The 144,057-nt window shown below is 42.1% G+C and overlaps 1 protein-coding gene and 1 pseudogene across 2 annotated transcripts; both read right to left on the reverse strand.

Moving 5' to 3' along the window:
• Nucleotides 1–9,556: 9,556 nt before the first annotated feature.
• Nucleotides 9,557–113,392, reverse strand: Tek (TEK receptor tyrosine kinase). Of its 2 annotated transcripts, none has more exons than XM_057784399.1 (23): nt 112,990–113,392; nt 78,115–78,426; nt 69,196–69,306; nt 68,644–68,796; nt 64,488–64,619; nt 63,921–64,061; nt 56,431–56,559; nt 53,115–53,266; nt 42,433–42,577; nt 41,956–42,117; nt 39,801–39,935; nt 34,963–35,250; nt 31,396–31,695; nt 29,361–29,512; nt 27,833–28,043; nt 25,961–26,071; nt 23,450–23,640; nt 22,827–22,940; nt 17,379–17,449; nt 16,643–16,683; nt 14,520–14,616; nt 11,272–11,371; nt 9,557–10,535 (listed from the first exon to the last, which is right to left on the reverse strand). In XM_057784399.1, exons 1-23 carry the CDS (start codon nt 113,039–113,041, stop codon nt 10,461–10,463), a joined length of 3,375 nt encoding a protein of 1,124 aa, XP_057640382.1. In that variant the 5' UTR covers nt 113,042–113,392; the 3' UTR covers nt 9,557–10,460. The 2 variants fall into 2 exon arrangements, with proteins under 2 accessions (XP_057640382.1, XP_057640381.1); XM_057784398.1 differs by having other exon boundaries at nt 29,358–29,512; nt 112,990–113,391.
• LOC130883698 (polypeptide N-acetylgalactosaminyltransferase 1-like) lies at nt 61,110–63,141 on the reverse strand (annotated as a pseudogene).
• Nucleotides 113,393–144,057: the final 30,665 nt, after the last annotated feature.

Consider the following 144,057-nt stretch of genomic DNA (forward strand, 5'->3'; position numbering starts at 1 on the left):
AAATAAATCATACGTGGATGCTTATTATTACTTGTAAATGCCTGGCCTTAGCTTGGCTTATTTCTGGCCAGCTTTCCTTAAATTATTCCACCTATCTTTTGCCTCTCGGCCTTTTCTTTTTCTTACTTTCTCTCTTACTCTGTGTCTGGCTGTGTGGCTGTGTGACTGTGTGGCTGGGTGGCTGGGTGGCTGGGTGGCTTGGTAGCTGTATGACTGTGTGGCTGGGTGACTGTGTGGCTATGTGTCTGGGTGTCCGGGTGACTGACTGGCTGTGTGGCTGCGTGGTTGGCTGTGGGGCTGTGTGGCTGGGTGGCTTGGTAGCTGTGTGGTTGTTTGGCTGGGTAGCTGGGTGGCTGAATGGCTGGGTGGCTGGGTGACTGGGTGACTGGGTGGCTGGCCCCTAGCATTTGCCTCTCCTTGTTCTCTTACTCCTTCGAGTTTCTATTCCTATTTATTCTGCCTGCCGAACTTATCCTTTCTCCTGCCTTGCTCTTGGCCGCTCAGCTTTTTATTAGACTAATCAAGTATTTAGATTGGCAAAGTAACACAACTTCATGGAGTTAAACAAATGCAGCATATAAGAATGTAACACATCTTGGCGTTATTAAACACATATTCCACAGCATAAACAAATGTAACACTTCTTAAAATAATACTCCACAAAACATGTGTTGCCAAAACCTGAAGATTATCTAAAATAAATTCATAATTGTAAGAGCATAATTTGACCACATCTCAGATCTGAAATGTGTTTGGGAGAAGAGTTAGTTAACACATAAGTAAGAAAGGAAAATGGATCTTTTGAAGAGGGAGGAGCACATGATTATTCTAGTAAAAAAACAAAGGAGGTACTGCTGGGGATTGTGGCCCGGCTGCTGTTTCAATCCTTAGACTGTGTCAGTATTCAGCTTTTCTCAGGACTATGGATCTATATGCTTTGGAATTTTGTTTGCTGACTCTGAGATTTTTGTGGTGGGTGGAAATGGCACTCGTTCTATGTTTGGAGTATCCTGTAAACATCCAGAGCCTTGGTTGGAATGTCAAAGCATGCACCCGACAAAGGTGGGTCTAATGCTCTGCACACTGTTTCATTGTGGACACAGGAGCCGCCTTGCTGTGTGAGGCGGTGTGCAGTTCTGTGAGTCGATCGCACATTTGAAGTTGTCACCGATTGGAGATATGTAAATAGCTTATTTCTAGACCTGTTATGTTCAACACCTTTGTCTGTAAATGGGTCTCAGACTCTAATATGTAGTCACTGTAGTATTAAGGCAAGTGTGAGACAGAAATGGCATATTTTTTTTTTGCCCGCTTAGCTTCGGTTTACAAGATGTGTCATATTAAAAAGCAATTTTTGACCAAAAACAAGCAAAAATAATCTCACAGGCTTCCAAAACTGATGTGTGTCATTTAGCTTATCTCCATATGACTTTATTATTTATAAAGTGTGCAAAACACATTCCCAGCTTTCCCCAGTGCTTAGGACCTTATCACCCACCAGGGGGCGGAAGTGGGAAGTAAATAAGTTAATTCCTTTTTACAAGCATTTTCTGTGTCCATTTCCCCTTATCTGCCATTTTCATTAAAATGTTGTTTTTCATCGACATTGCTGAAGCTTTTCATCACAAATTAATAATGTTTATCTTCAGAACTTTGAAATTCATCATTTATTAGCCCCAAATTAAGAACTACTGCTCTTCGTGATAATTCACGATATTCAGAATGGCAAAAGTTTTGAAATTTCTAACATTTTAACACTTCTAACTTCCAGTTAAGGTTAGACACAGTCATCTTTCAGTTCTCATCCTGTGAATGCTATGTCTATGTCATGGATTTTCACCCACAAAATCTATTTCCCCTTCCCTGGGAGAAGCCTACGGTCTTCCAGATCCCTCCTCTTTACCTAACCTCTCTCGGTCTATGGATTGTAGCTTGGTTATCATTTACTTAATGGCTAGTATTCACTTATAAGTGAATAGATACCAAATTTGTCTTTCTGGGTCTGGGTTCCTCTCCAGCATGCCCTGTCACCCTTGATTTTTATCTTAGCCATTCTGACAGGTGTAAGATGGAATCTCAAAATAGTTTCAATTTGCATTTCGCTGATAGCTAAAGATGTTGAACATGTTTCAAAGTATTTCTCAGACATTTAAGGTTCCTCTATTGAGAAGTCTCTGTTTAGATCTATACCCCACTTTTATTTTTACTTGGTTTTTTGATATTCTTTTTATGTTTTGGATATTAGCTCCTGTCAGATACAGAATAGGTGAAAATTTTTCCTATTTTGTAGGTTGCCACTTTGTCCAGTTGATGATCTCCCTTGCCTTATACAAGTTTTTCAGTTTCTTGAGGTCCCGTTTACTAATTGTTGATCTCAGTTCTTATGCTGCTGGTTTTGTTCAGAAAATTGCCTCCATGCCAATGCATTCAAGGCTATCCCCACTTTTTTTGTCTATCAGGTACAGTGTAACTGGATTAATATCTTTGATCCACTTGGACTTGAGTTTGTGGCAAGGTGATAGATATGAATCTATATGCATTTTTCTACATGCCGGCATCCAGTTATACCAACACCAGTTGTTGAAGATACTTTTATTAGTGTAAAATTTTTGACTTTTTAATAAAAAATTAGGTGTCCATTTGCATCTTCAATTTTATTGATAAACATGTATGTGTTTATGCCAAAACCCTGTGGCTTTTATTACTATAGCTCTTTAATACAACTTGAAATCAGAGATGGTGATACCTCAAGCAGTTGTTTTATTGTTCAGGGTTGTTTGAGCTATCTTGGGTGTTTTGTTTTTCCATATGAAGTTGAGAATTGTCCTTTCCCGATCTATAAAGAATTGTCTTGGAACTTTGATAGGGATTACGTTGAGTCTGTAGATTGCTTTTGGTAGGATGGACATTCCTACTTTGTTAATCCTACCAATTCATGAGCATGAGAGATCTTTTCATCTTCTGATATCTCATTTAATTTCTTTCTTCAAGGACTTGAAGATCTTGTCATACATGTCTTTCACTTGCTTGGTTATAGTTGCCCCAAGATATTTGATATTATTTCCGGCTCTTGTGAAACGTGCTACCCTGACTCCCCTTTACCATTTGTAAATTGGAAGGCTACTGAGGTTTTTAGTTAAACTTGTATCCAATCATTTCACTGAAAGTGTTTATCAGCTAAAGGAGTTCCCTAGTGGAATTTTTAGGGTCACTTATATACACTATCATATTATCTGCAAATAATATTTTGACTTTTTCTTTTCCAATTTATACCCCCTTAATGTCTTTAGTTGTTTTATGGCTCTAGTTAAAAGTTCAAGTACTATATTAAATAGATATGGGGAGAATGAACAACCTTGTCTTGTTCCTGATTTTGGTGGAAATACTTTGAGTTTCTCTCCATTTAACTTGATGTTGGCTATAGGTTTGCTGTAAATTGCCTTTCTTATTTCTAGGAATGTCCCTTTTATCCTTAATCTCATCAGAACTTTTATCATAAATGGGTGTTGGATTTTTGTTAAAGGCCTTTTCTGCATCTGATGAGATATGTTTTTCTTTTTCTTTCAGTTTGTCTATATGGTATATTATAGTTATTGGTTTTCCTTGCATCTCTGAGATGAACCCTCGTGGGTGAATGATCTTTTTGGTGTGTTCTTGGGTTTGGTTTGCAAGTATTTTATTAAGTAATTTTTCACACATGTTAATGGGGGAAATCAATGTTTAATTCTCTTTCTAACTCTCTTTAGTGGTTTTTTGTGGTTTAGATACTAGCATAACTGTGACCTCATAAAATGAATTGGAAAAATGTTCCTTCTGTTTCTATTTTGTGGAATAATTTAAGGTATTGCCATTCAGTCTTTTTTGAAAGTCTTGTAGAATTCTGCCCTGAAACAATCTGGTCCTGAGTTTTTTTGTTTGTTTTTGGTGGGGAGGCTTTTAATGACTGCTTTTAGTTCACTAGGTGTTATAGATCTATTTAAATTGTTTATGTGACCTTGATTTAACTTTGGTCAGGGGAACCTATCAAGAAAATTATCCATTTCTTTTAGATTTTCCAATTTGGTGGAGTACAGGGTTTTAAAATATGTCCTTATGATTCTCTGGATTTCCTTAGTGTCTGTTGTTATGTGACCCTTTTTTGTTAATTTGGATAGTCTCTCTCAGTCTTTTAGTTAGTTTGGGTAAGGTTTTGTTTATGTTGCTTATTTTTCTAAATGAAACAACTCTGTTTTATTAATCCTATGTGTTCTCTTTGTTTCAGGTGTGCCTTAAGATGCTATTATGAGATATCTGTTGTTTTCTCTCTGAATTGTTGCTGAACTTACGGCTATCCTAGTCAGCAACTCCACTCCTCCACTACCAGCAGCTGTTTGGTTCAGCAGCAAGAGCTGTATCCTGCAGCCCGCAGAAAATTCTGTTGCCTCAGGCACTGACTCTGAAAAGATACAAAAGGAATTTATCTAAATCTCTGTCCCGCTGGAGAAGTCAGGATCCTGCTTCCCAGAGAGGCTGAATAGCAAGCTGCTCACCTCGCTCATCCCACATCCCCCAGAAGTGTGCTTTTCCTCTCCCCTTCTAAACCCTTCTCCACCTGGCTTCTCCCTACAACTTCCTGTCAGCTAGTAGCTGACTCAGCCTCCAGACCAGGTGAATTTTATTTAATCAAACACATCTTTGCATTATTAAACAAATGTTCCAGAGCATAAACAAAAATAGCACACTTTAAAATAGTTTTCTACAACAGATATCTCCAAATTTTTTTATGTAGGCACTTAGTACTCTGAAGGTCCCTCTTGGCACCGCCTTCACCCTGCCCCATAAGTTTGGGTATGCCGTCCGTGTATTCACTTTCACTGAATTCCAGAAAGTCTTTCATTTCTTTATTTCTGTTTTGACCCAGTTTGCATTCAGTAGAGAGTTGTTCAGTTTCCATGAGGTTGTAAGCTTTCTGATGTTGATGTCTGGCTTTAATCTGTGGTGCTCTGATAATGCAGGGAGTTATTTTAATTTTCTCTACTTGCTGAGACTTGCTTTGTATCTGTGGTCAGTTCTGGAGAAAGTCACATGAGGTTCTGAGAAAAGGTATATTCATTTGTGTCTGTAAATATCTGTTAGGTCCATTTGGTTTATAACACCTGTTAACTTCAGCATTTACTGTATTCAGTTTTTGGCTGGATGACCTGTCCATTGGTGAGAGTGGGGGTATTGAACTCTCCCAATATTGGTGTGTGAGTGTCGGCATATGATTTAAGTTGTGGTAGTGTTTATTTTACAAAAGTGGATGCCCTTGTGCTTGGGGTATAGATGTTAAGAATTCAAATGCCATCTTGGTGGATTTTTCCTCTGAGTATGAAGTATCCTTCCCTTCCTCTTTTATTAGTTTAAGTTTTAAGTCTATTTTGTTAGATGTTAAAGTGGCTACAGTAGCTTGCTTATAAGGTCCATTGGTGTGAATATCTTTTTCCAACCTATTACAGCAAGGTAATGTCTATCATTGATGTTGAGGTTTGTTTCTTGGATGCAACAGAAGGATGGATCCTGTTTTTTCTACCTATTGTTAGTCTACCTTTTTATTGGGGAATTGAAACCATTGAAATTGAGAGATATTAATGACCAATGATTGTTGATTCCTGTTATTTTTATTGGTGGTGGTTGTGGGTGTATGTTTCCCTTCTTTTGCTTTTGCTGGTTTGAGATCATATATTTTCTGAGGGTTTGTTGTTTTGTTTTTGTTATTATTTGTTGTTGTTTGGATTTTTTGTTTTTGTTTTTTGAGACAGGGTTTCTTCATGTGGCCCTAGCTGTACTGGAACTCACTTTGTAGACAAGATCAGACTCAAACTCACACAGATCTGCCTGCCTCTGCCTTCCAAATACTGGGATAAAAGGCATGCACCACCATAGCCTGACTTATATCCTGTGTGTTTATGGGTGTAGTTAACCTTCTTAGGTTGGAATTTTCCTTCTAGCATCTTCTGTAGGGCTGAATTTACTGGTGGATATTGTCTAGATTTGACTTTATCATGGAGTGTCTTATTTTTTCCATCTATGATGACTGGAAGTTTTGCTGGGTGTAGTAGTCTGGGCTGGTATACATAGTCTCTTAGAATCTGCAAGACATCTGCCTTTTAGCGTCTCCATTGAGAAGTCAGGTGTAGTTCTAATAGGTCTTCCTTTATATGTTACTTTTTATGCCTTGCAGCTTTTAATATTCTTTCTTTGTTCTGTATGTTTTGTGTTTTGACTATTATGTGGCAAGAGGAATTTCTCTTCTGGTCCAGTCTAGTTGGTGTTCTGTATGCTTCTTACCTTTATAGGCATCTCCTTCTCCTATCATTTTGTTGAAAATATTTCTGTGCCTTTGAGCTGGGATTCTTCTCCTTCCTCTATTCTTAGTATTCTTAAGTTTGGTCTTTCAATAGTGTCCCAGAGTTCCTGGATGTTTTGTGTCAGGTGGGTTTTAGATTTAACATCTTCTTTAACTGATATATCCATTTCTTCTATTGTGTCTTCAATGCCTGAGATTCTCTCTTCTATCTCTTATATGTTGTTGGTCAAGTTTGCCTCTGTACTTCCTCTTAGAATTCCTAAATTTTTCATTTCCATAATTCCTCAATTTGTATTTTCTTTATTGCTTCTGTTTACATTTTGAGTTCTTGAACACCTGGAAAACAGGTAGTGTGAAGTTTGTTTTAGAGACTAAAGGACATTTTAAGGACAGATGGTCACATTAGAGGTGGTCATCTTATGGTTGACACTTATTAAAATATTCCATACTATTTGAAGATCATAATTCTAGTGAAAATGCAAAGGCTGTCTTGGAACCAGTTCTTTTGAAAGGGAAAGATGGCATGAAAGTGAAAATAATAATCATGCTGACCAAGAACATCCTCAATCTGTGTGTTGCTATGGAGTTTATTTTTGACCATGTGTGGCTTTCTCAAACTTCCTCAGAGATAAGAAGGAACTACAGCATGAAGTTTTATCCAGTGCCTTTCAAAGTACCATCTCCACAGTGGTTTCTAGAGTTGAGTGAGCATGAAAAGAGAAGATGGTTTCAAGTTAGGACCCACCATCCTGTATGCTGAGCTTCATTTGGTGGATGTGCAGCGTTGGAACAATGAAACCATGTTTTTGTTGAACTCCTGAATTTTTCATTTCCAGTTTTACTTCAGCTTGGACTTTCTTTAGTGATTTTATTTCTAATTTTGATGTCTTGACCTTTTCTCATAGGTCAGCCTTTATATGGTAGTTCTTCTTTTTTCCCTTGCATCTTTTAATAGTCTTTCTTTGTTCTATATATTTAGTATTCTTTGTCATAGAATATTTCTTTTCTGGTTCAGTCTACTTGGTGTTCTGTGTGCTTCTTGACAGAAACCTCTTTAAGTTAGAGAAATTCTATTCTATGGCATCTTTTGTGCCTTTGACCTGGGTTTATTCTCTTTCCTATATGCCTATTAGTCTTATATTTCATCTTTTAATAATGTGCCAGATTTCCTAGATGTTTTGGGACTGGACTTTTAAGATTTAACATTTTCTTTGACTGAGGTATTCATTTCCTCTATTATGTCTTCAATGTCTGAGATTCTCTCTTCCATCTTTTGTACTCTGTTGGTGAGGCTTGCCTCTGATGTTTTCGTTGAACTCCTGAATTTTTCATTTCCAGTTAACTTGAGTTTGGGCTTTCTTTAGTGATTTTATTTCTAATTTTGATGTCTTGAACTATTTTCATTATTCATTTTTGTTGTAATAAGAGCGTTGGGCTAAGTTCCTGGCACCTGGCCGCCCGCACGGTTAGCTTTATACCCAAAATAATTACACGGAAATTGTATTCTTTTAAACACTGCCTGGCCCATTAGTTCCAGCCTCTTATTGGCTAATTCTCACATCTTTGATTAACCCATTTCTAATATTCTATGTAGCACCACGAGCTGGCTTACCAGGAAAGATCTTACCTGCGTCTGTCTGGAGTGGGAGAATCATGGCGACTCACTGACTCGGCTTCTTTCTCCCAGCATTCTGTTCTGTTTACTCCACCCACCTAAGGGTTGGCCTATCAAATGGGCCTAGGCAGTTTCTTTATTAATTAACCAATGAAAGCAACAGATTAGAAAGAAATCACTCCCACATCACATTTCACTGTTAGGGTTTCACAGGCTTTGTTAAGGGATTTATTCATATCTTCTTTAAGATCCTTGAACACATTCATAATAACTGTTTTGAATAGCTCCTTGTCTTGTGCTTCAGCTACACTGCATTTCTCAGGGCCTGCTGTAGCAGGGTTGCTGAGTTCCGGTGAAAACATAGTCTCCTGGTTGTTTTAATGCTAGTGTCTAGGCATCCTGGAGGGAGGATGATTGTGATTCCGGGTGTTGATGTCATGTCTCGTCTTTGTTGGCTGGCTGCTCCATTCCTTGGTTTCTGTTGCCATCTCTGGATCTTAGGAATGTTTGGTGACTGTGGGTTGTCTGGTAGCGAACACTTCTGAGTCCCTCTGAGGTTTGGCTGCTGGGGGTCCTGGGTAGAATGTGCTGCTAGTTATTGGGGGCTGACAGGGAAGGATGAGGACGCACGGAACCACAGGAAGGAGGAAAGCTAGGTCTGCCGGGAGGCTTGGTGGAGTCCCTAGGGAGTGGAGGCAGAGAGGGGACAAACCCTTGCAGGTGGTCTGCTTCAGGCCTGGGGATCAGACTGGGGAATTGGAATTGGAGGAAAAAGAGGGAAGGGAAATGAAGATTGCCTTCCAATTCCCAGGCTGGGGTGATGAGACGGACCCCAAGGTTAGTTCCTCTTGGTACTGATAACTGCTACAACTGGAAGGGGTGATAGAGGAAGGTCGTGTGCCAGGGGGATCTGTGGCAGAGAGGGAGGGCCCTGAAGCTTCCTTAGTTTCTTTTCATTCTACTTATTTCTGATTGTATATTCCTTAAAATATCAGTTTGAATTCTCTGCTAGGAATACATATATTTCTTTGGAATCAGCTACAAGACACAGTGTTCCTTTGTTAATGTTTGGTCTCCTTGAACTTTCATGTTTCTTGTTGCTTATGATGTCAGCATTTAGCGGAAAAGATACCTTTTGCAGACTTTATAGACCTGCTTTGCTGTGGAAAGACATTTCCTGCGAATGGTTCCAGGGGTGCGTGGTGAGTGGGACACATTCCTAACATCAGTGAATGTGCCACTGTCTTCTGGCACTGAGGAGAGCCACAAGGATTCTCAGCAGCTAACGTGAACATGTACAATAGGGGATAAGGTTACTGGCGTCTTCGGTGGTAATGCTTGCTAATGCTTGACTTCCTTCTCTCCTATGGGTGAAGCGGAGAAAAATATATAGTATAATAAAAAAACAATAAAAATCATTAAAATAGAATGCATTTGGAGGTATACTCCCTTAAGAAAAGACAGTGAATTAAGAGGTGGAGTTGTTGCACTTTCTGGCCTTGCGTGTTCTGCATTCCTGTCGAGGGTCATACAGTCACTCACTCCATGAATCTCAAGACATCTTCTTAGGAATATATTTGCAATACCTATGAGATATACTCCTGGACAGGATGTGGGTAGATGAGACATTTATTCACCTACAGGAAGAAGCAATGCAGCAGGTGGCTACTGCATCAACAGTAAATTCACAGATGATCAGAACTACAAACTTTTATAGTGTGCAATACACATTGGGATACGTCAGTGTGTGATACATGTGGGAAGAGTAACTCCATGTCACAAATGTCACACATCGTTCCTAAATTCCCAGTTTTCCTCCTTAGAATATACAACAGATTATTAGAGAGACTGAAAGTCCCACCAATCTACATATTGACCTTGCTTATATCTCTAAATGTTCTTAGTCTTCTAAGGAAGTTTTCAGGTGATAACAATTTGGAATAACTTGTGTGCTGTAGAAACACAGGACAAACTGTCACCTGACCAAATGAACTGGCTTCTGTAGGTGAGGGGCAAAATGCAGAGACCCTCTTTTCAGACTCCTGGGGAGTAACCCACATTCTAATATAATCTGTACATTTCCCTCACGTTTCTTCCTGTGCCTTCAAGGGAATTGTTAGGCTTATTAACAGTATTGTATGTGTACACAGCAGAGCCTTTTTTATAGCATTCAATTATAGAGGTAAATATAAAAAACACATCTAGGACAAGAACAAATTCTGCGTTACAGTATCTGCACGCACACCTTCCTGTGCAATCCGTGTTTTTAGAAAAATATATTCTCTGAACCCACAAATAGGCATTCCGATCTCCGCACATTCTTCCTCCGAGCAGTATATACAGTCACGTTAGAGTCAGGTCCGCACGGGCTTTACGTTGAGGGTCCCAAACACATAGCACAATATATACAGTTCTATATCACATCTCTTGGCAGTGGGCTGCTCGCTTAGCGCAGGTTATCAAGACGCTCTCACGCCAGTGAAGGGCAAATGGCAGCTGAAGATGAAGGGTTCTGCTCTAGGCTGCTTCTTCGGCAGAACAGTCGATTCCCGCGTAGGTAAACTTCTCATAAAGTGTAGTATTCACATACGTCTGAAAGAATAAGAAAGGATCAGACCCACGCGGCACTGCTTCTGCCTCTGCCAGGGGCAGTTAGGTCAATGCCTTTTGGTTTATCTTTCATAGCTGGGGGGATACCAGCTCTCAATCCCTCTGTGTAGTTGACAATGTTTTTTTCTGAGTGTATCCCATGGCTTCTAAATAAGATTTCCTACACCCTGTAGCCTTAGTTTCTGAGTATCTTTACTATCTCATTGGCCTCTCCTGAAAAGATCAGCTGGTGTGGGCTCCTTCCTCTGACTACACTTACTCTTTATCTCTCCTGGTAACCTAGATTTTTCTGTTGACCCCTAAAATGGTACAGGCAATCAATCACCTTTTAAAATGCTTCAATAGATTTTCTTACCCTCCAAACAGTACTATAGGCTGATTTTGCTGTCTCTGTATTCTTGGCCAAATCACTTTACCTCTTTGTTTCTTCACTGATAAAACTAAAGGGCAGGCTACATGAATGCAATTCCTTCCAGTTCTAATAGACGATTTGCAGATTGTATTTTAATGTATGTGTGAATAACTATATCTTACAAAGAAATCTTATTTCCCCCTAAATTCCATCTCCTCAAAATTAGTGAGCATATCCGTCATGCTGTAATGCCTAAGGCTCTTCTCAGAATAGCTTGTTGAGTTGTCCAATGACTTTTTAATAACAGATCACCTTGGATACAACAGAAATTCCAGGACGAGGGCACCTGCATCAAACTGTGCTCACCTTTCGCTCTTCTAACATCCTGTTTAAGGACACCAGGATCTGGGCAAAGGATGGTCTCTCATAAGGCTTCTCCCGCCAGCATTGTCTCATTAGATCATACCTTCGAACATAAGGAATGAAAGATAAATAAGATCAACTCCAACTGTGCTTCAGACACGACTCTGCCTTAGCGTGGGGCAGGAGGGATGTATGGTCATGACGCTGACAGCCATAATCTTTTCAAAGAACCACCCCTTTATTATATTGTATCTTCGTATTTTTATTTGCATTGATTATTTGTGCATGTTTTCATTTATATTTTATTGATTTCAGCCCCAATTTTTATTATATGTTGCTAGATGTGATTTGCTCTTATTTTTACAAGGACTTCAGATACATTGTTATTAATCTTACATTTCTAAAGCTTTTTTGATTCTGGCATTTACTGTTATAAATCTTCCTCTGCTGCCGACCTACATTGTGTCCCATAGATTTTTATATATTGTGTTTATTGTGTTTTTATTTTCACTCAATTAAAAAAAATTTTTAAATTTCATTCTTGATTTCTTCCTTGGCCCAATTACCATTCAGAATTGTGTTGTTTAATTTCTGTAATCTCTGTTGTTTCAATTGCTGTTAATATCCAGCTTTATTCCATTGTGGTCAGATAGAATGCAGGATGTGATTTCAATTTTCCTGTATTTGTAAGACTTGCTTTGTGTGCTGGTATGTGACAGGTTTTTCAGAAAGTTGCATGGGCTGCTGAGAAGCATGTATATTTCTTAGTTTGTGTGGAATGTTCCGCAGGTATCTATTGGGTCTATGTGACTTAAGACGTCTTTTATCTTCAGAATTTCTGAATGACCTGTCTACTGATGACAGAGAGGTATTGAAATAACCCACAGTCACTGTGTTGTGGTCCATTAGTGGTCTTAAGATCTAATAGTATTCCTTTTATGAGATCAGGTGCTCTTATGTTTGATGTATAAATATTTAAGACTGTAACATTCTTCTGTAGGTTTTCTTTAATGTGTTAGTTCTCGACCTGTGGCTTGCGACCTCTTTGGTGGCCAAACAACCCTTTCACAGAAGTTATCTAAGACCATCAGAAAACAACAGATATTTACATTAAGATTCATAACAGTGACAAAATTAGAGTTATGAAGTAGCAACGAAATAGGTTTCTGGTTGGGGGTCACCACAACATGAGGAACTATATTAAAGTGTCACAGCAGTAGGAGGAGTGAGAACCACTGCTCTGATGAGAATGAGGTGACCCTTTCTTAGAACTATTTTGGTTTTAAGAATATTTTGTTGGATATTAGAATAGTTATTCCTTCATGGTTCTTAGTTACATTTGCTTGAAATGCTTCTTCATCACTTTAACCTAAAGTGGTATTTATTGTTGATGATGAGTATTTTTTTTTAAGAATGCAGCAAAATGATGGCATCTCTTTAAGAAAATAAAGGTTTTGAGTCTTTTTCTTTAATGTCTGAGCCATCACTTCAACCCTAGATGTTGTTTTTTAAATACAATCTGTTAATCTGTCTTTTTTATTAGGGGAATTGATACTGAAATATTAATTATTATTAAACAGTGTTTATTAATTCCCATTATTTTATTGCTTTGTGGTGTTTTATTATACTTATCTTGATTTAACATTCTGGAATTTTTTTATTCTCTGTGCCTTCTTAGATGTGTTTGTTTTGTTCTAACATCCTCTGTAGAGAAAGCTTAGTCATAAACATTTAAAATATTTTTATCATATAAAGCTTTCCTTTATCCTTCAATTTTCACTGACAGTTTTGCTTGTTGTTGTCTCTGCTAGTAACTCTGTGATGGGGAAGCTCAACCAATCACATCTGGTTAGGGTGTGACCGTCTGGAGCCCAGGTAGAAAAACCAGGGTAGGTAGGTGCGCACTCTCTCTACGCTGGGCTAGCCGGACCATTTAGGATTTTGGACCTTCCACTCTGGTAGCGTGAATTTAGTTATTAAAAATATAACTGTTGTTCTTGAGCTGGTCTGGTTATTTAGTGTACTGACTGAATACATCAACAACTCTGTTCTTTCATAACTTGTGGAACATCCATCCAAGCCCTTCTGGTTTTCATAGTCTCTACGGAAAACATCAGCTGTTATTCTGATGGGCCTTTCTATATACATGGATTGATCTTTCACTCTTACAGCTTTCAGTATCCTTTCTTCCCTGTGCATTTAGTGTTTTGACTATTATATGACATAGGGAGTTTCATGTTCTATTTGATATTCTAAATGCCTTTTGTACCTGACAGGCATCTCTTTCTTAGATTTGGGGAGTTTTCTTCTTTGATTTTGTTGAAAATATTTTCTGTACCTTTGACTTGGGTCTCTTCTACTTCCAATGATTTAGTAGGCTTGGTCTTTTTACAGTATTGTTTGTGTGTTCAGTCCTCAGTTATTGTTTTTGTTTGTTTAAAATTATTATGTTTTTTGATTGAGTTATTGATTCCTCTACCCTGTCTTCAAGACATGCTATTCTGTTTCCCATTTGATCCAATCTATTGACTAGACTTTTCTCTGCACTTTCATTTCCTGAAATTTTCACTTTGGATTTTCTTCAAAGATTCTCATTTTATAAAATTACATTTTCATAGCCTTTCATTTTTCATTTAACTGTGTTTTTACAACTTTCATTCCAGAATTTATTCACATCCTCTTGGAGTCCCTTGATCACTTATGTCTGTGCAGGGTGACCTATGTTTATTCCTCTTATACCAGGGGAAGCAGTAGCATCTCCTTCTCTCTTAAAGTTTGCACAATATCCTGCTTGTTCAACCTACGACCTAGTACTCTTGAAATCATGTCACTCAGGGATGTCTGCTGACTAGTTCTGGAATGGAAGCATCACTAACATGAATTGTTCTTCCTTGTGAAAATTAATCTCAAAAGAAGCAAGAGTGTGATCAAGCTGTTGCCTAATGGAGTAACTCTGAAATCTCTACTCCAACCTGAATAAAAAGTCTGCATGACTTTGTTCATGAACGATTTTGTGTATTTCATATTCTTCCTTCCTTATCTCAACCTTGTCGAGAGCAGTTCCTTCACAACTCTCCTAGAGGGAGGTAGCAGGGACAATTGCTACTTATTGCCCATCGCATAGTGGTCTTCCCAGCAGAAATCCCTTTGCACCTATCTGAGATCTCGATACCGGTGTGTTAATGTATCTAATGACTTCTCCATTAGAGTCACATGGAGAAGGGAGAGAGCCTCAGCGAGGCCTGACTTACACCTCATCATCGCAGTTCAGGGGCTTCTCCAGCCTGTAGCCCTGGGGCAGCTTCTCGTAGAGCTCTGCACACGTCATGCCACAGTAGGGGGTGCCTCCTGGAACACAGGAAGTAGGACATGTGAGTCCCATGGACACAGAAAGCTGTGCTTCCTGCCCAATGCTAAGCAGGGAGGAGGAGAAAGATATAGAGAAGGAGATCACTCCATTGCCTCCCTCCACAACCTCACTGTGCAACAGGGTTAGGCTTACATCGGTAAACACCCCACAGCACGGCCACTCCATCGGTGGACCCACCAAGGCTTCATTCCAGACAGTGCCAATTTTCCTTGAGTCTATGCAGAGAACATCTCAGGTGCCAATGACATTTACGTTTTCATTTTGAAAGTGTGTATTTACGCAAATCCTAGTTTATTAGCAATAGTTACCGTACAGCGTAAATTAGAAAAGCTATATACTTATCATAGAAAAACTTGGAATATAAAACCCAATGAAGAGAAATTCTATAACACCACTCATTACTTTTCAATATAGCGCCTTACAGTTTAAAAAATATTGATTTGTAAAACCAGTTTCATGTTATACATGAGGTGTTTGGTTTGGGGCATGTGCTTTTCCCTGTGTTATTAAATAGCCTTTAAGATGGGGTTTCTACTCCTCATTATAACCTTGGGAGCTCAGTCTGGTACTCCAGTGTGGGTCTCTGTCTCTATCTCCATCCATCGCTAGATGAAGGTTCTATGGCGATATGAAAGATATTCATCAGTATGATTATAGGATAGGTTCATTTCAGGTTCCCTATCCTCAGGTGCCCCAATGAACTAACTGGGGACATTGCCCTGGGCATCTGGTAGCCATTCCAAGTTCAAGTCTCTTGCCAACCCTTAGGTGGCTCCCTTAACTAAGGTATGAGTTTTCCTGCTCCCCTATCCAACCTTCCTTTATCCCCAATCACCCTGATTCCCCCAGTTCCCCTCATCCTCTCCTTCACACTTTTCTCTCCCCATCACCCACTTTTCTCTCCCCATCACCCACTTTTCTCTCCCCATCACCCACTTTTCTCTCCCCATCACCCACAGAGAACATGAACAAGGAAGTCAGGACCATGAGGGGTGCACCCAACCACTGAGACAGTGGGGCCGATCTATTGGGAGCTCACCAAGGCCAGCTGGACTGCTACTGAAAAAACATGGGATAAAACCGGACTCTCTGAATGTGGCGGACAATGAGAGCTGACGAGAGGCCAAGGAGAATGGCACGGGAACCTTCATCTGGCGATGGATCGAGAGAGAGACAGAGACCCAATTTGGAGCAACGGTCTGAGCTCTTAAGATCCAAATGAGGAGCAGAAGGAGGGAGAACATGAGCAAGGAAATCAGGACCACGAGGTGTGCACCCACCCACTGTGACAGTGGAACTGATCTATTGGGAGCTCTCCAAGGCCAGCTGGACTGGGACTGAATAAGCATGGGTTGAAACTGGACTCTCTGAACATGGCGGACAATGAAGGCTGATGAGAAGCCAAGGACAATGGCACTAGGTTTCGATCCTAATACATGAACTGGCTTTGTGGGAGCTTAGCCTGTTTGGATGCTCACCTTCCTGGACCTAGATAGAAATGGGAGGACCTTGGTCTTCCTGTAGGGCAGGGAATTTGGACTGCTCTTCAGTATCGAGAGGGAGGGGGAATGGACTGGGGGGAGGAGAAGAGGAGTGGGGATAGGGGGAGGGGAGCGGGGGGAGGGGGCAGTATTTGGGAGGAGCGGGAGGGAAATGGGAAACGGGGAAAAAAAAAAGATGGGGTTTCTACTGACTGCATAGCACCCATCTAAAGTTGTGAGAAACTTACTACAGCTCTCTGACATGTATGCACAGATAGAAATAATTTATAGTGAAGCTCACAGCCATGAGACCCTTCATGTTAAGTATGATGTCAATACACAGCTTTTAGAAAGAGAAGTGTGAGCAGTTGCACTCATCTTTGGAAACACTTCTATTAGTAGGTTCCACCTGGCGGCGTTAGAAAAACTAAGTAGTGCTCAGTGGAATTAGGCTACGAGGAAGTTCTGGAGGGTCCACGCCCTTTGCACGGTGTTTCGGCAACTGGGTAAATTAAATACTCACCTAAGCTGACAATCTCCCAGAGCAATACACCGTAGGACCATCTGCGGGAGGCACAGCATAAGACAAGTGATCAGCTAATAGGGTGACCTCAGGTCTGTGCCCCGCCCCCCCCGCCCCCAGCCCTGGCTAGAAAGCTTTTATCAAAAGAGGAAATGCTAATAGTATGCTGTCTAGGGTGAGGTCTGGCATACAGCATGAGTTCCCCTGGGTCAACAGTGGACTGTAATGAGAAAGTGACTCACGTCTCCCATCCCTTAGCCCAAGAAGCAGAGAATGCAAGAAGATCATGGATTCCACGCCAGACAGCTGGGAGTTGCGTCCCTTCTCTCCTGTCTGATGTTTAAATGGTCATTATGAACTACTGAACATGTGGAACCCTAAGAAGAGTCTTCGAAAAGTGGGGAGACCCTAGTGGTGTGCTTGTCTGCAGTGAGGACGTAGTGAATGACAGGCTCCTTCTCCCTCAGACCTCGGGGCCAGGGAGTGGAATCGTGGGGAGGCCCCCATGCCCTTTCTCTCTTTAGAGGTCATGAATTCATCACCTGAAGTCTGTATGTGATGGGTGAAGATGCCCTCAGACCTGACACCTGTGATTTTACACTAGAAAATTCCACTCTGGGTCTTCATTTCCTTTGATTCTATTTCCTCCTCGGGGTACAGGCTGTTCCTGCTTCTCTGTAGAACTTCAATATGTACTTTTCTAGAAAAACTCCTTGGCGGTAAGGCATGTACTTACACATCACTGTTGGTTGTATAGACACTGTAGTTCAGTGACTCAATCGCCATCCAGCGCACTGGGAGCCTTCCCTAGAGAGAACCAAGTGAGATATCACTTACGCAGAAAGGGCTTTGTGTTTAGAATCCCAGACGTAAAGCACAGCAAACCTATGAAGAGTTGGTGTGAATTTCCATCCACAAGCATGTTTTCAATTTCGAAGGCATGCAGATAGTGTAAGCCTTACCCCGGGGAGTCTGACGTGGGCCAATCTATGTGAATGTGCACGTTTGATAGTCATTCAGCTATTCACTGATTACCTCATGGCTTTCAGGGGCACCCGTGGGTTTTTACATAGGGACAGGCACAGAAACAGAATATATAACTGTAATGTGAAAAGGGATAACGGGAACAAGGGGCAAGGGGTGAGTTGAAGAAACCACCTTAGGACAGGCCATGGATTTTTTCCAGAGATGGACATGTCGGGGCTCCCTTAAGCATCAGATGACAGGGAAGGGAAATGTTTTAGGCCACAGGTAATAGATCATTCAGTGTCTTACTGTGTCCAGGCTGGGTGAAATGAGATAGAGCCTGGATACTGGGGTCCTTTGGATGCTTGTTGCTACTTCCATCAAATTCTCTTTGGTGTGGGGGCTTCTAACACAACCCAATAATCATATGGCTCACTATTAAGAGATCTATTTCTCCTTCTTCCCTCTCCCCTGTCCAGAGATATGCCCAAACTTTCGATAGTGAACATCAGCCTATAAAATCAGAAGACTCTGGGGATCTTCCACAACCTGCCTCTGCAGGCATTTTCCCAAGGTGCCTTCTAGAGACCACCTCCTCTCTCTCCAGGGTGGTTCTACCTATGCAGTCCTCTCCATTCCTTTGTGGAATGGCTGTGAGCCCCAAGGGAGAATTCTGTATTTTCAGCTCAGGTTTGAAAGTATCCTCCCATCTCCCCGCTCACTCAATAGTCTCCCTTGCACTCACACCTCCTTTCTTTCTGTACCACCCTGAGCCCACCTCCCACGGGCTCCTCTAACTCACTCTTGCATTGCAGCCACAGAACGGAAAGTACAGTCACACCAACTGCTCGCTCTTACCCCTACCCCCAACCCCACAGGCTTTGACTTCCTTACTGCCAAGGCTCCACATGGGCTTTCAGGTTTTCTGTATTTGCTTTCTTTGGGCTCTGTCCTCTTTTGCTGTCCCCATCCTCTTGATTCAGCCCCTGCCTAGTGATAGCATCCTCTTCAGTGAGCTCTCTACCTGAAAGACCTCACTCTTTAACAACCTGTTCCTACACAGACTGATGGTTCTAAATGACTATTTTAAGTATGTGGATCTTTTTTACCTTAAAATACATTCTTTAGTATCCATGTCCTAAGATCACAAGTCCTTCCCTGAGTTTTACAAGCTTTGACTAGAATTCAAGGATCCTCAAGACATTATCCCTGCTGTCTCCTCCAACCTTGAACTTGAATCCCCATCCTGGTTGTATTATTTAATCCCCCAAAGCCAATACTCTCCTTTGACTCTAGACCTCTGTATCAGCCCTATCCTCTAGCTCATGCCGTTCCTCTTCATATCCAGTACTCTCTCAACATTCACTACGTCACTCAGGAGCTGACCTCCTCCAGGAAACCCTCCATGACTGCCCCCTGAGGTTGGTTCAGGGAGACTTCTCTATGCTTCCACACACATGTTCCTGTACCTGGGGCAATTCAGCTGTTGTGATTGCTAATTCTGTGTCTATCTGAGGACCTTTGCCTGAAAGTATCGACTAAGTATCATTGTTACTTATTCGAACTGACTCTAATTATTATAAATGATCTCATAATGAATCAGCAAGGTGATGGCTGTTGTCTGTTAATGATAGGGCAACATAGAATTGCTTAGTGCAGTTCATAGTACTGCTTTCAACAGTATAATTGCTATGAGAGCTGAGAAAAAAAATAATAGACCCAGAAAGATAAACACCTGGATCCTAGCTTTCAATTTTTAGATTTGTGTGTTTAATCTGGAGTGTCTGTGCAGGACAGGAGACTAAAACCGGCACATGGAAGTGGGGACAGGAAAGGACCTTCAAATAGGGAGGAGGGAGTAGAACCCATGTGATTATGGCAGTAGAAGGAAGGAAAAATAGAGAGTGTAAGATGTAAGCAAGGATGGGGGTGGAGGGGATGGGATCAGGCTAACCAAAATAAAAATAGTTATGGCAACACACTGTATTGTAAGCTAATTAAAAGTGTAATTCAAAAGGACTTTGAACAGAGCCACCTGCATGGGTAGACAATGCTCTTCCCCAGAGGACTTGGGTTATTAAATGAGAATCTTAGTACCAAGCGTGGGATGCCTTCTTATGAGTTATTGGTCAGTGAGGTCCCGGACACTCCTAAAACAACATTGGCTATTGCCATTGTTCCTAGTTGTTCCCACATAACTAAACTAAAAGACCTTATTGCTGAAGATGCAGCACACTGGCTGTAGGACTTAGAGAAACCTAGAACCGAGTAGATAACTTCCCTAGTTTTCATAGTGCTGAAAGGGAATACAAAGGCTGATAGGAGAGAAAAGGCATCAGGGGACATACCCAGGTGTAGAACCTGCATTGTTATAACCCTGACCTTTCAATAAGATTCACTAATCAGTGCCATAATAACAGGACCGTGGGGTGACTTTCTAACTGGATTTGAGTCTTAGGACAAAGGAGGGAACTAATATCCGATACTGTAGACGTAGCTGATGTCTGGAAGGTAGGACTCAGAATCTATTTCTGAAAGTTTTGCTGATGATTGTAAGGTTTAAAACACTGATTTCGAAATTGGACCCGAGAAAGCAGCCATTCTGCCATGGGGTGGCATCTTGCCACCCAGTATCTGATTTTTTCCTTTCCAACCCTCCTTCCCTGCCACCATCTTGCCTTCTGTTCCCAGTCTGTGTTGCTGCTAAATACTTTACCCTGCCTCTGAGAGACTGAATTTAGTCCTGACTGCTCTGCCCCAGCCGCATCCATTCCTACTGAGTCCTGAGAGAAACCTCTGCCTTTATGAGATGTTAAGCCAAGAAGTACCTTCACTGAGGATCTGAGAAAGGTATCCAAATGGCATTTCAGGCCATGAAACTAAACGTCACCCAACACATACCCTCTCAAGCCCTCAGCTGGGACTACAAACCACCAAATGCCAGAGTGAGGCGAGGAGGGGGATTCTGCAGATTAGGGCGAAGAGCTGGGGAGCTGGCCTATGTGGGCAAGTGACAGCTCCCCCTTCCTTAAGGAGAACACTGCACCGAATGGGCAATATCTGCCGGGACCAGGAAAGAAGGTCTCGTCCAGAAGCCTATTCTCAGGGAGCCACCTGCATCTCCTGAGGATGCTGATGCAAGATGTCCCCATGTGGGGACACATAGGGCTCCGCTTTCCATGCTCCTCAAAATCAGGAGTGGAGGATTAGAAATAATGACAACATCTAAGACGTAGGAATAAATAGCAAAGGGGTCATTTATAAGAAAATGTATCAGTGATATGTCAAAGTGACTACTTAAGGACCCTTTTTAGAAAGGATTCAGGATTTTCTGCTCTGTCAGTAACTGAAACAAGTGTTTTGCAAGGGAAGGGAATCATGTTTAGGATGATGCAGAGTTCTGAGCCTTGTTAAGAGGCCAGAGGCACAGACTCAAAGACCTTCTCATGACCAGTTGGGGATGTCCCAGGAAACCTGAGTCCTAGAGATGGTCATCAGAGCCGGGAGAGGCAGAGCCAAGCCACTGGAGACGACCGCCAGAATGGTGGCCACGGCAGGGCTTGCCCCTGCACTATCCACCCATGTTCTGCCCACCTAGGGAATGTGTCATCAGTGTGATGGGTGTTTAGGGACATGGCATTCAGGGCTTTTTTATTCCCTAGTGGGCAACGAAGATTGATCAATCTGATTTCTCTCTGCTTCAAATACTACATGTTCCATTCTGCTCGGATCTTGTATTCAAATGTAAAATCTTGTTTGGCAGAGCGAATATCACAAGGAAAGAGTGCTTTAATTAATTAGCTTTGATTTGGGCTGTCCGGATATTTCTTTTAGTGAGAGGACAATCATAGGCAGGCCTTCATAAGTTACAACTTCTCTAGAGGGCCTTCTTGTGACAGCATACTTCTCTTATGGGTTCCTAAGGTTTTTGTTTCCCTGCCGTGTTAGCTGTTCAGGCTTGGGGACTGGCATCTCATCAGGTCTAGACTGGATACAGAAAGAACACCCTGACCACTAGGCTTGAACATTCTGTTGCGTGGCTACACATGATGAAGCCTCTTTGAGAAAAGAAGCCATGATAGAGGAATGGGCATGAAAGATGGGGTAAAGGCTTCTTCAGTCACCTGCTTCCCAAGTACCCTGGAGATATACGAGTAGCCTTTGAGACACGTGACATGGCCAGTGATCAATAAATTATCGTGATAGATGAGAGATTTTTTAAAAACCGAAAGGTAGATATCAAGCACTGTAGTAGGAAATCTCTAGACTCCTTGTAACTCCAGTGAGTAATGAACACTCATCCATGGCTTGCAACAAACTGCCAGATAAAAGCAAGCCAATGGCAGGGCTTTACCCAGGCCACACAGCTTAGCATAAAGTGAATACAGCTGTTAGTCCCCAGCTCAGCCGTGTCCTCAGTGCCGGGTCACCCAGAGCCGCTCTGAGATGACCACAAGGCTCAACCAAAGAAACAAAGGCTTAGCCGGGCGGTGGTGGCGCACGCCTTTAATCCCAGCACGCGGGAGGCAGAGGCAGGCGGATCTCTGTGAGTTCAAGACCAGCCTGGTCTACAAGAGCTAGTTCCAGGACAGGCTCCAAAACCACAGAGAAACCCTGTCTCGAAAAACCAAAAAAAAAAAAAAAAAAAGAAAGAAAAAAGAAAAAAGAAAAAAGAAACAAAGGCTTACATATTTCCTGACAGCGTATTTACTAAGTGTATTTATTACCTTCATTTCCAAAAGTCATGCTACCTTAGAGAAGGGCAATTTTCTGCCCTGTCCAGTAAAAATGACAAGAAACAAAGTCCTCGGTACCTGACTCTCTCTCTTGGGATGCTCACCCTGCCCTCTAGGGTGTTTCTTTCACTTGTACACATTAAATATGTATCCTTCCCCCCCCCCCCCCCCCCGTCTTCCAGTTCCTTCCTCCAACCCCTTCAACCTAACACGCAGGGCCCCACCCATCTCTTTAATTTAATGAGTTGTCCTTGAGTTACCTTCTGGGTTCACTTTAAGATTATTTTATCATCGAGACCAAGAACCTCGGAAGGGGGCTAATTGTGTATGTCCTCAGTGACAACGGGGTCATGTCAAGAACCCAAATGTGAAAGAATGCTGACGGGGCCACACAATACCCATGGGGACACTGCCAGATGCATCAGACACCACAGCAATGACATTCAAGAGGGACTCGGAGGTCCTCTGTGTTCAGAACTCACCATTGTCTTCTTCACATAGACCTCTTGACCTCGTGACAATCCAAAATCTGCTATCTTGGCTATGTAGTTCTCACCAACTAAAATGTTTCTGGCAGCCAGGTCCCTGTGGATAAACTAAAATTTCAAAAGATCATGTATCTTCAGGATGATGCTTGGTGTACTCTTCATTTTGTTAGGAGAATGTTCTGGGTCAAGGACTTAGAGAAATGCACAAGAAACGATAGCATGAAAAGGCCTTTAAAAGGTCTTCAGAATCCAAGTCCCTTGAAGTATCCAGGTCCCTCCACAACTCCCAAACAGCGGATTCTGCCGAGATGGGAGCAAGTACAGGGCTTTGCACAGCAATTGGAGCCTCTGCGGTTGGGCAGTATTTAGAGGCAAACCTCAGTATGATAAGGTCAGGGCACCTCACTAAACACAAGGTTTTAAAGCCCTTAGGGAAATATGCTGTCAGTATTGGGAATTGAATTCTTTCTATGCATGTGGAAAGTATCAGTTTCCTAACTCAGAGAGACTGAGAAGGAACCAGAGAAGAAAGGTAATGGAAACCCATCTAGACACATGGGAGCCCTCCAGAGAGAACTCCACAGAAAGGTGTCCAAAGCAAGGTTCTTAGGACAAACCTGTTTTTGGCTCAAGTAGTCCATCCCTCGGGCCACATCGGCAGCAAAATGTAGAAGCTGCTGGGAGGACAGTGTGGAAGCCGTGCTGTTGGCGATGGCAAAGGCGGGGTCTGTCTCTAGCACCCGGCTCTTCCGCAGGAAGTCCAGGAGGTTGCCGTGCGGGGCGTACTCAATAGCTAGGTACAAGTAGCCTGAAGGCAAGGGTTGAGAAACAGTCATCTCACACTGACTGAGCAGCCATGCAATCGTCAAGATGTGGTACGGTATTGGGGACTGGCTAGCAAACTCCATTCTGATCGAGAGAGACATACCTAGCAATGATGTTAAGGGACGGGAGGGGGATGGGAGAGACTGCCCCACAGCTGTCTCGAGGACCAGCCCTCCACTCAGTCTTTTTCCCCCCACTCCTCTGTTGCTACAAATGTGAACTCACGTGCTGTTCCTGAAATGCTTCCACCAACTCCTTAACACTGGGGCAGGGAACCTAAGGCATTCTCCTCCCCAGGGTACATTCGTCAGAGTGCCATTAACTTCATCCAATATTCATCAAGAAGCTAACATCGGCCAGGAACATCATTCTGGTCTGTATCTCCAGCAACAGTGGACCAATGGCTAAATGCCCAGAGAGGACAGAGCCACAGCACATCACTGTCTCCTCTGCCTTCTCTTCCCATGAAAACTGCACTAAGTGACTAAGTGCTCCTTAGGCAACTGCCTGGTCTTTAAATTATATTTTGGGATCTAGTCTTTTAGTTATATTTTGCTTACATACATCACAAAGCTTGAATTTAGGAGAATAAAGCAAAACAACAGAGTTCCTAGAGAAAGCTTGTCTCGTTGTTTTTCCTAATCTTTTCCTTGTTGCTAAAAACCAGTAAAAACGAAGTGATTTTCTTGCTTTGAAGGATATTTCTGTACACGTGCACATGTGTGTCACACACTAGAGCCCAAGCCATCATTGTAAAACATCAAGTGGATTTGAACTTAAAGATATTTTTAAGAAATTGAAATTCTTCCCACCCTTCCCGCCAGAAAGTGAAAGACAGAAAGGTATTCCCACGTGAACCCCATTATACCACAAAGAAAGGAAAATCATAAGTGTGCTTTCTTTACTTTCTCAAGATACAAGCAATCATGTGATAATGTGATAAGAACAGTTTTTTAAGACACATTTCAGTTACTGTCTGATTTTTATTTTAATCTTATGCTTATGTGTGCCTGATTGGGAGCATGTATGTACACCACACTGGAGTAGGTAACCATGGAGACCAGCAGAGGGCATCAGAATCCCTCTGGAACTGGAGCTACAAGGGGTTCTAAGAGCTACCACGTGGGTGTGGGAAACAAATAACAAACCCAAGCCTTCTGCAAGAGCAGCAAGTGCTCTTAATCATTGAGCCATTTCTCCAGCCCTGGACTTTTTTTTTTTTTTTAATGTACTGCTGTCCCACACCAACTATTGTTTCCAGGAAATAACTCAAAAACAAATGTCACTACTTCATTATTTAATCTAACAGACGTGATCTGGCTTTGAGAATTACACCCTTATTGGATCATAGGATGATATATTGCTTAAAACACCCATATTTTTAGCTTGAGAAATCTAGGAAATAGAAGTCATCTCTTTTGTACTGTGGATGTTTTTGCCGAGAAAGTCAGCAAAAGTTTGTCAGGTTTATAAATAAGTACAGCATGGAGCTTTTCTATTTTGTAGGAGCAAACTTTTCCATGAGGAATTTTGTTGAGACGCAGACTGGGAACCACAAACCCATGAAGCATGGCGGGAGAGGCAAACTCATAAAGGACTTTTTGCTGTGACCCCCTTCGCAGCTGATTACATACGTTACAGCAGCAAACGATGAAATCATCCTAACTCCTAGGTTTGAAACTATGGGAACATCGAGCAGTTGTAAGGCTACAACATAACCGAAATAAAAACACTTCGGCTAAAGCCCAAACTGTCACATATGAACTTGATATCATATTTAACCTAAGCATTATGGGAACTTCACATCACCGTGTATCACTGATATCGGTGCCTTCAAAATTCAGAACACTAATTCCTTGGAAGAGTTAGCCTAGGCTACAGTGTGAGTGAGTTCCATGTCAACCTGGGCTATGGTGAGACCTAACTCAAAATAAATAAATAAATAAATAAATAAAATAAAAATTTCAATTCACAGGAACCAATGCACTCCGCTGTTTCTAATCCTAAAGGAAGACTTCCTGCACTTGTCTAGTAATAATTTCGATTTTTAAATACTCCCTTGGTTAGTAAGGATGAGGGTGAGAAGAAACCATGGGATGTCTTGTCTATTCATAGCTAAGCCACCTCAGCTACCTAATGATTTAGCCTCAGCAGCACCCCCTAACCATGGGACTAGATAGATATTCAGCTTGAAACTGTAGCTTTAAAATAAGCAACGTTCTCAAGATTATTATCTTTCCTCCTTTTGTTACGGAATGTTCCTATCTTATCTTTTCAAATCTGCCAGGGTGGGAGCATCTTACCTCGGTGTTCGCACGCTCCCAAGAGATTGATGATGTTTGGATGGTGTCCGAGTTTACAGAGAACCTCCAGTTCTCCCGCGAAGTCCCTGTGATCATCTTTGGAGGCATATTCTGGAAAGGAAGACAAGGGTTGTAATGTCGCTACATGGCACCTTTCCAAAGTGAACTGTCTTGTCTAAAGCAGAGTTTTCCAGACTCACTACGGATGACTGGACCGGTACGAGTTACTGGGAGCTATTTTGAGTATGGGAGGATGTTCAGTGGCATCCCTCGCCTTCACTTGCTAGATACCAGCAATCCAATGGAAGATGTATCCACAAACTAACCCATGCCCCGGAGAGACACTACCGCTCTCATGGGGACTTATTCTAAGATTGCTGGAGTCAGGAAATTGAGCTGCAGCTTTTCTACTCTTCCTGTCCTGTCTCTTCCATAACACTTTGTGAGAAGAACTATCAGGTTTGGACCGGAGGAAAGACTGTTGGTTGATACTCGAGCTGACTGGTCAGTGGTTTTTGAACAGGAGCATGATCAGGGGAGGGGTGCTGGTGGATGTGTGTAGACCAGAACAGGCTTAGAGAGTGTGCCAACTCGTCAGGTGGGTCAGAAGCATCTGTAATAAGGATGGACCTGACATCCCAGGCCCACTGCCCTGCTCCTATCACAGGACCCTCACAGTGTAGCTTTGGTCCCGAGAGCCAATGCCTCTTAAAAATCAGCATATTGTCAGTGGCTGATCTAGAATGTATTACTCCACCCGTGAAAATTGTCTGCGGTGGCACACAGTTAAGCTGCTTTACTTTTTCACAGTACATGAAATAAGAAAAAAAAAAAAAAACAGGCTCAGGAAGGATCCTAATAAAAGCTGATTTCCTAAGTCTGTATTCCAAGTCCCCTCCCTCCTTACTGTTTTCTGTGTTCCCTAAACGTTCTGTGATAAAAGCAGAACAGAAAAAAGATTTATGACTATTAAGTGTTTGTGTGTGTTTATTTTAAAAGTACCACTGCTCATGCTTATACATTAGAGCTAGGAGAACTGCCCTGAATTTTAGGTTAGTTACAGAGCAAGTTCCAGGTCAGTCTGGGATACACAGTGAGACCCAATCTCAGAGAGAGAGAGAGACAGAGACAGACAGACAGACAGACACACACACACACACACACAGAGACAGAGACAGACACACACACACACACAGAGAGAGAGAGAGAGAGAGAGAGAGAGAGAGAGAGAGAGAGAGAGAGAGAGAGAGAGAGACCCATGGACAGAGAGAAACAATCTCTAAGTTTAGATAATACTTTGATTTAGTTCCTGGCGCCTTAGTCCTACCATGGCACATAGCAGATTTAAAGTGACTCCTCACTGTTCTGTAGTATGGTTAAAAAACATGAAAACCCACAGAATCAGCCTCACACGGAAACATAGATGCAAATTCTCTAACCTTGTCCAGACTTACAAATCAAAAACTGAGAGTACACACGGGAGATGGGGTGGGGGCAGGCCATGAGTCTGTCTTTGAGCAAGTCATCTGGGTAATTCTGATGCACACTCAATTTCAAGAATGAGCCTTATGAGAAACAACGACACTTCCCCCAAAGGAGCAGTGAGTGGCAGAACACCCGCATTCCCAAATCCCCAGGAACCAATCTATTGGTATTTAAGTGGCTCCTACCTCTGTCCTTCACATCCATGTCTGATGCTATCTACCACAGGCGTCACCATAAAGGAAACACCACCTTCATCTGCACACACAACAGCCACATCTGCTACCAGGGCAACCTCTGGGCTGAATAATATATGGCCACAAAGGGAAGATCTCAACAGGAAATGGCTGTCTCCCACCCCAGGGAAAGGTTGTCTTCCAACCCACCCACCTTTCATCCTCTTGATGGCAGCGTCCATCCGTAACCCATCCTTCTTGATGCGTGCCTTCAGAACCTGGCCAAAGTTGCCCTCTCCGATGACATCTTGAAATTTGATGTCATTCCAGTCAAGCACAGGATAAATTGTGGGATCCGGATTGTTTTTGGCCTTCCTGTTTAGGGCCAGAGTTCCTGAGTTGAACTGCACAGCTGGTTCTTCTCTCTGGAAAAAAAATATATATATATATTCTTATCGTTTTTGTGTGAGGCCATTTGTTATCCTAAGGTGCACAAGATCGTCTGGTTTGTATCTACACAGGTGGAAAATAAATCGCATGTCTAATTCTACAACGGGAATGCAGATAGTTTTCACCTTGCAAGCCCATGCCAACGGAAATGTGGCCTATAGTGCTGCATGTGCACTGGCTTGCCCATTAGTAGCGTCGTAAGGCTGAAGAAGGAGAGAGGACAGCCTGAATGACATGTTTGCACCCCACCCTGCTGTGCAGAGATCAGTTTGTAGTTCTAGTGGAAAAGTAACTCATGGCAGTCCCAGGGAACGCCTCACTGAGGCCCTTCCTAACACCCCTTGCAGCTGGTCTCTCCTTGCTACTATCCCATGCTCTTTCATCCTAAAGTCTGAATTCTAGAACCTACCGTAGCCCAGAATGACTGGTGCTTATGGCAAAATCCAGCACACCTCTTGTTCTCCTGAATTCAAGTAGCAACTAGCAGTCTCTTGACCAATCACTGACACCATGACAATCTTCAGAGTATTTCCTCCTAACCCCACCCCCATCCTTTCTCTCCAGTAATAGCCAGAGTTGAACCAGCTCTAGCATGGAATCAGACACTGAAGTCCCTCTGTCCTCCATGGAAGAGAATCTTGAGGACTCAGACACATGAGTTAGGTTTCAGCAGAAGCACAGCACTGTGCTCGTTGTTTCATATACAAAGTTGGTAACATTGGGCACAAATGTATTCTCCAGACCTTGAAGCTCTAAGCTTTAGAAATGCCCAGGCTTTGGTATTCCAAAATCACTGCTGGTCAAGTGCAATGTCATGTGCCACGAATTCCAACCACAGATTGTTCATAGGAAAAGAAGAATATTCACACACAACTCTTACACATAGGAGGGGATAATGGCATCGAGGGAGATCGGATAAATAGGAAATAGGAACTAAGAATGGGAAAATGTGTGGAAAATCATTTAATGCCACACATAATTAGAAAATGAACTATTATGTTGTGGTCTGGTTATCCTCATGTCCTTTATTTTAAAAAAAAAAAAAAGAACAACAGCCATTCTACTGAAGTGTTCTCTCAGGCAATTGACATCACATTTTGAGGAGGAATACTGTTTTAGTTTTAGTCCTCTGTGAAATTATCAAGTTTATCTTTTTCAAAGTTCATCTGGTATGAATGAGAAATTCCAGTTGTTTGCCTCCCATTGTAGATGGAAGAGAAACTTGTAAAGCAAAGGTCTCCCTCTGGGTAAGCCCGTGTTTATTAGCTAGGAAGAGGATGAGATACTACCACGTTCTGGAAGGCCTGAGCCATTCTCCTTTGGACATTTGCTCTCTTCAGCTGCAGCATGATCAGAAAGGCCAAGAGCACGGTGAGGCAGGTCATTCCAGCCGACCCAAGGATGGCTATGAGCAGCATCTTCCCCCCTCCAAAGTCTGTGGATGCTGTGGAGAAGAGCAGAGGGGAAGCAGCTGAGTTAGCTTAGGTGATGGATGGGCCAAGACCATCTGCTGGGAAAGACAGTGTAACGGGAACATAACCACCCAGCCTGCCTGCTTCCTATGGTACACTCAGTTATTGCTAAACTCAGTAGAAATGGGTCTAACCCACAGGGTTGTGACGAGATCCCTAGGATTGACAAATATGCTTTCAAAATAGCTACCAGTTGATGTCATTTGTTAAATTTTGTTTCTAAGTAGGGAGGGACCCACATAGATGAACATTATTTAGTTGTTTAACTAGTTGTTTAATTTTTAGTGATTTGTAGCTCAGTATCTCTAGAAACTCTTTAATGTCCTGATGCCAACAGCATAGAGCCCCAAGATATGAGCTCTTTTTTTATGTATTTTCCCCTTGTTTTAAAGAGTGGGTGGAGAGAATCTGGTGATTATTGGAGGCAGGAGTTAGGAAAGAACAAGAAGGGAAAAAAATAAAGCTTTACATTTAGGGTTTATGTCCAAATAATCCATTTAACACTGCTTTAAAACCTTCTACATCTTTCCTTTATATCCCAATGAGATTATTAAACTCAGTATGTTCTAACTAATCAATACACAGATCATGATATCATTTTTTTTTTGAGACAGGGTTTTTCTGTGTAGCCCTGGCTGTTTTGGAACTTGCTTTGTAGACCAGGCTGGCCTTGAACTCATGAACACATGTCTGCCTCTGCCTCCCAAGTGCTGGGATTAAAGGCGTGCACTACCACCATCCATGATCCCACTTCTTAAAAAGTGTTCTATATGTATCCATCTTTCCTTCTATGTATTATTGATCATAGAAGCATCAAGAGTGGTAAGGGGGGTTGTTTTGATGTGTCTTGGTTTAAAATTTTCACATTTTTTATACATAGAATCTATGTGTGTTTTTATCAAACTACAGTACTTATAAGAATGAAGAACTGATAAAGAATGCAATTCAAGAACTACAATTTTCATGTATAATTTGGCAGATACATCATTCCTTGGATTTTTCAAAAATATTCCAGAATCATCAATGAATATCGTAGCTTCTTTTATTACACTTTAAAACCACATATGACCCTGATCACAGAACCAAGAACTATCATATCTTCTGTAAAAGTAAAGTGTGGTCCAAATTATACATGTGCACCACTGCCTTTTCCTCTGATATCTCTGACTACATCCTTTGCATGTATATGTCCCTGAAGAGTGCCACGTGGCACCATTGACACAGATGAGAAATCTGTCTTCATGCTGTGGCTACATCGACGTTGGGCCCTGGTACATACAATTATATTCAACATGTTTTACCAATGGCAAGCAATGGGCACAGTGCACCTGGCATTATGGAAGGATCTCAAGCCCTCTCAGAGAGCTACAGTCCAAATAGTGAAGCTTAGTTAGCATGCATTTAGTACCTACAACCATTTAGATTTAGATTACACAAGAAAGGGAGAAAAAAAATCAGAATAGCATATTGTCATTAGAAAAGAAGAATTCATCTCAAGAAAAAAAATGAAAAGCAGGGGAGCCCCCCCCACTGAAGTATCTACACAGCTGCTTCCCATAATCAGTTTCTATGTACCTCTCTGTCTGAAAAATTGAAATTTATATTATTCACATTTTTCTTAGACTGTTGAATGGGATGTACTTTGAGGCTAATTAATTCTAAGTTTAATAGTAGAAAATGGATCAGTAAAGAGCCTTCTCAAGAAATTTTGATTTTCAGGATTTATATAGTGATGATAAAGTTTATTAGGACAAATGAATGACAACCCAGGGCACATATATGGAGCAAATATCTCAAGACAGGATTCTCTGATGCTGTCCAAAATGCCCTGCGGGGATATCAGTCTTCTACCAACCTTGGGATTGTGGAAGCGTCATCAGTTCATGAGAAAAGGTTGGGTTGCTTGATCCTATGTTATTCTCAGCAAAAATATCCACCTGGTATGCAGTCTCTGGCTCCAGGCCCTTGAGCTGGTACTGAGTGATGGTGACATTCTTGATCTTCACGTCAATGTGCTGGTCTTCATTTTTGCCCTGAACCTTATAGCGGATGATAACGGAGGAGATAGAATAGCCATCCACTATAGTCCACGAAATCAGAGCTGTGGAGTCAGTGATGTTGGATATCCTGATGTTTTCTGGTTGAGGAGGAAGAACTGGAAATTTAAAAAAGAATTTACTTAAGATCTCCTGCCACATTATAGATTAATGTGCTTTTGAGAGAGCATTACCATACTGTTCACTGCCATTCACTGCCACGAACAGAAGCAGCTCTCCCTAAGTGCTGACTCCAGTCCACTGGCGGGAGCGTGGCTTCTGTAGATGTGAGAGACTGGCCCAGAGACGACGATACAATACATATATCACGTGTTTGTCTCCTTCCAGGAAATGAAGGCTTGGGGAATTCTGTTGCTTCCCTTACCCATCTACAATGTTCTTGATTCTGGAGGAAATGAAAAGACTAGGAGGGCTAACATTTATATGGTGTTTAAAATATGCTATATATTCCTCTAATTGGTCCAGGTTTTGACTCATTTTTTTCTTCCTTACTGTAAGGACTGAGACACAGAGATTTGGGACTCAGTCAGGGTCACACCACTGTTAGAGAAAAGATGTGAGATTCATCTCTGGTAGTTTTGCTCCAGATTCCATTGTCTTACCAATAGTGTTGCATGTTTCTCTTTACCCCAAACACAGTCACAGATGGTATGCACACTAGCATATGTGCAAGAACATGTGCTAAGCCCTTATAGACAAGACTCCAGAGATTTGAGGAAAGTGATACCACATTCCATTCAGGGATCCAGGCAGGGTCAGAGGAACATGTTCTGAGGTTCCCAGGGCAGAATCATCCCTGCAGTCTCCCTGAGACACCGTGGGCTTTTAAGATTGGTAAACTAAACCTGGCTGACAACAACTTCAGGTGATGTCAACACAGGGAGCGGACATGGAGGTGGACAGAGGGAGGCAGTGTTTTTATGTGCTCCTGGGCCCAGTGCATGCTCCCTGGGTTCTTTCAGAAGAACTCTACACGTGATATTCACTTCTGGATATGTTCCAGTAGCTGTCAACCCTGTGCACACGGAACATGTATAAGAACAGGCATTACAAGTTTTTTATGGTAGCAAACATACAAATAAATAAAGGATAGCAACATAAATGTTAAAAGAAATTGATAAACGACATGCTAAAGACTCCTGAGTAAAAAGACGGATTGGAAGCTACCCCTGTGTAATAGAGTGGTGAAAGAGTCTGGTAACATTTATCACAGAACTATAGAAAATCCCTACATTTATATAAAAGCACAAAATCCCCAAATAGTCACAGAGCCACAGTCACGCAGTACTGCCACCAAAAATAGACGTGTGGATGAATGAACTAGAACAGAGAACTCACAAATAAAGCCACATACCTACAACTACCTAACTTTTGACAAAGTCATAGAAGATACACTGGAAACAAGACAGCCTCTTCAGCAAATGATGCTACAAAACCTAGATATCCAAATATAGAAATATGAAGCTGAATTCCTATGTCTCACCCTGCTCAAAAAAATCATTTCAAAATGGTTATTAAAGACTGTCTGAGGCCTGAAACTCTCAAACTGCTACAGCAAAACAGGGGGAAACTTCAAGATATAGACACAGGTAAGGGCTTTCTTAAAAGGATCCTAATAGCATAGAAAATTAGCCTAAAAGTTAATTTAAAAAAAAAAAACAACCTTCTGTGGAGCATAGGAAGCAATCTGTGGGACACAGTGACTATTTAAAAACATGTTCAGCATCTTTAGCTATCAGGGAAATGCAGTTTAAACCTGTGTTGGGATTCTACCTTACCCAGTTAGCTGAATGGCTGCCATCAAGAAAATAAATGATAAGTTCTGGTGGGGATGGAGAGAAAGAGCAACTCTTATCTACTGGGGGAACCTATGCAGCTACTGTGAAAATCAGGATGATGGTAGAAAAAGACAAAATCTCCTGAGTAAATTGGGAGCATGGGGACCATAGGGGAGGGTAGAAAGGGAGAGTAGAGGAAGGAAGGGGAGCAGAGAAAAATAATAAATAAATAAATAAATAAGCACATCTGACAAAGTATGATAGTTGTTCATTCTCTATGTCGTATTACATGACATATACTATTCTATAATCTCTAACTTTCACACAATTAAATATATAGAATGTATCTACATCTATAGATATAAATGTGTGTATATATATGTATATATATAATATATAATGTGAATGCTTGTTCTGGTTGTTTGTTTTTTCAACTGACACAAGCTAGATCTATCTGAGAAGAGGAAATGTTTCCCAAAGGTTGGCCTATAATTACTGCTGCTTTGTGAAGGCCCAGCCCATTGTGGGTAGGGCCACACACCTGAGCAGGGGCACCCCTGAGGCCGCAGGTGTCTAAGAAAGAGGCTGAGGAAGCCTGGAAATAAGTACTGTTCCTCCACAGCCTCTGCTTTCGTTCCTGCCTCCAATTCCTACTTTGGATTCCCTTGGTAGACTGCAACATGGGGTGTGTGAGTCAAATAAACCCTTTCCACCAAAGCCGCTTTTGGCTGTGGTGTTTTATCGCTACAGTAGAAACTCTACCTATGGCAATGACAATCCCTAAATACTGGCAAAATCGTGCAGACTTTCATGAGTCGCCGGTATAAGAAGGTATAACTGAGGAAATACGGAGCTGTTTCTCCTACATGTTCCTGAGCAAAGAGAACCAGCTGAAGCAGACAGCCTTGACTTTGGGGTTAGTGAGGATCACGTGGCAGGTGGGATAGCCAAAAAAGGATCTCTTGGCTGTCTTTCCAAGGCTTCAGATTGCAAAGACAGAGTTCTCATTCCATGAATCAAGTTAGACTCACTTTCCAAAGTTAAAGAAGTTTCAATATTACAAAGAACCTTGGGGTTTCAAATAACCAATCTAAATACAGAAAGCTTGGACTATAAAACATTTTTAAAGAAAAGAGATTTTTACTCCTCTCATAAATATTTTTAACTCTGATAACAGTATGTTATAAAAATTTCCAAAGAAAATTATTTTGTTTATAAAATTGGGGAAGACTCATTCATGTGGCTCAGCATTCATGTATATAAAGATTTATAACAATAAATATCCTTAAAAATTATCCTATAGCTGTTAAAGCCCTAGAGAACTTTATTATTGCTACTGATGATATTGTTATTAATCAACAAGTCCATAGCAAGGACAGACAAACTGCAGCATGATCTTGCCCAAATCCCAGTGGACTTTCCAGTATAATAAATACTAAAGGACATTAAGATGATTCCATGAATGCTATTAGCCTTCATCCAGATAATAAATGTCCTTATGACCTCTAGGGACTTGTGCTAGAAGTTAAGTTCCAGTGACAGAGGGCAAACATTGCTGGATGAGCAGGGGCAGCACCCGTTACTTACTGTCGCTGAGGGTCCAGGCAATGAGATCTTCACTCCACTCCCCCTGGGCCTTGGTGTTGACCCTGGCTCGGACAATGTACTGCTCCCTGGGGCTTAGGTTGTTCAGCAGCACCGAGGTCAGGTTCCCCGGCACCTTGATGTTCTGCTGATCACTTATTTTCTGCATGGACCTCCTCTCAACTTCGACATAAATTTCATCTTTTGAGATCGGAAATATTGGTTGCCAGGTCAAATTCAGAGTTGTCTGGCTCTTTGGCAGGAGACTGAGACCTCTTGGAGGAGGGAGTCCTAGAAAGTCACCAGAAGATGGTTATTTTCATTTTGGAGAGAAGTAATGGCAGCTCCAGAGGGCATCTCCAAAGACAATCTTGGCTTCTAGAATTACATAAAATACCCACAAGCTACCAAAAACCACAAGCGAGCAGCCGTGACCCTTCCCCTCCTAACACAACAGCAAATTTTTGTGGTAATTTTTATAAATACTTTGGGTGTTTTAACACAGAACTACAGCCTTCTTGAGAACAACTTGCAGCATGGGTAACTTTTCCAAGAACCTTAAAAAACGTCCATATCCTTTGGCTTTAGCTCCTGACTGTCAGAAACTTATCCTGGGGAAATAAATATTCCAAAGGAAGATGAATGTATCTGTGCATGGAGATGTTCATTACAGTATTACTTAAAATAGTAAATGACTGGGGGGAAGCAAAGCATCAAAATTCTTTAATGAAATTATAGAGCCATCCCAAGGGTTACTAGAAATGAATAAGAACAGGAGCTCACCAAAAAATTTATAGTGTTATGGGTAATGGAAACCCCCTAGAAGTCAAGTCCACAACTAGAAAGGAAAGCAGAGAAACTGATAGAAGCGAACTCAGGGTTTTGATTCGTTACCATTTTGAGAAAGACATTTCCAAGCTATAAATGTCTGGTCACTTCCTCCCAGCAGGGGAATTTCAGGTATCACATCACTATGGTGAGGGGTTGGCCCTAGCCCCATCCTGATCCCATTATGGTACCAACTATAAACACTTCTTGCCTGGCCACACTTACCCAGGAACCTGGGATACCAGAGAAGTTGCCAAAAGAAATAATGTGAGTTTTTAAAAATAGAGAAACAGGAGCATCCCACTTCTATCTTGTAATCTGGGCAAATGCATAACCTAAGTTCACCTGTAAAATGGCACAGCCGGTCTCGTCTTCCAGACATGGGACCATATATGAGACAATGGTTATGTGAGGGTTTGGGAAGTCTTAGGAATTCTGTCAATATGTGCTCCCTCCCTCCTTTCCTTTCCTATCTCACGTCAATGAATAAAGGAATAATATGTCTACTTTTAATTAACAACAGTAATTGATTTATAGGTTCCAAATAAAAAGTCCCTTTAAAGCGTGAAAAGAACCTTCCTTCCTGATTTCAGGTCAGTGGCATCATCACCCCTGGTGTGGGGGGGGGGCTGATTTGCATAGCGTGAGAACATTTTAGATCATGGCAATGCTTTACAAATGGTGGTCACAGCACAAGAATACACAGACAGTGTCCCTGTGGTGTTAAACTCTTACGTGCAATATAGTGTAATAAGACTCAGATTTAAGGAAAAAAGCCCCCAACTCTTTATGGTGTGATTTTAAAAAAGGAATTTGAAAAACACTTCAAATTCTCCTTCAGAAGAAGCAAGAAGAGTCCTGAGAGCCTACCCAGCTGTTTATAGACTAATGAGACTAGAAGTTGGGCCCATATCTCCTTGGCATCTTTCTGAAATGAAGAGAGGTGACGTCTACTCCTTCTGCTAGCCTGAAGTTGAATCCCTACGGAAGCCATCCTCAGTCAGCTTATAAAGACACTACACAGGCGAGTGTCGGAAAACACTTGTAAAATTCCTCCACCTTCGCTTTGGGTAGGGGGAGGACTTTTAAAGGCAGCCATCTCTATGTTAGCTTCCCTTTGGCGACATAGTTACCTTCACCCAGATTTGGCTGTTTTTTTTTTTTTTTTTTCTCAGCAATGAGCTCAGAACACGTTCACTGCCCCCCCTCCAGGCATCCCTTGCCTTCCCCACCTCAGTTAGAACAAACAGTACTGCTGCCAGACAAACTGAAAAGCAAACATCAGCAGAATTCACTTGGTGGGAAAGAGGCACCTTCAAGGGTTCCCTTTCCACTGACCCCATAAGTGCTTTGAAATATTCCAAGAGGCCTCTGAATGCATCCTGGCTGGAACGCATTCTGAGGACGGGAGGGCAGAGCTGCAGGTCTGGGGAGATTTTATTCGTGTTCTGTCCCTTGAATACTTTCCATTTGAGTCAGATTGTGGCCTTCCTCCTTGGATTCAATAAACTAAGGGAGAATTAACTGTCACTTGCCTCTAAGTGCAGTGTAATGACATAGTAGGGATGTGTGTGTGTGTGTGTGTGTGGTATGTGTGTGTGTGTGTGTGTGTGAACCTTTCATATATATAGCAGGGTTTGTATATATAACATATATATGTAGCAGGTTCATATACATATATGTAGTAGGGGTTCAACATAATCAAAAATATAGCACAAACTCTGTAGGGGTGGGTTGCCATTTCTTATTGTTCCCTTAGAAGTGACTAGACAGTTTACAGAGAAATGAATGTCAGAGTCTATAAGAAGGGAGGACAGTGGGAATATCAAGAAGGTGAGAGAGATGGCGGGGACTCTGGGACTACAGAGGACTATGAGACAAGTTTTAAGGAGCTGGGGTGGGAGCTGTGCTTTCAAGGACTACAAGTCCCAGGAGATGACTATTAAGATGAAGGCTCTAGGAACCAAACAGCCAAAGTTCTAGAGCTGTAACTTAGGTGCTAGGTGTTAGTTCATTAAGTTCTGGGCCATAAGCCTTTAAGGGTCTAGAGCAATAAACCTCTGACTTCGAGCTTTGGGCTTCCAGCTAAAAGCTTCTGTGTCTGGAAGCTCTTGTAGTTTGGATGCCAATTGTCCCCTGAAAAGCTCACGTACCAGAGACTTGGCTCTCACAGGCTGGGGCTGCTTTCGGACATTCTAGAATACTGAGACATAAAACATACGCAGATGATTAACTTACTGGATGCGGAGTTGTCTGGTGCCTGGCTCTGTCTTCTACTCTGCTTTTCATGTCTACCATAAAAGGAAGAAGATCCCTTTGCCATGGGCTCCCTCCACCAGTATATTCTGTCTACACAGATAGAATAAGTGACCATGGAGCAAACCCTCTGAAACCACGAGTCAAAACACACCTTTCCTTCCTGTGTCTTGGGAACTTGTTCTGAGTGACAAGGAAGCTAAGGCAGAGCTAAACAACTATGCCCCGCTATAGAACACAGGGTACTGCAAAGAAAACACAGAAGAACGTGCTACTATAAAACGCTCATTGGGAGATAGAGAAAGAATGCTGGAACACTAGGAACGAGTCAAAGGACAGGAAGAGAATATTACACATGTCACTCCAGGGTTTCAGAGGAGCATCAAGTAGCAGGAAACTAGAATGCAGGCTAGCATCAATGAGTATGCATACATCAAGAGCTCCTCCTCCATTCACACAGTGCAAGGCTAGGAGATGATGAAAAACACTAATAAATCAAGAAATGTTCCATAGGTGTGACTCACTGTGACCAGCACTGGAGAGGCTGAGGCGTGAGGATGACCACGGCTAGAGGTCAACATGGGCTAAGTTGTGAATGCCAGGCCTGGACTGTAGAGTGAAGCCCTATCTGGAAACAAAGAAGAAAGAAAAGAGAGGAGAAGAGAGGAGATGACAGAAGAGGAGAGGAAAGCAAGAGAGAGAAAAGAGAGAAAGAAAGAGAAAGAAAAAATGAGTGAGCGAGCAAGCGAGAGAAAGAGACCCCTAACTGTTGAACCATAACCTTGTTTCAAAGCTATTGTATCAAAAATTCAGGGTGGGTGGGAGCTGGGGAGATAGTTCAGGGCTTAAGAGCACTGACTTTTTTCCCAAAGGACCAGGTTTGATCTCCAGAACCCACATGATGGTTCACAACCAGCTATAACTCCAGTCCCGGGGATCCAAGGCCCTCTGGTTTCCACCAGCGCTGCATGAATGTCTTGCAAAGACATGCATTCAGGCAAGACACTCAAACACACAAAACAATAAACAAAAAAATTTAAAGATTCTTGGAGTAGGGTCTGGCATTTTTTTAAAACACACTTAAAAAAGAAGAATTTGGGTGATTCTGATGGATACTAACCTTAGAACGACTGACTTAGCAACATGAAGGCAAACACTGAAAGAAACAGCTTAGCATGGAAACAGGCTGACAGATGGAAAGCAGGGCCGGAGGAGGGGGCGGGTAGAGCCGAGAAGGACTGTTCTCAGACAAAAGCCTTTCCTTCTATTTGATGTTTGAACTATGGGCATGGATTACTTTGAAAATAGAAATTATTTTTTTTTAAATAAATAAACTTGTATTTCTGAAGTGTGTTTGTGGCAGAAGCCTGGTATGATCCCTTGGGATGGAAACAGGAAGCTGGGGGTGATACACAGAAGTCAAGGCTCAACACAGTGGCTGCTAAGTAAATCTCAAGTCCTCAGGGATGGCCTTGCCTTCCTGCAGGCTCATCTGCTTCCTCCTCTGTCCCCGGGATGATCACAGTCCCCCTCCCCAAGGGAGCCTGACCAGCAGTCCAGCCCAAATAAAGGATCTGCTTGGCTTGAAGTTTCGAGCCTTCCTGTCAGTTTCCCACCCATTCCACAGCGAGCTCCTTCCACCTCCGTCCCCACCCACCCACTCAGCCGACACCACCCTTCCTGGTCTTCCTTCCTCTTTCCCCTTCCTACCCGCTCCCACCCAGCTCAGGAATAAATGGCTGTTGGCTTCAACTGACCGACAGACGTTGTTGTGAATCGTCTCACAGGTCCAGGATGCCCTTCTCCGCCCTCTCCAGGACGGGCCAGCTGCACACACAGCTCGTAGTCAGTCTGAGGCTCCAAGTAGTTGAGTGTGACAATCTCGTTCATCACTGGCAGAGAGAAAGCGCAGAAACCTTCAGTTTGGGTCCTGTTATGTTCCTTAAACCCGGAGTGACTGCTCCTGCAAGGGGAACTAAACCAGGTTTTTAAAAAGCAGTGTCTTGATGAAATAAAGAGGTAATTCCATCTTCAAGGATGTACCGTTTCCAATGGAAGGGAATTTAGGCCTTTGAACAGGTATGTCAGGTTTCAGTGTGTACATTAGCATGTATATTTCTAGGCCATGTCTACATTGTTACATTTTCAATTGCAAAATTAAGCCTCACAGATCTGTCACACAGGATGTCAGACTTGGGAGGGTCAATTAACATAATATAAAATAATGTTATTTTCATTCTTTTCAAGGACACACACTGATTGCAATCAAGCTGTCAAGAGAAAAAAAAAAGGCCCAGAAGGTTTTTGTTTAATGTTAGCAGACAATGGATCTCTAATAGCCATATCCTCACAATGAGGGTTCTAGAGCCTCTTAGAAACAGTTTCCACAAACAGCCGGCATGCACTTTGCTCTTAACCATTTGTTTAGTCAATTCATCTCTGTCTTCATATCTGTGAATGTTGCAAAGTTTAACTTCTAGTTTACCTTATGATAAATTGCTTATGGGTAAGAAAAAAGTGAACTATGTTTAACAGTTCTTAGAAGATCATTTTTATTATTAAAACCATAACACACACACACATACACACACACCAGCTACTGATGTTGGAAACAGAAAAGCTACAAAGCAACCTTAGATCCCTGAGATTCCAAGTTTGGGTTGGGTCTACAATGGAGTCCAAGGAGTTAGGTAATAAACAATGCTGTCTGTTTATTTACTATGTCAAGCTCAGCTGCATTATTGAGCCAAACCCCTGTTTTTCTTATATTTTTATATGTTTGTTTATGGGTGTGTGTGTGTGTGTGTGTTGTATGGGTTTGTTGCCTGCATATAGAAGTGTGCCATGTCAGCTCCTGGTGCCCATGGAGGTCTGAAGAATGACTTTAATCCCCTGGGACTGGAGTTATGCACAAATGTGAGCCGCCTTGTGGGTCCTGGAGATTGAGACCAGGTCCTATCTCTGTATCAATAAGACTATTCTTAACCACTGAGCCAGCTATCTGGTCCTCTTTATCTTATTTTTTATAACTTTCTCAAGTGTCTATATAAATAAAACAAAGGAAATTTAAGGGACATGTAGGGCATAACCTGCTGAAATTAGGAGTGGCCGGATCCACATTGCCCACCAGCAGGGCACTGATGATTAGCTGCCTGCAAGATGGCCCAGTTAGGACAGCATGAGAAGCTGGTAATGCTTTGTTTATTTTTTACATACTTTTAAAAAAAATATTGTTTTACATTATTACACAGCAAATATAAAAATTACATGTTTTAAGATACATTTATCTTTTTCATGACATTCATCATCTTTTGTCTCAGTTTGCTGCATTCTTTTTTTCCCCCAGAAACAGGGAGGGGCAGGCAGCTCTCACTGCCACTGCCTCTCTTTTTCCTACCCCAAGTGCGATCAATCCTGTCTGCCACAGACTAAACTTTTCCATGTTCAAATTTTTATAAAACCCTCTGTGTGAGGAGTCTTCAGGATAAAACAGGGTCGGAAATGAGAAGGAAGAAAATCTAGCAGAGCAGAAACAACTGTGCTCAAGATTCGGGCAGAATAAGCACCTCAACTTTTCCAGCATGGCCCTGGACTTTCTTGTTGCCATGGTAGAAACACACACTTTCCACCACGGCCAGGCATGATATAGTTCTTAAACCACAACTGGAGGCTCAGGAGCCTGGAAAGGAGCGCGGATACAGATAGTAACCCACGATATGGCTACGTCTGTGTCCCAAAGTGCTCAGCAGCATTTGGAAAGTCATTTCTGGAACTTTCATGGCCTCTTCATGTACCAAAATAGTCTGAAATGCAGCGTGGGCTAATGAGGGTAGAAGGAGAGTTTGATATGTGGGGGAAATCTTTTTCCTGGCACTACACCTCCTGCTGGTGCCTCTTGTGTCTAGACCTTACCTTGAATATGTCTCCAGGCCTCATACTGATGAACAGGTTTGTAGAGAAGTTTCTTGGATTTGATGGGTCCATCCCCAAAGTAAGGCTCGGAGCTGATGTTGATGATGGCAAAGTTGTGTCCAGTGTCAATCACATTTGGGGCATGCAGGGGCTTTGGAAGAACTGAATAAAAGGTTAGCAGTCAGATTCATCCTTGCGTTTTAGGGGGTTGCTATTGTTGTCAAGTGGAGAAGGAGGATCTGCCCCTTGAAGCTCCCTGCTGGATATAATCTCATAGTTACCCCTCTACGAGCTCTGATTCGGTTCTGTCTCCTTACTGCTATCTACACTAAAAGTAATTCTTTAATATAGCCACTGCCACAACCCTTCAGTGGGTTCTGATTATGGGAAGGCTTAAAATCTAAAATTTACGCCATGACCCGCCAGGCCCTATCACTGCTTCAAGAGCATACCCTTACCATAGCCAGTGAAATGTACCTTTCACGGAAATGTTGAAAGGCTTTTCCACCATTCCAGCCACTGTGTTCACACTGCAGACCCAAACTCCTGAGTCCGGAGGGAAGATTCGGTCGATGGTGAATATGGCCACTGAGAATAGATCTGTATGGTTGAAGTAATTTGGCTAAAAGAGTCGAACACAGAAAAACATATTAACATTTCTTGGGCTACTTAAACACAAAGGTCCATAACACACTCTCCAGTTCATTGTTTAGCAGGAAGTTTTCTAGGAGAGACTGAGGAGCCAGTACAATGCTAATATAATCACTGGCTTATTTCCAAAGTTATTGTAGCAGCCCCAAAAGTTTATACTGGACTGCTGCCCTCCCAGATCCTGCTGTTGTATTTGTGTTTGGAAGTGTGGAATAAACACTTACCAGCAAGGAGTTTAATTCTTTTAAAAACTGCTCTGCATAGCATTTTTTTTCTCTTCTAGTCTAATACAGAGATGGCAGGATGGAAGGACCAAGTAGTTTCCTGCGTATTTGAGGGGCTGTTGCGTATGGTGCAATGGGAAAAGACACACGAATCTAAAGACACATGTGTCTCTCTTCTTTTTGCCTACTTCCTCAATTACCTTCCAGTTCCCTACTGTGCAGACATGAGGCAGACAATGATAAAATGTTATGGGTAGAAGACCAGGAAAACAGCTGAATTAGACACTCCAGCCCTGGTCTCTTCGCAGAGCAATAAACCCAAAGAACTATTCCTTCTCCAGATTGCCTTCATGGGAGCTGAGGGAGTCAGCTGAGGGAAACCAGTGTCTGGATTTACCATGAAAATATGAAAAGGTATACTGTTGAAGGTGGAAAGTAAACTTACTTTGAGTTCCTTCAACTCCAAGCAGCACACTGTGGAAAGAGATTCCTCCCACTTGGGTGGGGTAATCAAGTCCAAGCCTTAAACTTGAGCTAGCACCAGGCACATCACAGTGAAACTCAGCGTCAGGCAGAGCCTCATGGCCTCTGCCAGTATGTTCTTTGTAAACTAAATTGTTGGACCATTGTTCTTCAAGAACTGCCTCCATCACCCAACCTTTGGGCCACAGCAAAGAGCAATATTCCATCTACTGATGAGCGGGGAAGGAACGTGGGCATAGGACCTTGCTTTGAAACTCAGTGCTAAACAGTGTGACCAGGCACTAGGTGGATCCCAAATTCCCATACCCAGAGATCAGTGCTTAAGAACAGGGCCTCTGGACTTGGCATCCAGTAGGACTGCATGTCCCCTGGTGAAACAGACTTATGTTTCATTTGCATCATTTATAGCCAGAGTATGTGCCTCAAACAAATCCTCAAGACTGTGCAGACCCTTGAAGTTATACCAACCAGATGCTGGTCCAATTGAACATCTGTCTGGCCGAGCAGCCCAGGGATTTCTTCCACCGCCCCTCCCTTGACTTTGCTGAGCAGATTAGACAGTAAGAGTCCTCCCATTGGAAATGGAATAGTGGCTTGGAAATCAAACATGGGGCCTGTTCTCAGGCTACTGGCTGCAAACAAAGCCTCCAGGCTTAACCTGGTTGCCAGGTAGGGATCCATGGCTCCAGTTATTTGGAGCTCTCTTTGGGCCAGTATCAACTCTGAGGGGTTGCAGTGAGCTGAGTGCACCCCAGCAGTAGCTAGCTCACAGCAAAGTGTGCCTTGGCCCCGCCCCTATGATATCCTGGTCTTAGATGGCTAAGGGCTCCCAGGGTGACCCAGTAGTGCAGCACTGATGCTACAGCCTACCCTGCTGTTCTCCCAGCCAAGGCATCAAAACATAGACCGTGATCTGAGAAGAAAGAGAGAGGTAAGTGCCAAGGCATTATACAAAATAAGGGACCTCCACAGTGAGGGCCAGAACCAAAGAGAATACTTTGATAACTTAGGCCCAGAAGGACAAACTCCTCATGTTCTCTCTCATATGTGAATCTCAGCTTCAACTCTTTAGTTCTGTTTGCTTTACATGGAACTTACAGAAGCCAGGAAACTAAGAAGAGGAGGGAGGTAGTCAGACACAGGAAAAAGGAAAAGGAAGAGAGAAACTACGGAATGGTAAGATTAAAGCAAGAAGGGAGGTGGGAGGATTAGAGAAATGAGCTACAAGGAGAGACAAGGTTAGCTGGGAATAAAGAGAGTATAAAAAAGTCATATAGGGATGCTGTTTTATTGTAACACAATGTGAAAAAAATCAAAAAGCAAATTTAAAGAAGTTGCCCTGCATGACTGGACACCGCTGCCCTTGGAAATAGTGGAATATTAACTTAGATCCCAATTCCCAGTAGGAAACACCTCTGCAGGAGTGAGCCTGGGAGGCCCCCCGAAACTCCTAGACAACACAGTTCTCGTCCTACCAGAACTAGAGAAAATATCTCATAGCTCGGTTATAAGACACGGAGTGGACAGGCTGGCACTGAACTAAAAACCTCCTCCATGCTGGCTCGCATTCAAGTCACGGTAGGTGCTGAGTGGCAGCTGGAGGTATGGATGGGGTAAAGCATCATTGACCTTGCCCAGATGTGAACCCTGTGAAACAAGGTCTAACCTATCAGCCAAGACAGGCACACCTGTATAGACGTGGCTTCTCTGTGTCAGTATTTTTCTCTCCCTAGTTCTTTTCTTATATTTATAAACAATGTTAAGTTGGCAACATTTGAAAACAGATGCTTATACAAAAATATCACCAAGCCTCATTGTAACCACAAAGCAAAACTCTATAACAGATAAACAAAAAATAATAAGGAACTATAACATGTCACTGAAGAAAACCACTTTGCTACAAAACAAAACAAAAAACACAAGAAAGGAGAAAGAGAGAAATCTGTAACAGAGATGGAAAACAAGTAGCAAAATAGTCACTGAAACCGCTCTGTGTTTAGGACTTCTGGAGACTATGGTGAGATAGAAGCATCATCATTAAAACTCGGGGAAAGAAAACAGTGTAAAGAATACACAGGAAGATGGAACCAAATACAGAGATCCACAACCAAGCAGCAGGCCGAGTTCCAGGAACCCGGTTAAAGAGAAGAAGGAGGGAATATATGTGTCAAGGTCAGGATGGAGAAATCTACAGAGACAGCTGAACCCAAGCTCAAGGAAACTCATGCACTCTAGACCGACAGCTGTGGAGCCTCCATGGGACTGAACTAGGCTCTCTGTATGAGAGACAGTAGTGAAGCTTGGACTATCTGAGGGGCAGTAGGTCCAGGATGCATCCCTGGTGCATGAGCTAGCTTGTTGAGCCCATGGTGGTTTGCCATGCTAAGCCTTAAAGCAGTGGGGAGAAACTTGGTCCTGACCCAACTTAATGTGCCACACTTTATTGACTCCCCATGGGAACCCTTACCCGTTGGGAAGAGTAAATGGGGGGGGGTGGCCTGCAGGGGAGGCGAGGGAGGACTGTAGGAGGGGTGGGAGGAAAAATTGTGGTTAGAATGTAAAATAAAAATTGAAAAATAAATAATTAATTTTTTAAAAAAAAATTCTGAATTAAAAAAGTACACAGTAAGCTCTTAGTCTGCAAGAGGTGAAGTTTTCTATGAACTTTCTGAAGCCAGGGACATCCCTGCAGGAAAGCACACATCAGAGTCCAGCTATAGGCCCTGCCAACTGCCCAGGAGAGAGCTGCAGAAGCTGGGTCTCACACACTGACCCGCAGGTCCAGAAGAGACCTGCAGAGGGCTGGAAGAACTAGCAGGAAGGGACCTACAACCTCCTTCCTTCTCCCTTGCTCCTCCCACTTGCGGTACTGTATGGAACCAGCTAGAGCCAGAAGAGTGTGAGAACTTCATCTTTCAGCTCAGGGCAGCTCTGCCAACCATTTACTCTAGACATATTCTTTCTATTTCTTCTTTTTTTTCATTTAGTTTCCACTCTCGTACACATGTCACGTAAGGGTCATGCTTCTGATTGTATATTGCTCATTTAGGTTTCAGGCCTGTTTGATGTGGGATTCCCCTCTGTATGCTGTGATTACCATTGATTAATAAAGAAACTGTCTTGGGCCTGCGCAGAGAATAGAGGTAGGTGGGAAAAACTAAGCTGAATGTGGTTTCTTATGTTACTGTGTTATGATTTACAAATTTGTCTTATTCTATTTTTGGCTTTTTTTTTTAAGTAGCTGTGTTCTTCAGTTTAAGTATTTGTAATATTCAAGTGGTACTTAGATGTCATAGAATTGAGGTGTAGAAAATAGCTCTTTGGAGTGTCTGATTTAAACTCTAGATTATTTCTGAGCAGGTTACTAACTGTGAGAACAACCGCAGCACCTGGTTGTTTCCACTATGCAAATGTCATACTGGTCAATGCACAATAGCTGCTCCTTTTTACTTCAATAGCTGTTGGGGATACGTAACCAAGATTAACATGGGTGTATTTGAATTTCATTTAATAATATTAGGAGTGGGATGGTGAGTGAAGATAAGGAGAAGTCAACTAGATCGACTTTGAAAAGAAAAAAAAAATCAAGTTGATAAAGAAGCTAAGAGGGGAAAGTTAGATATTGTCAGGACTCACAGACTTCAGAGATTGTTAAAGCTATGGAAAGCTGTGATTAAGAAGGAAAAAGAATAGAGGATAAGGATGAGAGAAAGAGGAAAAATCATAGAAATAAGGAGGGAATGGCTCATGAAGTCTTCCTGAAGGGAATAATGAAGAATGTCAAAGAGGATGCTATGTGGAAAAACAAAAACAGGTGTTAGAGGAGGCCACTTGTTTCGTTCCCGGCTGCTTAGCCCTGAAATAATCACACAGAAACTGTATTAATTAAATCACTGCTTGGCCCATTAGCTCTAGCTTCTTATTGGCTAACTCTTACATATTAATTTAACCCATTTCTATTCATTTGTGTATCGCCACATGGCTGTGGCTTACCGGCTAAAGTTCCAGCATCTGTCTCAAAAAACAAACAAACAAAAAGCAGGAAACACGTATTTGGTATGTACAAGAAAAGCACATCACCACAAAAGACAAACACTAGCTTAATGATACACCCTGAAGTTATGGGAAAACAAGAAGAAACCAGACCCTAAGTCAGTAGATGATAAGAAATCATTAAGATCAGGGTATAAATTAAAGAATAGAAACAAAGAACAACAATAACAATACAGAGAATGAAAGCGAAAACCACCAAGAACTGGTTCTTTAAAAATATAAACAAAATAGACAGCCAAATTAAGCAAGAGGACCCAAATTAATAAAATTGGAGATAAAAAAGAAATGTTACAGTAGATACCAAATAAATGAAGAAAATCATTAGATCTTGCTTTATTATTCTACTGTGGTGGTTGAATAAGAACAGCCCCCATAGGCTCATACATTTAAATGCTTAGTCATCAGAGAGTGGCACTACTTGAGAAGAATGTGTGGTCTTGTTGGATAGGTGGTGTGGCCTTGAAGGAAGTGTATCACTGGGGGTGGGCTTTGATGTTTTTAAGGGCCCAAGCCAAGCCCAGAATCTCTCTCTTTCTGCTGTTTATGGATCCAGATGGGATTTAGAACTGTTCCATGTCTGTCCAAGTGCCTCCTTGCTTCCTACCATGATGAGAGAATGGACCTCTGAAACTATAAGCATGGTTCAGTTAAATGCTTTTCTTTATAAGAGTTGCTGTGGGCATGCTGTCTCTTCACAGCAACAGAACACTGGCAAAGACATCCACTCACCTAGTAAACCTAAGAGAAATATATGAATGTTTAGATGCATATGATCTATAAAAATTAAACCATGATGAGATTAATAGTTTATACAGATCTATAACAGGCAGTTCTACTACAGTAGTAATCAAAAAATCTCCCCCCTAAGAAAGTCCAAGTCTAGAAGGATTCACTGATGAATTTCACCAAACCTTCAAAGAATAACTAACACCAACATTTTTTCAAACAGTCCCATAAAATAGACAAGGGAGGAACATTACCAGAGTCTTTTGCCAAGCTAGAATTTCACTAATACCTAAACCATACAACAACACCACAAAGTAAGAAAATTATACATCATGGACACTTAAGAACAGTCATCTCCAGACACAGAAAAGAATTACCAAAATCCAACATCTCTTATTTTAAAAGTCCTGAAGAAATTCAAAATAGAAGAAATATATACCAAAATAATAAAAGTTATACATAAGAAATCTATATTTGGTATTATATAAAGTGGGGAATTATGTAAATCATTTCTATTAGAATTAGGGGGAAAACAAGGGTATTCAATTATTTCCCTTCTTATTCAGTATAGAATTAGGAGTCTTAGGGGTGAAAGATTGTTATAACAGAAAGAGCCAAATATTGGTGAAGATGTGGAAGGACAGCTTGTGTTCATGATCAAGAACAAGAACAAGCACCATTAAAAGGTTCATACCATCCAAAGCAAACAATGCCATCTCTATAAAAATACCAACGAAATTCTTAAAAGAGATAAAAAAAGAAAAAGAAAAGCCCCCAAATTTATATTTAAAAAACCCACAAATAACAAGACAGCAAAAGGGGATGGAGACCTGGAGAGGTTAAGAGCATTAATGTTCCTTCAATGAGTTCAGTACACAGCGCTCACACCGCAGTTCACAACAAATTATAGCTCCAGTCTCAGGGGAGCTGATGCCCTCTTTGGCCTTCACAAGTTCCTGTGTTGTGGGACATTCGATCACACTGTGAACACTGTTTGTGTTTGTGCTAATGAAATAAAGTCAACCTTGGGTCAGGGGGCTGAGTTAGCAACTAGTTGACAGAAAGTAATCATGGAGAGTCAGAGGTGCCTGGAAGAGACAGAGTGCATAGGAAGTGGTAGGGAGGGTCTTTGAGTTGGGTGGGGTGGGGCTTTATTATTTTTTTGTTTTGTTTTTTTGTTGTTGTTACTGGGTCTTTTTTTTTTTTTTTCCTTTTTTGGTTTGACCAAATGAAGCATGATCTCTTTCAGCTGGTTGCCAGTCAACCTCTCTGAGCTAACAGGTTTTGACCCTAGCCTCTAACTCCTGGGTCTAATTGATAAACAAAACAATAGACAGTTAATTAAAAAGCCATATTTGATGGCAGTGACAGAGCTGGTGCCTACGGGGAGAGAATTACTGCCAGACATGGCCTGAGCCGTTGGGCCACTGCCAGAAAAGCAGACAGTAGCTTCAGAGATGCAATTACTGCTAAAACAGTAGCAGATTAAAGTGTAGCCTCTGTGCTGACAGAAAATAATACTCCTGAACCTATACAGTGCACATATCTCGTATACTCACACTGACTCACACATGTATTAATTGGTAGCAGAGAAAAAAAAAACGAGCAGAAACAAAATGTAGTTGTCCTAACAATTTCCATCTATACTGCAAAATGATAGTGCTCAAACCAGCACGTCATTGACAAGAAATAAGAAGCACAGACCAATGGAAGAGAATAGCGAGCTGAGAAGCAGACCCATGTACACAACAAACTAATATGCCCAAAGTGCTAAAAATAGGTACTTGAGGGGCTGGAGAGATGGCTCAGTGGTTAAGAGCACCAGCTGCTCTTCCAGAGGTCCTGGATTCAATTCCCAGCACCCACATGGCAGCTTACAACTGTTTGTAACTCCAATTCCAGGGGATCTGACCCCTTCACACCAATGCACATAAAATAAATAAATTTTAACAAAAAAAAATAGACACTCGAACAAGCATAGTCTTCTCAGTAACTGACACCAAAGAAACTGCATGTTCACAGTCTATAGGACTGGACCACAGTCTCACCACACCCCAAATGGCATATGAAACACTCAGGACATTGGCATGGACAAGGACTTCTTAGATCAGGACCATCATCCACAGTTAAGGTGTGTCTTCTCACACCAAACAAATGACAGCTCATGATGCAGAAGATGAGGAGTAAGGGGAACACTCATCCATCGCTGGTGGAGTGAAAACATGTACAGTCGCTCTGGAAATCAGTGCGGTGGTTCAAGAAGCTGGCAATAAATATACATCAGGATCCAGTTGTACCACTCTTGGATATAGACCCAAAGAATGCGTTATCTTCCCCAGAGACACTTGCTCACCCATGTTTATTGCTGCTGTATTCACAATAGCCAGAAACTGGAAACCTCCTAGATGTCCCTCAACAGAAGACGATATAATGAAAACGTGGGACATTTATACAATGACTATTACTCAGCTGCTAAAAAGAGAAAATGGAAATCACAGGAATGGATGGAGATAGAAAAAAATCATCCTGAGTGAGATAACCCAGACTCAAAAAAGCAAATGTGGTATGTATTTTCTTATATATGGGTGTTAGCTGTTAAATCTTCTATAAGAACGCTATAATCCATATAACCACAGGTGTTGGGTATAGAGTAAGGGACTAGAGGGGAGTGAAGGAACTCCTAAAGTAGTGCAATGGCATATATAGTTATGGAGAGATGGGTATGGGGATTGGAATTGGAGGATTAAATGGAGAGGAAGAGGTTAGGGCCATTTTAGGGATCATATGGAAACCTACTACAGTAGAAGATGGCTAAAATACATACATATATGAAAAATTTTAAATGGAATCACCAAATGGCAGTGGAGACAAAGGCCCAAGTAGATAGTTATCTCTTATCACCAAGTGATACCTCCAGTGCCAGGATTAGGTTACATCTAATCAGTTCTTGGCCAACGAGTCCTCATGGAAACCCCCAAACAACCTAGGCTATTACCATGGCTGTTTTTAGCTCTCCACAGACTGACAGTGAGACCCTATTGTTGAAGATGACACCGACATTACTCACAGAACACCAAGAAGTCAAGTTGGTTCCTACCTAGAGCCTTCACTTCTATTGACGAGTGTTGTTGGTACTGGAAGATTCTCTGTACACTACCAGAGGTAAAAGTAACTGCTAACCCAACCACAAGCTCTGCAGCCTACAATGACGACTTATTGCTGGTGCAATAGTGGTACAGAAGTTGGGAGAGTAATAGTCACTACCTGATTGGATTTCAGGCTCACTCTATGAGAAGAAACTTACACCTAACACTGCTCAGATGGCCATGAACCTAAGACTAGATATGCTTGAGATGAATGGCCATTCACAGAGAGACAGTGAGAGAGGAGAGAGAGAGAGAGAGAGAGAGAGAGAGAGAGAGAGAGAGAGGAAGAAGAAGAAGGAGGAGGAGGAAGAGGAAGAAGAAGAAGAAGAAGAAGAAGAAGAAGAAGAAGAAGAAGAAGAAGAAGAAGAAGAAGAAGAAGAAGAAGAAGAAGAAGAGAGAAAGACATTGGAACTAGACAGACCTAGGGGAAAACCAAATACCACAGTTCTTCTAGCAATAAAATGAGTCCTAACTGCATTCTGCTATACCCATACATCAGTGTCTCACTCAGATCCTCCTATAGCAGATGGGAACAAATACAGAGACTCATAACTGGACAATGTGCAGAGTGGGAGACCTTGGAACACTCAATTCTAAATGCAACGCCTTCATCAAAACCCTCCCAGCAGGGCTCAGGAATCTATGTGGAAGAAGAAACAAAAAGATTGTAAAATCCAGTGGGGATGGAAGACACCACGGAAACAGTGTCTTCCAGACACAACGGAACCAATGCACGTATGAACTCACAGATGCTGAGGCAGCATGTACAGGGCCTGCACAGGGCCAAAGCTCTGGGGCCCAGTGCTGGGAGGGGAAGAAGACACAATCTCCCATGCCAAACTAGAAGTTATCACCAACTGGCAGCCACTTTCAAAGAAAAAAATAGTTTTCACCAATGGAGTCTCACTGGGTATACAAACCACACTTAAGGGGGGCCCTGTACCCAATGATACAAGGACAAGACAAGTTGAACTCAACGGTATTTCTTGGAAAAGCTTTGCTCATAATGCTTTTTGTTTTGCTTTGTTTTTCACTTTACTTATCTTTTACTTTATTATAGTTTCTGATTTTGTTTTTTTGGATTTTATTTTATTTTATTTTAGTTTTGGTTTTTCGAGACAGGGTTTCTCTGTGTATCTCTGACTGTCCTGGAACTCATTCTGTAGACCAGGCTGGCCTCAAACTCACAGAAATTCATCTGCCTCTGCCTCCCTGAGTACTGGGATTAAAGGTGTGCACCACCACCCCCTGGCCTGATTTTGTGTTTTTCTGGGTTTTGTGTGGGTACATGTGTCTGTCTCTGAATGGGTATGTGTTTATCATGTTTATTTGTTTGTTTTTATCCCTCTGTTTGCTTTGTTTTATTCTGGTTTGTTTATTGTTTCATGTCCGGGATGGGCATATAGCATCGGGAGAGACCTTCCCTAGACTCAGGCATTAATAGCACCGGAATGTTGCTGATTCATGGGTTTAAATATCTCTGTGTGGCCCCTAGGTCACACTGCTCTTTTTGATATAGAATTTAGACACATGGAGATAATGTGAGGGCAGGGCCTCGCATGGCCTGACACGGTGCATAGTTTACCACACACAGCTGGACATTTATGGAACAGGGGCTATCCTTGACAGTTAGTCCTAACAGCCCCAATGCGATGGCAAATTCTCAACATGGCATCGCAGCGCTGCCCACACAGAGGAAGTCTGAGTGATTGCAGTGAGTGGACTCTGCACCCCAGGAACATGTCACCTTATCACAGCCGTCAACACACCAGTCAGGGACGTGTTAAGCCGGAGTAAAATCTAGCTTCCGGAGACAGATGACTGCATTGAAGCCATTTTAGGATGCTAAGCAGGCATACTGAGGAATGGCGCTTACCTGGAGCACTGTCCCATCCGGCTTCACCAGCGTCATTTCTTCACTGGTAGGCAGTGGCCAACCGGAGGCTTTGCAGATGGGGTTAAATTTTCCACTGTTTACTTCTATGTGATCTGGCAAATCCTCTATCTGTGGAGTCAGCCTTGGCCTGCCTGAATTTTAAAAAATACAGATATTAGATCCATGTAGCCTAATCTTCAACGTAACAGCGATCGCTACTCCAGCAAGCGCTCACTGAGGCTGAGTTAATCTTGACAAGATTTACAATCACCAGGAGATGGATGGGTCTATGGGCTTGTCTGCAAGAGACGCGGCAAGAGATGAATAGGCTGAGGCGGGAAGACGCGTTCTCTGTGAGTGTCACGTTCCTGTTAGGGATCCTGAACCGAAGAAAACAAACTGAGCGCTACCATCGGCTGATCTCTGCATCTTGACTCTGGTTCGGTGCAACCATCCTCTTCAGCTCCTGCTGCCTCGACCACGCCTCCACTATGGGGACCTACCACAAACTGGGAGCCGAAATAAAACCTTTTTCTCTTAAATTGTTTTGTCAGATGTTGCGGGAGGTTCTTTCGCTCCTCCAGCCAATAGCCGCTGAGATACCAGCCCATTGGGGCGTGGTCTCTCTCCCTTTAAAAAAGCGGCCACTTCCCTCCTCGCTCTCTCTTACTTCCTGCTCCGCTTCCGGCGACTATACTCCCTTCCTGATTGCGCAGAGGGCTGTTGTCTGTGACAGTGATCTGTAAGTTTTTTCCCTTTTCAATAAATAACCATTTTATTAATCATAATTCCAAACTGGTGTTTGTGACTTATGCCTTCGCCTTCAGTCAGAGTAGTTTACTACAGCAATAGGAAAAGAAAGGAAAGAAGCTTACTCTGAGAGCTTTACAGTTATTTTGTTTTATCATTGGGTAGTACACTTGAGGGCCCTTCTGTCATCTCCACTTTAGAGAAGAAGGGACTGAACCTCAAAACTCAGCTTCAAGCTCAGGGATTCCTGAAGCCATGGGCACATTCTTCTTCCACAGGGCTGTGCTCCCTCAGTGGACTTGGAAGGAAGGGAAACGCCTTAGTATTAAAATGGCCATCATAGCCACACAGTCCCCCAGAGCTAGCTTTCAGTTCCCATCTTGCTTTTCAAAGTGTACCATTACAAAATAAGTCAAGAAATAGATAGTGAATGAATGAATGAATGAATGAGCGGATGAGCCTCATGAGACAGCCTCATAACCTTGCAGTCAACAACATGAGCCTCAGTGTGGAAGTATGAGGGCTCTTTCATTGGTTAGGAAGTCGGTAAGTGACATGCAAATAAGAAGAAAGGAGTGATTTAAATTATACACAATTGCATCACAAAAGTGACAGGAGATAAACCCCCCAAAGCAATATCTAGCTAGTCAATTAAAAATGGCGGCACTGCCGATATTGAATAAGAAGAACAGTTCCCTGGCATTAACAGAAGACCCCATGTGCCTACTATCTGTACTGTGGAGAATTAGTTATCTTTTAATTAAAGTGCAGGATCTTTGATAGAAAAAACCCTAATTATCTTTATTAAATATAGAGATGGCTAGCATCATTGGACTTTGGTTTAAGTTTTGTGTGCCGGTAACTGGACCTACTATGTGGCGATTTTTGAGGTGGTGGAAGCCTTCAGAGGTGAGACCTCTGTGCAAGATAACCAGGGCACTGGGGTCATGCTCTCATAAACAATTAATGTAATTCTTGTGGGAGCAAAGTTAGTTCACTCAAAAGTAGACTAGCACAAAGAGAATAAGTCTGGTCCTTGAATCCCTCTGTCCTCCTGTGGCATCTTGTGACCTCACCTGTGGGCAATCTTGCTGACTTTCTTGGGTATTATATCACAAGGACAAAAAGCCCAGCCAGCTAGCTGCCTTATTGTGAGCAAAGATGGAGTTGAAGAAGTTGAAGAATGTATTTCTTCCTAAATCACATTTACACTAGTAAAATGTGTTACATGCTTTTTATTTCTGATGCATATGGATGTTTTGCCTGATCATATGTTTGCCTGTGGAAGCCAAAAGAGGACATTGGGTCCCTTAGAACTCGAGTTATGGATGGCTGTGAGCCACCATGTGGGTGCTGGGAACTGAATTTGGATCCTCAGAAAGAACAGCCAGTGTTCTTACCTGTTGAGCCATTTTTCCAGGCAAAGAGAACAAACATTTTCCGCTGTTGAGCTATGTTCTCTATGGTGATTCAAAACTTGCCAAAGAGCACAGAAGCAGCCGCAATCTGTACATTATAAATGAATGGCTATAGCTGAGCTTAGGCGGAATTTACATATGGTGTGTAGGAAAAGGAACTGAAATGTTCATACACTCAGCGTGGGCACACCTCAAAAAACCCGGTAAGCGAGTGAAGTATTTCCCCCATTCTCACTCTTCTCCAGGTAGCTTTTGTCCGAATCCCTCCAAAGGAATTGTTCCCCTGTTATTCAGACCCAGGACAAGTCTGGTTCTCCAGAAGGGATCAGAAGAAGCAGCTGAAGGTCTCAGCAAGCATTTGGCTTAATTCAGAGTAGAGAGAAATGAAGGTCGAAGGTCACGTGAAGATTTCTGTGGTGGTTTGAATGAAAATGGCACCCATAGGCTCCGATGTTTAAGTATTTAGCCCCCAGTTGGTGGAATTGTTTGAGAGGAATTAGGCCATATGGCCTTGATGGAGGAGATATGTCGCGGGGGGGGGGGGGGGGGGGGGGTTGAAGTTTTAAAAGCCTCTGGGCCATCTCCAGTGTGTACTCTGCTTTCTGCTTCTCCCTCTCTCTGTCTCTCTCTATTTCTCTCTCTCCTCTCTCTCTCTCTCTCTCTCTCTCTCTCTCTCTCTCTCTCTCTCTCTCTCTCTCACTGTGTGTGTGTGTGTGTGTGTGTGTGTGTGTGTGTGTGTGTGCCTCCTGCTTGTGGATCAAGATGTGAGCTCTTTTCTGCAATTCTAACTACCTATGGCTATGCCTTTACTCTGCCATCAGAAAGAGACTCTAGCCCCCTGGAGTCTCTTTTAATTTAACCATAGGCTAAATTAAACTCCTTTTATAAGTTGTTTTGGCCATGGTGTCTTATCACAGCAATAGGAAAGAAACTAATAAAGATTCTTAGGAAGAATTAGAATGGTGTTTCTTGTTGTTGTCTTATTTTGGTGTATGTGCGTGCGTGTATGTGTGTGTGTGTGCGTATGCACATACGCGCAGCATATAAGAAATAGCTAGGCTGTTAGGGTGCCAGGGCAGGAATTGCGCCAGAGGGGCTCTCCTCAGATATGCTGCGCACCGCCCTGGCCACCGGTTACCTTGCTTTACCTTCTTTCTCACACTGCAGCCCTTGCCATCCTTGAGAGCAGAGACATCCTTGGAACCGATCACACCTCTCTGCGTTGGTACAACGGCACCTGAGCTTACAGTCTGGTCCATAGTAACCAGGTGGGCATGCTGGAAACAGAGACGTCATAAACCAATGTTAGCATAGAGGAAGGAAGAAAACTAAAGCTCTCAATGGCTAGTCTTGGCTTCCTTCCACACTATCAACTTCTCTGGCTTATAAACAGCAGTGTGTCATTTGTGAGATTTACTGAGATTTAAAGGCTAAGCGGTTTTGCTTCTAGAGAACCCAGTAATTTCCTACCAGGACACTCTTCTAAATACAATATTCAGAAAACGATTACTCTAGATCACTGGAGAAGGTATGTAGGGCAGAGGAAACTATAGAACTTCCAAAGGGGAATTGAAATTTGTAGACAGGAATGGTGTGTTTCTCATTTTTTCAGCTTTTCGCCTAAGTGTTGGGTATAACCCTATGTGAGACATACTGACACCGTGTGAGAGAATAAAACACAAAAATATCTGTCATCTCACTGACCTGAAAAACTGGGGGAGGGAGTTGGAGAAATCAGTAGCTGGAGAGAAAAGGGAAATCAGAAATAGTGAGTTAGAAAGAAAACTCAGCTCTTTGACTAACCCTTGAACTACACATGCTCAGCCTAGTGAGAGAAGCCCAGACAAAGTGAACAAACAGAAGAGTTTGACCTGATGACCAGGAGTCACAGCCTGTAGCGTGATCCTACCTTGGTAGTTGCCTACTAAAATAGAACAAAGCAAAATGAGCGTCCCCCTAAGGGATGTAGCATACTCCAGAATCCCCACAGTGTAATATTAGGTGCTCATGGTAAAATTTCAAATTGTTCAACATAAGAAGCAATAGAGAACATGTGTTCAGGTTTTTTCTTTTTAAAAAAAGGAAAACTTAATAGCAACTAACTGCAAGGATCTAATATTAGAAAGAGAAGACACGATTTTTAAATCAAGTATAAATAATTGTGCTCGGTAAGGTCACAGAAAGTATACCCACGACAGTGAGAAATTTCAGCAGAGAAATGTAAAAATACCCATCAAAAAACTACAATGAGAAAACAGTGATTATTAATTGATTATTAATCTCAACTATCAATTTGATGAGACCTAGAACACCTGGGGAGTGAGCCGCTCGGGGCGCGTCTGTGAGGGAATGGGCTGCTAAGGTGGACTGCGGGTGGAGGACCAGCCAGTCATGGGAGGCCCCATCCTAGGAGCTGGGATCCTAGGACAGAAAAAGAATCAAGCGTGCTGAGCAAAGGCATCATGACTCTCCGCCTTCTGACTGTGCGTGCCATGTGACCTGCTGCGGCCAGCTCCTGCTGCCTTGATGTCCCCACCACACGGAAGGTACTCTTGAATTATAAGCCAGAATGAACCCTTTATTTTTTAAGTTGCTTTTTTAGGGTATTTTTTTTTTGAAACAGCTATAGAAAAGCAACTAAGATAACTCTTGTATCTAAACTACAAGAAAGCTATGTGAACTCAGAAACAGTGGAGATGGAAAAAGAAAACATCAAATTTGAAGCTATATCCACAGACATTCGACCTGAAGAAAAGGAAGAAAGGGGCGGAAGCAATGATTAGGGCCCTTGGAACAATAGCTTAAGGCGGAACTCCTCAGTGTGGAAAGATCACTGTGGAAAAAACATTGCAGAAACTGTGCTGTAGGACTGGATTCAGTGGTTCTCAACCTTCCTAATGCTGTGACCCTTTAACATAGTTCCTTATGTTATGGTTTCTCACAACCATAAAATTATTTCGTTGCTACTTCATAACTGTAATTTTACTACTGTTAGGAAATGTAATGTAAATATCTTACATCTAGGTTATCTGATATATGACCCCCCAAAGGGCTCACAACCCATAGGTTGAGAATCATTGGGTTAGATATCTCAGTGGGCAAAGGCACTTGCTGCTAAGACTGGCAGCTTAAGTTTGACCCCCCGGGGCCCACATGGTAAAAAGAGAGAGTTGACTCTTGGAAGTTTCCCTCCGATGTCTACGTGTAGGCATGCCCACATTCACACACACATACACATATACAACATGAACAGCTTTAAAAAACAGAAATAGTGCTTTAGGTTTCCCCCAATCTGTTGACATTTACACATCTGATATTTCAGGAAACAGCAAGGAGGGGCAAATATTAGGAAAAATAGCTGTTAAACTACTAAAAGCTACGATAAGAGAATTTGTGATGCTATTGGTTGTCTTTCCTTGTCCCTTATTTTCTCCTCACAACAGAGTATTTCTGCCCTTGTTTGCACTTCTGAACTTCGCAAGCTCCTTCGAGGGGAGCAGGAACTGTACATTTCCTGTGCGGACCGTACTTCCTCTGACAACAATGGTAGATGATTGGCTTCTGCTAGCGGGCTGGTCTTATTTCGGTCAACGATAGCATTACTTTTACTTGTCAACTGATTTAAAAGCAATATTGTCCCTTGGGTTTTTCCTGGTGGATAGTTTTAACTTGACAATGTCTTCAAGGAGCCAAGAAGCAGCTTGCATTTTCAGCTCAGTCAGCACAATTTATATCAAAGTTCCAACAAAAGAACTTCTTAGAAGATGCATAGATGACCCGTATGTACATGGAAACACATTGGATAACACTGGTCATCAGGGAAAGGTAAGTGATTCAACTCAACATGCACATGGCCCCGGTGTGATCACTGGCAGCCCGCAGTCAGACAATTTCAAGGAAACACAAATTAAAATCTCAATGCAACATGATCTTGAATTTGTTAAAATGGCTGTTATCGATATGACAAAAGTTAGCAAATGTGGGAGATATAAAGAAAAGAACACTCACACACTCCTGACACGCATGTAACTATCAAAAAATACATGGAAGCTCCCTTAAAACAAGCAAATAATTTCACAATTACCATACAATACAGAAATTCTACAAATAAAATGGATTGTGTGTGCATGTGCGTGTGTGTACGTTTATGAGAGAGAATGCCTCATAAGGGAAGGAAATTCTATAACTAAATTTGACAACATTGATGCATCTGGAGCACATTATCTAAGCTAAATGAGCCAGGCAGAAAAGGACAGATACTGTACCTTCTTTCTTGTAGAAGCATGGGACAGTGGTTTCCAGGGATCGATGGCGGAAGTGGGGAGATGTTAGTCAAGGGTACAAAGTTTTAGTTGTGCGGTTTGAGTACCTTCTTGGAGGTGTGGTGTTGCAAGTACAGGCAGGTATACATCATTGTATACCTCAAATTTGGTGAGCATAGATCTCAAGGGTTCGCATACACATAAAGAGGAGTCTGAGATAATGGATTCGTTAATGAATTTGGCAGTAGCAATCATTAGTTCTTGAGTACGGTCCACGAAGTAACAGGGGTTACCTTTACTTTTGAACTTTAAATCTTTTTTTTTCTTTTATTTTCAGTCGATTTTTATTTATTTATTTATTTTTTTAAAAAGCAGCAAATCAACATGACAACTCAAGCCTAATCTAAACAGGCACCTGACAGGGAACCCCATCTTTGTGTGGAGTGGAAAAGGCTTTCAAAAAAGCCCATCAGATCCGCGATCTCCACACACCCAAACAAACAACCACTATAGTAAGCCTTGTGTGAAGTGACTCACAGGGAGCTGAGGAGTCACTGCTGGGAAATAAATCTGGAGGCAGCAGAAGGAGTTTTGGGTAGTAAGACAATCGGTTGAATCAAGTTGAAAAGTTGAAATTGTGGTAAGAAATTGGGTGAAGACAGGGAGACGGAGTAAGAGAGAGTCTGTAAGCCAATTGACCCAAGAGCAACTGAGATATCTCTAACTTTTCAGTCGAGACCAGGCATGTTAAATCTCCATTTCTTTAAAAGAAGGCAATTAAATTTTACAGTTCCAACAGCCTACAAACCACATCAAAATATTGTAAAAAGGAATCAAAACTATGTTCAGAATTCCACCCCTGTCTCATTTTCTGCACCCCAAGGAAAATAAAGGCATCCATATGACTATCACAGATGAAAACAAAATGCATGTCACTGGAATCCATTTTTCCCCACTGAGGTATAAAATCTATATAGAAATCTTATACTATAATAAGTTGTACTTCTCATAATTCTGTTTTAATTTCCTTTAAACCTTTCTGATATAATTTTTGTTGTTGTAAAAGTGTTGTCATGATTCTGAACCTGGCTCCAGTTCCTTTCCACTTACTTTTCTATCAATATTTAATATTCCAGCTACTGGTTCTAATCAGGAGATCTCTTCTTCACGAGGCACATTCAGCGGACATGGCTGACGTGCACGACAGCTGTGGAAGGTGCATCTATCCCGAGAGCTCATTCTGCGCCTGTTTGGGATCGGAAGGCCACTCGCCACGGTGCTCGATGAAGACTCTTACGTCCTTGTAAACATCAGTGTGCAACAGTCTCACTACTTAGCAGTCTTGCATGCTGGGACAGGAAGGCTGATTCACAGCAAGTGAAAAGCGAGAGGCCTCTGAGACTTAAAGGCGGATTAACCTTACATCCCACAGAAGATGGAAAAACACTTCTCTGTTTTTGCCACTGGAGAATGTGGCAGAAATGTATGCGGAGATAGCCCCGTCAATCCTTACTTTTTTTTTTTCTTTTTTTTTTTTTTTTGTTGTTGTTGGGGTAAACTTGATTTCAGAATATTTCTGGAAGGGTGACATTTCGAAGAAGCCACTGCTGGGATGGGCTCTAGTGCCGTCTTTAATGCCGGGCACCTGGCCGTCCTCTTCCGGGGCTTTATCCGGGCACTGATTACTGTTCTCATGCTACAGGGTTAATTTCACTGGGTCAGACCCCCAGAGCTGGTTGCCTTTAGGTGGTGGCATTTGAGAGCATGGTAACTGGGCCGTTAAGTTTGGAAATGTCCAAACAAAGGTCATCTGTTCTACTTTCTTTGTTGGCAGTAGAAGGGAAAACCTGGTTACCTCCCATGCCATGACAGTTGAAAATCCCAACCTTTTCATTCTCTTTTGTAGCCATGTTATCTAGACATTGGTTTGTTTCCACATTTTGTATATCTCCCAATGAGAAAGAGTGATGTGGAATTTGAGAATCAGGGTAAATATTTTCTAGGTAACAAGAGAAAGGTCTGCCTTGTGGTTTATGCCCCAGACCAAGTCTTGATAAAATATCTCCAGAATCTACCTTTGTAACTCCTGGAGAAATCATGTAGAAGAAATTCTTGAACTCATCCATCCATACTTCTGCAAGCTGTCTGCTATTTTTATTACTAATCTTCCCTATCCCCCCTGGAAACCTGTAAGGTGTAGCTTTGCAAAACACATGACCAAAGTTCCTCCATATTGCCAAATCCTAAAGGAAATTTTTAGGTTTTCTCCTCTCCAAATATCCATTCCAGCATCATATGTTCCTATTTCCTGGAAGTAATCTCTGTCTATTGAAAAGAGGCCTCCAGCCATTGTTGGTGCTCTGACAGGGAGATTCTAGTCACCTTTCCTTCTGTCCATTTCTCTTTGGGGAACAGGATACCCACAAAAATTAAGCTTCCAGCTGAATCCACCATAGGTCATGTCAGAGCCTGCCATGTCATCGAAAGCATCATGGCTGATCACATCAATGATTGGACACACCCCTGTTCTGTCGTGTTTGATCCTGGCTAATAGAGGCTCCAGCCACCCTGCCGCACACTCTCAGTGTGCATCTAAGAAGGCGATCACTTGGCCTCTGGACACAGCAGTTCCTTTTAATATAGCTCTGATAGATCCAGAATATTGTTCCATTTGGATTACATGAACTGGCACCTTGAGTTTTTTTCACATAACTCTCTAGAGATCCTTTCAAAAAGTCTCTTTCCCTGGCATCATCTACAAGAACCATCTCTTCCATCGCGTGTCTTGTGAGCAATTAATGACACTATGGACTGTTGGAAGAAGTGGGCTTGCTCCATGCCTCATTGTGGAAAACAATCACCATGATGTTGTAGGGAAGTTATCTGGATAACCCTCTGTTTTACACCCCTCTAACTGCACATCTGGTAAAGATCCCCAGCAGGAAGTCCTCCTCCTTCTGCACTGGCTCTAGAACATCCCCAGCAGGAAGTCCTCCTCCTTCTGCACTGGCTCTAGAACATCCCCAGCAGGAAGTCCTCCTCCTTCTGCACTGGCTCTAGAACATCCCCAGCAGAAAGTCTTCCTCCTTCTGCGCTGGCTCTAGAACATCCCCAGCAGAAAGTCCTCCTCCTTCTGCACTGGCTCTAGAACATCCCCAGCAGAAAGTCCTCCTCATTCTGCACTGGCTCTACAACATCCCCAGCAGGAAGTCCTCCTCCTTCTGCACTGGCTCTAGAACATCCCCAGCAAGAAGTCCTCCTCCTTCTGCACTGGCTCTGGAACATCCCCAGTAGGAAGTCCTCCTCCTTCTGCACTGGCTCTGGAACATCCCCAGCAGGAAGTCCTCCTCCTTCTGCACTGGCTCTAGAACATCCCCAGCAGAAAGTCCTCCTCCTTCTGCATTGGCTCTAGAACATCCCCAGCAGAAAGTCCTCCTCCTTCTGCACTGGCTCTAGAACATCCCCAGCAGAAAGTCCTCCCTCCTTTTTCCCACCACTCTTGTTGCACTCACTGAAATAAAGCAGCAGGAACATATTCAAAAGTACCCAAATCAAGGAGGTGGCTACAACCACCTTGCAACATGCAAATTTTCTCATGGCACTATAAGTCAAATGGAAAATTTTATATCTCTATATATAATTTTAATCTGATTTCATCAGAAATCACAGTCATACCCTGAAAGAGTATTTTCAAATGAATTCCTATAACAAATTCACATTTCACACCCTCTCTGTAGTGACTAGCAGTGGCGGTGTGGGCGCTTCTCTCGGGCCAGGCTGCCACCGCCTCTGAACCTTAAATGTTATCTGGGCCAGCAGTGGTGGCACACACCTTTAATGCCAGCACTCAGGAGACAGAGGAAGTTGGATCTCTGTGAGTTTGAAGTAAGTATGTTCTACAAAAGCTAGTTCCAGGACAGGCTCCAAAGCTACAGAGAAACCCTATCTTGAAACCCCCCCCCCCAAAAAATCTTATCTGAATCTGTCCTAAAGCCTGATTTTACAGTGTAAATCAAATCAAATTAAATCTTCCTTAATCTTTCTATACAAAGCATGGTCTAAAACCCAACAGCAACATAATTGCCTAGACACTTAATATTAAAGCCAACCCTTGGGCCCCAGTCCAGAACCATGCAAGTTAGAATCTGTGTTTTAACAAGATCCCTAGGTGATAGGCATGAGAAACACCTACTCCCAGGTCCAGAGTCTCACTGTCCAAACAATGTCTTTTTCTTGAAAATACCTGGGATTGCAATCCCTGCACCCAGGAGTAAATAAATAACCAAACAATGTTCCTGTTTGGTGATGTCCACTAACTGCATGCCCTCCCTGCACCAGCTGCAGCTTCCCCTGTCCCCAGGGTAAGTGGGGCCTACCTTCATTGCACTGCAGCCCCCTCCAGCCTGTGGCACAGGAACACCCGTAGGGGTCTGGGAGGCAGAACACGTAAGACCTGCATCCCTCTGGTCCACTACACCTCTCTTTACAGGTCCTGCCAAACGTGTGTGGCTCACAAGCTGTGGGAGGAGAAGACACAAAGATTGATTCATAGTCAAACTGCAACCCCTTAAATAGCTGGACTCTACTATCCTAGAAAGGGAGATTCCAGTCTGTGTGCTGGTGGGGGCCGGGACAAGTCTACCATCATGGTTCACTTCACAAAAAAAGGAAACTGCCTCACAGAGAGGGGCTCAGAGCCAGCACTGTTTCCCAGGTCAGGAACCTTCACTTTGACTGTAGCACCACAGGTTGGTGTTTTCTGTTATGAGTTTCAGTGGCCTGCCATAAATAACTTTTAGAAAAAGTATCTAATCCACAAAGATGGCACCATAGACCTAAGGAAAGCCACTTAGCCCCTTCTCATGTCTGTCCAGACTTAAAACTCCGCTCGGTAATGACAACTCTTTCAAGCCATGGTTTAATCATCAAGTACATTCGCTTACCTTTCTCACACGTCCTCCCCATAAAGCCAGGAGGGCAGATGCATTCCCCAGTATCCTCATGGCAGACACCATTGTTCATGCATTTAGTACAGGGGCTGTTGCAGTTGGGCCCCCACTTCTGAGCTTCGCATCCTGTGGTTAAGAAAGGCATGGGGGTAGGATGTTAACATGTTCACTCAACACACTGTTACTCAACAGCTGACACATGGCAGTCATTTCCGTGGGCAATGGGGAATGGAGAGGAAATACACTCTCTACATTCAGAAAGCTCATACTGTAACATGGAACAGTAAATAGCAACAGAAGCAGAGACAAGGAGTACCAAATCCTGCCTTGCTGATAGAAAGGGCCGTAAAGGAAGACTTTCTGTGGGAGTGGGATGTGCATTGGGTGTGCAGGACCACAAAAATGGCAAGGAAGAGGAGGCTAGGGGATGTGTTCCAGGCAGAGGCCCTGTGAGGGAAGAAACTTCGGCATGTCCATGGGAAGGTCCAAGACTGAAGCATTTCCAATACAGATCAATGGCATCTCAACCACCAAGGAACCTGGCGGGAATCCAAACCACAGACTCACAACACTGGAATGAAAAACTCTTGTGCCAGGAAGTTATACCCAGCAAGCCTGCACATCGACTCTACATGGAGTAGATGAAGGAGCGCTAAGGCCAAGAAAAAGAAATAGCCAGGTTCATACACTCTTTCATCGGGCAACTATATAAGGAACAAGTGGAAAAAAAAAAAAAAAAAAACCAAGACAGGCAAACTCGACTTAAGGGGGTAAAACTGCTCCTAGATTCATTTTCGATGATTTCTTCCAATACTTGGTAATTTTAGATTGTGGATTAGACTCAAGAATAACTTCAAATATATAGAAAACTTGGGAGCGCTGGTACAGCCCTCTGTGGTTGAAAACTTAGTTTCAATTTTCATCAATAGCTCAGTAGTTCATGTAGGGAAGTAGTATCCTTGTCCCCAAGCACTAGCCTCACAGCTTGGATTCATGCCTGCAACTGATGTAAGCTCCAAACCTCTTTGGCAAGAACTCCTGGCTATCGGTATTTTCTCTAAAACAATCAGGGAGACTATCAACACCCACCATTTCTTACAGCTTTCCACTTAATAGATAAAATTACAGCTGGCTGAACGCTAACAGCTAGGTTCCCTGGCATACAATAGGAGAAAGGAACCTAGACAAATAGTGAGAACCGAGCCACCAGGCGCTTACATATGCTAACCAGAATGGCAGATGATGTAAATTGAACAGGCTCCTCCCGCAGGAGACTGTGCTCCCCAGCCGAGTGTCTACCTGTAGCTGTAGCCCAGCTTCATTCCCAATCCCAGGACAGAGGAAAGACTAATTCTAGGGGATAACAGGGTGATCTCTTAGGTTGGAGAACCAAATAATATTCGCTTACGTGACTTGGTTTTTATTTCAAGCTTTGTGATTCTATATTTAAGAAATCATGTATTCATGGCACACAAAGGAAAAAACTATGTTGTAAGAAATCTTTTGTCAAGGAGAAAATTTAGGCTGACACCTATAAATACCACCAGTGGGATTCCTAAAACAAAATGTTAAAGTCCAATCTGTTTGTATGCTTGAGTTCACACAGACGAGATGCCTTGTGGTTATGGGGGGGGGGGGGGAAACAATGCCTCCAGCTTCCCTCCTAAACACCAAACTAGTCACTTTGTGGGTTATTGTTAAATAGGGTGATTATAGCTTCCTTTGAGTGTTTCTAGACACTAGCAGTACTTCTCAAATAGCTTTATTAAATATGCTAGCACAGAGACATGACATATACGCCAACCAGAAAACAGTATGGAGATTAAAGTGGGATCTTCTGCTTTGTGAGAAAAGACCAGCTAAGCTCCAAATTCTAATCTCTACTCATGTTTTGACAATTTACAAAAAGCTGTAAATGAGACATGGTGACTCGGGTCTGTAAGCCCAGCACTTGGGAGTCTGAACTAGGAGACTCTCAGGAGACCGTCTTACCAAAAAAGAAAAAAAAAAACCACAAAGATTTAAAAGGTTTTATAGATGACAATGTAATATATTAAGAAATAAAAATTCTGTTCCTATACTTAGTTTCTGGTACCCTGTTTCTAAAACCTTCAAAGTGATGAACATCTTTTGTATGCTAACTATGGTGGTGAAGGGGCCCTTAACCAACATTATGACAAGGGTCACCAGAAACACCAAGAAATGACTAGAGAGTTGGGACATTAGTCCCACCTGCAATCTCTAGGAGGAGCAAGGGCTGAAGTTTGGCCAATGATTTGCACAAAACCGAGAGAATTTCTGGATTAGAAGGTTCTTACAGAGTGTCTGGAGAGGCTACCTCTCCCATCCCTGCACTGACCTGTGTATCTTTGCCCTGCGGCCACTAATCTGAATCCCCTGTAGTGTTCTCTATAATAAACCTGAATTATTTCCCTGAGTTCTGAGAAATGGTCTAGCAATTCACCAAAACAGAGAGAAGCTAGAGAAATCATGATTTACAGCTATTCAGTCAGGAGCACGAATGCGACCTGTGGTTTTCAGCTTGCAGCTGCACCCTTATCTGTGGGGTCTGACACTCTCTCAAGGCAGAGTCAGAAGAGTCCCAGGTGACATCTTCTGAAGACTTTCTTGGTGTTGGTGGTACCCACTCAATTGTGCCAGAAATAGTGTGTCCAGGTGCGAGTTTAGAGTAGGAAGCCCTTCTGGTTTTCCCGTTCACCAGTCTAATGTCTGGTCCAAGGCAACACACCCCTTTACCCCAGATTCTGAGGCCTTGAGTAGATAGCATTTTATCAGAAAAGAACTGTCTTTAAAAATGAATGCAAATTGCTCTTTTACCATCTGAGCTCTCCTGTGTAGTGGAATAAAGGGAACCGGGGGAGAAGTCAAGAAGAAGTAAGTGGAAAAACTAGACATCAAAAGCTGAATCCTGCAGGTTTACTAACATCCTGTCTTATGGTTTTAAAGATTGGCTTTACATGAGCACTGCACAAGAAACCAGTTTGGGGAACATGGGCAGGTTTCTCTTGAGTCAAATTCAAATTATCCTGACTACAAAATACTTTGCTAAAAAAAAAAAAAAAATACTTTGCTTTATATCTCTTGAGGTGTCATGGCATGGGGCATAAATGAGGTGAACCACAGTTTCCAGATTTCTTTTAGTATATTGTAATGCTGACTTATCTAATTATTTACATACCTGCTCTGACTGGGAATTACCCAAGGGATAGGGGTTTATTGTGTTATACTCTGTCTTTATAACCAACACAATGCTTTTCAATACAGTTGTCATTACACTTTATTGAATGAATGAATGAATGAATGAATGATGAATGAACACAAGGCAAAGCAAAATAAATCATCTTTATGAATTAGAGAGTTCCATCACCAGAGAAATGACAGTGACTTAGACCCAAAGACCTGAGTGATTAAAAGCACAGATCACTTGGCAGGACTGAGGGGAATTCAGGGCAAGCCTCTTGCTTTCTATAAATCAATTTCTCCATAAAAATTACTGTTTCTGGCTCCCTCTACCTTGATGATGACTATATCACGGTGAACAGGAAAGTCCCCTAGTTCTAACTCTCGCAGTTTTCAAATGTGAAAATAAAGATCATATTAGAGGGTTAAATGATCTAACAGCCATGGGACTTGGAAGAAATGTTTGCCTAGGAGCCCAGATGGCTCAACATCATAGGACGCAGTGAGACCATCCTCCTCAGTGCAACGCCCCACTCTAGTGGGAATGGTCCCGCAAGACTGTCCTGACTTCTGTTTTTAGCCTCTACTCTTGCCTGTGGCTCCCTGCTTCAGGCTGGTAGACGTCTATGTCTTTAGACCACGCTAATTCTTTCTATTGGGAATATAAAACCCAGAGGTAAAGCAATTTAGACCCGAGCTGTGGTAACAGCAAACTCCTAGATGAAAAGCTCAGTCCAACCCCACTATCTCTGAACCCCACATCTTCGCTAGAGTCTATGTTTTCTGCAACTTGGCTGTTAGCCTCTGCGCCAAATTCCGCAGAGTCCGTGGTATGCTGCCCCCCTATGCCTCCCTTTTGCTTCTGTAGCAACTGTCAGTTTCCACAACTCGTAACCACAAATTCCCAACAGCTACACCAGTACAGAGCGGCCGCCTCTCCATCACTTACTCCGGACTATCAGCCTGGTGAAGGCCGAGGTGAACAGGTTTCCTCCTATGTACCTGGCCGAGTACACACCAGCATCCTGGGGTTGAGCGTGAGGCAGGTTCACTTCTAAAATCTCAGGCACTTCATGCCGGGGCACTGAATGAATGAAGGAGCCTGGCAAGGAAGAGAAATGGAGGAAAACAAGCTGTGTTTAAATGCTCCTGTTCGTCTTTACAGTCAAACAGCCTCTCAGTCAGACAGCCTCACGTCTTACCTGGGTGGATTTGAGACTTCACTTGTTCTATCACAGTCAGCTTTTAGTGTATGCACCCACAGCCTACACGTGCATGCATGCATGCACATGGACATTTGAATCCCTGTCTCCATTTGCTCAATTAAAGAACCAAACACACTGTCTAAGAGGGCTTCTGTCATAGACAAAATTTGACAAGGTTGCATCACAGCAGCTTTTTAGGCAACTCCCATTGAAATTGCACTATGACAGTGTCTAATGGATTAGGGGTTACCCAGGGTCTTGTACCACGGGGATGTAAAGGGATGAAACAGACTCACCATTTTTATAGATCACTGCATCTTCTTCTTTAATTAACACCTTTCGGAAAGATATGTTCACATTGTCTCCCCTGTCCACAGTCATAGTTAAGGTGGCAGGTAGGAAGGAAGCTTTGAAAAGAGAAAGACAAGGAATAAATAAACACATACACACAAAAATGAGTTCCTACATTTTCCTCTGGAGCTAATAAACACCGAAGTCCAGAGGATGAGACCCAGCACACGGCAAGCATTACCTGGCTTTTCCCATATGAAGAACAAGAGTGGATAACAGACTATGTGAGCCTTTTAAAGAATCGAATGAAAGGAAGGTCCATTTCCTTTATAAAATACAAATACATACACACAATATACATATGACAATTTTATCATGAAAATTACTGGGGAAGTAGGGATTTGATGATGATTGATTGACATCTGCTATTTCACTATATCCTGATAGTAACTATAGCTATTAATCTGCTCCTTTCCTTCAGTCGCTACCATGTTAACTCAAAGTACAAAGGGTTCTAATGGGATATGAGTGTCCTCAATGTAGAAACGACGGTAACGTTTGTCTACTCACTTTCCCTTTGCTCTTTTTACGTGGGGTGGTTGCTGCTTTAAAACATAGCAAGTGTAACTGCTCTAGAGCATCCCAAACAAGGGGAATGAGTAGAAGGCTTCACTTGGTTATGACATAAACACTGAAGAGGGAAGACAAGGAGAGACACTAATGTCTCACCACCCTCTACCCCTCAGTCAGCACGGATGAGCTGACTCAGCTGTGGAACTGGCCGACACTAAGGAGGATGGGCTTCTGTATTTGACTTATAGTGCCATCAGTTACTGAAAACGCCTGCCTCTCTGTCAATCTGGTAATACAACATTGCCTCAGTTGCTCAGCTTACTGAGAAGATGTGAAATTGTCTAACGTTCTTCCAGAAGCAAGTGTCTGAATTCCTTTAACATACGCCTTAGTCGGCAGAGAACAACATTCCTTGGGATAAGATAGGGATTGTCTTTAGGTAGTGTTAAATCAATGTAAAATAGAAATATTCACACTGAGAGGAGACAAGCAACACATACAACCTTCTTAAAGAGATAATGGACGTCAACAGAAGACGAAACAGAGAACAGGTGAAGACAGAGAAAATCATGACACACAAAAAAAAAAAAAACACAGAAAAAAGTAATAGAAAGACATACCAAATACATTTAAAAAGATGAGGGATCCCAGAATGCATTAAAATACATACACATAACTGGCACTCTTTTCATACACTATATATGGAAACTAGATGGATACATCATCTTGAGACAAAAGCAATCAAAAAATATATACTAAACTAACTAAAGGGAACTAATTTTGCAGTACTTAGACTGGGAAAGTATTTTTAATGCCAAAAATATTTATGGATCAAGATAATCTTTTTATGGTGATTAGGAGTCATCAGGAAATCTCACTCAGATGGCTTGCCCACAGAATAACATTAGTCTTTTGAAGCCCATGAAACAAAACACTAACAGCAAAAGGGAGAAACTGACAAGCCATCAACCCCCATACACTACCAAGCAAAAATACAGATGGCTTGAAGAATACTATTAAAGGTCTTCAGATATTCATGGAACCCTAGCCCCAATTATATGAATGTTACAAAGCACAGCTCCATAAATAGAGTTTTCTGGTCAAAATACACCCAAATCAGAAATCAACAGCAGAATATTCTACCCTTGATGGCAAAATCACAAAATTCCTATAGAATTTCAACCCAAGACCAAGTATTGAAGTCAGAGCTCTGTTAAGGACCTCGTGACCTAGTTAGTATCTTTCATTCTTGTTTTGCCTGTGTCTTTTGCATGGGGGCTAGCTTGAGAGACCCGCTAGCTCAGACAGGCACCTTGGGAAGCGAGGAGAGACCTCTGAACCACACTGAGAAGACTTTGGCGATCTGCTTTTTGGGGGGGCTATGTGCAGTGGCTGTTAATGGAAGAAGAGTTCCCTGCCAGGTCTCCCCTGGACAGCCAGGAAAGTGAATGTCTTCAATGTACTTGATGTCCAGGGCAAATGTGAAGGCAAGAAGGTATCGATTAGAAGGAGGAATGAGCATTGGAAACAGATGGCCTTGGGCCTGAATCCAGCCTCTGGCTGTCACCAAGTCATTTCACCTCTGCAGCATTCTCATCTAGAGTTCAGAAAGAAAATCTTCCATGAATTTGAAGCAGTAGAGGCCAAGCCTCAAGGCGCTCATGGTGCCCTTGCCAAATATCAGTAGATGACATCACTGATGAATTTGTAATACGGGTGTGAGTGGCAGGAACTGAAATGGATCACCATGCGGAGAGGGCAGGCAGGGACAGAGGACACAGGTATAGAGGGCAGGCTTTAGAGTGCTTGTTCTCATGTTGACAGTTGGGCCACCCTAACACACAAAGCTCTTCCTGACTGGGAGAGACTCCTGTGAGAACTTTTCTGATCATTTCATCTTGGTGACTTTCCCTGCAGTTTGTTTATATTTTCTCCCCTTTGTGTGGAGATTGTTTAGCTGAGCGTGGGACTTCTCCCTGGGCATTGTATTCGGAAGGGAACTCAGATTCCTCCTCAGGCTCGACTCCAATGTAGCTTTTTCCCTCTACTCTGTGGCTTTTTATTATTTCAGACTCCGTCTCTCAGCTGGCTGTTTTCTTAGGGGCACCTTCACACTGAAGGTCTGTGGCTGCCATCGGCAGGAATGTCTCTAAGCTGGTCACTCTTTGCCAAGTACTAGCAATGGAGTCAAGTTGCATGCTCGACTTCAGGCTTCTTACGGCATGGGTGCTTGTCATATATTCAGTGTGCATTTACCAAAGCCTGGATCATAACAACAAGCACCATTTGATAGAGCTGTGGACCAAATACTGTTCTAAACACAAGAGTTTACTTTTCCATAATATTCATATGATATAAGTACTGTCATTATCCCCATTTTACAAATGAGAAGACTGAGGTACAGAGAGTTTAAGTAACTAGCTCAAGGTCACACAGCAATTCCAGGAAAGCAGGATTTTTTTTAAATTAGGGAGCTCACAGGCTATATATCAGTGTTCATAAGACTTCGAAGGCCAACTGTTTTATTTGATAAATGAGATTGCCGAGCTCTATACTGGAAGACAACATGCATAATATCCCTTGGATGGGAAAACTGTGAGCACACTTCATTTGTTCACTTTGGGGCAGGAAGAGAAGGCCGATGAGGGCGAAGTTTCAAGCAAAGTTGTTTCTTCTGGACGCACACTGCTGGGCTCAGTTTGGGTCGTCAGAGATACAGACTCAGTACCACTCTCATCCTACCCAGCTTACGATTCACACGGCTGCATCCCTACTCTGATGGCTCTGGTCTAAGACATAGATGCTATTCCCTCTCTCATTCCCTTGTGCCTCATCTGCTCCTCTCCCACCCATTCATCCATTCTGTAGCTAAATAATTACAGGGGCCTTACACACCCCTTGAACTCAGGCTAGGGGACCTCATGGTGACGCTTTCCTTGTCACAGCCTTGCTTATAGTATCTATCCCCTGCTGCTCCCTTGAGGCTCCAGAAGGGCAAGTTACCACATCTGTCTCAAAAGAGAGCACTGGATGGGAGCTTCAGCCAAGCCTTGCATCAGGCTGAATTTCACCCTCCTGGGTCCAACACGCACTAGCTAGTGAAAGCAGCTGAGTACAAGAATGAAGAGCTGCACATATTAATGGGGTCTTAGTAGCCCTCATTAGCATTTGGAAAAGATTAATTTAGATGGAAACATTTGTAAAGTTGCCAGAGGAATGTCCTGCAGGGATGTCTCCTAGAAATAATCTCCAACATATGACATACTCAAAAATAATTGTAGGAAGAAAATAATGTGGGCTGAGGCTGCGACCTCTTCAGTGGGGTGCTTGCTTGCCTAGCATGCACAAAGCTCTGGGTTCCACCCCCAACATTGCATAGCTCAGACATGGTAGTGTGCGCTTGCAGTCTCGATACTCGGGAAGTAGAGCCCAAGTTCAAAGGTGCATACTCTGCTGTACGCATCCCGAGGTGCAGGCCAGCCTGGGTTACATAAGCCCCTGTCTCAATGAGAAGAATGAATTGGGGACATTTGATTTCAACTTCTTTCCTGTTTTTTGTTTTGCTCTGTTTTTAATATTCGTAACATGTTTATGTTAATTCGATACAGAGGGTTTGTCCTCTCAGCATTATTATCATGATTAGGCAGTTTGATGTTCTACTGTCAAGTTAGTTCTCAGGTGAAAAAAAAGTAAAAAAGGAAAGACTTCCATCTCTTCTCTTGGTTCCTTCTGGAACAGATCTTCAGACCTAAGACTGCTACAAACTTTGATCTGTAACCCACTACCCCAAAATGAAATCTCCACTGAGGTTTGAGCAAACTGCTCTTGATAGTTTTAGATTTCATTGATTAAAAAAAAGAAGTTTATTGTTGGGGTGTGTAAGCCAATTTAAGCCGTGTTTGGCACATCTCAAACGAACTTTCTACTTCTTCCCCAGGTGTATGATTCAGCAGCAAGGGGGAATAGATTGCTGCATGTGAGTTCTCATGATGGTGTGTTCTGGTATGCATGAATATGTGTGGGCTAATGTGGAGACCAGAAGACAACTTCTGGAACTGTTCCTTAGGAGTTCCATGTGCTCTCTTTATTGAGACATGGTCTTTGGTTCACCTGAAGCTTTACCACTAGGCTAAGCTAGCTGGCTAGCCATTCTCGGGGTTCCTCCTGGCTCTGCGTCCCCAGCTCTGGGATTGCAAGCTTGTACTTCCCACAAGAGTTCTGGGAATCCAATCCAGGTCCCTGTAGTTACAGGAAAGCAGTGCACCATTTTTCTGATTGCACCATCACCCTAGCCCTCCCAAGATGGTTTACTATGGAGCTCATAGTAGCGGAAGCATAAAGACATAGCTTTGAAAGTCTTCATGATAGCACAATCCATATTACTCTCTGTAGAACGTCCTTCCTCCACTGAATGACCAACCGGAAAGGCAAACCCAGGTTCTTACTGTCTGAATCCTAGAGAAAATGTGTCACCTCTTTGGGTGCTTTGTGTATGCCTCCACAATGAGTATACACTCTAAAATTCTGAGGAGAACTAATCCCCCTAGAGCTGGGCATGGTAGTTCTCGCTTCTAATCTCAGCATTTAGGAGGCTGAAGCAGGAAGATTACCAAGAGTTTGGACTTCAGAGGAGGACATTGACTCAAAACAAACAAGCAAAACAACCCCCCTAAAAAATAACCCACTAAATTACTACTCTGGTGTCCTATGATAGTGATTGGACCTTTTCTGTGAACCAGATAGGGTTATTAACCTATAAGTGCCTCATTTGATTTTCAGAAATCTAATAAAAAAATCTTTATTAATTTTCAAATAAGGAAAACCCATGATTTCAATTAAGACTAACTTGTCCTGAGCCAGGGCTCCCATGCTCAGTCCACCGCTGCCTTCAACTCTCATGCCTCCCTCCTTTGCTGTGGTTCCTGCCTGGGGCCTTAAGTAGAGACCTTGTACTTCCAAAGCCAGTGCTCAGAGCTGAAGAAAGAACTCTTAATACTGAGGCTGCTATACAAAAGGCTGTGTAGAGCCATGAACGCAGTCTCTGCAATTGGGATCATAAAAATCCCATTCCTATTGTTCATGGGTACCTTATGTTGAATTGTGTTACTTTATACAAGCGTTTGAGAGCACAGCTGTGTAAATCAGTGTGCTTCTGGGATGGAGCTTCAATGTGTGAGTGTGTGTGTGTACGTATACATAATCTTACTCAAAGCTGAACATAACTGTGTAGTATGGGTGTGATACCCATTTCACAGATAGTGACAAATGAGACAAACGGAAGTCAGCTAGCTTTTTCGAGCTGAAGAGCCGGTGAATGGTAGAGAAAGAATTCAGATTTGAGGGTAAAAGTATAAAACTTTTATAAAAAGTACCCCATCTTACTGTGGCTTACCGTCTACCTGCCTTGCCTCATTTAAAATACCTTTTTCTTCTGTGACCCAGGCTCTTCGTCTGGGTAGCTCATTAGTGATAGTTTTTAAGTCCAAACACTCTGTTTAGTATTCTCTACATATTATCATTTATATTCATTAAGGGTGACCTCGAGACAACCCCACGAGGGAATGTTGACCCTCCATACTCTAAACAAATGGGGCACAAATCTCAGATCATCTTCTCTTGGAATGTGGAGACTCAGCAAAACGACACACCGCTTTACACAAATCAAACGCAACTGACATGTGAAAAATAACAGAGCTGACCATCGGCCATGATAGCTTTGGCACACCTCATATCCCTTTGTTTCAACCTCTGTTCCCTCAGTGGAGAGCTGCATTCCTGGGAATGTCTGCCCTGTGCCTTTCCCACTTACCCCGATGTCATTTAAAGGTGAACAGTATAGTTTTTCTAGGAAAGTCCTTTGTTTGTGAGGAACACAGATATTTATCACTTTTGACCTCAAATTGAGCTTGCTGCCTCCAAATATTTTACTTACTGCAAATTCAAAGAAATGATTTCAGGTGGACGTCAGAGAGGGGCTGATTCTAAACTCTCACTACCAGGGTACAGTCAGTGGTAGAGTAGGCACTTGTCTCTGGACCCATTGATACAAACGCAAAATCTCAGGGCTTGCTCAGCAAAATTCTGAGTCAAAGTCTCCAAGGAAAAAGAGCCACAGGTGGCTTGTAAATACCTTTAAGGATCTAAAAATCCCGGTGAGAGCCAGCAAAGTGGCACAGCAGGTGAAGGTACTTGTTGTCAATCTGGCCACCTGAGTTTGATCCCTGAATGCCAGATGAATATGGAAAGAGACCAGCAACTTCACAAACTTGCCCTCTGACCTTTACACCCTTGCTGTGGTCACACACACACACACACACGAAAAATAATCCAAACTAAAAGAAAAATAGTAGAAATAAAAACACAAAAGTCCTGCAGATTCTTACCTCAAAATGTGCAGAGGGACTCAGCTTACCTAGAGCAGCTTTAGCATCTAAAATGAAATCCCTGAGAGCTGTGGAAATGTGGCTCAGGAGTTGAGAAAGTGTTCACACTGTCATCCTTTCATGAAATGGCAACTCTTGAGCCCTAGGCTTAGGCAGCAAAAACTTTAAAAGGAAGTCTTTATTTGTCATGTCAGCCGTTCAGAGAAGGCGGCTGAGGGGTGAGGGGCCAGATCACTCCTTTGAGATCAAGGCAAGGTTACCACATTATGAAATCTGTACTTTCTTCATAGAACACAGCACCAAATTCATCAGACAAATCAAAGCTATCAGACCTGCCTGCCTGTCCAGGTCCAGGGGCCTCCGAGCACATCACTCAAGAATGTTGCACACCATCTATTCCAAATGCCATTTCACTAAACTTCAATTTTGGCACAACCATATTCACCCCATGGAGAAAGATACAGAAGCAGAGGTTTTTTTTTTGTTTTGTTTTGTTTTTTTGTTTGTTTGTTTGTTTAGAGGAGGTTCTCAAAATTCTCCTTCTGTGTTCTAATATTTTCTAAATGGAGCCCAAGTCCTCAACCACTAAAAGTAAAGCATGTTCTCCTTCTCAAAATGGTAGCTTACAAAGAGGGTCACAGTTCCCCATTCTTTAAAATCTTTCTCTTTGCCATGTATGTTTGTAGCAACCCTCGCTCTAACCCTAAGCTCAGTTGTTTGACTTTTCTGGGGCAATAAAATGAGGCATAACTAATAACATGCAGGTCCTGGCTTAAAGTTCAAAAAGTCTCAAGTTTGCATTTGTTCTTTTCTTCCTCTTCCATCCCCATGAGAACATACCTAGGTTAGCCTGCTGCAGACAATAGATGTATTGAACTGAGCCAAGTTCAGCCCAGGTCAGTCCAATATAGCCAGAGCCAACAAACACTACATATTTTTCAAGTCTAGTTTTTCAAGCTACAAATGTATACAGCTGTATACCTATCTGTGGTTATGTTACATAATATCATTGTTCAAAAAATAAAAATAGAAGAAACCAACTTAATTTGGTTACAGATACATAGTTCCCAGTGATTTTGTCTGCTCTTAATTAATTTGTTAACTTCTAAGATTTTTTTAGATTACTTATGTACATGAGTGTTTGCAGGTTTGTCTATGTGTCTGGTGCCTGGTTCCCTTGGAGGTCAGAAAAGCACATCAGATTCCCTGGAACTGTATTATGAATGGTTGTGAGACGGGATGTGGATGTTAGCAACTGAAGCCAGGTACTCTGAGAGAGCAACAAGGGCTCTTAGCCTACGAGCTACCTCCCCAGCCATGAGACTTACTTTATTTGGAGTATGAGTGTGTGCGTGTGTCTATGGGTATGTGCACATGTGAGCAGGTGTCCTCAAAGGCCAGAAGAGTGAGTGGATCCATTTTCTAGAGCTCGAGTTTCAGGTACTATGAGCCTCCTGACATGGGTCTTGGGAACCACACCCAGCTCCTCTACCAGAAAAGTGAGTGCTCTAGAGTCCTGAGCCATCTCTCCAGCTACCGTTTTGTAATTTTCTAGAGCATATTTATTTTTTAAAACATTTACTTGCTTTTAGGAGCAATGATCAACAGACCAAACAAGATATCAAATAAAGAAAATATGTAGGCAATCATTGTGGCAGGGATATTTTCATATTATTTGCAAGCAACATAATTACATAATATCATGAGACAATTAGAATGTACAACATATTTCATTTCAAATTATGAAGTAGACATGATGTATAGCATTGGCCTGACTGGTCCCAGTCTAGGGAGGGCAGTTGCCTGGATTATACCTTTCATCTCTAATGTGTGGGTAGAAGAGCTAAGCAATGCTGAGGAACACAGTGTCTTCACTTTTTACACTCAGTGCAACCTCAAAGAGAGCAGCTGGTAAAATACGCGTGTCCCCCGTGGACACAACCTGTTCATCACTGAGAGGCATGTTACCTTGTTGACGCATCTTCATGGTTCGTATCCTTATTGCCTGTCCTCGAACGCGACCTTCACAGAAATAAGCACCGTTAATCTTGCTAGCCTTTTCTCTCTTCCAAACCACTTTTTTTGCCCATTCTCTGGTCACATCTTGAGTAACTTCCAGTGGATCTTGGTGCTGGTTCATTAAGGCTTCAAAGTCCCTTCCTATAGTGATGGGCTCATGGGGGTGCCATCCCGAGGCAATGCAGGTGAGGGATGTTTCGGCATCAGACACAAGAGGTAGGGAATTGATCAAGATCAGGTCCATGGCTCCTTCTGCTATTCCTAAAACGAGAGAACGTGACGCATGATGATGACATTAACATGGCTTCGCAGGTCAAGCTCCTCTTGCCTAAGGCTTCATTTAAAAATAGGCATATAAACAGCCATTTTAAAATGCTCTGATATTAATATGTGGCCATATTCCACTGGACAAAATCAAAACTCTTTACCAAGAAATCAAGTTTCTTCACCTTCTAGGACTTATTATCTCCAGTTCCCCACTGCATATCCTAACTACAATATACTTGAACTATTATCCCTCCCAACACTATTTGTGTGTGTACCTGTATATATGTATGTATGCATGTATATGCTACCATACCTCTCTAATATAATGCCTGAGACATAGTTAGACATTCATTAAATGTTTGCTCAATTGAGATAAGTAATTAAAATCATATAATATTATCATAACTAGCCTTTAATTAATAAATTTATACCATTATACTGCCCAATAAGCATATTAAATGTATATATCATTTTAAAAATGAAAATGAAGCTAGGAGAATAACTCAGCAGTGGAGTGCTCACCTGGCATATGTGAGGCCCCGGGTTCAAACCCAAGCATGGTGGGGAGGGGTGCTGGTGTAGATAGACAGACTGACAGGTATAGAAGAAAATGAAATCTTATTTTGTTTGCTTTCATTGTTTTCCTTTACCCATCCATATGTCGTACATCTACCTCCCTCTCTTCCAGTCCCTCCTCCAGCTTCTCTCTTCCTTCAATACTTGAATTACAAGGGGACAAAACCAAATGTCATCACTTTGACAGAATGTCACAGAAAGGTGGCTAAGGATCTGAGGCTGACTGGAGTTTATTTACCAGCACTTACTGAGCACTTAGCTCGGTCTTGCTAGTACACTTTGTTTTCCATGCCAGCTGCCAGTGTTTGCTATATGCCATGGTGTTGTAAGGATGGTCTTACTGAGAGCTACATCCTTATCTCATTCATTGGGAAGAAGAACGCCAAGGTCAAGTCAATGTAAGTAGGACTTATAGTTGGTTACATTTTATCCATGAGAATGAGAGGGTTATAGTTTTCCAAGCTTGATCTCAAAGTATCCCTCTTGCTTCCAATCTCAATGGTAAGATCTCAGGAAAATGTGAAGTTGGCGATAATACCTTAGCTTCATTTTGTCGCCACGCTATAATGCTCTGACCAAAAGCAACTTAGAAAGTTTATTTAGTTCCTACTTCCAGGTCAAGGTTGATCATCATAAGGGAAGTCAGAGCATAAACTTAAGCAAGAACTCTAAGCAGAGCCTGTAGAGGAATGCTGCTTGCTAGCTTGCTCCCTCACTCAGCCCCTGCTTGTGCTTAGCCTTCCTATATAGCCAGGACCACTCGCCTCAGGAGTGGTGCCCACAGTACTGGACCCCCTTACATCAATTAATAAGCAAGACAGCCCTCCACAGACAGAGCCACGGGTCAAGCCGACCCACGCAGTTCCTCTATTGAAATTTCTCTTTTCAGGTAGCTCTGGGCTATATCAAGTTGACAGCCGAGGCCAACATAGACAGATCATAAAATTGTTGCAGATAGGATGAGCCAGAAAAACCTCAAAGGGAAATGACAGCCTCCAAAAATAGCTCATACCTCCCATTCCATACACAAACCCAGCCAAGCCCCTGACTGAACATCACCGCACCTCCTGATGTCCTCATTCCAGGCGCGTTCCACAAAAGGCCTTCCTCAGGAAGGAAGCACACGTATTCCTCCAACTGAAGTTCCATCCAGCCTGTTTTCTAGGCCCAGGCAACTGACTTTGCCAAAACCATGAGGTCTGGTCCCATCTCAACGTTAGCAGTGGGCTATGGCTCATTTTACAACTTTAGGAAATACAGGACAACCCAGTTGGTTTGAAAAGACTAACGAGTCAGGAATCAGGTTTCTTTATGATCCAGCCCCTTTTAGCTACTTCTTACTTTCAATGATGAAAAATGGAACTATATGCTTGAGAGTCTGAACTTGGTCACATTTGCCACCTTTTTCATTATATCAATTATATCAGCCCCCCTCCATCAGTGAGCTCTGCTTTCAGTTCTAACAGGAACCATTTACAACAGAGACAGACCATTTATGACAGAAACAGGATTGCACATATGGGCTCTAGGTAACAAAATACCTACTAGATTCTTAGAATATATATTTAAAACCATCTCTTTAGTTTTCTTAAAATAGAGTCTATATCTGTATGTATCTCAATAACTTTTAGAAGGTGATACATTGTAGATGGAGTTGCGGGTTGCATTCCTGCCGCCCAGCTCCCGGCCGTCTGTCTAGCTTATGCCCCGAAATAACAACACACAAATTGTATTCATATAAACACTGCTTGGCCCATTTCTATTAATGTGTGTAGCACCATGAGGTGCGCTTACCAGGAAGATTCTAGCCTACGTCCATCCTGGGTCGGAGCTTCATCGCATCTTCCCCAGAGAGGAGAGGAAATGGCGTCTGTCTGAGGCGTCTTACCTCACTTCCTCCTCCTCCCAGCATTCTGTTCTGTTTACTCCACCCACCTATGTTCTAACCTATCAGGGCCAAGCAGTTTCTTTATTAATTAACCAATGACCTTCCTCCATCAATACATGAGACTAAGCTCAGAGGTGACCCAGCAGGGGAGTACTGGGTGATCATGAAGAAATACTGGCAGGAAGTCTTTCACCCTCTACTTAGGTGTGCCAAGTTAAAATGTCAATGTAATTGTAAATGTAAGTGCCAAAAACATACATGCCATTGCCCTTCCATTGGAAAAAAAGTGGGTCAAGAGCCACAGTGGGCCCTTCTGCAGGAGGCCAACACCACAGCTGCTGCTGCCATGTCTTTAGGAATCCTTGGGAAACTACAGCAACATTTGGGTGTACAGGTGTATGTGCGTGTAAACATGTAAATGCATACGGATGTCAGGAATGTAGATTAACCTCAGGTGTTGCTCTTGGGAGCCATCCCCCCTTGTTGTTTGAAACAAGGTCTCTGACTGGTACTTGGGGGTATTGATTAGGTTAGGCTCACGGCCAGCAAGACCCAGGGTCTCTGCCTTCCCAGGTCTGGGATTACAAAAATGGATCGGTACACGTGACTTTCACACAGGCTCTGGGGGTTGAACCGGATTGCATGGCAAGCACTTTGCCAATGGAACTACCTTCCCAACTCCTTTTCTTCGTAGTTGTTTTTAATGAGGTTAGGGTTGAACTCAGGACCTTGAGCGTGCTAGACAAGCGCTCTACCACTGAGCTATGTCTCCGGTCCTTAATACTTGTTTTCACACTTAGATTTTCCTCCAGCTGACATTGCTGTGGATAGTAGTATATTAACAACAATGAAAATACTTTTCTTTAGAAGTCATCCCAGGATGACTTTAGACCTAAATCGACACCTGTTTACAGAAATTAAATTGAATTCAAAACTAGAGAAAGAATTATGCTTTAAAATGTGATTTCAAGGAATCATTATTTTTCACTTTCTTAAATGTATTCATGAAGTTTCTAAGAATAAATGGGAAAAAAAATCAACAAAATGGATTTAACCCCTCTCTCCTCATCCCACCCACACATTCAGTCTTTCTGAGCTGCTCAAGTTTGGACTGTTTTCACATTTAGACCCTACATTTGATTTTATTTGACAAGAAAAAATGATTTCTAATTAAATGTATTCAAAGGTCATCAATTTTTAACTCATTTTTCCATGGATGAATAAAAGCTTTGGTCATGAACGTCCATGAGAACTCGCCCACTATCAGACAGCAATAGTATGCTCCAAATGGCATACTCCAGAGCCAAGTGCCACATAGCTCCAATGATCTACTGCTGATAAACCTGGGTCCTTGGCCTTGAAGGACTAGTAAGTTGAGAGGAAAACAGGGTTAAACTATCCCCTCGCTTTTTTAACAGAAAGGGATATCTTAAAGTCATGTGCATTTGTAATGAATATCAGTTCTTTCTTGGCCCAAAGCACTTCAAATCCAGGTGAAGAGCAGTGAAGCCCAAAAGGCCTTAGCCAAAAGCAGTTCTGGAATTTAGACCCTTGCGATGAGCCAAGGAAGCAAAGATAATGCAAAAGCTAAGCAGAATAGTTGGTAATTGTGGGAATTGGAGTACAGTTATTAGAGGAAAATTATCCTTTAAAAACTGTTATTTTATGTCCATTAACTAAACACTGTTTATTTATTCATTGTTTATTTATTTTATGGTGAGCCCTGGAGATCTCAAATCTCCCATGGCTTACAACAAAGAAGAAAGACAGATATAGAAAATTAATCACACTGAAGAAAATAACGTTAGTACCGTGATGGGGATTGCACAACTCTATGGAGTTGCTTAATAGTCAACTTAACAAGATTTGACTGGCACAGGAATGGAAAGTTTGTAAATATTTGGCATAAAAGAGCACTGGGGTCAGTGAGGTGGCTTGGTGGCCTGTGTTTGATTCCTGGGGTTCGTGTAAATGTGGAAAGAGAGAACTAACTCCATAAACTTGTCTTCTGACTTTGATGCGTGTACTGTGGAACACATACATGCACACACACGTGCACAAAGACACACACACAGACACGGATGTAGACACACACACGAACAATAAAAATAAACACATTTCTAAAATAAAACAAAAGAAGTTTGGAGTTACTGAGGCTATGAAAGTCGTGAAAAGACAGAAGAATTTTCCCAGAAGGGTAACTACTGGTCAGGTTTCTAAAAATAAATGACTAAATACTTAGTAGGATTACCTTCTGGTATCTTCTTAAATTCTTAAATTTGTCCTAAAGTTGGCATTAAAATCTACTTGTTGCATCGTAAAACTTATGTTAAATTACCTTCAGGAGTTTCTGCCTTCTCATCTCCAGAGAAGGAATCCAGTTTCCTGACTCTGTTTGCAACCCTGTTTGCAACAGGGTCACCCCTTTTCCTTTTGTTCCCCATGATCCTTTCATGTACACAGCAAGTGTTTGAGCAATGGCTTCATGCTCGAGGTTCCTTCTAAGAGGTAAGGCAGCTAACAAGATGATACCAAAATGCACAAGACTGGAAACAATGAAGGAAGTTACTATTTTATTTAATAGCGAGGCATTGAGAATCTGGCAAGAGCATCCTGGATATGAGTAGGTTATGTTCCTCCCACAAACTCTTTTCATGCAGGTGTTATGCCAAGCCAGTTTCTTCCTGGGGCATTCCCACTTCCCTTCCCTGCTTTCCAGCCAAATGAGGTCCTTGTCTATCTGATGGAGGGAAAGACATTTTTTTCCCCATCTTCAAATGCCGGAAATTTCCAGAGAGAATAAATAATACAGGTTAGTTATAATTAGGCCCAGACAACTGGTGGCAACCCTTTTATTTCCAATGATGAAGCTGAGCATCCAGCCAGTTAGATTTTGTTAGACATTTGGCATATGTGTGCATTGACATGAAACTCTACCCTGGGGGGGGGGAGGGGGTCAGAAATGGAAGAAGTGCAGTACTACCAAGTTGAGGACTTTCAAAAACTGAAGCTTGTCTGATAGAAGCCACACATTTTACAACAAAAAAAGGAGATCAATAATCATCGTCATATAAAAGGTAATGCCAGTCCTGAAGTTCTCACTTTTCTCTGGAACCCTTTCTCTTACTCCAGGGTAATAATATAAGTGACCTAATGGATACTGGATGTGGGGATTTAGAGCATTTATGACTCTGGGTGGCATCAAGAGAAACTAGAACAATGGAGAAAAGACATTGAAGAGAGGCAAAAAAAAAAAAAAAAAAAAAAAAAAAAGTAGGCAAAGAGACTAGCCATACCCAGGGTTGAGAACTCTCCTACCCAACTCTACTGGAAGAGGCTTTATGGCTTGAGTATGAACTGCACGCCACAGCCTCTTGTGCTCACTGTTTAGACCTCCGCTTGCCATGCTATTTGGGGAGGTATTAAGAGAAGACAGAGTCTTGCTGGAGGCAGCCAGTCACTGGGCGCTTGCTTCAGAAGGAGACCTAGTCTCCTCCTCGCTTCCGCTTCCTGTGGCTAACATGTGAGTAACCTCTGCCCCCGACTCCCACCGTGTGATGTGCCGCTTCACGGCAAGCACGGAGTCAACAATGATGTGAATCAGAGACTAAGACCTCGAAAGTCACGAGCCAGTTGAAACCCTTCCTCCTTTAAGTCGTTTTCTTACGGATTTGGTCACAATGATAGGACTGACTAACACAGAGGTGAATTCTCTAACTGAAACCTTGTTTATTCATTACCGGGAAATGTGTCTGGTACGGCATGACCCTGACCTTGAACTCAAGTCACGTTTTTTTTTTTGTTTTTTTTTTTTTTTTTTTTTTTTTTTTTGGTTTTTCGAGATAGGGTTTCTCTAAGTCACATTTTCTTTCTGGCCTCTTCCGCTACCTAAGTAGACTTCCAAATTCCCTATTCTTCTATGCTGCCCCAAAAGGTATATGTCCTCATCCACAAAAGGACACCTCTGTTCTCCTTGACAGCAATAAACAAGACTCTTATCAATGCCCTGTTCTTTAGCTCCTAATAAAGAGAGCAGTTTGATGGGTTGTCCTGAACACACTCAGAGTGTCTAGGAATCGCCCACTGAAAACCAAGGAAATATGGTTACCATGAAAGCAATCCAGAATCATGACACCTTCTGAGATTGACAAAAGGAAAATCTAGACCACCCAGAGTTTACTATTACGCCATTCAGGAAAGAAAGCTATTTGTATTATAAACTGAGCACAAAACACTGTTATGGCCTTTACAAACACTGTGTATTTGAGGTTTCAAAATGTTGAATGAAAGGCATCTGTAGTCCATTTTGTAGGTTAAAAATTTAAAATCCCAAGCCAGGCATGGCAGTGCATAGCCTATAATCTTAGATTTAAGAAGAGAAGGATCAGGAGTTTGCAGCCAGCCTAGGCTGCATAGAAAGGATTCTGTCTCAAAAAGAAAAAAACTCACTATAAAAAAGCTCAATATATCCAAGATCCTTTGGTATAAATATGATATTTAAACTCATATCTCACTGATAATATATCTACTATGACTTACCATGTTCCATTGCAAATACCATGAAGAAATCTACTTTTCCCATCATTCTACCACTAACAATTAATAGAATGCTTGAGACCTAATCAATATAGACCCCACATTCATAAATGAACAAGACTAGATGCTAGGGGAGATAGCTCGGTCAGCCTAGGGTTTAATGCTCAATCCTGGCACACTGGTATTCACTTGAAATCCCAGAACTGGAAAGGCAGAGACAGGTGGTTCCTTGGGTCTCAATGGCCAGCCAGTCGCGTCTAATTGGTGAGCCCCAGACCAACAAGAGACCCTGTTTCCAAAATAACAAGATGCATAATGACTGAGAAATGGCACCCAAGGTTTATTTTTCTTGGCCTCCACATGCATACCCACAAACATGCATGAGCACCTACTCTCTCGTATGTACACAAACACACACATATATACACAAAAATGAGATTGTAATACATATAGTCAATAAGCATGTAAGTATTGTGTTTGGTGCTACATTCTGTGGTGAAGAGAAGAATAAAATATAGTCTCTGCCTTCAACAGACTCACAGTCTGTTTATTCAAAGGCATAATCAAATCCTGAAGGGAAACACTGACAGATTGGACTATGGAAAATGCCAATAACATCTACACAGCTAAAGAGTGCTGTATGGACAAAGTTTTTCACTTGGTGAAAACATCACAACACATAACACTTAAGGATAGCGTCTATAACGTATTAAAAATTATAGAAATCAACAAAGCAATGGCTACCTGTGGCTGATCAATTGCGAGGCACATGGACCAGGAGTGGGGCAGAAACCACGTGGGTGCTCGCTTATGACTTGCACATGTGCACTTACGACTTGCACATGCGCACTTACTACTCCGTTGCCTTTATTGTTTTAAGTTTAAAAAAAAAGTATTTAAATAGAAAAGAACACACAACAAACCGAATTAATGAAGGGTTCCAATTGGTCAGCGACTTGTCTATCCCCTTCCTTAAAGAGTGAAGAGATGAAAAAAAAAAGGACTCTGCTTGGCTCGCCTTCACCTCCCCAGTGCCCAAGCCCTGTGTCCTCAGACTACCGATGTGTCTAATATAATTGGGTTGAGCTGGAAGAACTTCAGCAGCAACCGAAGGTAATTCACCTTAACCCCTGGGAGTTGTTTTGTGATTTGCTAGTTGCCTCAAACAGGCAGCCACTCAGGGGACGGAGAAAAGGCCCCATACCTAACCTTTGTCACATCGTCCTCACTTTAAAATGGGAGCTAATTTCCAAAAGAATTGATTCTTGCATTAAGGGATATTTGCAAGAGCATGGCAAAAGGTTATATTATACGTACGGCTGCACGAAACCACAGTCTCCGTTGACCCCCGCAGATAAAGATAATTGTTTCGATACGAGGTCTGGGAGCTAAGGTGGCTCAGAAAAGAGAACTGCCAACGCTTTGTGTCCTGCTGTGCACCAGTGCTCCCATAAACTTCAAACACTCATGCACAGGAAGCAGGCCCAGGCCGACAGAGAGCTAAGGAGGATGGTGTGTTTCTTTCTGAAGCCCTTTGATTCTTGCCCTCTTCTTGTAGGGTTGACCTTAATAGGAAGCCAACTCTCTGCACACCGAAAAGCCATTTGACACACTCCTGGGCAGGACAGGATGAAGGCTACTGAGGAATGCACCTGAGACATTGTCATAGCTATCTGCACGGGGCTAAACCAAAACCCGGTGTGTCTCGGGGCCTCATAGCCTTCCCTGACATTTCTTTTTGATTTTTTTAAAAAAATTACATTCCTTTCTTTGTGATGTTGTGTGTGTATGTACAGGCACACACACATGCACTCATATGCATGCATACCTGCACGCTATGGCATATGAACATTTTAAAGTTGGCTCTGTCCTTCCACGTGTGATCAAACTCAGGTTGATCAAACTCATGTTGTCAGACTTTGATGGCAAGTGTCTTTTTCTGCTGAGTCCTTGGGGCAAGAATTACAAATTTTGTTGTTTTAAAATCAAGGAACAAAAGTATTTAGCATTTTCCTAAGAAAAAGGTGCATGCTACCAGGCACTTTCATGTAGATCTCCTGGGTCCTCATAATATTCTTATTACAAAGACATGCTTGACTAGCATTTTAATACTAAAGCAAGGGGGTGGAGGATGGATGTCAGTTTGATTTTTAAATCCCACAAAACTGTTGGCAGCTGTCTCTTATTAACTAGTCAGACTCTTTTTTAAAAAAGTCTTTATTTTATTTTTTTAAAAAGAAAACAAACTACCTTTTTTCATTTTACATTCCAATCCCAGTTCCCACTCCCTCTCCTCCTCCCGTTCCCTCTACCTTCCCCTTCACCCACCCCCAGCCACTCTTCAGAGAGGGTGAGGCACATTGCTTTGAGGAAGGTCCAAGGCCCTCCCTACTATATCCAGGCTGAGCAACTTATCCCACCAATGAGAATAGGTTTCCAAAAAGCCAGTACAAGCAGGAGGGATAAATCCTGGTGCCAATGCCAGTGGCCCCGCAGTCTGCCCCAGCCATACAATGGTCACCCACATTCAGAGGTTCTAGTTTGGTCCTATGCTGGTTCCTTCCCTCTCCAGCTGGAATTGGTGAGCTCCTATTAGCTCAGGTAAACTGTTTCAGTGGGTGCACCCATCATGGTCTTGACCTCTTTGCTCATATTCTCACTCCCACTCTTCAACAGGACTTAGGGAGCTCAGTCCAGTGCTCCACTGCTGGTCTCTGCCTCTGTTTCCATCAGTAGCTGGGTGAAGGTTCTATGGTGACATTTAAGATATTCTTTAGTCTGACTACAGGGCAAGGCCAGTTCTAGCACCCTCTCCTCTATTGTTTAGGGTCTTAGCTGGGGTCATCCTTGTGGATTCCTGGGAATTTCTCTAGTGTCATGTTTTTTGCTAGCTCCATAATGGCTCTCTCAATCAAAATATCTCTTTCCTTGCTCTCATCTCTGTCCTCTCCCTTCTCGACTATCCCATCCCTCAAGTTCTCCTCCCATTTCCCTTTCTCTCCTCTTCTTCCCCTTCCACCCTCCCTTTCTCCCATCCCCATGCTCCCAGTTTTGTCAGGTGATCTTGTCTATTTCTCTTTTCCAAGTAGATGTGTCTCTATATATATTTTTCTTTGATTTCACCTTGTTACTTAGCTTCTCTTGGGTCATGGACTATAATGTGGAATATTTACACAATGGAGTACTACTCAACAGTAAAAGACAATGACATCTTGAAATTTGCATGCAAATGGATAAAATAGGAAAAAAAAATCTGAGTGAGGTAACCAAGACCCAGAAAGATGAACATGGTATGTACTCACTCATAAGTAGATACTAGCTGTAAAGCAAAAGACAGTGAGCAAAAGATAGTCCATGACCCTAGAGAAGCTAAGTAACAAGGTGAACCCTAGTCATAGATTTTTTTTAAAGATGGAGAGAAAATGGACCAGCAAGTCTCTTGAGGGAAAGCCATCTAAAAAATGAAAATCAGAGAGCTTCATTATGCATTCCAATCAGGCTATTTCCACTTTAAGCCAAATGTATTATGCCAATTTATCAATGTGTGAGATAGGCTCTCACCATGTCGCCTGGGCTGGTCCTGGATTCCCGTGCCTAAGCCTCCTCCCACCTCAGTATCCTGGGAGGCTGGGACTATGGGCATGTACACCTAACTAGTATACCATGCACTTGCCCTTCTCCAGCTATTTTCCATCCTTCTCCACCCAGTTCTAGATCCACGGAGGATATCTGCGACTTTCCAGATCTCGGCTACCCGATGATAGCGCCAGCAAGAGAGAAAGATGCAGAAGAAGCTTACCAGGGTAGTTGTTCTCCCGCAGCCCGCTTGTCCCTGAGCCTCTCTTGCCACTGCTCTCTCTAACTGCTACCCTGTGCCTGTGGGTCTATCCTGACAATAAGCAATACCTATGAACAAACAAACCATACTTTCTGTGGATTGGTAGTGGAGTGGAGGGTGCTGGGAGGCCTGGGCACCTCCCTAGAGTTCCCGTTTCTTTACAGAAAACAGTTTGCAGATCATTGCTATAGAGTATCTGCTAGTTCTATTTTTCAATTATACATACTATTAAAATGATTTTAATAATGCAATAGCTGTACATTATTAAGTACCTATCTCAGATAACTAAGTGTATTGTAATTCTTGCTAGCACTACATTATTTGGATAGTGTATCTTCATACCACAGACAAGGAAACGGGCTCAGTCAATGGAAGGACTAGAGGTGGCTCCATGAGACCGCCAGTGTGACACATCCTGGAATCCCTAGCGCTTCCTCTTCTGACAGTCTCTCCTTACACACTGTGTGACACCGCTCGTTTGCCTGAGTTCTTTACCTACTCTAGTAGGAGTACATGTGACTCTATGCTCCATGCAAAAGACCATGGATCATCAATAGCTGGTTTCCCTTGGACCTTTTAAGACTCAGCAAGTGGCATTGCCCTCACCCCAGAGAAAAGTGCCTGCTAAATCCTAGTATGCATCAGAGATGTAGAATGGCCAGGCTGAACCCAACCTCTTCTCTCTCTTCTCTTCTTCTCTTCTCTTCTCTTCTCTTCTCTTCTCTTCTCTTTCTTCTCCTCTCCTCTCCCCCCCTTTCTCTCTCTCTCTCTCTCTCTCTCTCTCTCTCTCTCTCTCTCTCTTCTTTTTCCTTTTTTTTATTGGTTTTTCAAGACAGAGTTTCTCTGTGAAACAGTCCTGACTGCCTTGAACTCACTCTGTAGACCAGGCTGGTCTCGAACTCACAGAGATCCGCCTGCCTCTACTTCCCAAGTGCTGGGATTAAAGGTGTGCGCCACCACTGCCCGGCTCTTTTCTTCTCTTAACCTCCCCTCCTTCCTTATTTATTCATTTATTTATGTGTGCAGATATGTGCCTGGGTGTATACATGTGCACCATGTGCATACAGGTGCCCATAGAGGCCAGAAGAGGGCATCAAATGCCTGGAACTGGAGTTATAGACAGTTGTGAGCCACCATGTGGGTGTTGGGAATTAAACTTGGGTTCTCTGCAATTTGAACAAGTGTTCTTAACCACTGAGCTGTCTCTCCAGCCCTTCATCCTCATTTGTTAAAGCCCACTTTTCTAATTTCAGGTGGTTGAAGATTATGTGCCATTGTCAATAGCTTCCACCCTAACTTCAGAGCCCAGAGCCTCCGTGTCCTTTATCTTCCCTAGGCCACTTCTTCTCATCCTCCATTCTCCCTCACGGGAACTACTGTAAAGTTCCAGTACTGGTGATCAAACTTCCTGCCACCTTCTTTTCCAGCTACTGCTGTTCCTGCTACCAGAAGGGTTCTTCCCTGTGTACATTTATCCATTGAAGTCTAGTTTCTTCGGAGTTACAGCTTAAATACCAGGCTTCAAAAGGATTTATGTTCTATTACTTTGCACAACTCAAAATCTAGAGGTTGCTAGAAAGCTGACCAGCAAGGAGGCACAGACAAAAATGAATGAGGGGGGTGTTTAAAGTAAACTAGACCAGACCCAGAGACCAAGCTCAGTGTCAGAGGAACAGTGAGAATGTAAGCACTCCAGGAACGCACAAGGAATGCTTACAGAGGGCAACTGACTTCCAAAGAGAGGGCTATAAATTCAACCTTATCTAGAAAATTCTAACAGTAGCTATGTCTGCATGGCAGTATTGTACACAAAGAATAAAAAGATAAATACAGTCAAAATTGAATTCTTGTGAAGAAAGGGAGTAGTGTTCTGCATACTAAGCCATGTGTGCTTCTGAACCATTAACAAGTTATTTAATTTAGCCTCTAGACTTCAGACTGGTCAGCTATAAGAGGAGGTCAAGATATCTATCTCTAACCATTACCCTAAGGATGGATAAATGAACTCATATGTACAAAAAGACATCTTTTGTAGATTTTATAGCTGCAATATATTTAAGTGTGTGCAAGGTTCGGTTGGGATAGCAGGGTCATGAAGGGATAGGAAATGTTGGTAAACAGACATGGAGTTAGATAGGAGACAGAAGTCTAATATTCTACTGCATAGTAGGATGACTGTGTATAGTGATAATGCCTTGAATGTTTTTAAAAGCTAGAAAGGGGAATTTTGGATGTTTAACATAGCTGGACATGCTAGTGCATACTGCAACCCCAGCACTTAAGATGCGGAAGTGGGAGGAGCAGTAATTTGAGGTTATCCTTTGCTATGTAGGGAGTTAGATGCCAGCCTGGGCTACACTGGAAAGAAAGAAAGATAAAGAAAGAAAGAAAGAAAGAAAGAAAGAAAGAAAGAAAGAAAGAAAGAAAGAAAGACACAGAGAGAGAAAGGGAGGGAGAGAGGGAAGGAGGGAGGAAAGGAGGGAGGGAGGGAAGGAGGGAGGGAGGGAAGGAGGGAGGGAAGGAGGGAGGGAAGGAGAGAGGGAGGGAAAGGAGAACAAAGAAAGAAACATAAAGAAGAGAATGAATGAAAGGTGGGAGTGAGGACAAGGAAATGGAGAGGGTAAGAATCTTCATCACAAAATGATAAATGTTTAGGATAAATTTACCCTGAATTGACTAGTATACCATGTATTCATGAGTTAAAATATCACATGGTATCCCATAAATGTATACAATACATATTCGCTGATTAAAAAAGAGTATGTACCAGGCATAGGAACATACACCTGTAATTCTAGTACCCAAGAGACTGAGGCACGTCTAAAACTAGCCTGCGCTACACAGAAAAATACTACAAGACCCTGTCGCCAAAATAAGAAGAAGACTATGTGACACACAGTAAAGCACATAGTGATTATAATAATGATTATTGTGAAAGAGGTGACAGTGATTTATGATTCTGGATATACTGATTTATGATTTCCTAATTTTGTGATGCCAATGCAAAGAAAGTGGGTTTTGCTTCCCCCCAAAACTGTGACAACCAGACCCTCCTAAGTGACACCCTGCCTTCAGAGCCCATCACAAGGAGAAGTAAATGTTTGTAGATACGATTTGTTTAATCTTATGTCCAGGGAACAGAGTTCTAGAAAATGAGCTAATAAATAGCTCCCAACTCAATCACACTAAACTGAAACAAAAAAAAGAAAAGAAAACTTATTCCCTTTATTCCCAGCTCATCCCTTATTTCATAAAGCAACAGCCTAGTGAAGAAATATCAACCCTGGTTTCCATGTTCTTCTGGAAACTTGGCAACTGTGCCCAGTGCTGGCATGTGGAGCTGTGTCACAGAATATTACACCTACTATATTCATTTTTTAATGCATCTTCTTCTAGCAGTAGATCCTGAAAATAGTTTTTCTTAGCAAGATATAATCTAATTGTACCCTAAAGATGACACATATTTATATGTAACAAGGGTGATTACAACCCTTGTACTCTAAGAACTGAAATCTAGAATTGTTTGATTCAGAATTGTAGTATGACTCACTACCCAGAGTGCTGAGAGACTCAAATTAGGATAAATTGATTTTAGTGCTTAAATTGTGTGATGTTGAATATGTTCTAAGAAAGCCAAAGTTTTGCTTTATTTTGTATGATTGAAATTCAAACTTGGCTACTGGGGTATGTGTGACTGATTTCAAAACTGTAACATTTAAGAATGAGCAACACCAAAATGTCAGCAAAGAAGGAAGTTACCTTACATTGCTCCTTAGGTTCCTAAGCAAGTCTCACAGAATGGATATCTGTCTACTTCAAGGTTGTTTCACGCTAATTATCAGTACAATGACGGTACCAAGAACAAACATACCTCACCATATCACTATCAAGAAGTCGATGTCATATGTGCAGAGAGTGACACTGGAGTACTAAATGGGACGTCTTCATCTCTCCTCGAGGTTCAGAAATGTATGTAGGAGAAGGGGGAGGAAGACTGTAAAAGCCAGAGGTGATGGATGATGGGCGGCTCCCAGAAAATATTGTCTACACACACAGCAGACTGGTACACAAATGAGCTCGCGGAGATTGTAACATCATGTGCAAAATCTACATTGGTTCAGACCAAATGTGGTCCCATACCTAATCAAGAGGCTGTCTATAATTGGTACCCACTGGCAAAGGAAAAATCAGTTTTCCTCAGTGGAGTTTCCCTGGGTATATTAACCACACTCAGGACAAAGTCCATACCCAGGAGTAGTTGGCCAATGCAAAACTAACTCAATGGTACTTTAATGCTAGATTTTTCTTTGTTTATACAGTTTTTTGTCTTAGTAGCCCTTTGCTATTTATTTTGTTTTTTTTTTGCTTTGGGGGGGTCTTTTTTTTGGTTTTTGTTTTTTATTTTTTTGATTGTTTCAAAGAGAGAAAAAACAAAGTTGAATAGGTAGAGAGGTAAAGGAAATCTAGGAGGAACTGAGGGAGGAAAAAGCATGATCAAAATATATTAGGTAAATTTTTTTCAATAAAGAAAAATTCAATCTCATTAACTCATTCATCAAAACAAGTCCTATTAGAATAGTCAACCCATCAAATTATTGCTTGGCATGTTATCTGCTTTGAGCCTAGAGAAAAAGAAAGATGTGAATCAACTTTCCATACCTCATCATCTGGTAGCTAATACATATTTCCACCCTTGCCTTGGCCAACAATTCTTCAAGAAGAACATGCATCTCCTACTTCAGGTTCTGGACTTTGCTTGCCAGAGCATATCCCATAGCATTTATCAGCAGAGGGGTCTTACTAAGTGTAGGCATGCAGGCAGGGTGTCACTAAAGAGGTGAGCACCCAGAGACTCCCAGACATGCCCTTTTCCCTGACCAGCATGGCAGCTCCTGGATTGCCTTATTGCAAATTCTAGATCTCTATCAAGCTAGTATAAAAGCCACCCAGTCAATCAAAGCTATCATAGGGGAGCATGGTCTAGCAGTTGATTTGATACAAGTATGAGCAGGCAGCAAGCATAAAGTGAGACCACTGACTTCCAACGCTGAATGAATCACTAGGTCATTGCCATGACAAAACAGCCATGGTAGAAGTCTGAAGATCAGCTCTGGGATGCGGTCGTCTGCCCTACACTCGGTTGATGAAGTTTCTTTATGTGGAAGAAGGAAACAAAGACAAATAAGCAGAGGCAGGGGTACATATTGCTCATTAAGCCAGGAATTCTGGGGTATTCCCAGTTATCCAGTTATTTCATGACCCTAAAATAAGTCATGACCTGTCCAACTGTTAAGTACAAAAAAAAAAGCCAACAGTATTGTATATTTGAGATTCTAATCCCATTTCTGGGATTTACCTTCAATTCAATACTTTCGTCATCCACCGTCCTTCCTTGGGGTAAAGATAAAATGCTGAGCAGTCTAGAGTTAGGAGGGAGGCTGTATTTTCATGTTACACTTTGGTAACATGGCAGCACGAGAAACCAGAGCTTCCTCTGTAAGTTCACCTTTTATGGAGCCCTTTTTAGTTTATGGTCAATAATCTTGTGGTTAAGACCCTGATAATCCTCTCTCCCAGCTAGGTTTTACAACATAGCATAGAACAACTGTGCTTGTGTTTAAAGACAACGTTTAACAAAGATTGCCGTTCAAATATCCAATCCTGTCTTTGCCTTTCTTTTGCTATCTGTGTGTAGATACACGTTCTTAAGGAAACATATTAGTTATTGCTACTGGCTGGATTATTCAAAATTCTGTGTATCCAATTCTTTGTGTGAATGAAAATTATCTTGTAATTAGAAAAATATCACAGGCCCATCAGGCACCGTTTGGCTCGGGGAAGGTGGAAGACACTCTTAGGGCCACCCAGAGCCATTACAATAAATAAATACATGGTGGAGAAACGGGAGAGAAAGAGGAGCAGAGAGGTTCATGTGCCGTGGATAGAGGGGCAACTGAGAAGGCAAAGGTGATGAGGATCAGGCTGATGTGGGTGACCTGTGCTGCCACCCAGAGCCATGATGGCGTCTGAGGCCTCGGCCAAGGGCCTTGTGTAGGTCCATGGTCCTACTGCAACCAGAGTCTGTGTTGATATCTGTAGCTCATGTTACTATCAAAGACCCGAAGGTTCAGATGCCCGGGGTACACACACACATATACATACATACGCACATACATACATACACACATATGTGTGTGTGCGTATGTGTACACATGTGTGTACATATACATATATATATAATGTATGTATGTGCGTATATATACATACCTTTTGTCCAAACAGCTTTACTTAACAATGTTCATTGTAATGAGTTGTTGGTCAAGTTCAAGGTTCATCAATACTGGACTCTCACTGAGACTCTTCTTGTACATCCCCCTGTGGCCATGCCATGGAGATCTTGTGACTATGGATCCACAGGACTTGTTCCTTCACTCACTCAAGGAGGTAATAGATGGGGTAGATGTTCGAGTGGACAACTCAAAGCACTGGATGTGGCCTGGATGGTAGTTGAATTGGTTGGTCAGTCTGGGCCTCAGCTGTGCCCATGTTGTCGGGGTTAGTTCTCCTGTGTCCATGCTGAGGGGTGGAACCTGCTCTCCCAAGTGTTGAACCCCATGAGGGGTGATACCAACTCTCCCAGCACTGGTGAAGGGTGAGACCAACTCTCCTGTGAGATGAGGGGCAGGGCCAGCTCTCTCCCTGCAGAGGCCAGTGAGGGCCAGGGCCAGCGAAGGGCCAGCAGGCCCCTGCTCAGCATAGTCCTCAACTTCCAACACACATGGTTTGCATGCCTCCCCCACCTCATGGTAACATGGGCCACAGACATCAACACAGACCCCAACTGCAGTAGGACCATGGACACAGATATTTGCACACACACACACATATGGGACACACCACAGCCCCAGTGCCACTAAGACAAATGGAAAGGTGATAGAGAGACAGGAGAGATGGAGGAGTGAGGTGGGAAAGGTTACAAGGGTGAAGGATGGATTTGGAGGGACTGGGAAATCAGTGTGATTGGGTGATACTGTGAGATTCCCAAAGATTCAATAAAGAAAATTATGTTAAAAAGTTAAAAAGAAAAGATACCTACTTTAACAACACTAACACAAGTGCTATACTCTAAAATGGGTATCTAGAGGCCCGGGGGGAGGGGAGAGCTCGGCAGTTAAGAGCACTTGCTGCTATTGCAGAGGACCACGTTCAGCTCCCAGAACCTGTAATTCCTTCCAGTTCTAAGGGATCAACCGCTCTCTTCCGACCTCCATGGGCACTGCACACTTGTGGTGCACAAGTAGGTGCCCCCACACACAAGTAAGTAAATGGTTTTTTAAAAAGAAAAATCACTGCTGGGCAGTGGTGGCTCATGCCTTTAATCCCAGCACTCGAGAGGCAGAGGCAAGCAGATCTCTGGGAGTTTGAGGCCAGCCTGGTCTACAAGAGCTAGTTCCGGGACAGGCACCAAAGCTACAGAGAAACCCTGTCTCGAAAAAAACAAAACAAACAAACAAACAAAAAAAAAAACCAACAAAAAAAAAAAAAAACAACACTGCCCAGATTCCCACTGTCAAAGTTTTTATTTCCAAACTTCTGAAACCAACTATATATTATGAGTGAAACCCTTCTCATGGTTTTTTGCCTTATTTAATTGTCTATTAGAATAATTTAATAAAAATGTCCAGGAAATCTTGTCTCTGAACACACCATGTATCTATCATATTGATAACCTGATAAATATCACAATAGGCATCAACGTTTTATGTACACAGAATAGACAGCAGTCATGATAAACATGGGTACTTGGTCTTTGTCTCTTAGCTTACTTAGGTGATGGTAATTTTAAGATAAAAGCAAGTACAGCATTTTTAAAATTATAAGAATAACATATCTCACAATTTTCTAAAATTTACATAAAAGACATAATCCTTCTCATGAAAAGCCTTTTTAAACATTAGCTCCGGCTTACCAAGACAGTGAGAGGAAATGGTTAGGGAGGAATATTTTAGTGCTTGCCAACATGTTGATATGTAATGTTCATTTATGTAGACAGGGCAAATGGCAGAAAGCACTGGAGCCCCTACTTCAGCTGAAATGAATACGGTCTCATCTCCTGAATGTTTGTCTAGCCTTATCACAACATTTAAAAGCTTCTTGCTCTACATTGGCAGGTTGCTTCTAAAGGGCTGTGGTCCATGAAAAAGGCACCGTTCACCAGCCTGGCCTGCATTTGCGTTCTCTCACTGATTTCTAATCTTTTCTGTTATGACTTTTTAAAAAAATCTCTTGTTTTGAATCAATTTAAAGCAATCCTCTTCATACCTTTATTTGACAGTGGACTTCCCCTATCATGCATTTTGTTCCTTTTCCCATTTTTATTTTATTCTGCTGATTTCAGTGACTTTTTAGGATAAATGTTATTTTAATGTCTATCTTATTTGTTGCAAATATTTTCCTCATTTTGTTCTTTATCTCTAACTTTTGTTTATTTTTGAATTAGTATTTACATGATAAGGTAAATTGATTTTTACTTTTGATGGCCATGGTGTCTCCACTGCCAGAGAAGACTTTCATTTTTTCTGACATCCTCCATCTTTTTTAAGCTTGAAAGATCTTTCTCCACGTGAAAACTGAATTATATATTTACTTCCATCTTCTTGTGAAGACTTGATTTATTGATATTGCCTTGTAGAGTTGTTTTTGGTTTTCTTTTTTAAGAAAGGATCTCATTCAGAAGCCTGGGCTGGTCTGGGACTCACTATGTAACCAAGTCTGGTCTTGAACTTGTGGCAATCCTCCTGCCTTGGCCTCCAGAATTATGGTTATAGGCATGCACCACTATGCTCTGCTTTATAAGAGATGTGTTTATTAAATAACTCCTTTCCCAAACAAACACCAGTTTTCTGGAATTACCATTCATTCCTTCACAATTCTATATCCTTTATACTGTTTCAAAATTTCATAAAAATTCAGATCTGGTTTGCCCTTTCTGATAATCTGTGTGTCCACACTCTTGACATTGCCTTCCATGGTCATAAGGCTCCTATAGAGACTGGGGAGAGAGCTCAGTTGAAAGTGCATTAGCTGTTCTTCTAGAGGACCCAGGTTCAATTCTCAGTCCCCATATATCAACTCTCAACCATCTGTAATTCCAGGGAATCTGATGTCATCTTCTGGCCTCCAGGGGGCTGGTACATGCACATAGTACACAGATATTCATGCAGCCAAAACATCTATACACATAGAAACAATAATTTTAAAATAGAAAAGGTATTGTAGCCCACATTAAAACCTAATAGAACTAGTCCCAAAACACTATTCTTCTTTCAGAATTCTCTCTGTTATTTATCCTACTAAAGACCAAATTCTTATTCTTTCATATAAAAAATACATAATTATTTTGTTAAGTTTCAAAGCTAGTATCTTTGGGGACATGATTTGTCTTTTGGTATTTTGTGTAGGTTTCTTTGCGAGGCAGAGCAGCTGAACAGGAAGAGATTTTGAATCACAAATGGTGAGCAACTGAAAACATGTGATTACTTCTGGAGTCTCCTATGCAATATTTTTGGCCTGACATTAACAGATAATCAAAAAGAAATGTGAAAGAGAAAACCACAGATAAAGGGAAGAGTGATGGATATAGATTCTTAAAGACAGGGACTTTGAGGAAAAATTAGCCTCATTGCACAGAGAGATGGGAAATAATGACAGCTAATAGTTTTGAATATTTGTTATTAATTTTCACTTTGCTAGGCATTGACCATGCTTCATATCACAACTCGTTAGGGTGGGTGACATTGTTATCCTTTTTCCACACAGGCGACATGACCTACCTGTCCAAGGTCATATGTAGTGTAATAGGGCTCTGGCCCAGATCCGTTTGCCCAGTTACCTATGTTCTTAATCACCTTCCATAAGGGGAAAAAGTGGGCTAAGTGAGGGCTATACACTTCTGAGTTTTGTCAGAACTTAAGCTATTGGAGACTTTGGAGCTGTCTAATAGAAGCTAGCCCAAGTCGCTGGCTCTCCCTAGAGAGAGCCATCCCTGGAAAAACAATGATGCAGTCAGAGGGGATCCTTTCCCGGGGCTGGCAGCAGCCCTGCCTTTGTTTGCTTCCAGAAGCAGCTGGGAGGACTCACATGTTACTCATGCTGGAATTAGTCTGGAGTCACTCTGTGGTCAGGCTGTGTCAGGCCTGTTAGATTACTCCAGGCCTCTGGACGAGCAGAGCTTCTGCAGCTGGCGGCTGTTTCTGGCTCTGGTTCCACACCTCTTGGCAGGTGGTTTGTGTGCCTTGCGGTGCTGACACTGGCTGTGACATACACAGGATGGAGGGGGCTGGGAAGCCGGGCAGAACAGAGCAAGCCCAAGCAGGGGTGGGAAGTGGAGTCTGTGGCTCTGAGGTACTTCCAAGACCGAGAAAATGAAATTACAAATGAATTCTCTGAGGGTTCTTTAGAACGCTTCTCCTTGGGGTCCTTCTGCTGATGGAAAAGGATTGAGAATCCAGACAAATGGTGAAGTCAAATCTTTCTGTTCCAGTGTGTGTGTGCATAGTCATGTTAGGTGGATAAATTAGTGATAATACTAACATTTCCTTAATGTCTTCTATGGCCAAGCCCTGCTCTATGTGATGTCTGTAAGAAGTGACTCCTATTCTTCCCCACATAACACCTTAATGTGGGTGCTAACAGCAGGTGCTTTAGGTTGAACTTTTGGCCCCAACTCTTCCACACTCTTTACATCCATGTACTTGTTTTAGCCTTTGCAGGGTCTAATATATTTCCTAGTCCTTGAGTTTAGGCTTGGCATGGCTATTAACAAGGCCATCCAAAACTGAGTTCTTAAGGAAATCGCACTTACCAGTTTCCACTTAGCCCTCGTGAGTTTCCAATACCATCAGGAAAATAAATACCCAACCTAACCTCCTGGCCCACAGAGGCGGGTGTAAAAGCCGAGCCAGCTGAACAACCCACACCCCACACTAGCAGCAAGAAGCTGAGCTGCCCTAGCTGCTGCCACTTGCAGCAGAACCCCCTTGTTGTACAAGCACATGCAGCCCAAGACAAGGTGATGAACCAAATCCGAAATCAGTTTAGCCACTGAGTTTGGGAAGTAGCCTCTTACACAGTGCTAACCAATGTAACCATTAAGCAGGACTAGGATTTCAAGCCAGGCAACCACACGGGACTTGTTTTAAGTGCTGATGTACTATATACTGAAGTTTCTGTCCTGCCCAGTCCGGCAGCCGCTCAGTCCCAAAGAAACACACAGAGGCCTACATTAATTATAAACTGATTGGCCTATTAGATCAGGCTTATTATTAACTAGCTCTTACAACTTCAATTAATCCACAATTCTTGTCTATGTTTAGCCATGTGTCTTGGTATCTTTTCTCAGTAAATCATTTTCATCTTGCTTCCTCTGTGTCTGGCTTGTGACTGTGTCTCTGCCTTTCCTCTTCCTAGTATGGTCACCCTGCCTAGACTTCCTGCCTGGCTACTGGCCAATCAGCATTTTATTAAACCAATACAAGTAACAAATCTTTACAGTGTACAAGAACATTACACAACGGCATCGTGTACAAGAGCATCACCCACAGCAATGTCCTTTTGCCTTCTACACTTTCTCAAATGAAGACATTTAAACTCTCAAGAGCTAAGGGATTCAAGCAAAATGCTGAGCTCTCTGCATCTCCATCGATATCTATCAAATGAGCAGGCTGGACTGAAACAGTATTTCTTAGAATGAAGACCATTAACTCACATGATCTCTAATTTTTAAAAGGTTGGCCAGGTGCAGCAGCACACACCTGTAGACTCAGGCGGCTTAGGCAGAAAGTGGACAAGCTCAGAAGTCTGGGGCTAGCATGAACACATTGGGAGTCTCTCTCTCTCTCTCTCTCTCTCTCTCTCTCTCTCTCTCTCTCTCTCTCTCTCCCTCTTTCTCTCTCTCTCTCTTTCTCCCTCTTTCTCTCTCTCTCTTTCTCTCTCCCTCTCCCTCCCTCCCCTTTTTCCCTCCCCCACTGCTCTTTCTGTCTCTCTGTTTTGGAAAGGCAGTAACCAATAAAGTACTTCTGAGGATTCTAGATTTTCAGCATCTAATTGTTGCCTGAGGGAAGACTTACAAGGCTCTACTACCCTGAAGAACTGTAGACAGCTCATGGTTGCTAGAGGGAGAGACATCTTCTTCAATCACTGGTAAGTTGTTCATGCTCCTATAAAAATACCCTTACCCAGGGTCCAGTAAGCAACCTAATTAAACTCATAGAGCCACAACCCCCTGCCAAAGTACATGAAAGTAAGAGGATTAATTACCAAAAAAAAATTAAAAAGATCAGCTGGGCAGTGGTGGCACACGCCTTTAATCCCAGCACTTGGGAGGTAGAGGCAGGCAGATCTCTGTGAGTTCGAGACCAGCCTGGTCTACAAGAGCTAGTTCCAGGACAGGCTCCAAAACCACAGAGAAACCCTGTCTCGAAAAACAAAAAAACAACAAAAAAAAAAAATTAAAAAATCATTGGGGATAGGGAAAGAGAGGCTAATGAGAGTGCACATGAGTAGCATATAGTATACATATACATGCATGAAAATGCCAATTTGACTATTGTACTAGATGACAGAGTGTCAAACACACACCTCAAAAAACCCACCCATCCCTGTTATGATGCATTCACAAACCTAAAAGAATTCCTCGCTTCAAAGGCAGTGGACAGTATGCCCTCCCTGCCTCCTTCAAACTCCTGCACAGCCTTTCATCATCCTGAGTCAATGACTCTGGATCCTTCTCCTAGTCAGTCCACCCCCTAATCAAGCTCACAGAAAAGCCTATGGAATTGGGGAGCTGCCAGACAGGAGACATCTCTCAGAAAGTAATCTATGTTTACCTGATATATTTTCTTAGCTCACAGCCCCAATCCCTGTCTAGTCACTAAAACCATTTTGCAACAATGACACCCAATAGCCAGGTTCTCTAGGTCTGCTCCTCCCCTGTTAATGCCTCCACCATTTTTCATCAAAGTTCCTCCCTTCTGGGCTCATCCTCTCAGGTGAGACCCTGTGTTTCCTCATCTGCCCATATCGCCTCTTGATGCAGGGACTCCTGGACCTACGCTGATTTCTTTTGCATATGAATACCTGATTGATACGACATAGCCCCATTGAACACTCACGTATACATAGACGTATGGGTACTCTAATTAAAACATTTTCCTAAGCATAAACTCAACTTTAATGTGAGCAATTCTACTGTATAAAACATTCAGAGGAACAAATGCTCAGAACATTACATCTAAAGCAAACCTGCTTAGTAAGCGTGGCTCTGCCAGTACTTGTGTGAAACATATGCCTAGTGCTAAGAATATTTAAATAACAAATAAAGATAGTAGGCAAAAAATAAAGCCAAAGCTCCAAATATAATAACAGAGGCAAGCATCCTATATCTGAAAGTTCCTAGGCGCCAGATTGAAAGGTTTCCCGATCAGCGGCCACCACTTCTGAACTTTGAGCAGGTTCAGGCACAAAGTAGCTCCTCCAGGGCCCATACACACTGCCCCCACTGCTCACCAGCTGTATTTTTCCTATGAAACTCTTAACCGATGATGGAGGAAGACCACAGTGGAACCATGTCCCTCCTTTTCATTCCCATGTGAGCCAGACGGAGTATTGTTTCTTAAGACCCCTCCGTCAGTTGACAGCACCAATCTTGTATGGCTGACCTAACCACTCCTTCTGTACGATTCTGGCCCTTCACTCTCAAACCATGTGATTATATCCTGAGTGACTGCCTTTGCCCTTGGGGCCTTTTTTTTTTTTTTTTTTTTTTTTTTTTTTTGCCTCAATCTAAGGCAGGCCCCTAACTTATGCTTGAAGGTTAAGACTGATTTCTAGGAATAACAGGTGAGCTCAACCACTAATTATGGATATGTCTGACAAGCGAAGAGGTTAGTCCAAGCAGAGGAAATAGTATATACATGTCTCAGTCAGGTTTCTGTGCTGTGATAAACACCATGACCAAAAGCAACTTGGGGAGGAGAGGGTTTGTTTCATATTACACTTCAGTCAATCACTGAGGGAAGTCAGGACAGGAACTCACAGCAGGAACTGAAGCAGAGGCCATGGAGAAACACTGTTTGCTGGCTTGCTCCAACTGTTTTCTTATAGCGCCCAAGACCACCTGCCCAGGGGCAGAACTTCCCACAGTGGGCTGGGCCCTCTCACAGCAATCATTTATCAAGAAAATGCTCCACAGACTGGCCTGTAGGCCAATTGGAAACAGGCATTTTCCCAGCTGAGGTTCCTCTCCCTAGATAGCTTTAACTCCTGTCAAGCTGACAAAACAAAACAAAACAAAACAAAAAACTACCCAACAAAATGCAAATGCACAAAGGTTTGAAGGTTTAGAAACTGAAAGGCACCCAGCAGGAATGGAGCACAGCTCCATCACGTGAGGGACTGAGAGGCACAACAGGCTGCTGCCATGGGCAAAACTGGCATCAGAAGGATTTCAAACAACCTACTACAACCCCCTTCGTCCTCCTTGATTCTGAAGTTGCAGGTTCAGATAGAAAACTAGGAGGAGGATGAGATCCACCCAAGAAGAGCACTGTGTTCTCAGTTGCAGGCAGCGGGACACAAGAACGGAGACGGAGAAAAGGGGTCAACTAGGAGGAGGGGAGACGGAGAAAAGGGGTCAACTAAGAGGAAGAAGTGGGGAAACGTGAGCCTAGCAGAGGCTGCCACAAGCTTCATCACAAGTGAAGCCGACTGTCAGGGTGTGGCGCTCAGTGGTCACACTCTGGATCTACACACATAAAGTCCTAGGTTCAAAACCCACAAGCAGAAAAAGAAAATAGTGACAGATTCTGCTTGAGTTCACCAGCTGCCAACTAGCTAGAAACGGGCTGAGGGTAAGTGAAAGGAGCGGACACTTACAGGTGAGGACTCATCCCTAAGAGTCTCTGCTAAGCCAAGAGCCAGAGGACAGAAGAAGTTGGGAAGTAGTGGCTCCATCCTGCTGGCTGGATGAATCCCCAACAAGGAATTTCCCAACCTGACAATCCAGACTTTTCACAGATGCCCAAGAACCCAGAACTTTAAGCCCCTCTCTCCTTTTTTTCTGATAGAAGAGTGGTCTTAAGGCAGTCAAAGAAGCCAGAGAATCATCCCCATACATACATCAACAGATTAGCTGAGGAATGAAGGCCTGCTCGGAACAGACCAACTTCGGGCGTCAGAAGAAGGTCCTAATTTGGACATGAAGTGGTTAAGAGTATCTGATTATTTGGATGCTTATCACACGCTGACACTGTAGCAAGTCCTGCTAAGTACCTTTCCTTTGAAAACTTTCCCCAGATCGCGTGAATGAATGCCATTAGCCTTGTCCAGGATGCAGCCTGAAGCGACCTGTCAGAAATCAGCCTCGAGGCATGTTGTAAGGATTTCTCTGCTTAGCTTTGTTACCCATCAATTCCAGGCAAGTACATGGTCATTAGGGATGCTTCACTTTCAGAAAACAGAAACCAGGTCAAGGTAGTCGCAGCAAATAAGGAAACCCCACATTATCACAAGGGACAGGGATGGGTCTCTGGTTCCACAGCGCTGGACCCAGGCATTAAATACTATCAGTGCCTGTCATGGTTCTGTTCTGCTCGCAGGCTAGTTCTCATCCAGATCACCAGCTTCCCTGAGTGACCACAGACTCCGATCCTGGTGAAGAAAAAGAATGAACTTCTTACATTCAAAGTCCTCATAAAGTCCCAGGCAAACTCTAAACTCCTATTGGGCTTTGCATCTTCCAAGTGAGCCAACAGCTGTCCTCAGATGGAAAGGACACTCTGTGTCGAGTGACTGACAGCCCCCGTACGAGTTACAGTGGGAAGGGATGACATCTTTTGAATGCACATGTTAGGAAGTTCCAAATATTTGATATCTGCCACGCAGTTTAGATTTTGGCAAGTTATTTAACCATGTGAGCCTTGGTTACCTCTGGGCTAAAAAACAGTAACAATACCTACTAGACAAGATGTTAAAAGTTACTTTAAAGTCCTTGGCACATAGGTGTTCACTCTACTCACTTTTGTTATTCCTGGTAAGACATTGTTTTGTTTTGGTTGGATTGGGTTGGGTTTTTTGTTTTGTTTTGTTTTGGATTGCTTTTGACATAGAGATCTGAATTTAAAGCCCATCCCAGATTCCCAGATGTCTAAAGTACTCCGGTCCCTAGGGCGGAGTCCTCTTTGGCTCCGCAGCCAGACGCCTTGTGCGAGCCTGGCCTGCGTGCCAAGGTTACGCTGGTTCACCATCTGATGGCCGCAAAGCAGCGAGTAGCTCCTGGGCCCCAGCAATGTCAATACTACCTTCCTGACTCCGCCTATTGTATCTAGAGGAAAGTGGCTGCACATTGTCTTCCAGAGCTCCCCCCAGGAAGCATGATATCACCCTCTAACAAAAGCGGGAAAGCTGACAGATCTGTTGAGATGGGTGTGGCCACCACGCACGCCTCCCTGGTCAAGCAGTGACAGGCGGGGAGCAAACAGCAGCCGCCCGCCCACAACTCCCTCAGCCCTACCGGCCCCTGTGACTGATCCTTGGATGTCTCCTTCTCTGTTGCTTACACACCAAGTCAGTCCTAGAACCACGGAAGCTCACTCCCCATCATGAGCAGATGCACCAGAGAGTAAAGACTCTGCCCATCTGGCAGACCTTGATCCTCATCCCTGCTCCCACAGCCTTGGGGAGGGAACATGGTCAGACTCCTGAAGAAACAGGGGAGGCAGCCAGGTGCTTGCTCACAAGACTAAGCTCACAAGACCTGAGTTCCGTCTCTAAGACTCACATTGTGGAAGGGGAGAACCAAACTCTGACCTCCTTGTGTGCACCATGACGCATGACTGAGTGTTTGCGCACACACACACACAAAATCAATAAAATAAATCTTGGAGATGGAAGGAAGCAAGCACGACTCCATCTAAAACGCGTTATGTATTCGTGATGTAAGCTAAGGAAGAGCCTGGTCAGACTGGTGGGAACTGGGTTATCAGTTTAAAATACCAGAAACACGGGAGGCAGCTTTAGAAGTTGCCTTTCCTGGAGGCTGGGAGTAAAGCCAGCTGATCTCCTGACCCCCTCCCAGATCTGGTTCGGCCAGTGCAGCTGCCTGGCTCTCTGTAAAGTAACTCATCTGTAGGCTAATGCTGCAGGCCTGGAGGCTGTCACCCTGGTACCTGAATCTCAGCTGTCCTCCCCCTGACAACTCCTCCTGTGGCTCGCGATTTCACGAAAGAGATCTGACTGGCGTTGCTCTTTCTACCATCCCCAGCTAGCTCTTTATAAAAACCCTTCACTATCAAGATTTCTGTGTCTCCTTTGCCTAATTCTCTTCTTTTGACTTTCAGATCTCAAAAAACAAGTTTTGCTCAATGTTTTCCTTCAAATGCAATCTCATCGTCAACATGTACAAAATCGTCATTGGCTCTACCTAGCCCTTCTTCCACCAGTTACTTCCGCCATACTTCCCGTATTTCCCAGCAAACCGAATGACACCACCTCTATGCAAACTAGAATATGCTGCTCCCTTCTCCCCTATGCAACCAGTCATTAACCCCACATTTTCTTCTCCTAAGCCTCTTTCGAACTTCCTGTTCATCCCTGCAGCCTTCTTGCCTACAAGACTGAGAAGCCATATTGGACCCAACCTGCAGTCTCCACCATTTTAATTTGTCTTCTACACAACTATGACAGTGAATTTTCCAGAGCTTAAATTGGATGTGTTATAAGGGGACTAGCACTCTGCTAAATTTTAACATATAGAGAACAAAATCCAAGCTATTTAAAGTAGTCCCTGAGGCCCTTCCCAGTCTGACTCCAACCTTAATACTTTACATTCCAACTCCACGTCCTGCAGCCTAACCCACGGTTTTATACCGCCAACCACCTTTTGGGTTTGCTTCTGCTAACAGAAAGTCTTTGTTTTTCTTCTGAGTTTAAAATAATTTGGACCAGACATTGTAGCTTCCTCCCACCATCTCAGCACCGTGGAGGAAGAGACAGGAGGATCTCAAGTTAACTACCTGGCTACACAGAGTTACAAGTCAGTCCAAGAGCCAAGTTACACAAGTTACAAGGAGACTGGTCTCCAAAAGCCTTTGCCTCTGCATAACTCATAAAAAATATTTGTGACTATTTAAAAGTTCTTAAAGAGAAAAAAATACCTCAACCTGCAAGCTTCCCAGTGTCATTTTCTTTTCTTTTCTTTAAATAAGCAGTCAGTGAAGTCATTATAGTGGTTAACGACTTTTAATTAAATGTTTACTTACTTTTTATTATAATTTTAACTATTTATCATGCTGAAGACCAACCCCGGGACTATGTAAACTCTAAGCAAGGACTCTGCTACTAAGTTATACACCCAATCTTTTGTTTTTTGTAACAGGGTTTCTTTGTGTAGCTCAGGCTAGACTTAAATGTTTTATGCAACCCAGTTCGGTTTTGAACTCATAATCCTCCTGTCTCCACCATCTAAATGATGGTATTAAAGATGCATGTGTCTACATGTTGCTAAAGAGTTATGTTTAAGAGCTGTGGAATTAGCTCACTAATAGTGATTGCCTAACATGCATGAGACCTTGAATTTGATCCCCAGCAAAGCAAAAACCAAAAAGAAATATTTATATAGAATTTAGATGTTGTGGTCTCATTTTGTATCACCAAATCTAATAAATACTTCTATCAGCCGGGCCGTGGTGACACACACCTTTAATCCCAGCACTCGGGAGGCAGAGGCAGGCGGATCTCTGTGAGTTCGAGGCCAGCCTGGTCTACAAGAGCTAGTTCTGGGACAGGCACCAAAACTACAGAGAAACCCTGTCTCGAAAAAACCAAAAAAAAAAAAAAAATACTTCTATCAGCCTTGTAAATACTTTTATTTTGTATAAATTACAATTATATCATTTATCACAAAATCTTACAATTCATCGTCTATTTTCCCACTAAAATATGAGCTTTGTGAGGTAAAGAGGGGGGGATGGGTCAACCTTGTTTATATTCCTAGTTTCCAGTGCTGACATGGCCCTAAGTAATTCTTCAGTAAACCACCACTGACCGAGACCAAAGACATACAAATAGTGGATATCAAAAGGCTTGCAAAAATGTGTTAAATGTCTATCAAATAAAGCCTGTGCATATGTTATAGGAAGTATTCAACAATTATAAAATACCTAATACTAAGTAAAAGTCTGGCTAAACATTCTTTTGCTTTTACCCTTTATTTTTGATGCCCAAAGAAATAAATTTTCTTTTTACATAAAAATTAACCTTTTAAGATAACAATAACTATTACTTTCATTGTTTATGAACTTGCTCCACTATAAATAGTGTTTGAATGTGGCTTCAACCCTGTCTACAACATTCCTTTTCTATTTTTCAGGTCTACTATAGAGTACCAAGTGTTCCTTACCACAACTGTTAAACTCTATTTAGTTAAAAAAAAAAAAAAAACCACTAAAAGCCAAATGAATGCACTAATAATAATAGAAAATGAATGGCATCAGTTGTAAAAGATTTTAATAATCGATTTGAGTTAAATCTACTTGCCCCAATCTCAAAGAGACATCTATGGTCTGTATGGGATTAGGAGAAAAACATGAAAAAAAAGAACTACCTAGGGAAAGTTGCACTGTTTGCAGGGTCAGGGGGTTAAAAGTGCTATTTCTGTGGGGTTGGAGAGATGGTTAGCAATTAAAGCATCTAGTCCTAAGGACCCAGGTTAGAGTCCCAGCACCCATATACTGGGTCACAACCATCTATAAGTTCCAGGGGATCCAGTGCCCTCTTGTATGCCCACTGGCACTAGGTACACACATAGTACACAGATGTGCATGCAGCTAAGCAACCCATACAAAATCTAATATTTTAATTTTAAATTGTTGTTTCTAAATGGGTAAGATTTCACAGGCAAGAGCCAAAACAAAGGGATGGGTAGTTTTTGTTGCTATTGTTGTTTTTAATAATTTTGCTTCATTTTATGTGTGTGTGTCAGATCCCCTAGAGTTACAGACAGTTATGAGCTGCTCTGTGGCTGCTGGGAATCAAACCTGGGTCCTCTGGAACAGTGGCCAATGCTCTTAACCACTGTGCCAGCTCTACAGCCCCAGTATGTGCAGATTTTGAAAAAGGTCTTGCTATGTTCCATAAGCAGGGATAACTAGATGGAACCTTGAGGGGTCATGTGGAAAAAGACTGTAAGTGATCAGAGCTTCGCCTAGATGCTGGAAGAGATGACATCACTGTTGCTTCACACAGCGATGCTTGTGGCAGACTTCTCCTTTGGTTAAACAGGTTTCATTGAAGTAGGTCTTACTAAGCACTTGACATGCAGAGTGATATTTGATACTATAGCAATGGATATTCTCATTCAAAAAGACGAATGATTATTATCTATTTGAGCTTTGATGTTATATAACTCAAATATGTGATTCCTCATCTATATTTTAAACTGTGACATCTTCCCTGTCAATTGGTTGTCAAGTTTCTCTATGTCTTTGGTGTTTAATGGGTACGCTCTATGCAGCACATTGAGGCAATATCATTTCTCATTTGCACCTAATTTATGCATCATATTTCACATAAGCAGAGCTCCTATTAATTTTGTGTCTTATCAAAACCTACTTATGATTCTCAAGAATTTTAAACTAACCACTTCTCTCCAACAATGAATATTCATAATTTGTTTTTAACTCAAATAACAAATTTGACATTTAACTATTTTTGAAAGAGTAACTTCTGCTTTGGGCCAACCCTTCCAGATTAAAGAAATTTCTTGAATCCTGATTCTATATGGTAACTAGAGCGCCACCCACGAGGAATCAAAGGTAATGTGATAACAGTGATAACACCCATCTTCTGACAGGTGGAACCACAAGCAACACACTGATATTTTCAGAAGAATTCAGAACCATCATATCTAGAGCAGTGGTTCTCAAACTGTGGGTTGCAACCCCATTAGCAAACCTCTATCTTCAAAAATATTTACATTATAATTTATAACCGTAGCAAAGGTGCAGCGATGGAGCAGCAACAGAAATAATTTTATGGCTGGAGAGCCATGACAAGTGAAGAACTGTGTTAAAGGGTTGCAGCAGCAGGAAGGTTGAGAACCACTGGTCTAGAGGACACAGCTTAGTCTTTTGAGAGGGAATTGAACAACTCTTTTCCTGCTGGACAGACATCTTAGAAGATTTGGACTCTTCCCGGAAGTTCCTCAGGGCAGGGCTGAGGGAAGTGCTAACAACAGCAATGGCTAGAAAGGAACATCTCTGAAGAAGGCCAGCTCTTCCTTTGGAAAACAACTCCAAGAGGTGTCCTGATCCCAAGCCCAAAGGAGGAGGCGCCACCTGGATCCACTTTCCTGACCTAACTATTGCATTTCCTCCGCCACCCCAGACAACATCGTTGCTATCTCTGAATCCAGTTGTTTAAAATGTCAGACAAGACCGGAAAGGTAGCTTAAGATGTGTGACCTAAAGACTTCAGATTTCCCACCAGTGTAAATCACGTGAGACATTTATGATCAAACAGAAAGGTGATTTTTTTAAGTGCATCTAGCTCTTTAGAGCAAGCAGCAGGTTTGATGAGATAGTGAATTAAGAAGTGGGCAATATTGCTAAGTTATGAGAACTTATCTGCAAGCTGAACTTGGCAATAATTCTCAAGTAGAAGGAGCAAACCCCAGAATCTTGAGTTGTTGAGCTACAGCCCTTTTTGAGGTTATGTGTTAGCAGGCTGCTATGCCATACAGAGAAACCTTTATTCAAGCAAATATAGAATCTTTATTTTTCAATTATGTTTCTTCCCCAAAAAGGAACATGAGGTCACCAAGCAGACCACAAATATATTAGCCCCACATTCCTTGCCACATTAATGAGGTCTACTATTAGAGACTGGCTTGAATAAGGGACTCCTGTGGCTGTTGCTGTGGTCACCGAGCCTCAACATTCACGTTCATGGAGGCTTAGAATCGAAATGAAAATTAGGAATCAGTACAGATCTTCCCCAGAAACTAACCTTTCTGTATTCTACCAACAAGAGCATGGCCTCCTCCTGCTTGTCACCTTCCCGCCAGAAATTCCTTTCAAAGAACTAAAGTCAAGCAGCAATGAGACAACTATTTTGGTCACAGAATTTTTCTGTTTGATTTTATGACAATCTTTCTAAACTTTTATTTCAAAATGCCATAACGGAGTCACTTAAGGGGAAATAGTAAGTTAAAATCAGGTGTATTTATGAGTGTGTGTGCATGCACGTGTGTGCACGTAAGCATACTACCATTTTATTTAACTTAAAACTACATCAGAGCAAAAGCTGGTACCTGGGCTTTGTACTATTATAATCTCTGCTGTAAATCAGTCCCAGATTATGTCACCAATAAATCTGACACTTGGAAAGCAAGACAAAGTAGACGTTCTTGATAATTATTTTAGAGACATAATAATGGAGAAATCAACCTATTTCTACATTAATATTAATAGTAATATAGATATGTAGTAGCTTATACTAGTTATAAATTACTATATAAGTAGTTGACACCATCATAGATACTCATTCCTTTTGGCAATTTGTGTTATTCTTAAAATATTACATTTCTGATACATTGGTTGTTGAAATAAAATTGAAGAGCTAGCTGTAAGGCAAATTATGCATCATTATGTTACTTTACTGGGTTAATAACAAAACATTTAAGCATATAGAGAAACACAAAAATAACATCACAAGCATTTATATCCAATTCTATTGCTATATAAAATCCTCACCAGTAAGTTTGGTAAAATTTCCCAAACTCATTTCCTGTGTTAATTCCATTTTTAGTATAATAATTAGACTATTTTCAAACCACTAGGAAGGAACCCATGGCAATAATGCATCTGTGATCCGCAGCTTGGGTCCCGATGTTTCTCCAGCATGCTTTGCGTATGCTGGGTGAGTTACAAGGCTGCCCACTGTGTAGCGTCTCTGATACACACACAAAACCCAAGCTTATTCTTACCAGCTCTTCCCTGTGGCCACTGCAGAATTTGGTAAAGTCCTGAATCCAGCAACCTTGGGAACTGCTAAGTTTTAGTTAGATCGCGCTGTTCTTTATGATTTATTCAATGTGAAACATCAAAAAGACTAAAGTCAGTGGCATAGCCCTAATTTCCCCGACTCCTACCTAAAAGACAGAAAAGCCTCGGATTGGAATAGTGGGACTGAAATGAACAGAGATATGAAATTTTAACAGAAAAACACTTTTTGTTTTTATTTAATAATGACAATCTGTACTCTGATAGGTAAGAATTTTGTTGTTGCCACAAAAAAAGACTTTCTTTGAAATAATTACAATCTTATTTTTGTTGTTATCGATAAGGAAACACACCAGAATGAGAGGCAAGAAAGAATACACCCGAATAAGCAGAGCCCTTCAAATAAGGTGACTACTCTGTCCTGGAAGAGGCCATGGCAACCCAGGAGGCAGCATCCACAAGGGATGGCTAGGAAACCCAACTCATGCCGCCCGCGGGGAATCTGAACTTCAGCCTTTCCGTGCGTAAACTGGAGAGTCACAGAAAAGCAGTGTCAGCATCACCAAAATGAAGGTTTGGTGAGAGAGAAAGCTGAACAGTCACTGTGTTTTAAAGTATGACATACAAATAAATAAATAAATAAACATCGAGCCAAAACTTACCAGAAAGGAGCAGGCTGACCCCACAGAGAACTAAGCCGGCTAAAGAGTCCATACTTCCCCAGATTTCCCCATCCAGCGTCCAGAGATGAGCATGAGGTCCCTGGGAGCCTTTCAAAAACCCACAACTTTGTGACTTCCCACTCGCATGGTCTGCTTGCTCTTGTTTACAAGTCGGAGGCAAGAAGGAATCGCACAGAAGCAGGCGGTAACAGTCTCATTTCTGTCTGAGCGCGGGGAGTTTTAAGTTCCTTTTTCCTGTTTCCTTTGTAGATTAGGATGGGAAAGGCTGTATCTTAAAGGCACTTGGTATCAGCAGGACTGGGGGCACTTGCTATCCGTCTTGCCCTTCATCCAAACACTTATCTTTCCTGCTTCGGCTCCTGCCTTGCCTGGATTGTGGAGCAGAGGGATCTTTGTTACAAGTGAGGTCCTGGTCAGCGTTTTCAGGAACAATAGGGGTATCCTCTCATAGGCCAGGAATTGAATAACAAGCCCTCCACCTATGTATGGTATGCGATGAGGACCAGCCCTTCTCGGACGGAGCAGTTCTCTGGGGTGCACTCGGGATCCCTGACAGAAGGGGCTCCGGGGATCCGCATTTGCTCTGTGTTTGAGTTTAACTCACTGAGTGTGAATTGGGCAAAGAAGCTTCCTGTGATGAGGAATCATAACCTGGAAAGCAATCAATTTGAGTGAGCAGGGCTGAGGTCAGCTCTCAGTGTAGCCACGGGAGACTAGATTCCACAACCATTAGCCTATTTTCTTACACCCGGACGGCTTGTTTGTTGGCCCCGAGCCCAAATATACGCATGCTACTGGCTAGAGCTTTAATTTTTATTAGCATTTCATTTGAGGGTGATCTAATTTATTGCAGAACTTGGCATGGGAAGATTTTAGCAACGTGAATAATTTCATGGTTATTGGCAGACTGTATTTCAGAAGCAGATTGAGAGAGGCACTTACTCTATAGCCTTGGTAAGCTGGAAACAAACTCTATAGCCCAAACTAGCCTTGAACACATGATGCTCCTTCCTCAGCTTTTTGAGCGTTGAGATTGCAACTATAAACCCCACTCCTGGATTAGTCCAGATCTTTGAAAAATATCAGGTAGATAAGATAGCTCGGCAGGTAAAGTCATACCTGAGTTTAGTCCAAAGCCCGTGTGATGGAAAGACAGAGACCTGGAAATGTGTACCTCATATGTGACCATATATATATATGTATATATGTATAAAATATTAACAAAAAATCAAGGAATTAAGGTTGTTATAAAGAGCAAACAGAAGTGATTATGTCTGTAGGAGCGGAGTCTATGGGTCAAAATCTCTCCCTGAAGGATAAAGCAAGCATCCCACTTCACCTGACTTTGCACGAAGAAAGACTTGCCCCTCCCTTTCCCATGAGCCACAGGAAGAGACCAAACTGCTGGTCTTGACTGATTTCTGCCCTAGGTGTGATCATTTTGGAAATGATCTTTAGTGTCCACAGTGCTTCCGACCTGAGGGGGGAGATCGCTCAGCTCTGTCCTCAAGCACCCCCGAGTCCCCTCAAACACTGATTCAACCTTAACAGTTTGCTAGCTGTTCCTGAGGACCAGGAATGCTTCCAGCCTGAGGGGTGGATAGCTGAGTTCAGTCCTCGGGCACATCTGAGGCAGACACTGGCTAAACTAATCACTCAACTTTTCTATTTGAGGGAGTAAAGCTTAACTCTGTGGGTATAGAGAAGGGGCAAAACTTAACTCTCTGGGGCCAGCGAAAAAGGGGAAAAACACACACACAACTTTAGGGCCTATCATCTTCTCTCATCTCTTTATTTCTTTTCTTACCTCTCTCCAGATGTATCCCTTCTGTACCTCTCTTGATATCTTCCTTCTAACTTTCCTTCTACATCTCTCCTGGTATTTTCCTTCTCCAGCAAAATCTTTCAAGCAATATAAAGATTATAATGTGGCTATATCCAAGTTTTCAAGTCAGTGATTACAAAGAATACATGTAAAAAGGCGACATGTTTCCCATTTCCCTTACGTGATTAGAGATTTTATGTATTACAGGTGAAAAATTATTTTCAAGAACCCATGCACATTCATGTCCAAGCAAGTTGCTATTGATTAGCAGAGTGTAAGCAAGCAAGGTATTTTTCTCAGCCAGTTTTTTTACTGGCAGGCTGCATTTTGCAGTTACAAGGATAGGATCAATCATTTTATTATTTATCTTAAAAGGTAATCTTATAAAAATTCTTACAGGAATCACAAATCTAAACCTTTATATATGAAAAACAACCAGTCAGCTCTACTTTAAATCCTCAGGGTGCATATCCACTCATCAAACAGTTTTTCATATCAGGAAGCCGAGGGCAGAAACGGGTACACGAAATTAATCATCACCTTTGATCACCAACCCAGCCCAGCCAGAAAGGTACATCAGCCGGGAATAGCCAGGCTGCCATTGTTCCTGCTCCCAGAGTCCCTTGTTCAACTATTAAAACTGTGTCTTTCTAAAATTTAAATTGTTCTCAAAGATTTTCTACCTCAAAGTCATTAACAGAAACATCTTAACCTTAACTTAAGGTTAAGTCATTATTTAAAGCTCTGCTTCAGCTACGATGCACACTGAAATCCCGTGCACATCTCTCAACATTAAGGTTAAAAGAACCCAAGCAAGCTTAGCTTCTGGGACTTAATTGTTTTTCTTAATCATTAACCTAAACCACAGTCTACACAGCTCCTCAAGGACTCTTAAGTCCTAGCTGCTTGACACTTCCTCGTTTTTATTTTATATCCTCTGCAGTCCCTGCTTTATCAGGGGTGGGGGCAATGCTATGTCCTGCTTTTTTACCTATATTAAGTTCCCACTAACCTAACCTCTATCACAGTCCCTTACTATAATTTTTTAAAACCCTCAATCATCAAAATCCTATTTAAGCAAACACTATTATTGTATAAAATCATTACTTCAGTTAAACAGTACACTGTAAGAGGAAATCATAATAATCCACAGGTTAAAATGCCCAGTAGAATGGGATATTTACATGAGATAATCACACTACATTAAAGGCAGTGGGGATCTCCCTGCCCCTCCCCACCCCCATCACCCATTCACACCATGCCAGATACCAGAGAAAAATGGCAGCAGCAAACAAGTGCAGACACAGCAGTAGCAAGAGACATTCTGGAGTCGAAGCCCTCAGGGGCCTTGCCAACCTGAGATTCACTCATCAGTGCCTTGCATTCTGGCATGCCAATCTCCTGAAGTCAATTGCCACCTGCCCCTCCTCTGACATGGCCACAGCCAGCTCGGATATAAGAATTTGAGTGTTGTTATCACTTTTAGCACCTTTTAAATGGCAATAATATCTCCTTCATGGAGCCCTGCAGCCCTGACTGACTTGAAACTTGTATGTTATAGCTAGCTAGCCTGCAACCACCCATCTTGGGGGTTTCCCAAATGCTGAGGCCAGAGGTGTGAGCCGCCACGCCATTCCCCACAGGTGTTTTAAAATCAAACATTTGGGAAAACAACGGTGAAATAAGTGACACAAACACTTTGGAATGGATTGAGTTCAAGGTCATCTTTGACTACATAGTCAATTCATCCTACGCTACAAGATGCCCTGCCTCAAAAATGGAAATAATCATATTAATATGCAGAATTATCTGGCACTGTGCCTGATTTTTGTTAGATCTTAGTATGTTTCTTTTCATCTTTCTAATCTGTTCTTAGTTAAATCCAAAGAGCTCTGCCAAAAAGGCATTCTCTAAAATTCCTAAGAAAGTTCTGTTTTGGCAATATAAAATAGTCTCGGAATCCAACTTACTGGGTTCTAATCCCAGCTCTGCTGTAGTCATTTCCGAGTCATCCTGTTTCTTCAATCTATCATCTTATAAATATAAAATTATTAAATTAATGGTCCCACTTTTGGCATTCCCAGGCTGAGACCAGACTCTTTCATCTGGGCAGTTCTTCATGCCAATGACACAGTGAAAGCCTGTGATCTGGATGTTTTCTTTGTCCATTTGATTTCTGGTAGAACTGGGAAGAGGATGAGACAGTCTCACACAGTAGTAGCTCAAACAGGGTTGAGGCTCATGGCAATCCTCTTGCCTCAATCTGTCAAGCGCCAGGATTATAGGCACAGGTTACCACACCCGGCTAATGTGCTCTGTGTAAGAATATGGCGGCTGAGGCTTTCTGAAGTCCACCAGGCTCAAGCCACATGAGGCAGCAATGGAAGGTTTTTGAGACCGTTTCCAAGCACCCACATTTGCAGACAAGCTTTCCTTATGCTTGGTGACCACTCAGGTGGTCTCTGTTGCTCACAACCTCCCCGGGTAGCTATTTTCTTTTTTGATTAATTTTTGTTTGAGAAAGGGCCTTGTTAAGCAGACTAGGCTGGACTGGGATTCATGATCCTCTGCCTCAGCCTCAATGCTGACATTATGGGCATGTGCCACCACACGCCCTGTTGACTTTCTCATGAGCTGAAAGGACGATCTTGCTACATCGACTTGGGTGGCTTTCTCTGTTACTCTGAAAAGCAGCTCGGTTTTCTTTGCCCTGCTAGCCAGTAAGATGTAATGCTACCCCCCAAAATATTAATCCAATTCTTCCTTCATCCATTACCCAGAAAGATTGATTCCACCTCAGTCTTACCTTCTGCAGGTAAGATGCCAAAGTTTAATTCTCCATTATCAGAAGAGTTATATGGCTTATTTTAATCTTCCAGACTCGTTAATAATGACCTGGACTCATGAGAGCTCACTGACTCTGAACTGACAGTCGGGGAGTCTGCATGGGACCCAATAAGGCCCTCTGCATGTGGGCAACAGTTCTGTAGCCTGGACTGTTTGTGGTACCGCTGGCACTGGCACCAGGATCTATCCTTGGTGCATGTGCTGACATTTTAGAACCCATTCCCTATGGTGGGATGCCGTGTTCAGGGTCTTGGTTCTGCCTCAACTGAAAGTGCCAGGCTTTATTGACTCCCCATGGGAGGTCTTACCCTTTCTAGGGAATGGATAGGGGTGGGCTGCGGGGGGAGGTGAGAGAGGAGGAATAAGGGGATAGAGGGGGAACTATGGTTGGTATTTAAAATGAATAAAAAATTATAAAAATGGTAATAAATAAAATGTGATAAAAATGAAATAAACAACTTTTAAAATTAAAAAGATAGTAATCCCATTTGTTTCTTTCCATTATCATCCAGAATAGTGACTTAGTTTCCTAAGTGCTCCTGGGTTTCCAGTTTGCGCTGGTCAATGGTCTGGACAAATTTTCTCTGGGGAATCAGAATCTTTAGGATGTGTTATAATGTACAGGTATAACATGAAGCTAATCACGGACAGTCTTTCTGAGATTCTCCACTTGGAATATCCGCTCCTTGGATCTCAGAATATAAAGAACTTATCAAAGGACAAGAATGGGGGTGTCCCAATATGCTCTGGGACCAATAGTTCTGGAGAGCTGATGGGCAGTAGGTTGGTAAGTTTTTAAAGGGGTTGGATTGCTGAGATAGCCAATAAGAGAGAGAGGCCATTTCCTTCACTAGACAAGCTTTTCCCAATGCATAACGAAGGGTGCTTAGACATTCTCAGAAACCATCTTTATGCTCACCATACTAGACCTGGATGGAGGTGGGTGGTCCTTGGACTTCCCACAGGGCAGGGAACCCGGATTACTCTTAGGGATGATGAGGGAGGGAGACTTGATGGGGGAGGGGGAGGGAAATGGGAGGTGGTGGCAGGGAGAAGGCAGAAATCTTAAATAAATAAATAAATAAATAAATAAATAAATAAATAAAATGAAATCATCTTTAGAAAGCAGATGTGGTCATCATTCGTGCATCTTCATCCCCGAGAAGCCTTGCCATGGAGATGGCATCAACTGTGCCCTCAGCCACTCCATCCGTTGTGGAGATGACATCAACTGTGCCCTCAGCCACTCCATCCGCTGGAATGGTTGCCCTCACCTTGCCACTGTCCTCTAGCTCTCAGCCTCTAAACCATCGGTTCTTAACCTCCCTAATGCTGCGACCCTTTCATACAGTTCCTCACGGTGTGATGATCCCCAACCATAAAGTTAACGTCAGTGCTACTTCCTAACTGTAATGCTGCTACTGTTAGCAACCATAGTGTAAATATTTTTGGAGAGAGAGGTTTGTCAACTCTAAAGTTCAGTGTCTAATGGGCCTTTGAAGACCACCCCATCTCCACAATAGTTTGCTCTGTTCCTCTTCATTTCTTTCATGGTACTAACCATACACTCATGTCTATGGTTTTTATGTCTTCCTCTGTCCCCTAATTGAAACTGGGAACATACCTAATTTCTTTGTCACTAAATTTCCAAGACAGAGAACAGTGAGGAACATTTAGTAGGTCTTTTGTAATTTAGGTTTCATTATGACATATTCAAACAGAATTAGTTTTTGTTAATTCTCCTTCTCCCCACATTTTTCCTATTCCCATGACCCTACCTTGTACACTTCTATCTACCTCCACAGTAAGTCTTATAGAAATATTTAGTGAACTGATAAAAATTGAGGTACTGCCATTGTTACTCATAAGCGCACGTCAAGAAAAGGGCTTTGAAGTCAGGCAAGACCAGGCTTTATTTGTCATATCTGTAATATACTCTCTGTGTGATATGACTGCTCCCATTCAGGTGTCTCAACTTCAGACTCCACATCTTTGAAATGGGAAAAATAATCATTTGTATCAAATACATATTGAATAAAAGCACTTTACGGCTTCCTGCTCTACCCACAACCACTACCACCTCTGGACTGTCTTATGATATTTACAAGCAAAAATAAAAACTGTGCTCTAAAATTTATGTTCTAGGAGCATTATTGATAATAGTCAAAACCAGGAAACAGTCTGAGTAACAACAAAATGTATACCTACCCTAGTACAGGCTAAAGTGCCCAAGTGTTAGACTACAAGGTGGAGCTGATGAACGCAGAGGGACAAAGGTTTTAGGGTATGTTGATTAAGAAAGAACTGGTGAGAATAAGGTGACATGTTTATACATTCACACGAATATAGCAAACTTACTAAAACCTTCAAGTGCCTGCTGATTGTTTTTGTGGAGTAACAAAACAAAATAACCATCGTTACTCTACTCTTCATGCTTTCTACAAGCCCAGTACCTCCTAAAGCAATGGTTCTCAATCTGTGGTCCGCGACCCCTTTGGCGTTAAACAACCCTTTCCCAGGGGTCGCATATTAGATATCTGGCATATCAATTCATAACAGTAGCAAGATTACAGTCATGAAGCAGCAATGAAATAATTTGATGGTTGGGGGTTCCCACAACATGAGGACCTGTATTAAAGGGTCTCAGCATTAGGAAGGTTGGGAACCACTGTGCTAAAGCAATGAGAAAATACATGAAAGAAGCCAAAAGGGAGTCCTTGCAGCTGCTGAGCCATGGCAGTAGATGTATTTAAAACCCTCTCTGGCAAAACGAGTTGTATACAAGTGACCCTTGCCTACAGGACTTGAGTGGTCAGATCAGGTGCCCGTGACTCATAGCATAGCCCAGGCATTCTGCTTTCTGCTGCTCAGTGGCACTGAGCCTTCACGTCATCCCCTCTGACTTCTTCCAGGCGTCCATGAAGCTTTCTGTGAACCTGTTCTTAACACTTAGCAGAGGAAGGGCCCTCAACAATCAAGCCCTGGACTTCAGCCAGGCCGGCACAGCTGAAGCGGCAACACCCACTCTGGGGGACGGGTGTGGAAAATACCTAACCCTCTCCCCGCCGCTTTCCTGAAACCCTGTCAGGGGCCGTTTTCCTTTCCTTTCTCTTTCTGTTTTACTAATTCCTTTCTTTGTCGTAAGCATCTAACTGGTAAGTGGACAATAAGTCCTTAGAAGAGACACGCAGTAGCTGATGCCGTCTGCTTTTGAAGTCCGTGATTACACAAGCACTGGCAGTGCATCATAACAGGAAGGTTGAAGAACAAAACCAAGCATTGTGTGATTAAATGCCTCGAGTGGTACCGGCAACAAGAGGTTCCGTAGCTCTTTGCTTTGGTACCCTTTGGGCCATAAATCACCCATTAGCATGTCAGGTTTTTTTTTTTTTAATCCTCCTGATATTTTCTAGGCATAGGTGGCATCTTCTCAGATACACTTAAGTCCCTTAAGGCCCGAGCTATGTACTTTATTTCTGATGAACCTGTGTTGTTAAAGCAAAGAGGGACCAGAATATCCTCAACTATTAGGAGAAAGAAAGCGTCAAAAATTAGCCAGGCTTCATTGAGCAAGCCTGTGGTCCCAGCTACTCTGGAGGATCACAACTTCAAAGCATCCCTGGACTGCAGAGTGAGCTCAGAGCTAGCACTGGAGGCTTAGTGAGATCCTACTTGAAAGCAAACACTGCAGAGGAGGGGAAAGGGGGAAGGAGAGGAGGCAACAGTGCTTGCAGTGGTAACTGTGGCATGGGATGGGATATAGCTCGGTCGTAGAACCCTTACCATGTTCATAGTGGTCTTTGGTTCAACTCCTAGTAAAGAAAAATGAAAGGAAGGGACAAACGAACAAATGAACGAAGGAAAGCTCAAGCAAAGGATGTAGTTTGGTGGCAGAGCTCTTGCCTAACGTACTATCCCTGGGTGGTCAATCTTTAGCATAAGAAGAGAAAATGTAATAAAAATACTCACAATGGGGATGGAGCAAATCCCGATATTTTCTTTTTTAAAAAATAAATATAAATAAAAGGAAAAGGTGAACTACTCATCTTTGAAAACAGAGTTCAGATGTCCCCTTATCCGTGAGCCATTCCTACAGCAGTAACTGACAGTATACCAAACCACTCCAATACTGAACTACATCTGCCCAGTTCATCCACCTTGTAGGCAGCTGACATGTGCTTCTTTTGAGTACATGTCTTTATTGATGGGTCTCATTTCTCTCTTTGAACTCCAGTTGCCCTGGGTCATTCTGTCTCAGCTGGCCTCCTGTGTCCACACTAAAATGTGAGTTGTTTAGCTAACCCAGTTTCAGACACGAAGATGCAGATGGTCGAAGCCCCAGACCTTTCGTCTGCTAGCACGTCAGCCTGCCTTTTTATGTGGCAGGGTCAGAAATCCAAGAATGAGTGGAAATAAGAAAGTTTCCTTGAAGCATAGGCTAAACATTGGTACACCATTGCTTCTGAAACATTCTTTTAGTGAACCACACAACTAAAACTAGATTCAAAGTAGAAAAATGGTCTTACCCTCTGCCCCACATTCAACCATCACTGTTGAAGACCAAATTCAGGGCCTTGAGCAAGCGAGGCAAGTGTTTTGCTACTGAGCTATATCTCCAGCCCCTTGACTGTTGGATATGAGGACTTTCAGAGTCGTGATACAATGAAAGCGAATCAGATAAAAGTAAGAACACTGATTACTTCTTAAAGTCATGTTCGTTCAGATTTAATTCATATATAGTAATATCACTGCTGTTGAAAATTCAAGTAAAAAGCACATACAATAGAGTTGACCATCATAACTACCTTAAGTGTCCAAGTGCATGATGCTAATCACACTTACATTGCTAAGCCACAGATTTTAGGATTTTTCAACATGTCTATCTGTGATTGGCTATTCCTCTTACCATGAAGATCATTAACCCCATACATTTTGCTGCACATGGCAAGGATTTATTATTTGTTATTATTATTTATTATATGTATCTATATATTACAAATTCTTCATTCAATTACCCTTTTGATAGGCACGTGGGATGATTTACTTTGTTAGTCATCATGAATACTGCTGCAGTAAACCTGAGTATTAAGGAATCTCTTCTCTATGCTGATTTCATTCATTTGGGTATTGTGCTGGCTGGCTAGTTTTGACAGGCGAGAGTCATCTGGGAAGAGAAAGTATTCATTAAGAAAACACTCCTAGAGGATTCCTGGGTGGGGGGTGGGGCATTTTGTTGATTAGTGATTTATGTAGGAGGTGCCACCCCTGATCAGAGGATCCTGTGTTGCTTAAGAAAGCAGGCTGGGCAAGCCATGAGCAGCAAATCAGTAAGCAGCATCCTCCATGGTCTCTGCACCAGTTCCTGCCTCCAGGTTCTTGTCTTGAGTTTCTGTTCTCACCTCCCTGGGTGATGGACGAAAAGCTGTAAGATGAAAAAACCCTTTCCTCCCCAAGTTGTTTATGGTCATGGTGTTTGATCACAGCGATAGAAAGCAAACTAAGACAGGTATATACACAAGATGGATCATCTGGAAGTCTTAATTGTACTTTTTTGAGGGACCTCCATATAAGCTTCCCCGGTGGCTCTATTAAACCACCTTCCTACCAATAGTATGTTGAGTCCTCTTTCCTCTGCATCCTTGCCAGGATTTGTTACTCGCTCAACATTGTTTTAGTTGTTTGTGTTTTCTTGTGTCCTTCTGTTTGTTTTGAAGTTAATCTGTTGTTTTCCAATCTATTTAAGGAGAAACATGATGGTAATTGGCAGCATTTCTTTAACATAATCGTATAATGCTATACATCAAGATGGTGGCCTAACGAAGACCTGAACAAGGATGACACCAGTTGACATCCTAACATGGAAGGAGAATCTCATGGGGTCCCTACCCATAGACAAAGAGTTATAGGTAACTCTTTATAAGAGTTATAGGGATGCTGAAAGTGAGAGTGAGAGATATGTTTTTCCCTGGGAAAAGCCCCACAATTAGTTATTCAATACCAAGTTATCAGTCCTAAAGTCATATATTTATAAGTAACATTATACAGACTGAGCAAGATTTGTGTGTATGTGTGTGTGTTCATGTACAACATGAAAGGGAAATAATGTAACTATGCTTTAATTCTTAAAAAAAATTATTAACAGAGAAAGGGAGAATTCCTTTAGTTTTGTCCACAAATTCTGAAGTGTTAGATTTTATTTTGCATTTAATTCAAATTTTCCCTTTATGCCATGAATTTAGAAAATTGTTTTGTTTCCAAAATGGTAGGAATTTCCCAGGTCTCATCTGTAAATGACTTCTAGGTCAGTGCTAATGTGATTAGGGAACATAAATTGTATGCTTTAGCCCTTTTAAATTTGTTAAGGTTTATTTTTATGGCCCACAATGTGGTCACTCTTGGTAAACCCTGAGTGTTCCATTGTTGCTGGAATGTTCTGGAATCTTCAGTTTGGCTTGATTGCTTCTAGACCTTACTGACTTCATCTTCAGGGTTTATGTTTCCAGTTTCTAAGAGGAAAAAGTTAAAGGTTTCACCTCTAACTACAGATTGACTGTTACCTTTTTAGTTCTGACAATTTTTTATGTATGTAAGCCAGTTCTTAAGTTTTTTTCAAATTTAGAAATTTGCTTTTGTTGCTGATGTTGTTAAAGTTATCTATTTATCCTTATTAAATATTATTGTCTTCAGAGTTCCTTACGTGGAAGCATTTTTTAAAAAAATATTAATTATGAGGGGTGTTTTTTGTTATTGTTGTTTAACACAGCAGACTTTCTATTCTTCATAGTTACATCTTCATTCAGACCTTAACCTTGCAAAGGGTACATAGAGAGAATCTGGAGCTTGAGATCGAGGTATTTGCTTACCAGGGGAACCATGGTACTAGAGCGAGGAGAGGCTAGCATTTCTGACTAATGGGTCAATAATATATGTCAAAATACCTAAGTATGAAATAATATATCACACGGGACAAAATGTAGGTGTTTGACAGAGGATGAAATGTATTGGAAAAGGTGTTTCCAGAGACAATTTTCATTAAAAAAACAAACAAACAACAAAAAAGCAGCAAGAACAAAACTTGGGTCCACTTGTATCCCCACAAAAGTTTTAACAACTGGAAAAAAACGTTTTGAATCCGGAAGTGTCATGATCAGCATTTCATCCTGAGATCACTTTGGGATCAATGGCATGCTAAATTTTTAAAAGTGAAGCCCAGAAAACTCGTTGGATGATGAATATTGAAATGTTGCATCTAAATACACAAACTAAGAATCTAAAGCAGCATCGAAGCTGGAGAGAATTGGAGCTGGAGAGACGATGGTTCAGAGGCTTAGAGCTCTTGCTCTCGCAGAAGGCCTGGGTTCATCCCTAGAACCCACATGGCGACTCACAAGCAGCTGCAACTTCAGTTCCAGAGGACTGACACCTTTCCCTGGCCTCAGCGGGACAAGCTATGCACATGGTACATAAACATGCATGCAGGCAAAATGTACAAAATATGAACAAAATAAACAAATCTTAAAAAAATTAAAGTCGGAAAGAATTGGACTAAGGTGAAAAACGTGAGTTTTAATGACGGCGAGGTGATGGGCGAGCGCGAGGAGACTAGAGCCGGTCCGAGTTTGCAGCCGTGTCCATTGTTGTTAAGGTACCAGTGCAGTGCCTAAGAATGACAGCTGTCGTTATCATCCTCACTGAACATGATTTCCTATACACCACCCCCCCAGGGCAAAGTTGAGTCAGGGTCCGCTGTGGCACCTGACCTCATAAGGCAGAACACTTGCCTACCAATCCTCCCTCCATTATTAGATTCTCTCTTCCCAATAGTAACAACTCTGCTCCATTTAACTCTGTCTCCTGCAGATTCTTCCATAACTATGTCTAATGCTGCGGCACGAAATGCGGAGACTTGAAACTGTTTTGAACTGGAATTTATTCTGACACTTGGAAAATCAAAGGAAGAAATCTCACCTAAAGTCACTGAATCTGCAGGAGTTTGTTCAGTTCCGTGTTGCGTTCCTGATGGCTTACATGTCCCGGGAAGCTCTCAGAAGATAGCCCATCTTTGTCAAAGGGTTAATAATATCCATGTGTATGTGTCCACAAATGATAAGTGGCTTATCACCGTAGAATACATTGCTGGAAGAACACAGGCTCCTCACAGTAGGAATAAGTAAGCAGCATTCCTCTGAGGACCAAGTACCACCAGAACTACTAGAGACTTAGCCCCAAATCTCTGCCTTTTGATCTCTGAGGGATACAAGAGTGGGGACTCAGTGTAAGACCACACAAGTCTGCTGCCTTTCACCACTCAAGGGCTCCTCACCAGATCTGTTCTGAACCGCTGGCCTGGCCTGCGGAACCCTCCAGAGGCCATCGTGCCAAGCTCTCCGGTTTTATCTGGGGCCACCACCCTTTGCCCTCTGCACTGTGGGTACAATAGCCTCTTCTCTTTTCCTGGCACATACAGGCTAATTTCCCACAAGACATCCCGCCCTCCTGGAGTTATGGTAACTTCTCCCTTTGTCTTAACAACTCTCACTCTGTTTATCGCTTCGGTGACAGGGGCAGAATGTGGAAAAGGAAAAAAAAAACCTGAACCTGGAACCCTTAGGCTGTGTGGAGTCTCCTCAAGCACATAGTGCTCCCTAGATGGCCATCAGCTCTTCCCCTTGAATGCTAAGACAAACGGCAGCGGAATGCGGACTCTAACAAAGACACCCAAATTAGAAACTAACTTTTCCTGAAGTAAAGAGGGTTTTTTCTTCTTCTTGTGTTTTGCAGAATACTTCTTCACAAGCTGGGAGTATCGATCCTGCGCTTGTCATTTTCTGCTGTCAAAGTCCTACCTGAATCACCATCTATGACTCTGCATTCTAGCTTCGTGTTAACAGGGTTAAGTGATAAATTCTGTAGCCTTGAACCTGTGTTAAAGAACAGAAGGCCAAGGCTGGGGGTGTGGTGCACACCTCTAACCCCAGCACTCAGAGGCCAAGAAGAAGGATCAGAGTCTCCTAGCCAGCCTGGGCTCCATAAAGAGACCATCTCAACAAAACAAGAAGAATACAAACAACCCAGAAAATCCACATATAGGAAAATGTATTGAATCCTTTATATATGTTAAATTCGATATGTTGGTGACAGATCCATAAATAACTTGTAAGCATACTGCCCTGACAGATTTAGCCAAACTGGCCAGTCTACAAACTGAACAAATCAAGGTCTCCAGGAACTACAGTGCAGAACTCTAGTAAGACAGAGAAGCCTAGGATCAGAAAAGGTAGACATGAACACCTATTCCCACCCTGCCCTAGCATGTTCCACGAGATACTTGGGGCTTGGCCTCCTCGTGTAATGTTACGCTGATAGGAATGAACTTACAAGGCACCAAGCAAGACAGTGCAAGCACAGTGTTTAGCACACTGCCTGGGTTCTGTAAAAAAATGAGTAGCACTATTTTGTTAACGCATCAGCGGCCATCGGTACAGCACAAAAGACCCAGTCTCAGTGACCAGTCAGTTTAAATGACGAACGCAACAGCAGCCACATCCATAGAAAATGGCAGGGATCCCAAGAGTAAAGACGCACCGTCAAGGAGTGAAGTCTGTTTTCGTTTGTTTCCAAGAGCAACGGTGCAGTCAGTGTGCCTTTTGCACCATTACCTCCTTCAGCAACAGGAAACACTCACTTTGCCTCCATCCCCTTACAAATAAAAATAAAAATCTAGTTAGAGTGTAAATATGAATGGAAGCAAACTTCTGCTAGAGGGATAGTGTTGTGATTTTATGTATCATCTACTTTCCCCTCCTAAAATTCGTTAAAAATAAATGAAAGAGAATTGATGGACATGAAAGCAAACAAGACAAAGGAAATTGCAAAATTTGGGAAGCTAGAAACTCCCAGATCAGTTAGCTCATAGGTAGAAATGCTGGGACCCTGAGACCAGCCGGAAGCAGTAGACGCCTCAGAAAACCGCCTCAGTATCATAAACTAATGTGTGAAGGGGAGAGACAGGGTACGGTGGGACTAAAAGCGTCTGGGAGTCTGCTAAGACTAGTGAGACAAAACGAAATGTCACACCAGTGAGATCGGCAGTCGTGAAAGGTAAGTCGTGTCGCACAGGCGTGGTGAACTGGAGCCCTCGAGTGCTGTTCTGGGAACATAAATAAATAAACCCTATGAAAAGCACAAATTCTTCTTCCAATGATTAAGCACAGAACTATTGTATAATCTAGAAATTCTACTCCTAAGTATGTACTTAAGGAATATGAAAACATGCTCATGGGATAGAGAAGCATTGTCATAATAAACCCCAAAGGGCAAAACTCTCCAAACCACCAACTGACAAATAAGAACAAAATGTTGTATTTATACAATGGACTTTATTTGGCAGTTAAAATTGAAATGCTGGCATGTGCAGCAACAGAGATGGATCTGGAAAACACGAGGCTAAGAAAAATAATTCCGTCACTAAAGGACACATTGTATCATTCTGTTTATATAAAATGTCAGACAAGCCAAATTCATAGAAAGAGAAAGTAGGTTAGAGGTCAGCTAGGGCAAAGGTGGAGGAATGTGTTGGAGAGACTGCTCAGAGCACCTGGGTCATTGCTGGGTGACGAAAATGTCCACCTGAAAAAAGTAGCAAGGTAATACTGCAGATGTCCAAAGACTTGCACACCAACAATGTGTTTGTGGGTGTGAGCTACTTCAGAGAGGCTTTCACAAGAGGGTGGGCCTTCTCTGGATGGTGTCAAAGCTGGGTTTTCTGGTCCATACAGACCGAGCAGTAGGATCAGGCTGAAGTTTGGAATTGAATTTAAAATGGGGCCTCCCACCTTTCTGGCTTATGGGCACGACAGTTGGCAATATTTCCCTCTGGATAGGGACCATCTCTGAACAGACTGAGCAGCCCAAGGGAATGTCCTGCTGCAGTGGGTGTCCCTGTCAGCAGAGCAACGGGGCCTTCAGGTATCACACTCCTTAGCAGGCAGCCAGCACAGAACAGATGCTTACCAAAACAGCCAGAGAAATTACCTGAAGGAAATGGTACACAAACAGAAGACAAAGACATGTAAAAAGACTAATATTAATAGAAGTTTGTAAGATACCCTGTGCATCAAACAAAAACATGTCTTGAATGTCCGTGATGGCTAACCAGCTTGACACATCTGGGAAAAAACTGCCGTTGGTTTGGCCTATGAGTACGTCTATGATTAGGCACACAATTATTGTATAATCTAGAAATTCTACTCCTAGGTATGTACTCAAGAGAATTTTCTTAATTACTAATTGCTGTGGAAGGGTCCAGCCCACTGTGGGCGGCGGGCCCACCCCTAGGCAGGTGCTTTGAGCTCCCGCCCTGGTCTGCCTCAATGATGGACTCTGAACCTGTAAGCTGAAATAAACCCTTTCCTCCATTGTTTTTGGTCATGGTTTCTATTACAGCAATAGAAAGCAAACAAGAGAAGCATTCAAATGCACCCACCCAATGAAATACTAGTCGGTGATCCAGAGGATGAAGCATCAAGTTGAACATAGATGCAGATGACTCTTAAAAACGCAAAGCCATATGAAAAAAAAAAGTAGCCTGAGGATTCTGGTTATACAGCATTCTTGGAAGGACAAGACTATAATGACACAAAACTGTTAGAATGACAGTGAATAGAACTGTGGTCACCAGGGCTTGGGAGGAGTAAGTATTACACCGACAGAACACAGCAGACTTTCAAGGCAACAATGCAATTCTACCTGGTACTGCAATGATAGGTAATGGCATTACATAGCCAAAGAAGGTTACAAATAATAAAATCGTACAGCATGCAAAATTTTAGAAATTAATGCCTGGGGGTTGGAGAGAAGGCTCAGAATTTAAGAGCACTGACTGCTCTTCAGGAGGTCCTGAGTTCAATTCTCAGCAACCACATGGTGGCTCACAACCATCTGTAATGAGATCTGGTGCCCTCTTCTGGCCTGCAGTCATACATGGAGTCTGAACACTGTATACGTAATAAATAAACCAGAAAGAAAGAAAGAAAGAAAGAAAGAAAGAAAGAAAGAAAGAAAGAAAGAAAGAAAGAAAGAAAGAAAGAAAGAAAGATTAATGCCTGAGGATGGAACCAAAATATGATAAAGAATCTAACTGTAGTACAAATGTCTAAAAGCCTTGTGTGGTAGAGAGAAATAGAGAGAAATAGAATAATAGAAGAATCTCTCACCTCCATTTCAAACATCTGCCCATGGGAGTCTCTTAAAACAAATAAACAGAAAAGGTTCATATTTCCTAGATATGAATACCTACAGTTGATAGTTAGTTAGGAGACATTTATTGGCACCAGGAAATCTTCATGCTAGGATAACCTTAGTTCTTTAGAACAAGTCAAGCACTTCATTTGCCCCCTGGTTTTCAGAAACCTGTTTATAAAAGAGACAGTAAACAATCATTTTTCTCAGAACCCAGGACACTGCCGTATTATCTTAATCTTCCACAACCACGAAAGATAGCAAGTTCCATTCCTGTTTTACAAAGAAACAGTCCATACATAACATCCAAGATCACAGAAAGTGTGGCCTATTTTCAATGAGTACTTACTGAAAATAAGTTAGAGAATGGATAATTTAAGCTCTACAGGTTGTGCATACCAAACAGAGGGCTTCTTATTAGTTACTAAGCAGGGAACACCCCACGGATTGAACACTACTCATAACAAAAAGATCAGCTACTACTCACTGTTCACCAAAACTCTAAGAGCTGTTGAGGGCTTTGAGGTGTGGAGAGGATATAGGACAAACGGATGAAGCCTGCAAGAGATGAGGCCATGGGAGCAGGCAAGACATGGTTAGGCAGAAAACAGAAAGAAATTTAAAACATTTTCCTGACATGTGCATGCATATGTGTGTGCACATTTGTGTCTGTGTATTTGTGTGTTGAGATAAAGTTTCACACTATAGCCCACATTATGTTGGAACTGTGTAGCTTAGACTAGCCTTGCATTCATTTGCCCCAGTCACCCAAGTGCTGGGACTACAGGTGTGAACCATTACACCCTGGTCTTTATCTCTCTCTCTCTCTCTCTCTCTCTCTCTCTCTCTCTCTCTCTCTCTCTCTCTCCAAAGTACACAGGTTCTACAATCTATGCCTAGTAATTCTATAGTTTTATTAGTGTAAATGGTAGCAAAAATGGAAATCTAATCAAGAGCAAGGAGACCATTAATATTTCCAGATACCACACGGCACAGTGATGGATTCACTTACAAGTGATTAGCTCCTCTGTAGAAGTTTGATTACAGGTTCTTGGTTAAAGAGTTACTTTAGCAGGTTCTCTGTTTTGGTTTCTCCATAAGCACAAAGTATAAATAGCACACAGCTACCAGCTTCTACTTGGCCAGAACAAGTATCATTGGTAGAGAAGCAAGCCTGGTTTGTGTTGGATTTATTAATCTTGTGCTAGAGAATCATTGGGTTTCCTGAGCACCCTCCCAGAAAACTCTCTCAATAATGGAGAACCCACTTGGAACTTTAGCCGATCTTGTAAGCTATCCACATGTGCATTTTATTAGTTGTAATTCTAAAGATTTCTTTCTTCTTCCAGTTGTGGAGCAATGTTATGAGTTGCCTCCGTGCTAGCCATGTATCCTCCATGTGTTCCTTGATTGACAGTCTAAATTCTTCTAGCCATTACTCTCTTTGAAGATTTGGACTTAAAAGAAGAGTTAGGCCCTTCTTGATCCCATGATGGAAAGGATGCTGGCGCCTGCCTTCTCTTCTCTTCAGTGCACCGGGGGCCTGAGAAAAATGACCCAGGGTATGAACAATCTGAGAACTGACAACAAGAGCCAACTTAATATTAATGGGAAAAAAAAAACCATTTTGTTTTCGACAAAACCATTTTGTTTTCGACAGGGTAAGCACACCTTGGTGCTACACACATTAATAGAAATGGGCCAGGCAGTGTTTAAATGAATACAGTTTCTGTGTTGTTATTTTGGGGCATAAGCTAGCCAGGAGGCCGGGAGCTGGGTGGCAGGAACACAGCCTGCAGCTCCCTCAACAAGGAAGGGTTTCTTTACCTTCTTATAAATGCTCTGCTCACCTAAATTGGATTGATGCTATTGAAAATAACTAACTAAACAGAGTCTGTTTAGCTCTTTCAAAAGGTATCAAATTCCTTTCTAAAGTACATATAAATAAATGTTCTCAAAGATGCCCTTGTCTTGGGACAATAGTTGTGATGCAAAAGAAAATAAAGGCAAAAAGAAACTAAAGTACCCTTCTCGCTGCCTAAATTTCCCCAAGACCTGAAACAGTAGCCTAATAAAAACTACTTTTCCTGTTCAGCGAACATATTTGTAGAACAGCTTGAGCTAGTCTTAAGTGGTTTGTTAGTCTGTATGTGCTTTGTTTCAGATTTTATCTTACAGTTTTGTTTTGTTTTTTGGTTTTTCGAGACAGGGTTTCTCTGTAGCTTTGGAGCCTGTCCTGGAACTAGCTCTTGTAGACCAGGCTGGCCTCGAACTCACAGAGATCCTCCTGCCTCTGCCTTTCGAGTGCTGGGATTAAAGGCATGTGCCACTATCCACCCAGTGGTGTTTTTAATCTTAGTTTACTGCCATGGATTAAGCAGGGTGCTTCCCTAGTGGATGAAGGAGAGATTTCTAAGAGTTTTGTTTACGGCATCTTAAACAACTTCCTGTTAGCCAATTTTTAACAATTGCCTCTTTAAAGACAGTCTTATTGAGCAACCAGGCTGGCTCCAAATGAACCTTCAGCTGTACCACTGTGCGAGGCTGTCTACCAGATTTGGAAAATAAAAATAAATGCACAGATTAGGTTAATATTTATTATATATTATATACTATACAGAAAACTCATATCTCCTAATATAAATGGAGACATTTTAAATATAATTAGCCTCTGTTAATGTTCCTTTTGACACAAATGTCTGATAAATATATTTCAGAAGACTTTTTTATTCCACCCTATGGCATTTTAGTACTTTATTTATTTATTTTGAGACAGAGTCTTCTATGTAGACCAAGTTAGCCTTGACCTGTGATTTCATATCTCAGGTCCCTAGTATCGGAGTGACAACCATGTACTCAAAAATCAAAATATTTTATTTTGCCTCTTTCAAAGATGCACTATAAACGTGTAAACTGAGCAGTTAACTCTGGAGCATCTAAGCATACCATAGTTTAGGATCAGGGCTCAGAATCATCCTTGGTATTCTGCCTCCTTGCTTCACCACTGCAGAAAAGGTGAAGATGCTTTGGTGGGATGTGCTGGTATGCTGCACCTACAAAACACTTAGCTGAAAGAAGCCCAGGAGTCTGAAAGGAAAAGTGCGCAGTGCCACGTGATTCTTACCAAACTGCTCTGGCATCCTGTTTCAGGACAGTGCTGCCTGCTGTGGAGGGGAAAGTCAGCTCTGGATGAAAGTGAACTTGAGAACTTTTCTATTTCTGTAATCTTTCTTCCTCAAGTCCCCTGCCCCTGCCCCATCCCCCTGCCTCACTCCACTTCCTAGTTACAGTAATAAAAAGGAGGATGTATCCCAGTGGAGTGCTCCTTTGTTTGGAACTTCCTTACCACCGTTTATTGTCACCATTGCCATGCAAGCGATGGTTGTGTGTGAGCAGCATTCTCTACAGAAGACGAATTCTCTCTATCGCCTGCTGCTAGTGATCGACCTTGCTATTAAAACTAGTTATTAAATTAAAAATTCAAAAAATTTTAAAATTAAAATGCAAATGTATTCCTAGCTGGCAACCCACTCCCAGGGATCTATCCCACAGTAATAAATGCACTGGCAGAAAAGGACATATACGGGTGTGTATTATAGCATAATCTACAGTGCCAAAATGAAATGAAAATGATGCCCAGTACTCAGGGAAGCAATGACTGGATAATGCCCTATCCAATCCCAGAACACTCTGTGGCCATTAAAAAGATAAAACTCAAGCTGGGCACTGGTGGCGCATGCCTTTAATCCCAGCACTCCAAAGGCAGAGGCAGTTAGATCTCTGTGAGTTCGAGGCCACCCTGGTCTACAAGAGCTAGTTCTAGGACAGGCCCCAAAGCTACAGAGAAACCCGGTTTCAAAAAACAAACAAACAAAAAAACCCAAAATAAACAAAAAAGATGAACTCAAGTTTCATCCAAAGAACTGGTTCTTTCTCTCAAGTAATTTCAGGGAGAAAAATATGGGCTATTTTTTAACTAATAACGTTTAAAAAAGCCTTTGTTTATATGTAAGTACATATAAAAATATACTTACATAAAACTTAATGACTTTAGGGGGAAAGCAGATGGAGAAATACTGGGCTTTTTCCATGCATTGACATGGGAAAGAGGCTTAAGGGGATTTAACAATATTTTTTAAATAAAAGGCTTAGGAAATAATACTTGAAACTTGCCCAACTATGATAATTCACCAGAAATAATGATGGAAGTGGGGCTGGAGATATAGTTCAATAACAGCACCGGCCTCTGCAGAGCCCTGACTGGGTAACCAGCAGCACCCCAACCCAGCAGGGAATACATCATCTGAGGACATCTGCTCTCGTGTGCAAAGGTATTGCTTGCTGTAATGATACTAACCTATATGTCAATCAAAATGAAATCTAGGGGGCTGTGGAGATGGCTCAGTGGTTGAGAGTGCTTGTTGCTCTTCTGGAGGATCCAAGTTCAGCTCTCAGCCCCCAAGGCCAGTGCCTCACGACTGCCTGTGACTCCAGTTCCAAGGGATCTGATGTCCTCTTCTCACCTCTTAGGTCACCAGGCAAACACGTGCACATTCCCACACACAGACACACAGCACATAGAAAATTTTTTAAATCTTAAAAAATATTAAATATACATGTTTCCATTATATAATACCTGGTACTATATAATAACCTTCATCTCAAAATGTGAACTGGAACATTCATTGAAAACTATGTTACTGCCTCAGTATATCAACTCAGACTGAGGGAGATATCATTTTCCTATTCTATAGTTGCTGAAACTGAGAATCAGTGAAGACTGTTGGTAATATGTTACACAGCTCACAGGTAGCAGTGCAGGGCCGAACAACAGACTTTATGGACTGAGATGAGGTCTCCTGTAGCTCGCCCAGGCTGGCCTTGAGCTTGCTACACAGCTGGCATGTCCTTTTGCTGTGATCCTCCTGACACTAAGGCTTTCCAGGCAAGGACATCACACCCAGTTACAGCTCTTAACTTTTCTGCTCTATGTTCACATTGTTTTGGAACTCAAAAGAGCACAACAATATCACCACGATCTTCCTTACTAATGTAAGCTGAGTTGTGGGGCTCCTATGATGTATGGTTTACCTGAAAAGTGGGACATTCCATCGGGAAGAGTCTATGGGAACTCTTGCTCATCTAGTTTTGATCACTCTTAAAATTCAAATTTTGATTAAATCAACCTGGGATTTAAGCTTATTATTTCTAAATGTTATGCTATTAAGACAAATAATCATTACTGGAATGGTAGTGTAGTTCATTGGTAGAGTGTATGTTTAACATGCCCTGGGGTCCTGGATTCAATCCACAGCACTGAAATAAAGGCCATTCACTTATCCATCAACTAACTGTTCTTGTTTGTTACCATGTGCTTAGCAGTACAGGAATGGTGAGACTTGTGTGCCAATACCAGTTTTGTATACCAATATATACCAGCTACATTGAATTTTGATATGGTTACTATTTAAATTTCAAATTTAAATTATTATTACTGTGCATGTGTGCGTGTGTGTGTGTGTGCAGGTGTGCAGATACAATGATGAGCATGTGGTATATATAGGTAATAGGACAACTTTTGGTTCTTTCCTTCCATTTTGTTAAGGCAAGGTTTCTCTTATTGCTTCTGGCCCACTGCATACTCCAGACTTCCTGGCCTGTGAGTTTTGGGCCAATTCTTCTGTCTCCACTTCCCCTCATGCTGTAGCTGCAAGCCTGGCTCACAGATGTTTATAGTTCTGCATCTGGTTTTTACATAGATTCTTGGCATCCTAACTCAGGTGCTCTGGCAAGTGCTTTTACTCATTGAGCTGTCTTTGCAGTAACCAGTTTGCATTCTTAAGGTACCCCTTTAGAAAAAAGAGTTGAAGCTGGGCAGTGAAGGCACACGCCTTTAATCACAGCACTTGGGAGGCAGAGATGGGTGGATCTCTGTGAATTCAAGGCCAGCCTGGACTACAGAGCAAGTTCCAGGACGGACAGGCTCCAAAGCTACAAAGAAACCCAGTCTGGCCGGGCGGTGGTGGCGCACGCCTTTAATCCCAGCACTTGGGAGGAAGAGGTAGGTGGATCTCTGTGAGTTCGAGACCAGCCTGGTCTACAAGAGCTAGTTCCAGGACAGGTTCCAAAGCCACAGAGAAACCCTGTCTCGAAAAACAAAAAAACAAAAAAAAAAAAAGAAACCCAGTCTGAACAGGAGTTGAATGGATAGGGAATTGGTAAGAACCTAGAAGTTACGGGAAAAGAAAAATAGTATCAAAATACATTGTATGAAAAAACTTAAAACTCAATAAATATTAAAAACACTCTTCTGATCAAAAAATGAAATGATAACCACTACCTTATCCAAAAAATAATGGAACATCCTGAGAAAAGTACTTACAACTAATAACATATATGATCAGGATATAAAACTGTGATTTTCTAAAAACCTCTGAAATAAAAAGAAATGTAGCAGAAAATAGGCAACATATAGAGGAACTGATAATTCCAGAAGGAGAATCAATGTCCAATCCGGACACAAGACAGTGCTGGACTTCAACAGTCATCCAAGAACCAAGTTAAAGCAACACTTTTTTAAAATATTAAAATTTGAAAATGCCAAGTTCATCACGGACTCTTTAGGGAAAACTGACTGAAAACCCATGTTCTCTGTGAGCTCGCCCATCTCCAGCCATGTTTCAAAAGGTGTATATGAATGCATAGGTAGCACCAGAGCGCTTGAATGGGGAAGCTAGGAAGCAACTTAAATGCCAGTTACTAGGACCGTTCAAAGAAGTTGTCCACGCATCATTTGTACAGTGAGATACAGAACAGCAGTTCAAACAGATACATAAAACAACAAGCTAGCTTTCAATGAAATAGTATCCAGTGGGGGTGGGGAAACAGGATATAAAATAATTCTGTTTTGTTAATATGATGCATATGATTGCAAAAATACTTGAGAAACAAACACCAAATTTAAGGAAATTATTAACTGCTCACTTGGGGATTGGGGAGGGAAACCTATCTTATTTGTAATGTCTGCTTTTTAAATTTTTTTAAAGATACTCTCCCCATGCGTTCCAGACTAGCCTGGAACTTCTGATTCTCCTGTCCTTGCCTCCCAAGTGCTGGGTTACAAGTGTGCACCAATATGCCTTTCTGTGGTCATATTTTCATTGCCATTTATATCCGTAAAGACAAAATAGCCACAACTTGCCGTAACCCCAGGTAACGAGCAGACTGGTGTTTGTTGTCACGTTCTTTGTGTTTACCGAACTTTGACTGTTTTCCAAGACAGTAAGGTATTACTGTAAGAGCTCTGAAACAATGGTGGGTAGGAAGAGGTCCATTAAAAGACCATTCAAAACACAGCAGCGTTCTGTGCCGCACCGAGTGTCATGATGGAAATGGGTTCTGAAGATGTTTGGGAGATAAGGCTTTCAAGCTGCTCATAAACTGGACGTAAAGAGTAAGAAACAGATGGGGACAACTCGGAAGTTTAGTTCGTAATTGGCACCACTCCTGGCTTAGGCTCATTTCTTGCTTGAAGTTCGAGCTTACTAACACTTCTTCATTTGGCTAAAACCACGGCGAATATAAAGCTTCCTGTATTGTTCCATCAAACACCCCTTTAGAACAGTTACGTAGAACAACTTACCAATCACCCCAGACACAAAGAAAACTGCATATTGTCTTATGTTATAGAGGGGCCCTCTAATGCCAAGTAATGGTTAGTAGGTTCCTGCTATGTTGAAAAACAGAGGATGTCTGTGACTCATTCAATCTATCTGAATATTACAAAACAATCTGGCCATCTCAAGATCTTTCACTAATTTTGAGCAATCTTATTTTAAAAGGGTAACATGCTTGCAGTCTTCAGGGTCAGGGCGTGGCCAGCTTTGGGAACATTGTTCTGCTCACAGATTTTAAAGACTGTTCCTTGCACTGAGCTCTATACTCTTGTTCCTTTGGTGTAAAAATGTTTTTTGTTTTTTTGGTTGCTGTTGTTTCTTTAAGTAGAAACAACATAAAGTAGAGTTAACCACAAATCAAAATTGGAAATTTCCGACTTAGTCTAGAAATGCTCAATATCTCTTGATATTTGTCTTTTATCAAGTGTTTTAAAGAGTCAAAATTTAAACTATGATTTTCAAGTTAAGAATGGGCCTCATACCCAGACTTAACTTCCAAGCATACTGAACCCTTTTTTTGCAGCTACATCCAAATGTGTGTGGTACTTCAAAGTAGCCTACCTGGTAAGGCAGGCGCACAACCATGGCCAAGAATGCTGCCTTTATTCTCAACATTTTAAAGTCTCTTTTTTGGAAGTGTCTTTAAAGACAGCTCACCAGACACACAGGAAAACCCAGCTCATTATTTTAAGGTCACAAGGTACTCTGCCTACTCTGTCTTCTTCCCCTCTCTATTGTTTTAATACACTTAGCTTCATCCCCACTCCTTCCTCTGCTGAGATTAGTGCCAGAGATCTGGGAGGTTCAGAGGAAGACCTGGAGAGCTAGCACTTGGCTGAGAAGGGGGCAGGGAGAGCTCACACAGTTCTACAGTTCCCAGGCAGCCAACTCTAGCGTCAGTTTATCTGTGTGTGCCAGCTCACTTCATATACTGCAAAAGAACATTCCATCAATTTTGACTGTCAAGAACTAACACCTTGCTATTTACAAATGCAAGTTACTGAATTAGCCTAGCTGTCGGTAGGTAAAAATGTGGCATATATGCACAATGAAATTTTATTTGGCGGAATATGTTAATTACAGGGAAAAGCATGAAACTGGGGGCCACCACGCTAATAAGCCAAACTCAGGAAGACAAAAGTGGCGTGTTTTCTCTCATATGTGGAATCTACATTTACATATTTATGTTCAGTTTATGCATGTCATGAAAGTAGAAGGGGAGATAGTAGGAACAGGAGGTGGGCAAACAGGAAAGGGGTAATGTGAAGAAAGTCTGTCATTGCCGGGCGGTGGTGGCGCACGCCTTTAATCCCAGCACTCGGGAGGCAGAGGCAGGAGGATCTCTGTGAGTTCGAGACCAGCCTGGTCTACAAGAGCTAGTTCCAGGACAGGCTCCAAAACCACAGAGAAACCTTGTCTCGAAAAACCAAAAAAAAAAAAAAAAAAGAAAGAAAGTCTATCATATACCTGTTTGAAAATGTCTTAATGAAACCCACCGCTTTGTTCAATAAATTTGTCATGAAATAAGTATACTGAGAAAGTTTACTGATTGTATACACAGATAAATGAAGACAATATTGATAATGGAATTCTATGAAATATGAGCAAAATACAGGCAGATTATGATGATTAATATTGGAGTTGCTAAATGCAAACATAATCATAAGTCATCTAATACTTTTAATTATTGAATTTACATAATATTTGTCATAACCTCTTAGAGGTCTCATTCAGAATAATATGTTTCTTACACCACAGTGTGTGTGGGGTGTGTGTGTGTGTTGTTGAACTAATTAAGGTTGCTCCTCAATAAAATATGTCCATATATGGAGAGTAATGAAAGGAAATACAAAATGTCCTCTTTAGATTGCAAAGTCACATAGGAAAAGTGTTTTCCTCCTTATAGGACAGACTTCCTCTTCTAAACACAACTGCATTCAGCTTCCTCCAGTACCTCATCCTCTTGCTGTTCAAATAAAAAACTAAATTCTAAGGCCAGACTTCCAGTATTAGTCACTCCCATGTGGCCACTGATCTTTTAAATATTCCAAATCTGGATTAAATATGCTTTAAGTATTATATGCATAACATCGCCAAAACTTAGACTAAAACACCCCAAATTATTTCATCAGTAATTTCCTGTTAGCCGCATGTTGAAATATTCAGGTGGGATGAGTTAAATATATTTTGAAAACTAATCTCACTGCTTCCTTCTGCTCTGTAAGTGTACATCCTGAGAGGTTTGCATCTGTGCATTTGGCTCCTGTCTTTGCTCAGGTTATTCTCCTGCTGGATGGTGGTGCCGCTGTGTAAAGTCATCAGGGAAGTATTTCTTCCTAGAGGACCAGATGGCTCAGCGTCTGAATAAATATGCTGGAATGAGCTGTGATATACATATGCATGAAAATACATTTGACTAAAGCATTTCAAAGCATCAATCACTACTCTCTGAATCAGTTATGTTTCCATTTTCCCAATAAAAATATTAATGACAATTATCGCAAACTGTGACGATGCTTAGAATCTACACCCAGACTAAGCAGCAACACCCTATATTTTACAGTTTGTCATGTGAGCTACCTCCCGAGTCCCTCTTAGAGAAGAAACAGTCATTTAAAAGTTTGGAAAATGGCCAGTAAATGTAAGTTTAAATCATATATTATTTTTATATATGTGTGTGTGTCTATATATACACATATATACATTGACACATATATGTGTGTATATGTATATGTGCATATGTACATGTGTATATGCATGTGTACATATGTATGTATGTACATATATACATATATATATTGGCATATATATATATATATATATATATGCTATAAAAAAAAGACAAGAGCCGAGCATGTCTGGCACATGTCTTTAATCCCAGAACTTGGAAGTCTAGGATTACAAGAGAACTACAATGAGCTAGAGGCCAGGCTAGAATGCACAGTGAATTTCAGGCCAACCTGGGCTACATATCAGGACATTGTCTAAAAAAAAAAATAATTAGAAAGTGAGGTGAGGGAATAAGATACAGGAAGGGAGGAAGGAAAGAAGGAAGAAAAAAAGACCAGGAGGGAAGAAAAAACCAAGATGTTAGAATCAACTGCTACAACTGTCAAAATAATGGAAAAACACTACTAAAATTCTCACCAACTCAAGCAACACACACAAAAAGAGCTCTCACAATTATAGTCTTATTTACTTTTCTATTGCTATGATAAAACACCATGACAAGCAACTTGTAACAGAAAGGGTTTCATTTGTCTTACAGTTTCAGAGGGTCCATGATGGCAGAATGGATAAACATCTGAGGGCTCACATCTTGATCCACAGCCATGCGGCAGAGAGAGGCACTGGGAATGACTTTTGAAACTTTAAAGTTCACACTCAGTGTCACACCTACAGCAACAAGGTCACACCTCCTGATCCTTTCCAAGCAGGTCTAACAGCTGGGGACTAAGCATTGAAATATTTGAGTCTATGGGGGCCATTCTCAGGCCACCACAAAAGCTAAGTTTGGTACTGATTTAGTTTCCTCTGTTCCTCCCACCCATCCAGCCAGTCAGCCAGCCATCCAGCCACATGTTCCAGAGGAACAAATTGTACCTTTTTTGGAATTAACTTCCAAACATCTTCTACACCAACAGCAGTGGTGACAGGATGTTCTGCAGACATTTCTGCTTCCAAGTAGAAGCTGAGGGTATTTAGAGAAGCCCCAGTAGCCTAACAGAAAAGGTGCTGGCCTCCTAAAGTGCTCTGAGTCATTTTATCCAGCAACTTTCATGCCTGCTCTAAAAAGAAAAGAAGAAGAAAGAAGGAGGAGGAAGAGGAGGAGGAGGAGGAGGAGGAAGAAGAAAGAAGAAGAAGAAGAAGAAGAAGAAGAAGAAGAAGAAGAAGAAGAAGAAGAAGAAGAAGAAGAAGAAGAAAGAAGAAGAAGAAAACAAACTATCTTTTCTCATTATACATACCAATCCAAGTTCCCACTCCCTCCCCTCCTCCCATTTCCACCATATACCCTCCCACCCCACTCCCATCCATTCCTCAGCGAGGGTAAGGCACATCGCTTTGGGGAAGGTCCAGTGCCCTCCCTACTATATCTAGGCTGAGCAAGGTATCACCCAAAGAGAATAGGTTCCCAAAAAGCCAGTTCATGCAGTAGGGAAAAATCCTGGTGCACTGCCAGTGGCTCCTCAGTCTGCCCCAGCCATGCAACTGTCAGCCACATTCAGAGGGACTAGTTTGGTCCTATGCTTGTTCCTTCCTAGTTTGGTTCCTATGCAACTCCAGTCCAGCTGGAGTTAGAGAGCTCCCATTAGCTCAAGTAGACTGTTTAAGTGGGTGCACCCATCATGGTCTTGACTTCTTTGCTCATATTCTCATTCCTCCCACTCTTCAACTGGACTTTGGGAGCTTGGTCCAGTGCTCCAATGCGGGTCTCTGCCTCTGTTTCCATCCGTTGCTGGATGAAGGTTCTATGAGGATATTTAAGACATTCATCAGTCTGACTACAGTCAAGCCTGCTCTTTTAAAGAAGATAACAAGCTATTGTATTAACTGTCTCTTCTCTATTAATCCAAGACATGTGTGTGTCTTTAGTTTTACTATTCTTTTCAAAATAGAGAACTAATTCACACATATGGAGTGTGTCATTAGTTTAAACGTCCTGAGTTCAGCAAGCTTTAGTGCAATCAGTACCAACACATGTTCATTACTCAAAATAAACAGTCTTTACTACCCTGCAACTCCCTCATTTCCCCCGCTAAGAGCACACTAGTCTACTTACAGAGTCATCTATTATGAATATTTCTGTCCACTAGATGACTGTTTTCATGGTTCATTTATGCTGAAATATGTACTTGCGTTGGTTAATATTGTCAGCTTGAAGAGATCTAGAATCATCCAAAACAAAACAAAACTAAAAACAAAGCCCTAGACACATCTGTGCAGGCTTTTCCGGATGAACCGAGGTAGAAAGACTGGCACTAAGGTGGGCAGCACCACTCCATCGGGTGGTTCAGGACGGCACAGAGAGAGGACAGCATCTGAGCAGAGGTGTTCTTTGCTCTCAGTTGGCATGGATGCACTGTGAGCCGCTGCTTCACGCTCCTACTGCCAGGACTTCTCCATCACTATGCAATGCACCCTGGAATTGTGGGCCAAAGCAAACTCTTGTTTCCTTAAATCATTTCTTATGGTATTTTGTTGTTACAGTGAAAAAAATTAACACAGTGTCAGTATTTCATTCCTTATGTAAAATGATGTTCCACTGCAATAAATATGATTTGTTATTGGTTTTTATTTTTAGACAAGTGTGACGAATACTACCATTAACCTTCAGATGCATTTTTGTTTGAATATTTTCAGTTTAGTTTTCTATGTATAAAGAGTCCTGGGGAGCAAACCTAAGGCATCCTGCTGAGCCACATCCCCAGCCCTGATTTTTTTAAATATAGCTTTAATTGAAATAGAATTACACCACTTCCCCCTCCCTTTTCTCTCTCCAGTTTCTCAACGAACTCCCACTCTCATTGATAACCTTATTATCATTGTGTGTGTGTGTGTTTATACACAAATATATAAATACAACCTCTGAGTCTGTTTTTGCTTGTGTATATGGTTTCAGATTGACCACTCTGCATTCATTGGACAACCAGTTCACGGACTCATCCCTGGGAGAGGTTAATTCTCCTTTTGCCAGCAGTCATTAGCTGCCTGTAGTTTTTTATTTAGAGATAGGACCCGGCAAATTTTCCCCCTTCCATTTTAATATGTCTATTGATATTACAATTGTTTTGGTCTTACTTATGCAGCCATTTCCAGGAGAGAATGTTTCAGTGCAGATTTTTCTGATAATCCTGGTTCTTAGAATTTTTCTGTGCCCTCTTCTATCAAGTCCCCTGTGCCATAGATACAGGGGCCGTGTTACATACACATCTGTAGCGGCTGGGCTCTCCACAATCCACCCATTTCTTTATTGTGTACAGTTGTGGTTCCTCTATGATGGTCTCTACCTATTGTAAAGAGAGGCTTCTTTGATGAGAGGTGGTGGTTATACTCTTCTGTGAGTGTAAGATTTAGAATGTAGTAAGGGATTAGCAAAATGTGGCAGTAGCATCTTTTCTAATGCCCCTAACATTACTACTCCTGAAAAGCTGGCTAGGTTTCAATTACCAGGCATGAATTTTTTCCTATCGAGGTGGTGTTAAGTTCAATTAGAAAGCTGTTGGTGCCGGGTGGTGGTGGCGCACGCCTTTAATCCCAGCACTTGGCAGAGGCAGGCGGAGCTCTGTGAGTTCGAGGCCAGCCTGACCCATCACGGACGTCTTCCCCTGTTGGTCACTGTCATGGTTCACAGGTGTTGCAGCTGGGTAGGACTGTTGAATAGTTTCCCTCCCTCCCTTGGCAGCTCACGTAGTACTTTCTAGTACCATAGAGGCTAGATCACAGGAAAGTGCCTTTCAG

The sequence above is a fragment of the Chionomys nivalis genome, chromosome 11 (assembly GCF_950005125.1).
Source record: "Chionomys nivalis chromosome 11, mChiNiv1.1, whole genome shotgun sequence".
Classification (NCBI taxonomy): Eukaryota; Metazoa; Chordata; class Mammalia; order Rodentia; family Cricetidae; genus Chionomys; species Chionomys nivalis.

What these genes read in the sequence shown, in the direction of transcription:
- Tek (XM_057784398.1), bottom strand. Translation starts at nt 113,041, where the DNA reads ATGGACTCTTTAGCCGGCTTAGTTCTCTGTGGGGTCAGCCTGCTCCTT. An exon ending in CATGAAGATGCGTCAACAAG is followed by an intron (nt 69,307 to 78,114) that starts GTAACATGCCTC and finishes CTCTTTTCAAAG; the next exon opens with CTTCCTTCCTACCTGCCACC. An exon ending in GGATGTTAGAAGAGCGAAAG is followed by an intron (nt 10,536 to 11,271) that starts GTGAGCACAGTT and finishes TTATTCTTTCAG; the next exon opens with ACGTATGTGAATACTACACT.